Here is a 144,179-nt window from a genome sequence, read left to right as displayed (position 1 = left end):
TGGACCGCACCGACTTTTTATAATTGGCTAATAAAAAAAATGTAAGCCGTCACGTGACGGCTGGCAGATGTGAAGCAATAAACAGTTATTTTCTTAATATACAAAAAAATTTAAATTAAAAAATTTCTTTAAAATCGCAACAACTCAATTATTCTATAGTATAGTATAGTATGTACATATATTCCATCATATAGCGTAGTGAAGCGTCGCCGGGGCATGTATCGCCCCGCCAACAATCAGGTTTACCCTTGTCTATAGATGTTTCACATCAGTATTAGGAAGAAGGAAAGCATTGAGAAAGGAAAACTGTCAGTAAAGGACAGGATTAGGTGAGTAAGACATGTGCGGTGTTTTTCAGGAGCCTATCTACTTCGCCATAAGAAGTTTTTTTATACCCATCGCGACGGGCAAGCATCAAACGAATAATAGAAGAATTTTTATTTTATTTTGAGTTGAATATGAAAAGTTTTTACTTTGTTTTTTTTTAATATTTTATTAACCAAGCTGTTTATATGTTTCATACATTAAAAATTAACGATGATCCATTCATTTTTCTTGTATATTCGGGTTTTTCAAAAGCGAATACTCTTTGTAAAAAAAAAGGGTGTCAGCTCCGACGAACGACTGGAGTCTACCCCTTCAGATCGACTGTCTAAATAGGCTCAAAAAAGGCTTACTAGTCTAAAAAAAAGATTAATACCATATCAAATGGTAAATAAACGAATCAAATAACGCCACCTAGCGGATGAAAAATCTCATAACGCTATTTATCGAAACCCTATTGGGCTCTGAAAGATAGCGCACAAAAACGTAATAAGGTCATTTGCTTAGTAGATTTTACTGCTCATATATTTTTTTTTCACACTGGGGGAATAACCGGTATGGAAATAAACTACAAAAAAAAACATACAAATAAAATTATTTAATAGATGCAAATATTTTAAAACACTCTAATATTTTATGTATGTAAACGAAATTTTCTTTATATACTTTTACGTTTAGCCATATACCCTCTGTGCTAAGTATCCAAAATCGTATTAATATAATCCTTGGCTAACAGAAAAAGGACAAAAGATAATCTTTTATGTAAAACATGTGATTACAATTTAAAAAATTGAAATTGACATTGTCCTTTAGTATTAAGATGTACTGTTTTTTTTTTTATTGCAGAAAATTAATAAACATCGTATAAATATTAACGCCCATAGTTTTTATGTTATGATTTATCATTTTTTTTTAATACTAACTTGTTTCAGTATAAATGTAGTTTGCAGAGCAAATTATTTTTTTTAAACCAATTTCCTACAGTCATACAATGAATACTTTAAACGAGACGTACATGGTATGCGGGTAACGGATGCTCAATTATGATACATAAAATCTTATATTGGCGTGCAAGAATTACTTACTTATTTATGTAATTAAATAACAAATAATAAATAACGCACACCATTTTGCTCTTGATAAATGAAAAACAATAAACTATCAAGATAAAGTATGTTTATGTTTATAAACTCATATTTTGGTTTTGTGGCGAGTATTTAATATCATACAAATCGTAGTCTTAAATATTACATACATCAATACATTTCAACTCATGGTATAAACTTTTTAGATTTTGAGTTGACTTTGGGACACCTGAAGGTAGTATATTCAATCATCATTTCATCGTCATTTCAGCCTATCACACTGCTTGACATAGGCCAAAAATGGCATGAACTCACGTGTTTTACCCATAGTCACCACGCTGGGCAGGCGGGTTGGTGACCGCAAGGCTGCCTTTGTTGCACCGAAGATGCTGCTGCCCATTTTTGGCCTGTGTATTTCTAAGCCAGCAGTTGGGTCGTTATCTCGCCATCGGTCGGCTTTTTAAGTTCCAAGAAGGTAGTGGAACTGTGTTATCCCTTAGTCGCCTCTTACGACACCCACAGAAAGAGGAGGGTGGCTATATTCTTTGATGCCGTAACCACACAGTTACACACACACACACACATACAGTCACAGTCTTTGTACAAAATAAGTCAAACAAAAGAATCTATGTAATTTTTAAAATTTTCAAGGTACACTATAAACAATTTTTAACCCACTACATAATAAGGAGGAGTTCTCACTTCGATTCTCAATTCGATTGTATTTTTTACGTAGATTATTTTATAACTTACTGAATGCACTGATATACGATATTTTCGGATTTGAAAGCTTGGTACTTGTCGTGTGGTCATTTATTTACATTTGAGCAAAATCGGATGAATAGTTTTTTAAATATATTTCGTATCGTCTTACTTGGTGATGTAAATTATCGATTTTTATTTTTGAAAATAAACACATTATAGTTACGTGGGATATAACGTATTGATCATTTTGAAACACTCGATATTTTGACGACGTTGCAGATATCATGGGCACGGACGACTCCCTCTCTATATTTTTGACTTTTGGATTTGTATGATTGGTCATAGGAACTATTAAACAAAAAAAAAATCTAAACTTATGTTTTTTTGAAATATACAACCATTGTTTTTGTCTGAGTAGCATATATAAAAGATAACATTTCAGGCAGATGGCATGAAAAGTTTTCACATAAGTAATTAAAGAGCTAAATAGGTTTTACGCTGATGAGCTTTTGGGCTGAGTGCTAAAATTTCTAGGCAATCAGAGCCGAGTTAAAGCTTAATACTTCGCTTTACTGAGTATTTACGAGTAGAGTAACTCCTCAGTTAATAGTTTTATCCTCCTTTGTTACTAATTATTACAGGTTTTATTATTTATATTTTTATATTCATTATTATATATTTTTTCACATATTAATCATTAACTTACAAACTAACTTAAAATTTCGATAGTCCTATAAATAATTATCAAAGTACATTATGAAGAATCTAATCTGATGTTTCAACGGAATGACTCAAACGTTTTGTTGTCATCTCTCATCGTGAGGGCAATATTACTGCTTCCAAAGGATAAATTTTAATATTAATTTGTGCAAAAAGGGTGTATTTATATTTGCATTTTTCATGCGAATGTTCATATTAAAATGGAAGGCTTAGTCTGTTAACAGAAAATGTCTCTCTTATTTTTGTTACATGACATCTTTAGATATTTTTTATTTAAAGCAATACACGTTTGAACTCTCCACGAGCAAACAAACTTGATTTATATATTGTTCCCTTGTTATTATCCGGGTAATCTCCTGTTATCCGAGCTAATCTTTATGATATCCGTTAAGTGCGTGTTATCGCCGATTTTAGGTCAATATAGCTTTTAGGATAAATCGGTTAATTTCAATGCATAGAACTTTTTTTTGATTAGCCCATTGGCGCGATATAGTGCGCCGGAGGTTATGGATTCGATTTCCGCCTAAGCTGGGTGTAATATTTTTATTTACTTATTTATATATTAATTATTTCTATGTTTATTTATCAAAAAAAAATTAGCTATATCAGTCAACTGTTAGCTATAACACAAGCATTACGTTGCTTAGCGGAGCAACAGACAATCGTGTGTGTGTGTGTGTGTGTGTAATATAAGATATTTCCACCTATATATTGACTCATCACGATATCTCTGGAACCATAAGGCGTAGAGACTTGAAATTTGGTAGGAATATTAGATATCGCCGAGTAGAAATCAGTTAAAAATGAATTTTAAGAAATTCCACTCACAAGAGTTAATGATGGAACGTTACTGATGAACGACGGGATGTTAATGATGAAAAATTCCCGTTTTTAAGCTATAGCTCCTATCGACTCCAAATTTGGTAGAAATCTCCTATGTGATGTAGAAATGATCAATGTGCGGATTTTATGATAACTCATCCCCAATAAGGATTGCGGGGGTGGGGGTTAGCAATGAAAATTTTAGAGTGATCGAGAGCAAGCTCTCTGAGTAGTCTGGTAGTTTTATAATCTATTCATATTATAAACATTTTATCTCAAGCTCAAATGAATATAAAAAAATATTTTATTGATTGAAAGAACTCAATGTTTCTCAAATTTTATTTCACTATTTTTATTACTATTTAATTCACTGTAAGGTTTCCTGTTTGTGTATTTTTTTTAGCACACCTCGAAGATGTGCTGGGTCGAGTTTACTGCTGAGCCACAATCGTGACATCGAGTCGTCGGCACCCTATAGGCCGTCCGACATAAGTAATCATCAAAGCAGCCGTGCCCCATGAGATCCTGCGTCAGACGTAAGGTGAGAGGCTTGCGCTTACGGCGCATCACCCGCACGCCGCAGCGCAAGGCAGCCGTTACGCGTGTACCATATGGCTGCTCCGCCTGCTCCTCCCCCCACCTCCGTATAAGTGCTTTTTGCCCCATTCGGCGCACTCGTAGGATCCCGTCCAACGTCGGGTTCTCACCGAGAGCCCTCTTACTCCTTATTGTGTATCTAGCAGCTAGCTGTGATGTTCTTATGTTATATTGTCTGTCTCCATAATAAAAACAAACTGTGCAATTAGTTTCTGTACTCTATTTTTCTGTACTATATTGTACAAGTTTTGTTAGAAGGTACTTAACTATGAGGATAATAAAATGAAATACAAAATAAATATATATTGTTATTATTGAGGACTATGTCCAGCAGTGGACTGCGACAGGCTGAAGTGAATAAATACAAAAAAAAATAAAAAATAAACGTGTTTTATAATTTAATAGCTATTAAAATGTGTTCGAAGCTTAGGAATCAATTATTTTGGGTGTTTTTACATGTAAATTATATAATAAATAATTAATTAAAATTAAGAAAATAATTTAATGTATGTGTAATATTCGAGTTCAAATAAGTCTGAAAATATTCTTCCATTGTAAACATTTTCAATTTTAATGCGATTGAAGCCGCAGGCAACTGCTAGTATGATATATTTATGATACGATATTTATACAAGTGTCATTCTGTTAAAATTCACCGTAAGAATTTTGTTTTCTGGCGATAATGTTAAAGTTTTTGCTTTTATTTTTGTTTTTTCTTACTATTTATTTTATTGTTATATTAAATGTAATTATGTAATTGTACAATACGTACCAACTATATCGAGAATTGTTGAAAAAAGCGTGTCTTTCAGTTCAAGCGATAAGAAATGGAAATGTCTGACGATTTATTGGTTTACCACTAAATGATGATGGCTGATTTCGCCTTCTATTTACATGAGTCAGTGGTAAATGTGTGGTAGCTAGCAAAGAAAATGAGCCAAAATAAAATGTCTCTTGAAGTTTGCTTGTAAAATTGTAATACATATATATGCTACTTTTTCTTGATTAAGCGTTTTATGTGACCCCATAAGCATATTAATTTTATAATTATTGTACTAAATTAATAATAATTATTATTAATAATAATTAAGCGTTTTATCAAACATTTTGCTCTTAACTGTTTTGTGTTGCTTTGTTTTATATAATTATATTCTAACAGACTAAATAATCGAATACCACAAAGGATTATTTGTATACAAGTCGTAAAGTTCTAAGAATTTCATCTTGCATAGCGGAAGATTCCCGTCAAACAGTATTTTGGTAAACATTTCCTAATGTGTGGGTAACACAAAAATAAAATCGTACATAGTATTTTGGTAATTATGAAGTTGTGTAACATAGTTGACACCGAATACAATTTCAGTGGTACTGCCGTGTGGTGTCGGCCGAGTAGAATAGCACCACCCCCTTTCTTACCGTGGGGGTCGTAAAAGGCGATCGAGGGATAAACCTGGCTCAAAATCATCGGGGTCCTGGAGAAGGAAAACTTCATTTGAAACCCGGAATGGGGTCTCCGTCAAGCATTCGTGGCATAGCTCTAAAATGCGAAAGACTCCTGCAACCGAACTGGCTCCACACATATCGACTCGTCGTTCCTATGGACCTAGCCAGTGAGGTCGAGAGGGTGGCACAGAGCTTTGGCAACTCTGCGTTTTCCTGAAGAGTGTCCTAAGCGACACAGTGTCTGTCTGACACTGTTTAAATCGTCTGCAATAGACGGACTAAAGCCAATGATATTCATATTCCAGTATACTTAAAAAGTGTGTCTTTTCTTTTAATCTTATTTAATTCCCTGATGTGAATAAATATGAATGTAAGTTTGTTTGTAACGCTTTCACGCGAAAACTACTTAATCGATCATCGTGAAACTTTGTACTCATATTTTTGGAGATATTAGAAGTAACATAAGATACTTTTTATTTATAAAAATTTAATGCGAGTGAATCTGCGGGTAAAAGCTAGTACACATTTATAAATCGATATTTTATCCTACCTATATATTTATATTTCGTACTCTTGTAAAGTAAGTTATGATAACATAAAATAAATTGTCGATCCCTAACATTTTCCGAATAACTTTTGATTTCAACAAGCAAAGAAAATTTCTAATTTTCTCATTCTTGGAAGTGAATTCTATGACTATAAATTAAACTTAAAAGGGACAGATAAAAGTGATACGAAAAATTTACTGGTCAGTCAGGCTTGCAACGTTTTTGTGTGAACTGTGTGGTAGGATTTTGATGTGTTCAGGTCACAAGCACTGCCGAGATGATGAAAGTAATTTAGAAAAGGCAACTCAAAGGAATCTTTATGAAAGGTTTTCTTATACTATAAGAGTGACAAAGTGTTGCCGTAATCTATGGACGCCTGCTTTCAGCTCTGCTCTGCTCAGGAGCTCTACTTAAAACAATCTACCTGAGAAAGTACTCTCTGGTTCTGATCTAACTTTTGAAGCTTAATTTAACAAAGACTTTTTATTATTATTTGATTATATTTCGTATTGAATATTTGATATTCCTAAATATCAGTTTTATTTTACATCAAGTCTTGAGACGCCTTTTGATAGTTTTCGCTATTTCCGCTTTATTTAATATTTTATAGTAAAATCTGTTACAAATTTCCTGGAAAAACATTTTGAAGTTATTTATATAGGACGACTGTATGAAATAAGTGAAATAGATCTTCGAGTCACTGAGTTTGAAAATACATTAGCTGTGCCTCGTGGTTTCACTCGCGTAATTTCCAATCCTACCCAAAAGTAGGTAATGTATTAAAAAATCTTACGTTTTTTTTTATCGTACTTAAATTTCCGTTTTGTATATCTACAAGCGTGCTTTCTTGAATGTTCTAAGTGTGGCTGTGAGAGAAGGCTTTTTGTATTTAGCTTATTAGGATTTTGTCGTACAAAAAAAAAGTTATTTATAAATTGTTGACTATGTCTATATGTCTATTTGCTCTTTAATAAAATATTACCAACTTTATATAAAATAATTTCGTTAGTAAGCTTGCTTTGAGTAAATATTTTTTTTGAGTAATTTTTTTAATTATTTATTCATTTATTTCTTTTTTTTTTTTGGGGCAACTTACAAAACATACACTAATACAGATTTTAAAAAAATGTTTATAATAATTTGCCGAGTATTGAACCAATTTAAATCAAACAAAAATATTTATAACCGTTATAGCTTTATCACGAAATGTATATACATCTTTTTGCTTCGAATTCTTTGAAAATATAATATTTTAACGGAATCGGAGGCGAAAATTTTTGACATTGAATATCCATATTATCCCTACAATACAACCTGTCGTTGCGAAAATTGGGGACAATGTGATAACACCGTTGTCAAGTTCAAATAAAAATACATTTATGAAATAATAAACGTTAACTTTAGATTCATTTCATTTTTATTAACTTAGCTTATAATATTTATTTACAATTGGGTCTTAAAGAAGGCTAAGCAAACTTTCTTCCCATTCGGATTAAAGTTATGCTTGCACAGACACTCCTTTTACCAATTCCTGACTATGCTGATACTAGTTGTGTTAATTTTAATAAGTAACAACTTAAATTTTTGTTTACTTTATTAAAATTTTGTTACTTTTTGTGTGCAAAAAAGTGTAAATAGATAAATTAATTAACTGTGTGTAATGTGATTTATTATTTTTAATATAGTTTATTTTTCAGAACTTAAGAACTAAATATTTACAGATAGTTATGCTACAAATTGACTTGACTTCATTGACTCAGTCTGTAACATTAAATTACTGTGCATAGACCCATTTTTACGTCTAGGTCTCCTATGCGGGTTTGGCGGATATATTCCCTACCCTAGGAGTAACGATTTCTGTTAGGTATCTGTATGTGGTTTACGGCGTGGTATGTGGATCACGCATTACAAGGACAGGCATTCAGACCGGAAGGATATATTTGTACAAATACAAATATTCACTCATACGTTACATGTGAGATTATAATATGCATAACAATTAATATTATATATTCTTTCTTAGAATTTAATAACATTTGAAGAAATCAACGTACAACTTAATGGTACATTAAAGAAATCAATTAAACCTACCAAATCAAAGTAATTTTTGGTAATTTTGAGTCTCCTCTCACTCTGTGTTGCCAATGTGCAAATCTGTGGTATATTTTATGGAAAAGCCAAGTAAGTATTTTTATTAATACTACTAATAAAAATACTTATAAAAATTATACTTATAAAAATATTTGTTATAGAAGTATTTTATCTGTGAAATTCAACTAACTCGGAAAGCTTTATGTGTTCATAAATGTGTATCACGTTTTTAAATATTAATACAAACTGATACATAAATATAAAGAAATTCCATCTATCGTCATGTCTGTAATGAATTGTCACCCTTGCGCAAACATGAAGTGAATCTATCCTTTCCTTTTTACCTAGTAAATACTTCAAACGAAATTTTTCTCACATAAGAAGACAGATCCTGTCTCAATCAAGAAGACCTTTTTACTTAACTCCTAACTCTCATTTCATGCCTTTATTAACTTTGATGGTATTTTTAAATAATTCCAAAAAAGAGAGAAAGTTCTCGATTCGACTGAAATTTTTTTTTTTCGATTTTTATGTTTTTATCACGCTCAAAAGCTAGTGCTTATGCTGTGTTTTTTTTATTGAGTTTTAATTCGAGTAAGATCTGACGATTATTTTTTATTTATCATTACATAGTATAAAACAAAGTCGCTTCCCGCTATCTGTATGCTTAAAATGTATCTTTAAAACTACGCAAGAGATTTTGATGCGGTTTTCTTTAGTAAATAGAGTGATTTCAGAGAAAGATTTATATATTTAATACAGCATAATATAGTAGAGGAACACTAATAGTTTTTGCAACCGTGCGAAGCCGTGGTGGGTCGCTAATAACTCATAAAATGTGTTTAGTTGACTTCGACTACGTTGATGTTTTCAATTAATTACCTGTCGATGTAAATTGAAGTCAGTGTTTTTTTTTTGTTTTTGTTTGAGGACAAAAACAATTATTTTATACTAAACTTCAATCGTTACTTTGTATATTATTTGCAAATTTTACGCATCTAGTAAATGGCGATGTTTACATTTCAACCAGAAAAAAATAACAATAAATACTTTTACGAATTAAATTGATTCGTAATTAAATTTATTGATTATTATTTTATTGTAGACTAATATACCTCGGAGATATTTTGATTGTTTATGCCCATAGTCAACACGTTGAACGTCGGTACAACCAAAATATTTGACGCGAACTTTGGAAGGCTGATGTCACTGCCACTGCTAAGTGGACCGCGATAGGCTGAAGCGAAGCTATTTCGGAGGTAATGCCGTATTTTGGACATGGAGAAGCCAATACCAGTAATATTGACATTACCCTTCCATTTATATTGCTATAATTAAATCCAGGAACTCGGTCTGATCTTTTTGATATTTTATTTGCCATTTGGAAATTTAATATTAGTAAGATTTGTGAGATAGACAAACGTATGGATGTTGTTTCCTCTTTCTAGCAAAAACTACTGAACTAATTAATAGCAAAGACAAGTCGTATGTAAATAACTAGAGTGAGATAGATATAACATATTGGATAACACATTACAAAATACAATACAGTAGGTACGTATTCATCATCTATATGACTTAATTGTTTATTTGACATAATATTACATCACTTATTTCGTTTATTTGTCATGGTAATGAATATTACCTTTAGGAATTTCATACATTAAAAGAAAATTCCCATTTTATTTGCTGCTGATATTTTCTATCGTTGCTTGTAACAAAATCGTCTTTATAACAACAGGCCTAAAGTCGTCTTTACTAACGAAACAAGTCACGTAGGCAAGTTACTCGAAGGACTTCGTGGTAAGAACAAATTAGATTTTTCTTTTCTTTACGGTACAGAATGCTTCTTTATTTTGTTCGATTTTTATTTGTTACAATAACAAGATGATTGGTATTAATTTCACACTCTCTAGAGAAAAGTCTATTGAGGTAGACACAGCGGGAAAAATATTGTTCAAATGCTCAATGTTCTGCTAAATAAAACTAACCTTTAGTGGTGTTGTGTTCCTGTGGCGAGTTAGCCCTTGATAGGTTGGTAGGCGCCAATATGCTACAATATTCATTCAGCAACAGTTGGACTGTACGCTAGTACCGCAACATTTATAGTAATTAAAAAAGAAAAACAGATATTGCCAGCAATCTTGACACTGTTCAGACGTACAAGTCTACAGATACTCAGCCTATTAAAATTTATTTATATTTGTATTATAAAATGTTTTCAATTATCTTCTAATGCGTAATAATTTCAAAAGCTTACTAAATGTGTGCAAGGCATATATTATGGTAGGAAATATCTTGTTAAAATCTGAAGCAGCCTGATTTATAAAGTACTTAAATTTATTTTATTTATATAATATTATTTTATTGCTATATTATTTTATTATAATTAATAAGAAAAACAATATGGTGATTTCCCATTTATTTTGCTGATTTCCATTTTTCAAAAATATCTAATCCCATTCAAACAACACGGAACTCTTACGATAGTACGACACGATAGTAGTATAGTCTGAAACAATTTTAGATTTAAAATATAGATATTCTTTTTCTTGATACTCGTATACCTTATCTCTAACTGAAACAGCATAGTCAATAGCAGTAATTCATTCTTTTATAGATAAAAAAAATAAAGAAAAATATGTACATTAACACAATATTAAAAGCACGTGAAGTTAAATTACTTTCTTCATAAACTATATCATTACATAGTATAAAACAAAGTCGCATCCCGCTGTCTGTATGCTTAGATCATATTAGCATGGTTTATATTAGCATGGTTGCTGTAAAGTATCCGAAACGTCGGGAATCAAAAGTTAACAATAAACCGCGATAAAATCCGAAAAAAGTGTTTTATTAAATCATTTTGTTATTAAGAGAATTAGTAATTATTAGTAATTTTCTTGTACAATATTTTCATAAAATAATAAGAGAATACTTGCCTTTGAGGACGGACAACTTCGCACGCAAAAATCGTTATTATTTCTATTTTATTAATACAATAATAAAATTGTTCATGAAAAAGTTTTATGAGCTGTTTTTAACCGACTTCAAAAAATGATCGTATGTATATATTTTTTTATGTATGTTCGGGGATAACTTCGTTGTTTATGAACCGATTTTGATAATTATTTTTTTTTTGTTGGAAAGGAAATATCTCAAGTGTGGTACCATGATAAAGAAACCAAGATCTGATGATTGTTAATTTTTTTCGTCTCCTTACGTTGTATTACTTATCAATGTAATTGAAGTCGGTTGTTTTTGTTTGCGATCAAACACAATTATTTATATATGATTATTATCATGCTATTACTAGTTAGATATGATTTGAAAGTGTGATATCACATAGCGACTTCGTTTTATACTATAAAACAAAGTCGCTTTTCGCTGCTTAGATCTTTAAAACTACGCTACGGATTTTGATGCGATTTTCTTTAGTAAAAAGATTGATTCCAGGGGAAGGGATATATGTATAATACATGCATAATATTGTAGAGCAACACTGATAGTTTTGGAGGTTTCTAATGTGATGTCGTAAATAAACACATTTGTTGGCGCCTACATTGCAAATATTTATTTTATATTTTATATTTAGTATCAGCGTTGCACCCGTGCGGAGCCGGGGCGGGTCGCCATTACAGAATAAAATACAGAAACATTTAATAGATCATAATTATATGCAAATAAAATCGCATATCTCTAGTTGTATACGCATGATAAGTCCATTTCTAAACCACTTGGAATATACCTACGTAAGTTGAAGCACATTATACCAGACCTTTAAAACAGTCACTAAAGAATGCAAGAGTTTGTACTAATATTAGTTTTCGCGCAGGAGTAAGTTAAAAATAAGGATGAAAAAATTCTAAAACTATGTTTGCACTATCGCGCGCAAAAAGATAGGTAACTAATACACGTTTAACGTAAAAGTTTATTATTTACAGACAATTATTAAAAGGTTTAAATCATCCATAATGTACATATATTTATAAAACATATACTCATAGTAATGAGGTAAAACGATACAAATTTCATCTAAAACAATCAATTTAATTATTTGTATCACTGGATCATGTCAAAATTAAAATCAAAATCAAAAACAGCTTTATTCAAATCCACGAGCACTTTCGAATCGTCATTTTACAAATTAAATCTTTAAAAATAATTATTATTTTTATAAAAGTACAGCTAGGACCGATTCGGAATGTAGATTCTGCAGAGAAGAATCGTGTGACTCTATAAACTATTTTGTCGACTGGTGTAGATTTTATTTATATAACCAAGGATGATTACGTTAAAAATTGTAATGGCTAAGTTTTATAAAATTAAACAATACGTTTTAAAACGATAATACACTATTTGCCAGCCATGATTTCAGTAATTAATAGATAGCGAGAAAGCTGTTTAATTTTCACCGACTTCAAAAAAGAGGAGTTTCTCATTTTGGTAAGTATTTTTTATGTATGTACACCGATTACGCCAAGAATTCTCATTCGATTTGCGTGATTTTTTATTGTTCGATCCAAAGTAGTTGCCCTTTGATCCCGTAAAAATTTGATTCAGTTCAGCCTAGTCGTTTTTATTTTATGATCATCTTAGTCAATGTAATTTTTATGTGTACCGATATTGGTAAATTCGTTTTTGAATCAAAAGCTGATTGTTAGTCATGTGATCCTATTTAAATTAAATCGAGATATGATTATTATTATTTATTTTTTTTGAGATATCACTAATTACGCATATTGACTTGGCTATTTTTTCGTCTACCTAGGTATATTACGGTTTCATTCGTTTGCGAGCAAACACAATTATTTAATAATTCACTTAATATTGATTATACAAAACAAATAAAATGTATTACGGTTTTACTTAAATAATATAAATTAATGCCTGGATTATTAACTAACGTTAGACTAATTATCTTTCTTGTAATTTGTTTATTTTGAAATGTAAAATAATTACAACAAAACAAAGACAAAATATATACTATTATGATCTGGAGCACCCTCAGCCTAGAACCTCGGGCATTTAAAAACAATAAATATGCCTTGAAGTAACTTTAAAACTTAACTTTGAACGAATATCAAAACCTGTTAATTAATTTTCTCAAGATATTGTTTAAGATTATATTTCATGCTTATTTTATAACCTCAGATTTGGTTGTGTAACATGGTGTGTAAATTGGTTAACACAAACAATCTAGCTTGGGACGCGAACTTGAAGAAATATAAGAAGAACTTTAATTTAGAGTCCGATTAGATTGGATAGAATATTTTTCTTGTTTTTCTGATGATACTGCCTAAAGGCCTTTATTCTGAAAGACGCAAAAATTTCTACGAGTTCTTAAATCGGATAAAAGTTCCTTATGAGCAGGCAACTAGCGGGTAAGGTGTTATACAGTAAAACCTCATGTTATTCAAAATTATATTTATTCGTTGTCTATTTTCAAAACCTTATGTTTAAACTTATCAATTCCTAGTTATAATGTAATTAGATCAACTCTTTAAAGTTCAATTTAAATTTTTTAAATTTCATGCTTATTCCACTGTAACAAAAATTATTTTTTGTTGAATTATTGCTAATTATGAATACTGTTTACAAATATTTATAATTTTAACTGTTAATTATTTAATAAATTCGGCCATTACCTACATTATTCACTAATTTGATGGAGACAATTATCTGTACCATTAATTGGAATTCCCAGTATATTTCACATTGGTTAATATTTGCACTTAATTAATTATTTGTCTTATAGTTTAATAAATATGGAATATTTTTTTTATACATTGAGGTCGAGAAACAAGCGTACGGGGCACCTGATTATAAGCTATTACCGTAGTTTATAGACGCCTGCAACACCAGAAGCATCGCAACTGCGTTGACGACCCTACCCCTAATCCCCCCAGTAGCTCTAGCCACCTTACTCACCATAGGACTGAACACACAACACAGCTTGAAAGCAGTATTATTTAGCTATAATCTTCTGTAATGTCTACTTCCCCAGTCGAGCTGCTCTAGATTTTGAAAAAAAGGTGAATTTTAATGGTTTTGTAGACTAAACTATCGGTCTTTAGACATCAAATTCCAGATTTGTCACTCGACGATAAGATCACTTAATTTTCTAAGAGTGTCTACTTAGCTTTAATTACAAGTGAGCAGTATAAATAAAAATATAATTTATAAAAGTATATGCATATGCATTTAGCCTGTAATATCCAACAGCTGGGCATAGGCATCTTTCTCCATGAAGGAGAAGGATTGGAGCTTAATCCACCACGCTGCTCCACTGCAGGTCGCTATCAGGTATTTATGAAAAAAAAACTGGATCCAACGGCTTAACGTGCTCTCCGAGGGACGGTGACGAGATCCACAAGGATAGACATCCAATCCGGAAATAAATATTTGTAGAAATACAAATATTCAACCTGAGAGGAATCAAACACGAAAGCCGTCGGTGTTTTAGGCGCATGCTGTGTGCATGCCCCTTAAACTACTACACAGCAGAGAAGTTATTTAGCTATTGTTGAGAATACACACATACCTATACATATACCTATATGTAAAGTTATTTTATGAGTTACAAAAGTATTTATTATAGTTCATCGTACGCGTCTATATATTGGTCATTTAAAGTGACTATCACTATTGTAATAATGTAATACCTAAGCGTTTCAATGTTGTTTACCCACATTGTAGAAATGAATAAAAATTTAGTTCGCCATCTTTGCAAGTCCGCTATATTGGATTTAGAGTATCGTCACTTTGTTTTTAGTGTAGGAAAGCGTAACAAACTTAGTCCACCGTCTTTACAAGGTCACCATATTGGATTTAAAGTAACTTCACTTATTTTTCGAGTTACTCTCAGAAAACCCTTTCATTTGATACCCACATAATAAATCTCCATTCCGCCATCTCGGGTGTTCCGCCATGTTGGGTTTAGAATGACGTCACATAGTTAACCATGCATTGTTATCCAAACTAAACGTGTACATAAAATTTCAGCCCAATCGGTTAAAGGTATATTCTTCAAAATTGAGTTGCAAGATTCCATCCTTACAAACATACATATATACATTGCAAGTTATATAAAAGCTTTTAAAAATTAATCTTTAAAAAAATAACTACTGCATTTGTTTTTTATCACTAATTCAGTTCTGATTCAAACACACATAGTTGTAAGAAAATAAATCTTGATCTCATTTTATCTACATATACATAGGTATTATATAAATTTTTAATGATATATATGTTTACAATTTTAGGAACTTTATAACAAAATTTACGTTCTTCTAAATATATAGAAAAACAAGAGAATTTTTTGTCTTTATAAAGAGTGGAATAAATATGTTAGTTTCGTTCTTTCTTATTTTTTTAGTCAAGCATTTTTCTTTTTCTTTTTATTTTCTTTTATTTGCGTAATTTTTTTTTTCACATCAGACATGTGAGTGAAATTATATTTTTGCTATTACGTTGTAGGTCAAGACGAATACCGATTCGTCTTGACCTACAACGTAATAGAAAAAATTAACTAAATTTATTTGTCGGAGTAATCCAACTATAATTCTGTTATTATTGCTTAAATTACATCAAGAAATATTTTAGAATTAATGTAAATTTATTTAAATGACTTATTTAAACCCAAAAGTGATCGTGTCATCGCTTTGGAGATGTAATTTTATTCTGAAAGTTGAAGGTATTCTTGACACTCAAATAAAGAGTATCTATACATTACAAAACTAACTTTTAATTACAAAGTTAAACTTATAATGACTACAAAATAACAGGTTATAATTTTACGTGGTATTAAACCGGCGAGCGTAAGGTTGAGCGTGGTAAGCCCAGGCCAAGTAAATCGATCAATATCTTAATACTGAATTGTTATTATGCTCTGTGCGTCTGAGTAGCTGCGCGGAAGAAGCTAAGGAAGCATTGATTGTAATCGCTTCTATCGATGACGACCTGGTGACTCTGTGGAAAGGGTTGAAGTTGTCAGTGGGCGTGATATACCCACCTAATGCTCCGTGTGACAAATTTGAACAAACTTAATTTATTTTCTTTTTATTTGTTCCTCTTTTGTTTTGTCTTATTTTCGGCCTATTAATTCAAAATGTCATACTAAGATAACCATAACAGGTTATTATGAGTTTTTAAGAAGCTTAAGCCAGTTCTTCTGACAAATGCGGTAGTAATAACGATATTGTCAAACAACTTCCCCTATTTCGTTGCCGTTACAGTTTTCGCATATGGTCTAAAGTTATACGCTTTAGTGGATTGGAAGTTGTTTTACTTTACCAATCTTATAATTTACCCGGAAAAAATCTAACAACATCATCTTTGATAACTGGTTTATCAGAGATCCACTGTTGCTACATTTACTAAAAGAACATCATTTGACGAGGATATATTCTATCAGTTTCTCTTCTAAATAATCTTTTACCAATAGAACTTCGAAAAAGGGTCCAAGATCTTGTTTGTGGATCCTCCAAAGATCACGACCACTCACATCACCTTGGTAAAACATAAATAGACATGTCGAGAGACGTGAATTATATCCAAAAAAATGATAATGAAGAAATAATTGGTTATAAAAACATTTTGCCTTCGATATTTCTGCTCAGTTATTTCAAAATATCAAAAACTTCTAAACTACAAACTACATATTTTACATCAGTTTACTACACGCGTTAAAGTTCAAATATGCATTTATGATTTTATTTTGCACTAGTAAGTAATAAAATTCAAGTTGTCTTTTTTTTCCTTGTTCCTTTAAATATTCATAATTGAACGCGAATTTATTATAATTTAAACCTCCGTAATACTCGCATTTCAAAATATTTTTACTGAATCTACCTTTATAATAAAACAGTAATAGAGTCTATTCAGAACGTGGATATTTTATACGTAGATGATATTTTTTTAAAGAGTACTCTCTATTCAACTCTTGCAGCGAAACCGACATTTTCTTCATATTCTGTGTCTGTGTATATTCTGTTCAAATATGCATTTATGATTTTATTTTGCACTAGTAAGTAATAAAATTCAAGTTGTCTTTTTTTTCCTTGTTCCTTTAAATATTCATAATTGAACGCGAATTTATTATAATTTAAACCTCCGTAATACTCGCATTTCAAAATATTTTTACTGAATCTACCTTTATAATAAAACAGTAATAGAGTCTATTCAGAACGTGGATATTTTATACGTAGATGATATTTTTTTAAAGAGTACTCTCTATTCAACTCTTGCAGCGAAACCGACATTTTCTTCATATTCTGTGTCTGTGTATATCTGTGTGTAATTTGATTGGTTTGGTTACTTTATTCAAACTGTAAAATCCTCTTCCTCTTTCTACGTGTAAGGGAAAGGTCGGATCTTTGGAATTTGCGGCTATATACTAAAGCTACTATGAATAAATAAATTTGAACTCGATGGAAAATAGAACTGAATTTAAATCAAAGAAGTTACCCTCTCGCGCTCTTAACACCAGAACACGAAAATCTAACAAGATTCGATGCTTTTTCAAAATAAAGTTAGTACAATACGATTTCGACGATCGCATCACGAGTTTCAATCCAAAAGTTCCGGAATTGGAGACAATTAGATTAAGACAAAGTCCCGGTACTTCGAGATACTACTTTAGAGATACGTCTCGGGACCAGAACGTTTATACGAGCAGATGTCAAATAACATTAGCGTATTTTAACTCAAATATAATGAGAATATTCCTTAATTCGATTTTACGTTCTTTTTCGTATGTTTTACAACATAATTGCTAATCATTTAATTTTACTTGATAATGTATGAGATCAAAAAGAAAATTTTTATCCGTGTATATATAGTAACTAAAGTATAGTTGTAAATTATATCGATAATAACAATAAAACTGAAGACTTTGTTTGTTTGATCGCGCTAATCTCAGGAACTACTGGTTCGAATTAAAAAATATTTTTGTGATCGATAGTCCATTTATTTAGGAAGGCTGAAGGTTATATAATATTTGGCTGTTTAACTGCGGTAGGGTACAAAAGGATATATTCTGCTGAAAGTCTGGAACGGCCTGACTGAGGTAATACCTCGACCTTACAGATGATCACAGCTAAATAATAGCAATTTTAAGAAGTATTGCAATCCTGTGGTACGGTGACCAAAGCCCCTAGGGGGGATTTGGGATAAGGTCGTTGCAGGCTTCAAGCTACGTAATCGCTTACCATCAGGTGAGCCGTACGCTTGTTTGTCGACCTAGTTCTATAAAATATACATATATAAAATTAGTTGAGTACAAGATCACTTTTTAGAGCAGCGGTCTCAAAAGTTGAAATCGCCCTAATGATTTCCAACCTTCGCAAGGAAACGGCACCTTAAGAAGAAGAATATAAAATTAACGCGGCTGAACCACAGAGCACAGCTAGACAAAAATAAAGTAGGGTAGTTCATTATTGAGTCATAGTACGAGGATTCACTTAAAGTCTTGTAAATTTCACACATCAGATCACACATCAGACCGTATCCAGACCGTGTCAATTTTGATAAATTATTTTCTAAGATATAGATCTTAAACCATTAATTACTAGGTATATCGTTGCCTAGAAGAGACAAATCCTGTGTTTACTAACAAACAAAATATTACATATTTTTTCGAGTATATAATCTGACTACACGTCAGATACAGGTAAGCTTAATTAAACGTGTCAAGCGCTGTCGTACTTTTGTAATAAAATGTTTATTCAATTATTTTACCACTTCTGCAATAGACAGTAACATCAGAATGAAAAAGGTTTCCGGACAGAAGTAAATTGATTAATCGGTGTAATTGTCACAATTGTGGCGTCAGCATTATTATTATTTACAATTTAGATAAAACTTTGTCAACTATCTTGTGTGCTTGCAGCTTCATCATTTAGCTATGATTATGACGATTTACGCGCCTTTCTACTAGCTTTTTGAAAATAACGTAGATGCTTTATTTATAACATCTATAAAAATAAATAAAATTGGAATGTATGTTTGTAATATTAAAATAACCTCTTTTTACTATATGCATATGGATATTATTATTATTTTGGTAAAATAATATTTTTTACAATTTTTGTCTGTCTGTCTGTCAGTTTGTTCCGGCTAGGCTGAAACGGCTTGACCGATTTTGACGGGATTTTCACTGACAGACAGTTGATGAATAAGGAGTAACCTAGGCTACGTTTCAATTTTATAACTCTGCGAACTGAATTATTGTTTTTTTTTTTAATTCCAACCGTACGAAGTCGCGCTAGCTAGTTATAACAAGCTGCCAGTTTGATAATATTTTCTTATTTTAGCATAAAAATATATTTACTTATTTACAAATGTTCCATATGTTATTTAGCGCTTTCGTTTAAGTAAAATACCATCAGAATTGAAAATGAAATTACTTTTCATTACAGTACTGTAATTCTCATCCCACTTATTCCTACGGGTCACTACTGCGAAAAGGGCCTAATTAAGTTTTTATAACAAGAATTTCAAGACTTTTATAACACCACATTTATAAACCTATTTCGTAGCTAAATATGGCAAATCTACTTTTATTCAGAATTATTAGGAAATGTTTTAATAGCGAACAACTCTAAAAATAATTATACTACAGATGAATGTGGCTGAGCATTAAAAACTCATAACAAAAAATATTTATTAAAATATGTGAAAACTATGTAATGTATCAAAAAGACAGTAGTAGTAAAGCATTCAAAAGACTAGAAGCTATATAATAATAATAACAACCGCTGTGTTATTCCCGACAGATAAGAATAGAGAGAGCGTGAGTGCTTCTCCGAATGCGTTTTTTGGCACCCAAAAATCGTAATGGATGGCTGCTGTCTGAGGGACGCCAATGCACATCTTGAGCTGGCGCTGGACGTAGCATCATGCGAGTTGCCAGCCACGCCTGCCGGTCAGCACCACAACCTGACCGACCGGCTAATCTACCATCTCCACCAGCTTACTGTGCGACGACAGACTCCGAAGGCAGTCAGCATTCAGCGCCCACCACTGGTGGAGTCCGCTGCATAAGATGAAGGATAGTATCATGGGTGCATACTATAAGATTGCGGGAGAATATAGTTTCCCCTCCGTGTTGGACAGGTTACCGGATAGTAATTCACCGCGAGTTCCAGTTGCTTGAGCCAACTTTAACTGTTACGGAATAGAAACTGCCAAATCGAGCTCGGAACATCCATCGAAAGGGGCAATTCAATCTTGAATTGTTTCGACATGAACCTGCTCATGAAAGTGAACCCATGCCAGCTGAACGCAGCGCAGTGGCAATGCAACAATTTCGTAGCGAAGCTCCTGTGGAGGCGGTCGCTGAAGAAGCAGTCTCCCAAAATGGGGAACAGATGAAACGGATATTGCAAGAAGTAATTTGCGAGATTCGTTACGTTCCTCTGGACCGGAGACCGCAACATTCCCTTCTCCCCCTTAATGCTGTAAATTGGACTACCATTAAGGTACTAAGTAGTACCTGGAAAGCAGCCTCGGCTTGGAAGATACGGGTTCTATCTCTCTCCTAAAGACACCCATAGTTCGTTTTTCATAAGTACATATCTCCCTATGATTTTAAATGTTGTAAAAAACTTAATAAAGACTTAATAATTTCAGCGTTTAATGCTATATCTTAATCTAAAGCATGACAAACACAGAATTTTCTATTTATATTCGTGTTAAATGGTATTACATAACTCATTCATAATTAAATCGCAAAGTTTTCTAATATATGTTCGATGTTTCGCGGGACAAGGGACGCCTAGCAACAATTTCAGGTATGGTTATAGAATGATAATGGAACTCAATATTATTACTGTTTGAACTCATTTGAATTAGAATCACTGAATTATGTAACAAAATCGTTTAACTCACCTCTTTTGTTTTTTCTTCTTCAAAAGAAACTGCTGGATTTTGTTACGATTTTTACTATACTTTGAAGTCTAAAGATAAGGCTTTTAGTTAAAACCTTTGAAGTACTTTCTGATTTAAATTGTTTTTTACAAAAGAAATCCTACGTTCTGTAATAAGGTAACAAAAATTTGATTTTCGATTTTTGTTATATCTAAAAAATATATATTGCACAGGTATCATAGTTAGGTATTTCAAAAATATTGAAAAGTTCCGTGATACAAAAACAGAGCACTCAAAATCTAATAATTTGTGATTATCTATACAAATAGATAAAATTGGAGTATCGGTTTGTAATATTATAATAACCGCTTTTTTTATATGCATGTGGTTGTATACACGCTACGTATACCAAAATAATATTTTTTACAATTTTTGCCGGTCTGTCTATCTGTTTATCTACTTGTTCCGGCTAATCTCTGAAACGGCTGAAGCGGTTTTGACGGGACTGTCACTGGCACATAGCTGATGTAATAAAGAGTAACTTTAAGAAATTTAAGCTTCAGCCTGTAATATCCCACTACTGGACATAGGCCTCTTTCCCCATGTAGGAGAAGGATCAGAGCTTAATCCACCACGCTGCTCCAATGCGTGTTGGCGGATATATTCCCTACTACGAGTAACGATCGCTATCAGGTATACATGATAACAACCGGGACCGACGGCTTAACGTGCTCTCCGAGTCACGGTGGGAAGACCCACAAGGACTGCACAAACATCCAGACCATTGTAAACACCTGTATGGCCAATACAAATGTTTGTCATGTGCGGGGATCGAACCCGCAACCGCCAGCGCAACAGGTACAATCAAAAAATAGAAATTTATTTACATAAAAATTTTAATAACTAGAACCTGACTACGAAAAAAAAATATTATTTTGTTTAATGGCGATAGTCACAAAATCGTGTAGGTAATATTTGGTTGGTGTTAAGGCATCGACACCCATCCGGATTTCCAAGTTTGATACATATATTATTTTACTATTAAATTTACCCGAACCAAAAATAGTCTTAACATATCTGTTAAAAAATATTTTAAATTTACTCAACGCTACAATGTTAAATAAAAGGTATTTTTTTATTAATAGCCTGGCCATACACTTTTTATTTTTAACGTTAATATAAAATTATATTTATCCATAAAACAGATGGACGAAGGTGTCTTGTTCGGATCTTAGACTAACAACGTTACATATTATGTTTACAATTTTTTTCATATACTAACGTAAGTGTACGTTGACTGTTATGTTAGGTATAGGGATACATTTATGTATATTTTTCCTATACGGTTTGTGCTTTGCAGTTAGCTTTTTGCTGTAGTTAATTGTTGCTAATAATATTCCAAAAATTTCTAATTAAAAAAGATTCAAACTTTTTTTTTAAATACTAAAAAGGTGGCTAACGCAGATGTACGGCCCACCACAGAACTGATAACTATTTGAGAGCGGCATTATATAATTCTTATGCACTTTAAGTGACTTACTGGCACTATTATTGCATTTATTTACTTTTATTATTAAGTCTGTTAGTACATGTTACGTTCTGTTCACGTTTATACATAATTACTGTATGTTTTATTACTTAATTACATATAGATAATTGTATTTGCTCGCAAATAAAAAAAAACTGACTTAAATTACAGCGACAAGTAATACAATGTAGGTAAACGAAAAAATAGTCAAGTAAATACGCGTTATCAAGGATTACTCAAAGGGATATTATCAGATCATCACATGGTAAACATTAGCTTTCGATTAAATTAAAAATCATCAAAATCGGTACACCCAGTAAAAAGTTATACAACGTAGGTCGACGAAAAATTTTTCGAGTAAAAACGCATTATTAGATATAACTCAAAAAGTACTTGTTAGATCTCAAATAAGTTTTAATGGGACCAAATGACACGCACCACCTTTCGATTTAATTTTTTTTTTTGTCGAAATCGGTCCACCCAGTCAAAAGTTCTGAAGTAACATATGTACATAAAAAACAAAAACATACAATGGAATTGAGAACTTCCTTCTTTTTTGGAAGTCGAATAAAAAGTAATTACATTAATGTGTGCTGGATAACGTTTGAAAAACACTTACGAATTATAAATGTTCATTAGTATACTTGTACAGAAAACAAAAACTATAATAACTTATCTATAATCTATAATCTATAATATAATATATATAAAAGCGAAAGGTCACTCACTCATCACGAAATCTCCGAAACTATAACACTTACAAACTTGAAATTTAGCAGGTAGGTTCCTTATAAGACGTAGGCATCCGCTAAGAACGGATTTTACGAAACTTGACCCCTAAGGGGGTAAAACGGGGGTTGGAAGTTTGTATGAAAGTCCTATGTTTTTGAAGTAAGAGACTTGAAATTTAAAATGTAAGCTCTATAGATGGTGAAAAGGTGTCCAAATAATGTATCTTTAGAAATTAACTCCCTTTTGGGGTTAAAACGGGGGATGGTAGGCTGACTCACTCATCGCGAAATCTCCGAAACTATAATAGCTACAAACTCGAAATTTGACAGGAAGGCTCCTTATAGAGCGTAGACATCCGCTAAGACCGGATTTTACAAAATTCGATCCTTAAAGGGGTTAAACGGGGGTTGGAAGTTTGTATGAAAATCTTATGTTTTTGAATTAAGATACTTGAAATATAAAATGTATGCTCTATAGATGGTATAAAGGTGACCAAATAATGTATCTTCCATCCATCCAGGTTGGACAAAGACAAAATTTGGCAGGGAGGTAGATTATAGTTAGCAAACGTTCGCTAAGAACGGATTTTATGATATTCCACTGCTAAGGGGCTTTAAGTGGGATTGATAGTTTGTATGAAACATATACAGCCTGAAAATAAATTTAAAAATATAATGATATAGAGAGGTTTTATAAAAAATAACTATTGATTATAAAAATAGTGCCTTTTAAAAAGTTACTCAGTCAAACAAAGTCTCCAAAAGTGTATGTGATCGATTCGCTCAAAATCTGCTGAACGGATTTTCATGCGGTTTCACCATTGGAGAGAGAGCTCCACCATTGGCCAGAAGAAGCTTTAGGGAACGGCTAAGCCGATTTTGATGAGAGTCTCACTGGAAGTTTGCCAGGAACACTTTGTGACACACTGATTTCAACGCGGGCGAAGCCGCGGGCACAGCTAGTTAAGTAATAAGCAGATGTCTAATTTATTTTAATTAAAATAATCGGAATTTTTCATCCAAGTACTAAGTATTGTCAACGGATCGCGTAGAAATCAATTATATTTACAAAGAGGTTCCAAAATAGTACCTTATTATTATATTATAATAGCATCTTTGCATGCCAGATTTATGATTCGACTTTCGTACGCTAAAACTATATATATTAGTCTGGTAGACTACTCGCAGATTTCTTTTTCCATTAGGCTTCAATAAAACAGCCGTGCGAAAAACAGTATATCCTTTGGTTTGCCATTGGTTACGCCATTTTTAAACAATTTCAAATAAACGAACTAATTTCCTATTTTACCATCTAGGTCGTCTAGAATTTTTGCAAACACTGAAATACAATTTCTCGGAAGAAAAAGGACTTTCTTAAAAATTTTCTTCGAGAATCTTTAGATCTCCCTAATCCGACCTTGTTGTCTATTAACTATCTCTCCGTTAAATTTTAAGCTTGTAGCACAAAAACTTAAAGACTTTCATACAAACTTGTGAGAGCCTTAGACTTCTTTAATCTGGGCCTCTCGAAAAATTCGTGTTTAACGGACATCTTCAAACTATAAACTACCTTCCTGCAAAATTTCACGTTTATACTTCAAGCGGTTTTGGACATTTCGTGATGAATGAATTGCCTGATGATTTTAGATATACGAGTATAGACGTTGAAAGAGTCAAAAACGCGCTCCTGACACCGCAGGTCCATAAGCAACTATAAACGCTTAATCAGTTGCTATAAAAATGAAATTACATCTCATATGTGTTGTGATTTTTATTAATTTAATTGTAATTTACGACTTACATTAATACGTATAATTATTTTTAATTTTACTATTAAATATTGTAAGAATCTGGCAACTAAATTAAATGCCATTTAAACCAATCGATCGGAATCGATTACAGTGGGGGTATGTTAAGTGGGGATAATTTGTTGGTAAGCTAGAGGAAGGAACGGTGGATTCATTCTGGTTGCTGGATTTGAAGCGAGCACTAGTTCTGTCATTGGTTACTTAATCATATATTGTATATCCAATCAATTTAATTACTTATTCATTTACTGTATATCCAATCAATTGTATTACAAGATCAGTCAGTCAGAAAAGGTGTTTAATTTCATCAAATATGTAATGGGTTATTTTATGAAAACAAATAGTTTTATGGGTAATATAAATTTCTTTTTGAAATTTAATAATTAAGTAACTAAACAACAACTACAACAACTATCAATAATCGTATAATTTGTTAAGTAAAGAAAAAATGCGATAAAGAAAGTCCCGGTGAAAATGTTTCATAAAAACGAGGATTGATCGTCAATTAGCAGTAGAAAGAAATATAAAATACGTTGTGGTAGTAATTTTTTTCAATCTAATAAAAATTTTCAAGTTTCATACCATATTACATTTTTCCACTTGATATCCGCACAAAATTAGCATTAAAAAATACTAAAGAAAAAGTTGACGAAATATCTCAGTTCGTTGAAATATTAATAAATAATATTTCAATTTTTATTTAAATTCGTATCATAAATTAAATATCAGATTTTTATCAAAGTTGCTCAACTATAGTTAATTTAGTTATAGTACGTTAGTACCTAAATAAAATTAATTTTGTATAAGTTATTGAACTGTCACGGTCAATATTACAACTGCTGGCTTTGAAATAGACAGGCCGAAGACGGGCAGCAGCGTCTTCGGTGCGACAAAGACAGCCCTGCGGTCACCAACCCGCCTGCCCAGCGTGGTGACTTTGGGCATAACACATCATGCCATTCTTGGACTGTGATAGGCTGATGTTTGTGTGTGTGTGTGTGTGTCTGTGTATGCATGTGTGAGTGTGTTAATGACAATTGCAAATAGTCGTCTATAAGTAAAAATTAGTTTAAATTTAGTTACATTTTCATGGTTATTTTTTTCTAATAGAACAATCCTTTTTGTAATTTAGTTATAAGTATACTTCATTATCGCTTCAGCCTAATACAGTCCACTACTGGACATAAGTCTCCACAAGTTCGCGACATACTTCATTATTCTGTTGTAAAATTTCAAAATATTCATATTAAACTAGTTTGGCCATCAATTAAATAAAAGATTCTGGCAATTATTTCTGTTATATACAACTATTATGATTACGATTAAGCCACACCCACTGCTGGGCATAGGCCTCTTTCTCCGTATAGGAGAAGTTTTGGAGCTTAATACACCATGCTGCTCCGCTGAAGGTTGGCGGATGACCTAATATTTTTATAATTACACCTTGGATAGACTAAGGACAGGATCTAATACCTACTGCATACATTATCACATAATCCCAACAATAAAACTTTCTAGCGTTTAGTCTCTCCTATAGTAAAACTGAATCTAGTTTCCGTTTGTAGATAAGAAATATTTAAGTAAAAATATGTAGTTATATTGCTGAAGCTCTAACTTGAAAATTTGTGCATGTTTCATCTTAATACACTACTTCGAATTTGAGATATTGATATTTTACAAGTGAAAATACTTTCTACCCACAAACCCCCGGAACAGAAAATAGAGTAACGGTAAACTGTACCAACGGTCTAATCCAATACTCTATATCAGTCTACCGCTAATAAATTTAAAGTAAAAAATAAGATTTTATTTTAAATGAACTAAAAAGAATAAAATGAACTTTTTTTAAACGTTTACTATTAACATATAAAGTCATCATTAGTCAGATTTAAGTACTCGTACGTTTAACGTACTTAACTTACTTAGTTTGGAAATTTAACATATTAAAATCAATCTGATGAAATTGTTATCTACATATGAGGTTCAGAGGGAACGTACATAGGTCGGTGTCTGTCCGACGCAACACGTTAGCTCGGAGATTTGCAAGTTGTAAAAATCTATTTTTATTCTCCTAAAATAACTTAGTAGGTATCCGTCATTTGTTTAGCACTTTAAGGCTTAAAAACTTTACGTAAATTGTAAAACTTTCAAATTACTGAAGAATTTTTTCAACAAAAACACACTCTGTTATGATAAGAAAATCAAATTACTGAAACATTACAAATTTTGTTTAGTACCTTTCTTTATAATTTACATTATTGACGCGTATTATGGAATTCAAAATTTAAAAGAAAATATTCATAAAAATTTCCGGGTTAATGTTAGCAATTTTTATACCCTGAATATAAATTATTTTTCATATCAAACCCATAGAACGAATATCACAAATTAACAAAATTTGTATTTGTATTATTTATTAATCATAATAACATGCCCGAATTGGGTAACTTTTGATAATAATCCACAATTGTCTACCCACCTGTCTATAACTTTGTATTTTACCAATAAAATAATTTACATTCTAATCAATTACGTTTAGTAGTGCTGCACAGTTTTACCCGTATTAATGGTTATTACTGCACTTTTAGGAGTCCTTCTAAATAAATAGGTACTTGTTGTAGTTGTACTAAAATTATTTTCGATAAACTTTAAAAGACTGAACCATTAAAGCTCTACTTTGAAACAAGTAAAGAAACAAACTTCATTTCAATTACTACCGCTCGAAAAAATTTCGAATATTTAATATATATAGCGAGTAATGCTTAACACTTCCTCTCACACCTAGTCCTAGACAGCATTTATCTCTTACATAGAGTTTATGATAAACTATCCAAATTCGAAGATGTTGTACGTTCTTGAGAAAGAAAAGAGCAAAAAGATAATGATATTTTAACAAATCCTTAAAATATAAATACTTCAAGGACGGCAAACGAGCATACGGCCCATCTATTGGTAAGTTGTGTCCGTTAATTTAGGTAAGCAGAAATATTTCCTACTATGCCCTGCTGCAATATTTTAAATCCTATTTTTATTAGACAAACCGAGGCGCATCACATTACAAGCCAAGTCTTTAATTGAGAGTTGTAGAATTGGAAAAATTCGCAACCAGGTACGAACCCTTCCCAACCAAATATGTAAGCCACATTTCTATTAATCTTTTTATAGATATTGTAATTACGATGATATAAAATCAGACACATGAAATTTAAACCAGAAAAAAATGCGTGAAACAAAGACTAAAAAAACTTTGAAATTCTTGTTTTCAGAAATCATCAGCAAATTTAAATAACTAATAATGATTTGTAAAAAAACTTGAATACATAACTATCGTAAAGGCATAACAATCGAATAGGCGCCAAACTTATTAAAATGGCAATTCGTTGTAAATGACTTTACGTTATTTTAAATATATATCCACATCTTTTTGCGTACGGAACTCTAAATATAAAAGTTAAGGTAATTTTTAATCAACAGAGTATACTGCTATAAATTGGAAAAAAATACTGACTGAAATATTGCCACTTTATTGGGTATATCTTTCATTAACATCAGTATTACTTTTTGTCTCCAATTGCTAGTTAGGGTAATAGTTATGAAAATACATTGTACGACTTAACCTTTTTCACCTTCTATTATTAATTATAAAAGCAATGATAAAGATGCGCGTCTTATGATATGATTATGCTCTTTTCCACTTTTAAAAAATTTTTAATCACATTACACGTAATAATAACGTTAACAACATAACTCATACATAAAAGACATAGACAAAACGTTCACAAGTAACAAACATAAAACTTACCACGAATCCTAGTAGATTAGTTTTTTCAAAACATACTGCACGTTTAGAAATACGATATTACGAGATTTCCCGATACGTATAAACGACCGTTTCATCCTACGTTCGGAGCGCTACTACCCGCTAAGGGTTTCAACCCTTGCGGTTATATATACCCGGAGTGTACCTGTTGCAATACGTTTCGCTTTAATTAAAAACATTCTTTTCAAATAGGACTTGTAATTCGGATATATCAACGAGAATAAAAAAAGGTTAATAAGGTTTCTTAACCGCAATATCATCTTTTTCCCAATCCATCAATTTATAATCTCTTCATTTGCATTGACAGCACTGCTTTACCGCCAGTACGTAACATTTAAACCAAAGAAAAGTTTTTATCTATTTCTTTACATAGAAATATTAATGTTTTGTCAAAATTTAAAAAATGTTAGTTCAAAGAAAAGTTTATACATCATTAAAAAGAAAAATGTTAAATTTTCAATTTAAATAATTCCAGACAGATTTTAATGTTTCAAAAACCATTTTAAGATACAAAAAGATTACCTACGAGTATTAAAGATTGAAAACTTGGTAATTGATTTTGTTAAACTATACCATTACTACCTACTTGACTCGTTGCTTTAAGGCAGTTTAAATTCTAAAATATGTCCAAATTCTTAATAAAATCTTCACAAATATCATGTTTAGGTATGTTTTGTAGAATAACTGTCCTAATAAGTCGTAAGTAAGCAATTAACGTAATTAAGAGGATCCAATGGTGAAATCGAAAAGGTAAATCAAGACAGTTTGGTTAGAAATTTCATGTTTTTTATATATATATATATATATATATATATATATATATATATATATATATATATATATATATATATATATATATATATATATATATATATATATATATATATATAAACGATATGAAAGTATAATGTGCTCTACATTAGCAAATAAATTGTTTCTGAATCGGTTAATGAACAAACATATTTTTTTTTTATGTTGAATACTTGTTTGCGATTTTAATCTGCAATTAAAGGTGAAACATGTCATATTAAAATTAACAATTTAGATTCAAAGGCACGGTAGATATTTAAAAGGAATAAGTAAATACGAAGCGCAATACTTTATATTTGTTTTGTATTTGTTTGAACTGAATAATTGGTATCATAATATTAAGTTCAATAAATAAGGTTTTACGATATATTTTGCAATTGTAATCCTATTAGGTCTGTAACGGTGTCTTGATTTTACAATAGTATTAAAAACGGTTACTGGCTTTTCCCTAACCGTAACAGACTACACACACGTATCCTGGCTTGCCATTACACTCAATCGTTAATTACTTAGGAGTAAGATAAACGATATTTATCGAGTTTTTTGTAATTTTGTGAAATTATAAGTCTTAAATCTTACCACAATAATAACATTAACATTGCTATCTTAATCATAATAAATATATCTAAAGTGGTTGCTAGTTGAGTATATGGCGAAACCCTTGTTATTATTGGATCTACTACCTGTAATAACGAAGGTAAGAGAAGTATCTTAAACAATAAGTTCTTAATATCTCTATTTCTAAGTAAAAGCTCAGGTCTAATAAACAACAAAGACAATGAAAATATGACCAAATTCTTCGGATTTCTCTCCTGAAGAAATCCTTCAAATTTCTCTCCTGGAGAAATCAATTCGTGGTAGGAAACTTTTTATGTAATAATTTTGTTTCATACATAAGTTGCGCCATTATAATTTTCATTTTGGCTTACTTGCAGTTTCTTTGTGGTTTTTTTTTTGAGACTGAAATTCTGTTGAGGAAATCTGTTCAAAATTTTGTCAAAACTCAGAATTATTTTTCAAATATTATACACTATACTTTAAGGCATATCATAAAATGGTTATAAGTGGAATTTAATCTTTCTTTTTATGTTACGGCAGTAAAGAATATAACCTCCCCCTCTTTTCCCGTGAGTGTCGTGAGAAGCGACTAAGGGATAACACAGTTCCACTTATCACCTTGGAATTTAAAAAGCCGACCGATGGTGGGATAACCATTTAACTGCTGGCTTTGAAATACACAAGCTGAAGGCGGGCAGCAGCGTCTTTGGTGCGACAAAACGAGCCCTGCGGTCACAAACCCACCTGCCCAGCGTGGTGACTATGGGCAAAACACATGAGTTCATGCCGTTTTTGGTGTGACTTTGGGGAGGCCTAAGTCCAGCAATGGACTGCGATAGGCTGAAGTGATGATGAATTCTTTGAAGAAAAATTTGGCAACCTAAATTTCTACGAATGTAAATTATCAAAACGAGCAAAAAATAAAATACTCATACTTTTAGTCGAGTAGCTTTTACCCTGAAAACACAAAAGCCCCACTTAATACAAAAGAGTTTCCGGAAAGGGTTTAACTGTAAGAAACTGATGTGAAAGTAAGAGGGTAATGATGGCCTTAAAGCAAAAGTGTAGTTACAAAGGATTAATGTCGCTGTCATGCATTTTTTCCACAAATCAGACTTACCAGTTAAAAATAAACTTTGTGTAATGTAGTATTTAAATTATAAATAGACTTTTTTATGCTTAGCCTTTGTCCCGCTTTTAGTTTTAAGACAGCTCATTTAGGATGATATTTAATTTAACTGGTCCACTATAGCTCTAGTATTCACTAGCTCTTATTAAAATGGTATTAGATTATAATTTTTTTTTTATTCAGCCTGTAACATTCTACAACTGTGCATAAGCCATTTCCACCTTGCAGGAGAAGAATCAGAGCTCAATCTACCACGCTGCTCCACTGCGAGCTGGAGGATAATTTCCCTACTATTAGTCATGATTGCTGTCAGTTCTAAGATATCAACCGAGGGCAATAGCATAAAGTGCTCTCCGTTGGACAGTGGGGAGAGGCTAAAACATGCAATAAGTAATATAATATACAAATATATTTAAATGTTAACTTTAATTAACTAGTTACACATATTAATAATACAAATTTCATCATTCAATCTTATCTTTGCTAACATTATTTGATCGGCTCACTTTGTGTTTGAGCAAGCTGTAAAGTTGTAAGTTATACGTGATAATTATCTAGTAAAATGTATATACTACACATACTACGTACAGCTTTTTGTATTGTATGAATTTTCTTCGTACTTATGAAACGTGTGAACACTCAAACGCTTATAGTTCAAATAGTCGTTAAGTTTTCCGTAAATATCAAAATTTATGCGAAATGTCCTTAATTTTTTATTTAATTATGTAACCTTCATGAATGTATTAGAAATTCTAAAAAATTAAAGAATAATGAAATCGATATAGTCGATCTCGAATAATATGTATTAGATTATACGATAAAAAAAAAATCTTATTGTAAAGCTTTCGTTGTTAATGAATATATGTAATTAAATAATAATTGTTTATAAAACAAAGCAGTAAACGTAACACCCGTAGACTAAGCTTACTAGTTATCCCAAAAATAAGAACGAAATTTGCAAAAAAAAAATTAACTTTATAACAAATTACTATCTTAATCTTGTAAACTTAGTTAATGGATTATGTTCTCGACTTTTAAAATATATTTTAGAAAGTACCCACTTTTATAACGATTAAAATTATGTGTGACGATAGCGATTAAAATATACAAAACGACTTAATTATATTCTATTCCGTTAACTAAGTACTTACTATAAGGCGAATATTTGTATCATTACATTTATTATGTTGTTCTCAAGTAGGTGAATTTTTCTTTTTGAGAATAAAATTCTTTAAACCTATAACAATTCAAGCAGCTACAATGTATCACGCTTTTGGATCTAATGCATCAAACATTAGCATTAGTCACCCACGCAACTATACTTATCTCCTACTTATATTCTTTCTACTGCACTATTCTCTCATGTCACAGAACACCATTACTCACAAAAAAATCCTCTCGTATTTTTTTTAATGGAATTAGTTCTCTAGCTTCACATTAGTCGTTTCAGATATTTTCAATTAAACGGCTCCTGCCCGTTGCAGAAATTCCTCTTAATAAAGGCGATCATTACGTTTAATCTTTACAATATAATTTCTATAGAATTATTGCTCGGAAGTGGTAAGCGCGTATACTGGTGAAAACAATAAAATAACATTTAATCTCAAAACGTCTGTTAATGTCTGGTCTTCTATTAAATTGGAAAGCTTTGTTCAAAAATATTTCTTCAAAGAAATATATTTGAACAAAGTATTGATTTATATTGTAATTTGTTTTAGATATTCCGCCCGGGTTCTTTCTCGTTCTGATGTTTGTATAGGCTACTTCGCTAAGTACCCTTTTAACTGTACATACTTACTATATAATACAATAAAATAAAACTGATAAATGTACTACCAGTACTACCATAACAAATCACCCTCAGTTCAACAATAATTTTTCCTTCCTCGAGAATTAAAATTTCATCTAATTTTTTATACCAATAGGATAGATAACAAACGTAGGTACTTTACAACCTGATGGTAAGTGATTTCCGTAGCCTATAAAAGCCTGCAATACCAAGAGCATTAGATGTGAGTTGCCTACAATATCCCGATTATCACTAGGAATGCAACACAACATAATAGTGGAATTATTTATCTGTGATTTTCTGTAAAGTTTAGGTACGTCCCCAATCGAGCTGCTAAAAATTTTAAGTAAGAAATTTTCTGTTTTGCCCTAAGTTAATAAATTATTGTAATTTACTCTAGCCACTTAACGTTCAACCAATTCTTTAAATATTTGTTTTTTTTTGTCCCCTTGCCATGTAATTTAATATTAATTTACCGACAAATCATCTATTCCGGAGGCTTTTACTATCGCGCCCTGAATACTTCTAGAAAGATCTGTAATACTTTTAATCAATATAGATAAAAAAACGTGTGTACAGTTGCACATACGGTAGAAGTGAAAGTTCTGAAATGTAGCCTTCGAGGGTTTTTTTTTTCACTGACGATATAAAATACTATGTAATGTATTCTATGTCATTCTCACTTAATCCTCTCAATTTCAATCACAACACCAAATCACAACGATTCTTAATTAGTTTCACTTCAAAAAAACTTAAAAGAGCTATAACAATAATATCAAAAATTAAAAGCGAAATCAAGCACATCCACGAGGGTACAATTAAATGTTGCTGAGCAATACATTTTGAAAACGATTTGTATATTTAGAATACAATAGAAATGAGGAACGTGACCTGTTACTATTGTTGTAAAGTTAACAGCGATACTTTAAACGGTTTCATACGTTTTCGAAATTTATTTCCAACTAAGTTTCACAATCACTTTTAAAAAGAAATCATACAAAAACTTTTTAAACAGAAAACAATGACAAAAAATCCTCTTTCTAATTTTTTTTTTAATAATATGGCACAGGCAATCTCGTGGTGGCTATTTACTTAGTAATACGCTTTTTTGGTTTCATTTCACGGTCTTATTGTGCTTATTAAACTGAACTGAGGTAAAAAATGTATATATATTATATATATAAAAGAAGAATTATATGTATATATACAATTCAACTACAACTCAAACTAAAATTGGAGTTATTTAAGTAAAGTCTAACAGACTATCTACGACATCGTCTACAATGTTATAAAAAAATATTGCCAATAGTATTAGTGTAATGTATTTGAGTGTACCACGAGGAATATTTTTACGAGTATAATGGAGGATAATTGTGTTTGTTTTCAAATAAAAAAAGGGTTAAATTTACATCGATAAGAAAAACTGCAACAATTTTTATCGATAAGTATTAGGTAAATACACGTTATTAGATGTGGCCTCTCAAATTTAAATGGACCACACATCAAGCACTAGTTAATAAAAAAAGAATCACCGATATCTGTGTACCCAGTAAAAAGGTAGGTTAATACCGTTGACGACCGCTCTGGTGTAATGATGGGTGTGCCGTGTCTGCGGTGCCTAAACACCGACGGTCGTAGGTTGGATTTCCGCTCAGAGTTGATATTTGTGTTTCTATAAATATTTATTTCCGGTCTGGTTGTTAGTCTTTGTGGGTGCCTTGGAGAGCACGTTAACCCTTTACTATATACGTCCCGGTTGTTAACATGTAAACCTGATATATATTTAGATAGTTACTCATAGTAGGGAATATATCCGCCAACTGGCAATAGAGCAGCGTAGTGGATTAAGCTCTGATCCTTATCCTACATGGAGAAAGAGGACTATCCCCAGCAGTTATACAGTTAAAACCTGTTCCTTTTCTTGAAGTTGGTTAAAAATCAGAACTTAATCTGCAATGAGAGTGTACTACGATTTGGCAGATGTAGGACTAATTAAAAAATTCAACATAATTTATTGTTCCATAAATAGTTTGATAATAATTTATCGAAGTAGTAATGGATATCTTCATTACATTCAACAGAAGTTTTACTTGAGTTGTTTCAAAGTCGAAGCACAGTTTTCAATCAAGAGTTACTTCGTGAACAACCCGGACTAAATAAAACATAAGACTTGGCCTTCTTTACAAAGTTCTCACTAAGATGTTCTGGCTGTAAAATGTTTTTCTTGTATATACCTCTATACAACATATTGTCTTTCTTGTTTCTTGACCCTTTTCACTTAGTACATAACAATTAACTTGGGATCATCAATTTAAACCGCCACGTTGGCGCAACGGTCACAGCCATGGATTGTACCTGTTGCACTGGCGGTTGCGGGTTCGATCCTCGCACATGACAAACATTTGTATTAGCCATACAGGTGTTTGCCGTGGTCTGGGTGTTTGTGCAGCCCCTGTGGGGTCCTCACCGTGCCTCGGAGAGCACGTTAAGCCGTCGGTCCCGGTTGTTATCATGTACACCTGATAGCGATCGTTACTCATAGTAGGGAATATATCCGCCAACCCGCATTGGAGCAGCGTGGTGGATTAAGTTTTGATCCTTCTCCTACATGGGGAAAGAGGCCTATGCCCAGTAGTGGGATATTACAGGCTGAAGCGAATACATTTAAAAAGTGTGTGTGTCAGCCCCGACAAGAGTAGAGCTTTCTCAGAAGTTCTTGAGGACTAAGCTCCAGCTCCAGTGGTATCTATTTAAAACGTTTTAAGCGTTACCGTTTCACACGACTTCACTCCTGTTTCTTTTTTTTTCATATCACAGGCTTCAAATGTGTCTTTGTTAAGAAGTAAGCTCTGAAAACTAAACACACTTGAGCGAACAATAATTTATTTCTCTTTTTTTTATTATATCTTGCGTATCACATCCTTCTTATTGTGTAATTAAAATAAGAAGATGTAAGAAACACGCCTGATCATAACAGTAGAAGAAGATAAACTTGATAACTGACTGTCGGATCAATCATTCATTTTTCTTTTCGCGGCATTAACGATCTTGGAGCTCGAGCCTCCCTACGGGATGTTTTTGAAAAGGTAGAGATATTAACAATTGTGTCACAATATATTTATAACAATATTATGTATATTCGCAAGAATATTCATTGTTTTGAAATACATAGTACCTAATAATCGCATTGTAAACACGAGAAGGAAAAGGAAAGGTTTACGACTGCGCAAAGTAAATTTTTCCTTTCTGGGTCATGGTATTTGCATTTATAATAAAATCCCACAAACAATTTTGGAATTGTCCTAACATCAATTTAAAATTTTATTTCAAAAATTAATAGATAAAGCTTATTATTCGGTGCAGGATTACATAGTTGATAAAGATGTGTGTGATGTGATTTTGTACTAAAACACAATTTATATATTATTTTTACAAGAGAAACTGCGGAGTTTCTTGCTGATTCTTCTCTGCAGAATCTACATTCCGAATCGATGGTAGCTTTACTTTTACAAAAATAATAATTTATTTTTAAAGTGGTAATTTACAAAATGACGAATCCAAAGTTCCAAAAAAGGAGTGACACCCCATCATCATCATCACAACCAAAATAATCAAAATCAAAAATAAAGATAAAGAACATATTATTATCATATACGTTTATAAAATAAATTTTTTCCTATACTTATAACATAAATTTGTAAATCTGTTGTGCTGACTGTATTAATGACAGAAATTCTTGCGAAAAAGTATATATTTAGCAGGTTCAATAGGTATAAAGAAATAAATGTAAAATTAATAAAACACATTCAACGACGTATATCTAAAGCACAAAAGCCTTTTAGGAATTTAAAAAAAAATCAAAAGTAGTTTTTAATGAAGGTATTGGAAAAAGCTTTCAATAAATCCCCGATGACTCCATCAAAATAATCCGGTTTGTCAACGTGGCGACCCTGCAAGGCTAATTGGATTACACTGGATTAACCAGTTCCGTCTAGATTTGGAATATTGTGATTTTTCATCTCATAACTAAAAGAAAAGCGAAAAAATTTCCATTCGTAACCGGGGAGATAATAATATAATATTGGGAATTTGTTCGTCGGTTTGTAAATTACGTAATGAGTACTAGAAAAATACTAAATATTACATAGAATATTAAGGTTCTCTCTTCCTGTGTAGATTTCTTTTTCATAATTTGAAAAAAATCGAATAAATTAATTCTTGTTTTGACTATACTCAAGTAATGATTACAACAATTAATGAAGAAATAAATTAGAAATATGGTTTTAAATAATACAAAAAACATATCTCAGTTTATGTGACTGTTCAACTTCAAAAAATTAAAAATCCTGATAAGTTTCTTATGGTGTGTATTGATTGAGTTTTTACGATTGTTGCCTTCGGATTAAGCCTATTAGAATCAATATAAAAGGATAGATAACCCAAGAAGATTAACATTCCATTTCCAACCATAGCGTGATATTTTCGGCCTATATTACACTAATGATTCTTCTACATTGTGCGGGTTTTAGTAGCGTAATGTTAATAAACGTAAACATAAGAAGAAAAGTGAACATGAAATTAACGATCATTAAATTAAATATGGCCCCCATATTATGTACCCCAGTATATAAAGTACTTTTAAATTTCCTTCATAATAACTATGATGTTATAATAAAAATACATTTTTCAAATTTAATCAATGGCAACTTACTATTTTGCCGACTCCAAAAAAACGGGAAAGTTCTAAATTTAAGTGCATTTTTAATTATTTTATTTACATTATTCTTTTTTTAATCAAAAGCTGATGCATTACGCGTATTATTAATTAATTATTTTCGACTCAGTCAGCCAGTCAATTCAGCGTATTGCAGCTCAGTCCATTGCTGGACATAGGTTTCCCGCAATTTTCAACAAGCCTGCAGCGGTAATCTTACGTAGATCGTCGGTCGGCCGCAGGACATCCCACGCTGCGTTTGCCAAGACGCGATCTCCACTCCAATTATATTTCGACTACCTCTGAGCTAAGTTGTATTTTTTGTTGATGTAAATTGTAGTCAGTTTTTTTTGCGTGCAAACACAGCTATTAGCTTTTATAACATTACTTATTAAAATAAAATAGGACACTATTTTATTTTAATAATCATATAAACGTATCACACTCAAGGGCATACTCGCGATTCTATTGGAACAGTTCGTACCTGGTGACGTGCAACGAATGAAGATAAACGGATTATAAAACATCCTTTCAGGTATTTGTCGATATAAGTTTGTTGTAATAAAATTTTAACTTGAATTCGAAACTTTTTAAACCAAATGGAAGAAATATTCAGTAATTTTGGGTAAGTTATTGTTTAATGGACTATGCTCTAAGATTAAGTGATACGAGTGGATAACTATTCTTATTGAGTAGTTATGATATACAGAAGCCTACTTAACGAAAGGAACCGCGTTCAAAGATTACTATTACTTGATCAATAGTCGATTTAAATATATACAAATCTAAATAAATAGTGGAAGTCTCAATTACGTATACGTAGCCATTTATTTAATTTCTCTCTCTCTCTCTCTTTCATTATTTTTAACACTCAGCCATAAAAACACACACTTACAAACACACTTTAAATATGTCCTGTTTATCATAAAGTGACTAATTAAATCAGTTCATCATTAACAAAGAGATTGTGTAACACGTAAACAAGGAATGCAACTAAATGGAAAACTGTTTTATTTAAAAGATATAAAGTTGAGTATTTTCATTTCAAAAACTGTATTGTCAATGCGTCACTTATCTTAAAAACGTATATCAAGCTCATTATCTACTATATTAATGATATATTGTATACTATAATATATTTATTTATACAGACATGACCCTAAGCTAAACTAATTAATCGCGTGAAAGTGTGAGAACAAAGTAAAAGTTGCATTAAACCTTGTTTTCTAAATAAGATAAACAAAAGAGGAATGCAAATAAAATACTTTAAATGTTGTCAATAAACAGTAAACATTGTTATTTTCATTTAATAAGCTTGATCTTATTAAAGTATGATTTCTAATCAATGGAATTAAATCGAGAGAATACAGAAAACCTCACTTTATTAACTGAAGATCGTGCTCGAATTTTCATAATATATTCATAAGAAAATGTATTTTATCGTAATAAAACCTTATTATTTTTAAAAGGTTACGTAACTAGAGATAGCATTTGAAATTCATTTCATATTCTAGAACATGTTGAGAATATTTAAAAGGGGACAAAGATATGTATGCACATATATAAAATTGAAAATAATAAATTTATTGAGAAAAATATTTTATCATTGAAATTTACATATATAAGAGTATTTAAAGGTTTCTTATTTAACCTAATAGAACATACAATTATATATACTAGCTGTACCCGCGGCTTCGCCCGCGTTGAAATCAGTGTGTCACAAAGTTTTCCCGGCAAACTTTTAGTGAAACCTTCATCAAAATCGGCTTAGAAGTTCCGTAAACCTTCCTCTTGAGGCCCTCTCTCCATTGGTGAAACCGCATGAAAATCCGTTCAGTAGATTTTTAGGGAATCGATCACATACACTTTTGGGGACTTTGTTTTATAATACACTAACTGTTGCCCGCGACTACGTCCGCGTGGTTATGAAGATATGCATTACTGTTAAGATGTTTAACGCAAATTATTTTTTCATTTCAGTCACTTGAATTGCTGATCACACTGAGTAACTTTTTAAAAGGCACAATTTATTATAATTTAATAGCTATTTTTATGAAACCTATCATCACCACATTTTTAGTTTTATTTTCAGGCTGCAGTATAAATAACCTACCAGGCGAACTTATAGCTGCTGTGTATGTTTCATTCAAACTATCAACCCCAAGTAAAACCCGTTACCGGTGGAATATAGCAAAATCCGTTCTTAGCTGACGTCTACTAACTATAATCTACCTCCCTGCCAAATTTCATCTTTGTCCATCCTGGATGGATGGACCATCCAGCGGTTTTTGAGTTTTCGTGATGACTGAGACCTTTTAGACAGGTTTCACTAAAAGTTTTTTTAATGCATAAATAAATAAAAATAAATAAATAAATAACCCTAAAAGGGAGTTGATTTCTAAAGATACATTATTTGGATATCTTCTAATTATCTATAGAGCATACATTTTAAATTTCAAGTCTCTTACTTCAAAAACATAGGACTTTCATACAAAATTGCAAGCCCCGTTTTACCCCCTTTGGGGTCAAGTTTCGTAAAATCCATTCTTAGCAAATGTTTGCGTCCTATAAGAAGCTTACCTGCCAAATTTCAAGTTTCTAGGTGCTATAGTTTCGATGATTTCATGATGAGTGAGTGACCTTTCGCTTTTATATATATAGCTGACCCCGCAAACGTTTCTTTGCCATATATGTTATTAACCCGCTTAATCCCCCCCCCCCCCTTATAACTTAGGGATATAAAAAATAGATGTTGGCCGATTCTCAGACCTACCCGATATGCCCAGAAAATTTTATTAAAATCGGTTGAGCCGTTTCGGAGGAGTTCAATGTTTAACACCATGACACTAGAATTTTATATATTAGATAAATATAGTATAGTATAGTAGATAGCACAGTAGATAACTTTAAAACTAATGGACGCTCTGATTTTAAGAATATTAACGAAACCAAAAAAAAATACAAAACTCCGACAATTTATTTTAAACAGAACACATCTCAATAAAAAGGATATATATGTAAGTACATTGTAATTAAATACTCCGCGTATTTATTTTTTTCTGACTTGCAAGAAAAAAACATTGTTCTTATATAATCTAATTTTTAAAATACTAAATAGAATGCCTCCTTGATCTGAGTATTTATCAATCCACCTTTTTTTGCGATGTAAAATATTTCTATTGGTAAAGATTTATAGAGTTAGTAACGACGCAGCTGAACGTAATGGTCGTTATATCTGAATTGTTCAAAAGCGACCCTCAAGTTTAGCTTAAGATAAAACCCTTAGTGTACTTAACTATGCTGAATAAATACTCTTTGAATAAAAAAAATTAATCTTACTCTAATAAAGATTGATGTCAAAGAAGATGTTGAAAACCAATAATAACTATTAGAACTCATCGCGAAGTCACCACGTTGTGCTTCTGACAATAAATATAATCAAACAATTATAAGGTCTGAATACAGCCAATTTCAAAAAAAGATAAATTTTACAAATCTATACAATTAATAATATAACAGAATTAAATTAAATTCCAAAGACTCTAAATTATAAAATCAATTGACCTCCTTCAAATCTCTTTCTTAAAACACATTGACACAAAATTATACGCAATCTTCACGCTCGATATTTTTAAACAAGCTGTCAAATAAATCAAAACATTTACAATTGACTAGAAATGTTAAAATGACGGCCTTGGATGATCTCCCATATGTCTCGTCTTTTTTCGGAGTGGATCTCAAGACGGGGTCCATGATAATAGCCGCCCTGGGAGTGGTTAGTAAATACACACACACACACACACACACACACATCCAAAACATTCCACTAGATTTCCTCTCTATAGAAGAGAAGGGTCGAATACCAATCTACCACGCTCCTCTACAGCGTTGATCTAAGAAGTTAAAACCATTCCAAGATATTTTACTCTAACTGTCCCAAAATAAATTACTAGCGGTAGTGGACCTGAGTCATTCCGCTTATATGTTTTATTCTAAAAGATAATTTGTAGCTACTTTTATTCTTAGACATAATACCCTAAACCTCAAGATATCCATAGAGACAAAACAATTTAGTGTAGTTTTTACAACTCTAGTCTATTCTTCTAGTCTAGTTAATAGTAAAATAAATTAGTTCCTTTGAAGTATTAAATAGTTGAAGCATATTATTCGGTTCCAGATTATATTAAGGGTAAAGATTAGGTGTACATTTAGTGACGCTGTATTTCATGCAAGACATTACTAAATTAAAAATAACTGACAATTTTTTTAAAGTGTAACTGCGGAGTTCTTTCCCTATTCTTCTCTGCAGAATCTATATTACGAGTATTCTTACATTAACAAAAATCAATATTTTAAAGATTTATTTGATTTGAAGCCTACTTTAATATATTGAATTTTCAAGTCATCAAAATAAAATATTTATGTATGTGGTTTAGCACAGCAGCAGATGTAGATTAGCAAATTTTTTAACATATTCTAGCCTTTTCTATCTCTATCTTCTTAAAAAAAACTTCTCCCTTTTTCTATCTTCTTGTGAAATCGCCTGTATTTGCCTGTATGAATTTTTCAAATGTAGACGATGATAATAATTGTTACTTAAACACATCTTGTTGTTGTTTATTATATTAATGCCGCTTTATTCTTATTCATATCCTTTTTCTAAAGGTTGTCTGAAAGAGATCGCTCTTTAGCGATAATACCGCCTTTTGTACATTTCTGTTTTTTTTTTTTGTTGCATATTTTATGTTACATGTATTGTTTCTGGTTGTGCAATAAAGTATATTTGTATTTGTATATTTGTATTTGAATATTAAAATAGATAGATGGGGAAACTAGTAAGCTGTTTGAACGCCGAAGGCATTCACCTTCATTGATAACTAAGCACGTCAAGTAAAGTTAATGACTACACACTACAAATAAGGGCATTCAGTATACATATGTACCGTTCCAGTAATGTTCAAATTTCAACACAACCTGTAATAAAACCGTAATATGGTAATTTAAGTTGCTAACTAAAATAAAGAGCATAACATGCAACATTTGCAACTACAATTTAATGGTATTTATTGCGAAATTATAAAAGTCAATTATTGTCTTAGCCTTTTTAAAAGCTATATAATTTCAACATGAAATGAACGCTTACATACTAATAATATACACTTGATTCAATCAACGATCCGAGTTGTTGTGACCACTGAACTAATGCCTTGTCATCAAAAAGACTTGACTGCTTCATGGTGCTAGTAATAACATCTGGAAACCGTTAGAGCGTCACGTTCTCTTCGTCGATATTGTACTTAACCAAGCTACTTTATCTGCAAAGAAACAACAAAATTTAAAATCAAACTAATCGTTATCAAAAGACAAGATAAGTCATACAAATATGAGAAACATACGTGTACCTTACAACTTTTTTATGCTTAAAAAAATACTTGCCCTATCCTAAGAGTATTTTCTAAATAGTATTTCTAAAATGAAGATAGCTGACCTTCACCGCTCTGAAGAGGTATCACAACCATAAATCGTAGCGTAATTGACTACTTTCTCAATAAGAAGACTTTCTAACTCAATTTAAAGTTTCTTTAAAAATAGTATATCCTAACAGGTATATCCTAACAAGAGCTGATCTAGAAATATAATATTAGGTTTTCCAGTCTGTCTAAAACATTTATGATATTTTTATTTATTTTTTTAAATATGTAATTCTCATCAAATTATTGTTAATCAAAAAAAGTTTGAATCAGAAATTAATAAAATAAAAGATATTCTTCCGTGCTAAAAAAGCAATTACCTCTCTTTCAGGTACATCCTATGGCATATGGCTGTTCATTCTTTGTTCCTTTGAGCTATCTTCTAGTTACAATCTGGATATTGGTAGCTTTATTCTTCGCTGCCAGTATTCTACTATTTTGTGGCGTTGCTAAGGTAAAGATTGATATGTACAAGTTATTTAAGTATGTTAAGGTGGGGTCGGCAGCGCGCTTGCGATGCTTCTTGTGTTGCAGGCGTCTGTCTATAAGCTACGGTAATCGCTTACCATCAGGTGAACCGTACGCTTGTTTGCCGACCTAGTTCTATAAAACAAAAGTTATGCAATTATTTCATAAATAGGGTTATACGAATAAATTGTACCTAATTTATACGATACTTGAATTTTACCTTATTTCATTTTAATTTTACATTTCAAAATGCAGTTGATTCTTTTTAAAATAACTCTGTTTATTTGTTTGGGATTTTTTTTGGAGTTAAATGTATTTGTAATTAGGGTGATGCTATTCTCTGCGCTATTTGGATTTGGTACGCGGTGATCTTCGTCGTGGTGATGTTGATGATGATGATGCTTCTCGCCATCGTCTTCACTTCGAGGAAGCAAAGAAACAGAGTATTTATTGTCATACTCGGCATGCTTTGGTATATTTGTAAGTGGTCTACCATTTGTTATATTTCTTTCAAACTACACAAAAAAAAAACAAAGTAAAAAAATTTAATTCTAGAATACGGTTCTTAATTAACTGATTAACACAGACATTGTTAAGAAATAAAATAAGAATATAACATTTGATTTTATTTAAAAACGGCCTTCCTTGGTAAATGGACTATCTAACACAAATCGATTTTTTTTTTAAATTCGAACCATCAGTTCTTAAGACTTGATTCTAGAAGAATTGTAGAAAATGGAGCAGGTACAGGTGAACTGTTTACCCCCCACTCTCAACCAATATTGCTCATAGAGGATCATCTGTTGATTTAGCAATTTTTTCATTACATTTTGCTGGAGTCTCATCAATCTTAGGAGCTATTAATTCTATCACTACAATTATTAACATACGAGTTAATAATATATAATTTGTTTCTATTCTTTAGTTGAATGCGCTTATTCAAACAAACTCTTCTGCTTAATAATATTGGTATATATTTGTTCCGTTTATCTAGTTTAGTCATGTTGTTAATATTTTCTACATTCACAGAGGTTATCTATAAACAATCACTATTAGTGTCTTTGCACTTTTTATGTAAATATATAGTTATTTTCTTTAACTTAATCTTAAATAAGACAAAGTTTTACATAATAAAATAACGTATTTAATTATTGGATGATGTTCCGTATGTTTTACATTATCTACCTCTGCGTATTATATGAACAATGTTCTATCATTACTTGCCGACCCTAATCGTTTAGATTCTTTGTTTATAAAAAATATAAGATTACACTTTTCTCTTTGTATATTTTCTACTTCAATACACGTTCTACAAAGGGACTGGAACATATTGTATTATGTACCGATTCATTATATTTCATATAAGGATCTTAAAAAAAATGTGAAAGGGGAGTGAGCGGGTTGAAGGAGACGTAACATAAACATTCCAATTTCTTTTACGTCTTTATCCAAAAAAAGATGAGGACATTGATACTTCACGACAAATAAAGTAGTAATGGTAGTAGAAATTGTGATGCATTATAACAAATAATGGGAAGAAAGTTCAAAAATTCATATGTACTATCCCCACTTTTTTTAAACGGCCCCTAACATTAAGTTTTTAAAGGAGTTGTAATTTTCTTTTTCTTTCAGTGACGATCTACTTCATATTAGTCGTGAACAGTCATCGGAAGCAGTTACTCGTGACCAATATAGATATTCTTGTAAACAATCTGATGGATAAAGAATCATAGATATATATTTATTTTTTTTTTTTAATATAATGTTTATGAAGCCAGTAAAATGGTTTGACTTAACTATAATAATTTAAGGACCTCTAGATGACTTTAGTAACACAAGTTAAAGGATAAACCATTTAAACTCCCACAGAGTTTTATAACAAATATTGCGGGAGGACACAGTAGGAAATATCCTGGTCAAAATCTAGAGCAATCCCTCTGAGGATGTAGGTACCTCAACCTTATAGAACGCTTCAGCCTGTAATATCCCACTACTGGGCATAGGCCTCTTTCCCCATTTAGGAGAAGGTTCAAAGCTTAATCGATCACGCTGCTCCAATGCGGGTTGGTGGATATATTCCCTACTATGACTAATGATCGCTAAGTGTACATTATAACAACCGGAACCGACAGTATAACGTGCGCTACGAGGCACGGTGGCGAGACCCACAAAGACTAACAACCAGACCGAAAATAAATATTTCTATAAACAAAAATATCGACTCCGAGTGGGAACCCAACCTACGACCGTCGGTGTTTAGGCGCCGCAGACACGGCACATGCATCATTAGCATTGGCATTACACCATAGCGGTCGTTACCTCAACTTTAGATAAGATCACAGCTAAATAACTTTTCTCTTTAATTCTTTTTATCTTTAATATTAGAATTTTGAACTAACCGCTTAGCATTAGGTGGGCTGTAAGCTCGTTTGCCAACCTATTTGAACGAAAAAAGTCGATTAAAATAAAATTTTAATTACTAAACTAAATTGAAACAATCGGTAAATACCTCCCGATGACCTCCTCTGCTAAGGATTGCTGTAGCTTAATCTGCTATGTTTGATATTTTTTGTCATTAAGAACACAAAACCTACTACAAATTATGTACATGTACCATGCCATATTATATATTTATATACCTACATTACCTATAACATCAAAGTATGCATGCCTAGTTTCGACATGAATCTAAGTAACAGGGTTGCATTGCCTTAGTGTATTGATAGTACTGTACCTTTATATGATATCTGCGTCAATCTCTTTTAATATATTTGTTAATTATTAAATTGAAATTGTTTGGTCCATTATTCAGTCGTTTAGGTTCGATTTTCGTGTTTTCCTGTATACTAACTTCTTGTTGGAGCTATATCCCTACTTAGAAAATATATTTCTAGTTAACAACAACGTTTGATTTAAAAAAAAACTCTTTACATTATGACATGTATTTTTAAGAAAATGTTTGCTCTTGTAAATAATGGATGACTATATGCTAGATATAAATATTACTAGTAGGCAAATGTGTTATTCGTGTACATTATGTAAGATATAATTATATAAAATAGTTTTATCAAAAAAAAAATTAAAAAAAATACATACATATAGATAAATGTATACATCTTGAATAAATAAATAGAATAATTACAAAACAATAAAAAAAATTGCATTGGTTAGAATAAGAACCGGGCGGTGGACTCACGTCTCTGTTAGAGACATGAAGATAGTCTAAGTTAAGCAATGATCTTGTTGAATAACGCCTACTTTGATAAAAAAATAGCATGTTTTAGGAATAAAAAAGAACATAAGTCTCAAAAGCACGTTGGTGTATTTTAATTGTATAAAAAAATATATATATACGTACATTTTAAAATTATCAATATTTTTTTGTAAAGTGTGATATAAAAAAAAATACTACAACTCGCTTTCTTCATTCTAATACCTATGTTAAACTTCATCTATATACTGATAAACTTTTCAATTGAAAGCTAAAATACGTTCGAGATTATAATTATCAGAACAGTTTCGAGTTTGAAACCAAAATCGATAAATTACACTTGCTTACAAACAACAGTTCGTATACCTACTCTAAAATCAAATTCTAGTGCGTTGTTCTAGCCAATTTCAAATATATATCTACAGGGATTATAACCAATTGTATAGTAAGCCTTTTTAGAGCTCCCTGGGGGGATTTAAGGGTAGCGTCGACGCTCTTGCAATCCTTGTGGTGTTGCAGTCTATAGGTTACGGTAATCGTTTGCCATCAGGCCGTACGTTGATTTACCGAGCGTTTTAAAAATGTCTTTATTTTAAAAATTATTTTACTTAGAAATAGTTTCAAATAGGGTAACGGGACAATTATAATTGTAGTTTTCATAAATTACAATTATAATAGTCATTTAATGTTTTTAGGTCAAAATAATTGTACATAAAATGCTAAAGACAATTGTATAAACATACTTAAAGGTACAAAATGACATAGTAATTACTAAACAGTCATAATATCTTTATTTATTAATAATATTCGACATTTTATTATTTACTACCTGTGCCCGCGACTTCGTCGAGCAGAGTTACAAAATGAAAATATTTCTAAAATAAAAGTAGCTTAAGTTACTATTTATTATATCAACTATCTGCCAGTGAAAGTCCCGTTAAAATCGATCCAGCCGTTTCAGAGATTAGCCGGAACAAACAGTCAGACAGACAGACAAAAATTAAAAAAAATGACATTTTGGTAAATTAAGTAGTGTTGCCCAAATTCAGTCTTGGTCTTGCAGTCTTGGTCTTGTTCTTGCGTTTTTGCAAGACCAAGACCAAGAACAAGACCGCGTATTTTTAGCAAGACCAAGACCAAGACTGACCGTGCAAGACTTGAGCAAGAACAAGACATAGCCTGCAAGACTCTTGCGTCTTGCAGCTAGGACTTAGCGCTATTTCACTGAGTAGTTAGGTGTAACAGTTCGGTGTATAGGTAGGTACGCTTAGGAATTCTATGAGACGCAAAAAACTGTATCAAAGAATATGAAAAACTGGACCTATGCGCATTACGACTAATACCATAAACATAGCGAATAAAAAAATATCTATTAAAATCAAACTGAGTGCATGCATAGTTATGTTTTAACCATCGGCACTTTGATAATGCGGCATCAAAGGTTTTGTACTTACTTCTCAAAGAAATTTGCCGCTTTTCGGAAGTACATGGTTATGATACACGCGCCGGCGGCTTCTTTTGAAATCTAAAACAATCGTTGCCGCCACGCCGAAATCATAACATTTGACACTATTTGATTGCCGCCATAGGGCGTAGGTATACTCATGCAAAATAATTTCGAATTTTAAGAGTACCTACAGGTGTTCCAAAGAATAAATAAGTTTCAGAGTGCTTAGAATGAAAATGAATACATTATACTGATCACGCAAGTAGTATTATGATTAGGATAAAATGGTAAGGATAGGTAGTAGATGTCATATTAATTCATTCTAGTAAGTATATATTACAATATTGATTACTTATATGGTTTTAAACTAATTACTTAGGTACTATTATTGTACATTTAGTCATTATATTTCTTAAGTTTTTACAAGAAAAAATAGCAAAAAGTGTTCAAATATCACCCGTTTAATAAATATTGTAGCCACTTTTAAATATACTTGAAACGTGTAAAAAAATTCTACAAAACTAATAAAATAATATAAAAAACGTAGGTACTTACCTACTAATAAAATAAAAAGCCTGCGATAAGAGTTTTGTATTACTTACCAGCCCGAATATCTCTGAGAGAGATGATGAGAGTAAGTATTTACTAGCTGTGCCCGCGACTTCGTCCACGAGGAATAGTAACTTTGGAGGTATAGTGACGTTCAGGACTTATTTATTTATTTTAAAACTTCTGTCATCAAACATACAAACGAACTCTTCAGCTTTATAATATTAGTATAGATGTACGCCAAAACATTCACTTATATGTAAAGAATAGTGATTGGCACTAATTCTTTACATATATTTTATTCACGCGTCGCGTCTGTACAAGTAGGTAATATTTAGTGTGTGTTTGTACGCCGCACGCGGCATTGTTTGATTTGCGGCGGCATCCTTTTCATAGAGCCGGCACGTGGCGAGGCGGCGCGGTAGAAAGCAAGGAAACGTACTATAAATAAAGGAATTATTTTAATTCCAGTCATTTCCAATTGAGCTGTGCTTCGAGTCTAACTTAATAATTGCTTTTACTAATTCTCGTTGTTTTCTAAAAACGTATCACGTGTACAATTTAATATGAGTGACGAAGATTCAAATTATTCTAGTCCGAGTAACGAGAGTTTGAGTCACAGATCTAAAAGACCCAAAAGCAAATTTGAGGAGTTTTTCGAAATAATTCATGCATCCCAAACTACCTTCTGTAAATTGTGCCAACATAAAAAGATTGAAATAAAAATTAAAAACAGAAACACTTCAAGCTTAAGGAAACATCTAATATCTTTCCACAAAAAGGAATCAGAAATATTTCTTCCTGTTAAACCAAAATTAAGTGGAGATATCACAAGCTTTTTAGTAACCGCTGGAAGAAGTGGACAGGTAAGAATATTTTTTTAACAGTTAAAAGAATTTTAACTCTGCGTAGCTATTCATGCGATACTTTCAAAAACGCCATTAACTTACGTAAGTATTTTTGAGTTAGTGGTGTTTTCATCTAGGGGTGCGACATATTAAGTATGTAATTATCGTCTTAAATATTTTTTTATAAACACCCATATTTTCATTTAATCGGCCAGTAACAACTAAGTACTTTATTTTGGTAAATTACAGTACAGTGCAACCTTAATATAACAAATATCAATTTAACGATTTTCTCGATTTAACAACAACAAACCTCCTCCTCTTATACGCTCAAACCTAGTATGTTTTAAATAATAACACAAGATTTATTGTTTTGTTTCAGTCGGAAAACAGCAGTGACAACATCACGACAGCTACAGTTGATTGGGTGGTGAAAAAATATCTTCCCTTCTCATTTTTCGATGACGAAGCTACAGAAGTATATTTTCGATGTATTTGCCCTAATATGGTGTTTCCTAAAAGGTCTACACTTAGAAGGAAAGTCAAATAGCGATTTGAAGAGCTCCAATTGAATCTCAAGGAACGACTTCAACAATTATCATCTAAAATGTCTTTTACCATTGATGGGTGGACGTCAATTGCTGGTAGGAGTTACTACGGGGTTACTATTCATTATATAGACAACGAATGGAAGTATCAATCTGTAGTTCTTGATTTTATACCATCACGCGGTCGACATACTGGGGAAGATATTGCAACGATTTTCCATGAATGTTTATTGGAATATGGCATAATTGATAAAATACAAGGTGTCACGGTCGACAACGCAACTGCAAATACCAAATTTATGTATGAACTGGGCAAACAGCTGCCGCCACACTTTGATTCAGAAAATCAACATTTCCGGTGCTTTGCTCACATTTTAAACCTTGGTGTACAAGATTTATTAAAGACCTTAGCATTACACTGTGAGTCTGACACTAACGCGCAAGATCAGCAGTACGAAGACTATGCAGACGAAACTGAGGATGAGGAAGATGAAGAATCTGCACCAAATATTGCTGACTCGCGTACATCTGTAACAAAGTTACGCAGTATTTCCAGTAAAATAAAAAGAAGTGAGATAGTGAAGAAGAAGTTTCAGTCTGCTTGTGAAGCAGCTGGCGTGCCATCAAATCTAAATGCCATTCTTGACTGTCCAACGAGATGGAATTCCACACATGATATGATTGGATTTGGTTTAAAAGTGAGAGCGGGCATTGACATATTGTGCAGTTCTGTCACCGAATTAAATGATTTTCAAATCACAGCTAATGAATGGCAGGTACTCGAAAAATTACATAAATTTCTAATAAACTTTAAACTTTTAAGTACAAAACTTGGTGGAGACAAATATGTTACATTACCGCTAGTCATTGTATCATTCAATCTCTTGCTAGATAAAATTGATTCCATGGTAAAACAGTTAGATGAGAAACCTAATCGATCTGAAGTGGATGAAAGGCTCATTCTAGCTTTCCAAGCAGTTCGAGACAAAATGCTTAAACATTACAAGAAGAGCAACTGGATTTATTGTACTTCTTTAATTTTAGACCCAAGGCATAAGGCTCAGACTTTTGACCTGACAATGTGGGGGAAGCAACTTAAAACAGAAAGTCTGCGCAAGTTCAATGAACTTTATGAAGAATATAAAAGTCTACACTCACTGAACAAATCTCTGGAATAACCAGAAAAAGAAAATAAAGTATGTGATGAAGATGAAGACGTAATAGACTTTGATAAACTCTATGAATGTCCCTCGACGTGATCTGGATCTTGTCTTCAAGGCTTAGTGATAGACGAGTTGGAGGAGTACCTGAGAAAACCAAGAACTGCCAGCTCGGAAGACATTTTAGATTGGTGGAGGACGCATGAGACAGAGTATCCGATTTTATCGAAAATGGCCCGTGATTTTCTCTCAATACCTGCAACTTCAGTACCTGCTGAGAGGTTATTTTCTAAAGCATCATTAGTAATTAGAAAACATAGAAATAGGTTAAGTGATGAGTCAGCCAGATGGTTACTTTGTATTAATTCTTGGTCAAAAAAATTGATATAAAGTATCATAACCTAATGATAAAGCTGTTGATTTGTGTTGTATTTTATTTTTTATTCAAATAAATGATAAATCGTAAAACTCTTTTATTAAATTTCTTATAAGTTGAGGGTTCAATCTCTTTCTAGACAGATAAGTATTGTTCTTTAAAATACAGTCAAGTTATTGTAATTAATTTGTTTTTTTACATGTTTTAGCAAATGTAAGCTTATAAATCATAAATGTTTATTAAGAAACAGTTACTTCCATGGAAAACGACATATAGGTCAGTTGATTTTTCGAATTTCTTATCAAATCTTCAGTTATTTATTAATCTGCTTGATCTTTACTATGGCTATGTTAATTCAAGCTCACAATGTTCCAATTCTAATACGTTTTTCTAAGATTTAAAGTAAACTTTAATAAATAGTAATAGACTAATAGGTACTTGCAAGACTTGCAAGACTCTTGCTGCAAGACCAAGACCAGGACCAAGACTGGGAGCGCAAGACCAAGACCAAGACCAAGACCAGGTGTATTGGCGCAAGACCAAGACCAAGACTGGCTAAGTCTCGTCTTGTTCTTGCATTTGGGCAACACTAAAATTAAGGAATTAAGAATTTTCGTAAAACGCAGTATTATACCTTAAAACCCTGCGATTAATTTTTTTCTTCTGAATTATTTAAGTAAAAATATCTTATGGATTTCTATTCCAGTCAATACTCGAGAATATCGAGGCTCAAACACTTAATTAAAGGTAATAATTATTCGGTGCAGGATTACATAGATTACAAAGATGTGTGGACTTAGTGGCGCTATATTTGAAGATGTAATATCTTATAAATATAATTATAATTTTGTACTAAAACATAATTTATATATTATTTTCAAAAAGAGTAACTGCGGAGTTTCTTGCCAATTTTTTTCTGCAGAATCTATATTCCGAATCGGTGGTAGCTTTTCTTTTACAAATAATAGTCACTTAAAAATTTAATTTGTAAAATGATGATTCGAAATTGCCCTTAAAGCCTATTTGAAGAAATTAATTTTTTGTCTTGGTTCCAATTGCAGTTGTCTACTCGTATAACATACCTAATACCGTCATAAGTTGCAGTTAATTGTAACAGCCGGCTGATATAGCTACATATTTTGTTCCAAAAAATATATATTGATAATATTTATATAAATAAATACATATATCACACCCAGACTCGAGGAGGGAATCGAACCCGCAACCCCCGCAACAGAAAAAAATATCACATGAATCTGCTTCGCTACATATTTGATTAACAAACATTGTTTGACACAGATAGCTGATTTTTACATTTTTATTAAATTAATTATCGTCTGTATCCACACGGATGTTAGGATGTACTTTTGCACCATTAACTTCTAACCAGAATCCATACACCACTAAAACGAAATAAATAAGTGTACCTGAAAAAATAAAAACGTTCATGAACCATTGGCCCGGTTTATGAGTGATTTTTTATTATAATTTTTAATAAAAGGGAGCCACATGAAGCCTAATAAAAGGGCTGATCCCGCAAAAGGATATTTGAAACATCAGAGGGTTGCCTGAGAAAAAACACGATTTAAATTCGAGTAATAATTTTTCAAACGTCTCATTTTTGTAACTCCCCGTTTATTTGTTATTTAAATTATAGATACTTTATTGTACACCAAAACAAAATTTTAAATACTACGTGCAGATATTTACAGAGTAGTACAGTGGGCGGACTTATTTATTAATTTATTTATTTTCATAGATAGCTAATAAGCCATTTCTTCCAGACAAAACCCAATCACATAAATAAACGAAAAATAATAACAATAGATACTTAGTAATTTACGTTAATTCACGATTGAATAATGTAACGGTATCATAAAATTATGTAAATAAAAAAAACAATGTAGAACTTACATATATTAACCGAATTCATAAAAGGAGGAGAGTCTCAACTCGATTGTATTTTTTTTACATGTGTTACCTACTTCATAATTTTAATTGAGTAAACCGATTTTGTTGAAACTTTTCTTTAAACGAAATTTTTCCATATGGTCGAAATAATACGTATTCAATTTATTCTTATTTTTTGACTACCAACGTAAATTTATTGTCGAGCAAATACAATTATTAGCTTTATAACATTACTTATAAAAAGAATAGAACCAAGTCATATTAACAAGACACATTATTTAGTCATACTCGCGATTTTGTTTGGCTTTTTTCTACTTAATTCTCTTTGTCTCAAATTGTATCAAACGTTTTCTTACCACAGCTATCGTTTCTCATAGAGTTGGCTCATTTATCGCTACTCGGTCGAAAAATAATGAAAAAAAAAGTACTAGAAAAAAATATAACATAACTAACACAATTACTTATAAGTAATTTTTTAAACATTCATGGAACTGTTCATACCTTTACTTTTACAGTAATTTGAGACATCTGTGACCATCGCGTCTGCAACGTGGCCAACATATCGAAAGTTTGAAAGTGATATTCGCGCTAAGTCCCGTTAAATTACTTACCAATAGCAATTAACCCAAAGACGAGACAGAGTATCCAAGTTATGAAATTAGCATCAGAACTGTGTATGCATATTAACGTTATTAGTAGGAAGAGTGTTTGCGACAACCACATAGCTGACACAACTACCCATGATAGGAGAACGGCTGCTTTTCTCTGGAAATCATTACAAATTGAATCATTATTAGCAAATATATAACTATCAACCCATTATACGTGAGTCTCAATGACAAATATATAAATAATTTTGTACGTATACTTTTTTTTTAAATAAAGTAAATAAAATATGATTACACGAATACTGTTCTACTAAACAACTCAGTGAGATGTGAATCTGAATCGACAAGCTAATAAAATAAATAACAAATCAGGGTTAAAAGATAGCTAGTCTAGACCTAAAAAATATTAGCCGGTAAAGCTTTAGATTAGGAAAAACTGAATTTCGGGACCGTGGGGGGAAGGGGGGGAGGGGGGGAACGCTACCCCCTGGTACCACTGTCACACTTCAAAACCCCATGGTTATGGAGATATCCATGGTTAAAGTTTTGAGGTTAGAAGAAGAATTTCGTAGCTTTCACACTTTATTTTCACAATTCACACGCGTTTTTTCACATTTCACACGCTATTTTCACATTTTACACGTTATTTTCACGTTTTATAAGTTATTTTCAAAATAAAAACAATTTCGACTCCAAGAACTCAGACTCAACAAACGATACAACTTACGTTACTCATGCTCCGTTCCATAGTTTTCACATGTTATTTTCACATTTCACACTTGATTTTAACATTCCACACGTTAATTTTACGTTTTCACACGGTTTTATTAACAAACGATACAACTAATGTTTAACAACTGAGAAATAGATGTTTTAATAAAAAATGACAGGCCACTTATCGTTTCGCTCCAAAACAATGTAACCATAAATTCATTGTTTTTGTTTAAATAACTGTAAAGGCAAAGGTCTAAGACCATACAGCCTTGTTTCATGTTATGTTTTTTTTTTTATTAAATATATTTTATTTTTATTACTTACGTACGTTACTTTACGTACTCCTGTTCGAAAATAACTTATAAAGTTGTGAAACGGCGCTTGGATTGCACTGTCCGCAGCGCCAGAGCTAAGGTGAAGTCATACGCGGAGCTCAAAGGTATTATAATAGCTTTAAATTCTTCCTCTAAGCTCAAAACTTTAACCATAGATATCTCCATAACCATGGGGTTTTGAAGTGTGGCAGTGTTATCTTGTATAGATTCCCCTACACCCTCCGCCCTCCACACCCAAAAACCCCATAATTCGGTTTTTCCTAGTCTAGATCTTAGCCGATTAGCCTTTCAATTCAAACGTATTTTTTAGTGATAATCCTTTTTAGATTTAAATTTGAGTAAGATCTAACGTTGAGACTCATCACATAGCAGTTGGTTAGGTATCCCACCATCGGTCGGCTTTTTAAGTTCCAAGGTGGAACCGGTGGTGGAACTGTGTTATCCCTTAGACGTTGAGACAGATAATGCATATTGTATTACTTATTACGAGCAAACACAATTACTGTGTTATATATACTCAAAGGTGAATGTAATCATCATGCTGAAAACCTTATTTGTCTGATGATTGTCAGAAACATGTACATTGTACATCAACATGTTTTTCCTGTTGAGACAATTATCCTTGAAAAAATATCAGTCTTTTACCACACATCTGAAGCTCTTTCAAGCAAAAAATATGTCCGAGCTTAATAACACTTTCTTGTAAAAATATGAAATAGGTATTTACTTTTATTACGATTTTGTGTTTCGTTGTTTTCTAACATCTGTTGTAAACTTTTTGCCTTATTTCATTAGAGTAAAATATATGGCGTCCTTACGATATGGCCTACTTCTGATTTAATATAACAAAATGCTTTTCGTCCGAAGTAGAAACTACACAGCTTTACTCATTAGTAACAATGTCATAATGTTTGAGCTGAGCTCATTTAAATAACCAAAAAATATCCTATTGTTATAAATAACAGTATAAGAAATACTTTAATATATATGCACAAACCTCTTTAATTCCCCATAAAACACAAGCGTGCATGGCGAGCATAATAAAGCAGTATATGACTCCTGTAACACTAAAACCATAAGCATTTCCCCACACATATCGAGTGCAATTCACGCATTCTTTCATTAACATAACCTGGACTATTAGAGCAATGGCGCATATCAGGGTAACACACTGAAAAAAAAATTTTTTTAGTGCCGTTTTAGTAATAATAATATTATTTATTTTTTTTATTTGGCTCACTAACGCTTAAAGTAGGCCGAGTCTGTATCTCTCGTCCAATGACAACAGTAAAAATTGAGAACAATGTAACGCACACTGTCTATCTTCAACATAATATTTTGTTTGACACATATTTACTTAACTATAATTATTCATTAACAGATATAACATTAAACCAATTGCTATTCGATACATTAAAAATGTAATTAACAAAATATTTTCTCAGTGCTATATTAATTTTCTCCTAACCAATCTTAGTACTTTTATTCGAGTACAGTACAGTAACAGTATTGAGTCGTTACAGAAGAGTAGTGGCATATAATGTTAAGTAAAGTGTGAGATCTTTCAGTGAATTGTACCAACTATTGTCTATACATGTATGGTACAAAATGTTGGAGCAAAATAATTTATTAATAGTATTTTTCACTAGGATGGCAAACAAGCGGTTACCGTAGTGTATAGACGCCTGCAATACCAGTAGCATCTCAAGCGCGTTGCCGAGAAGAAGTTATGGCTACCTTATTCACAACAAAAATATTTAATAGCTTCAGAGCAGTATTATTTGACTGTAACCTTTTGTAAGAGTGAGGATCTTACCCAATGGGACTCTTACAATATTGAACAAAACTTTATGTAACTTTTACACTAAAGTTCGTCACAAAGAATTTTGAGGGGAGTTTAAAACAAAGGAACTACTACTATTCGTGTCTTGGAAATCATTATTTATAAAATATGAATATTTTTTTTACCGACAATTATAAAAAAATATAAATAAATATAAAAAATCAAAAATCAAAAAATAATTAAAAAATAATAATGATAAAATATGAATAATATTTTTCAATTTTACATACATTATTAAATAAAAAATAACGAGTGCAATTAGAAAAAAAGAAACAAATAATAATCGACGGAGGATTTTAACCATGGTCCTTTCGATCGCGACCAGTCGATTTCCCACCTGAGCTATTACAACTTTACTAACAGTTGCAAAATTTACCTTCTTATTCTAACGATATTTTTTCATTGGCTTAAAACAGGGATAGAACGACATTTCCTAAAAATAAATCCTAGCGAGATTTATTTATCTCCCCCGAAATTCCCTGCATACTAAATTTCATGAAAATCGTTGGAGTCGTTTCCGAGATTCAAATTATATATATACAAGAATTGCTCGTTTAATAGTATATAATAAGATAAGCTGTGATTACGTTTTCATCACAAATTTAATTTTCAGTGACAAAAATCAATGGAATATTATTAATCTTACCTACTACTTATAATATTTAATATAATAAAATATTGTTTCCATTAAATGTATGAATAATTCAACAGAAAACGTTAAATTCAGTACGAATTCTACGACGAAAATAACGTTTTTAATCTATACTTCACACAGTAGTCTCCTTCAATAACATTTAAATTGTACTTTATATTGTACATGAATATAATAATACGTATTCAGCTATAAAGTTTAGTATCTTCATATTACAGTTCTAAGGACACATTCCTGCAAAGGACCGAGGGATGGCAAAACGGACTACTATGAATATGAATGAAAAAGAAAATAAATTTCAAAGAAATAGTAAAATCATTATCAAAATATCGGTAACCGTACGTAATAATGATTCTATGAAATGATAAATTTGGGTAAAATTGAATAATTGCATATCACGTGCAAAGGTCACCAGAACTGTACTTACAAAGATAACTTCCGAGTGGTTTTGGTTCATCTGTAAACACGAGTCAACTAACAGTATTGCAATAAAAAATTCAGATTAAATAACACGCTAGCTGAACTAGCAACAATTTTTAAGTAACATATAGTTTATCTATCATCACATCTATTATATTGGACTCCACTCGCTTTTGACCCCTTTTAGTTTTTAACCGACTTCCAAAAAAGGAGGAGGTTTTCAATTCGACTGTATTTTTTTTTATGTATGTTACTTCAGAACTTTTGACTGAGTGGAGCGATTTCGACAAATTTTCTTTTAATCGAAAGGTAGTGTGTGTCATTTGGTCACATTTAAATTTGAGATCTAACAATAACTTTTCGAGTTATATCTAATAATGCGTTTTTACTTGACGCTTTTTTCGTCGATCTACGTTGTTTTATACCGCATAACTTTCTACTGGATGTACCGATTTTGATAATTCTTTTTTTGTTGGAAAGGGGATATCCCTAGTTTAGTACCATGATAAGGAAACCATGATCTGATGATGCGATCCTAAAGAAATCGAGGGAAACTCTCGAAAATCCGTAATAACTTTTTACTGGGTGTACCGATTTTGATAATTCTTTTTTTGTTGGAAAGGTAATATCCCTAGTTTGGTACCATGATAAGGAAACCAGGATCTGATGATGGGATCCTAGAGAAATCGAGGGAAACTCTCGAAAATACGTAATAACTTTTTACTGGGTGTACCGATTTTGATAATTTTTAATTTAATCGAAAGCTGATGTTTATCATGTGGTCACATATAAATATTATTGAGATCTGATAACTACTTTTTGAATAATCTTTGATAACGCGTTACTTGACTATTTTTTCGTCGATCTACGTTGTATTACTCGTCGATGTAATTGAAGTCGGTTTTTTTTTCGTTTGCGAGCAAACACAATTATTCATTCATTGGTATACACTACAAAGTTGATTTAAAATTGAAATTTCAACAACTGTCAAAACACGGCCAGAGAAAAAGCTTTGTGTTAATATGAATGTTGTTATTGGAGGAGCACTTCCGCAAAAGGATTTTATTCAAATTAGCTTAAACGAGTTACTCACTGTTATTATTCATTAGCAGTATTTTTTAAGAATTTCGCATTCATATAATGTAACTTAACAACGCGTTGGCGCAACGGTCACAGCACTAAGCTGGTTTGTGGCTATTGTGCTAGCGGTTGCAGGTTCGATCAACTTCGATCCCCGCGCACATGACAAACATTTGTATTGGCCATACAGATGTTTTTCGTTGTCTGGGTGTTTGTGTAGTCTTTGTGGGTCTCCCCACAGTGCCTCGGAGAGCACGTTAATCCGTCGGTTCCGATTGTTATCATATACACCTTATGGCGAACTCATGGGAATATATCCGCTAACCCGCATTGGAGCAGCGTGGTCTCTGATCCTTCTTCTACATGTAAAAAGAGGCCTATGCCCAGCAGTGGGATGTTAAAGGCTAAAGCGTAAACATAAATAACGTAACTTATAATAATAGTCATGTGATACAAAGAATTATATGATTTTGTGGTCAAATTACAGTGCGAAATTTCTCCACTAGATAGTTCTTATTATTAATGCTACTGACTGACAGTAGCGCTAAGGAACTATTCAGCGTGATCTATATATGAGTTGGCATTGATTGTCTCCATTTAAATAAAAATATTTTGGGTTTGTTAATAAGCGTCTGGCATGAAATCTTCTGTTTTCTTTATGCCATTTCAGTTACGTGCGTCTTTGTCTTCATAAATTACATAGTTCCAGCTCCAATAAAATATACTTTGAAATTATGTTGTGAGCACATAAGGGAGACAATCGGTACATGATATTGGCGAAATGTGCAGAATATAATTAAATTCTTATTGATCAAGCAATAAGATTGATATCATGTTTATGGCTAATGGTGCTTACTTATCTAGAAAACATAATCACTTACTATTAAAACGACACTTGCAACAATGGCACCTGTACTGAGTGAATAACAAAAGAGGAATTTTTTTGGAACAATACGATTAGGCATCACCATATTGAAGAAAAAACTTTTAAACGAATATTTGATATGATACTACGTTACTTAGCATGATTTTACGTCGCGGCCAACTCGATTTGTACCACTTTTACTTTTTAATAAATAATAATAAATGCCTGTACTTAAGTCTATATCTTATATATATTCTTTATTGCACTTAAAAGTCCATACAAAAATATTTGTACAATGGAAGTTGGCAAGAGTGAAACTATCTCTAAAAGAGATCTCTACCAGTTTACCCATATCCCCATCCAACTGCTGGCTTTAAAATACACAGGCCGAAGACGGGCAGCAGCGTCTTTGGTGTGACAAAGCCAGCCCTGCGGTCACCAACTCATATGAGTTCACGCAATAATGTCTGGCGCGAACTTGGGAAGGTCTAAGTCCAGCAGTGGACTGTGATAGGCTGAAGTGATGTGTACTAAAAAAAAGAATATAAAGAAAATTAATATGGTTAATGCCAAAGGTAGATTTTTCCCTAAAAAAGATCTTATCCAATCAACCAATGGTCATGAGCGTACAAAATAGCTAAAAAACTGTAATATAATACATACACATACACACACATGAACATAACATAATCGATAATTATATAGGTACTTACATATTCACTAAATAGACGATTGTAAATTGACTTATGAAATAAAGTGCTCCTTTAATTTACATTTGAAAGAAACAAGGGAAGGACTTTTTGGATGCTTTCTAAGAGCTTGTACCACAGTAAAGAGGCGCGTACCTCAAATGAATTTAATCTGAATTTAGTATTGATTCCAAATAATGATATCGTAGAGTAACTATTCTGGGACTCCTTTATGAAAAACATGAAAAAATTCTCAAGGTCAATGTCAAAATATTACACAGGAGAATTTACATAAGTATTCATAAGATTTCTATAATGAAGATCCATTAAATGTTAAGCGAATTCTTCAAATTCAAATTATATTATTTCATAAAATAAACCCATTTCGTAGATATGAGACGAATATAATTATAATAATGTACGTGTAGATCGTTAAATATTGTTATAACAAACAAAAATAACACATGTCGATCTTTAAATTAAATCACGGTTATTTGTTTATTTTCCTTTAAATAATTATAATAAGCTCATCCACCCGTTTATTAATGAATTATGAAATTAATTTACATAAATTAGGAAAGAGACGAATCTGCAATATGAAAAATATCAATGGTATATTTTCACACAAATTAATTGCCAAAGATCTTTTATACATCAACATAATATATCCCTACTTAGAAAGGAACGCCTCTATCGTCAAAATATAATTGTTTAAAATAGTACATAGTAGCTAAGGCGCGGTACTTTGTTCTTTTTTGTATGAAAAATTAAGATTGACGTATACTTTATGTTTTACTTATTATACGATTATAAATATTTACTGACAAAAAATGGTCACGTGTAAAATTTGCCGCAGCCGGACTGGAACGTTATTGAAGATTACAGCCAAGTAATACCTACTGTTCTCTAGTAAGGTTGCATTACTGTGGTAAAGTACTGTTGCCAGAGAAAAAAATATCTCTTTTTTAAAGGAAGAAAAAAGTAAAACACGTAATAGTTTCAAGGGTTTATTTAAATATTTACTATTAAGGTATGATAATATAATATACTATAGGCTTAAGCAATACTGAACAAAACAATAAAATTTACATAATATGACAAACTTCTATAGGTACTTGATTGAATAAATTATTTTAAAAAAAAAACCATCTCATTACGGTAACAGATTGCATGAAATTAAAATTAATATTTACATTATTGTTTAACTATTCAATCGGTACATAAATTAAAATTTACGAATCTCTTTTATTAAAATTAAAACACTAACATGAAATCAGATCGAATTAATAAGAAACGTGTAAAATTACAAAATGTATATTTCTCGAAAATTCCAAATATGGCATACAATTATACTACAATAGATATTCAAAAGTTACGCCGATTATTTAGGCATAGATAATCAATTCCTAGTCTATGGTTCGTATGACTGCGATATCTATGACAATTCCAACATTTCATGCCGAAAAGCGTTCAACACATTGTCGATTTTTGTTTCTATAAAAAAATCCTGAATACATTTTATTATCATTAATCAAATTCCAAGTGCGTAAATCTGCAGTGTGTTGTTACAAAGAAACCGACCCACAAAAGCGTACCTAATTGACCAGTCAGCTTAAAAATATTTTTGAAAGTATTCACTCTATTTCAAAACCTTACAATGTAAATTCTTACTAATATATTGATTGGGTCGCATTTGTAGATCGGTTTTTATAGGTAAAATAGTTGAAGTCAAATGCCAATAATAATACCTTACTATGTTCAGTTTAAATTTATTACCAATGTAACTTGTAACGTTTTTAAGAAACAATATTTTTATTTGTGCCATAAGCTTAGGGCAGATGTCAACTAAATTTGAATATTCTAATGGATCATTATAAATAATCCATAATATTAAATTACATAATAGTTTATCTCTGGTTTTTAATATAATGTACAGACCACTAGTCCAAAGATATTTTTCTTTTTCGAAATCAACAATTTTCAAAAGTCAAACCGATTTATATTTGCGATTATGTGCGATATGTTTTTAAATCGAAAAAACCGTGTAAATTATTTGTATTCGTCAAAAATTGGTACGTTTTCAAAAATTAACCTACCAAATGACTCACTATACGTCTAAATTAAGGAATATCATGCAGTCTTAATATTTACTCGAATAAAATTTCAATTTTTCCATCGTATTCGTCGTCCCATTTTATTAAACAACTCCTCAAAAAGTCCAGATCTATCCCATTCAAAATAAATTGTATCAAAATCTTTGTTAACTCAAAAAGCCGGATATACTTTATTGGTTACGTTACATTAACAATCCTAATATCAGATTTCTTTATAAGCTAATACCGTAATATTTTTATACACGTGGAATATATGCTGATATACAAGCATAACCTTAACAATCTCCTTAACCACCATTAAGCTTAAAGACTATAAAAACGGATCATACATTAAAAAAAAGACCTACTGATGTTAAATTGTCTATGGGCCTTTTCAAAACCATGCGAACTCATAAAGAAACCAAATATTGGCACAATCTACTACTTCTCTAAATCGAAAACGTTTATTTGTGACTCGATTATTTTATACTAACCTACCATCCAACACTGGAAAATATCACTTAAAACGCTTATGTTCCAAATAAACCAGGAAACCATTTTTATTAATTCCAATTTTTAAATAAACTCCAATAAGCTCAGTTCTTCTGCCGTTCTCTGGAATCTTCCCTGCAAACTGCTCTCGGCGGTGAATCGCGTCCTTTGTGACCTTTAGCTGCTTTTCTTGATCTCTTGAACTTGGCCACGTCATCTCCGAATACGTCACCGGTTCTCAAAGCCGAGATGAGGTCGTCGAATTCTCCTTTTTGTCCATTCGTCAGGGTGCCATCTCTGGAATTATCTCCGGAGTGACCGTTGCAATCTGATGTTCCATTGGTTTTCCCGAGAGATTTACCAACCGAGCTTAACAGACTCGAGCCTTGTTTCCTTTCCATCGTGCGTTTCTTGAGCTGTAGAATTTAAAGGATATATTAATAATAACTCCCAAAAAGACATTTTTTACTTAATTATGTACCTACTTGCATAATTTTATTTTAACAATTATCATGATTCATCATTTTATCTATACAAAGTAACTGGACAAATATTACTTCTACCTTTCACATCAACTTTTAAATTATTTCTCTTTTTAATATTAAGATTAATTTCAAATTTTTTTTATTTATAGTATAAATATATCTCGGATTCGATCTACGTTCATGGCAAATATTTATATAGGCATATATTTTTTGCCATAATCTGAGCTATCGTGCTTGTATTTTGTGTGTTTCTGGACCCTCGACAAAGAAATAAATTTTTGCGGGTTCGTCAAGTGTGTTGCGTTTATTTATATTTAAGTATTTTATTTTTTTATTTATTTATTTCCGTATTTACACAACATATTCAAGTAACAAGTGACAAAAAAGGAACAATCAGTTTCTAGGTGTAATTTGAAAGCAATTACTATTATGATCTCTACTTCTCCTAGCTAGGTAGCTGAGCTATCTTGTACTAAGGAGAAGCGATTTCCCTCCCAAAAAATTTATTTTAAACTAGTTAGCCTGACAGACGTTGTTCTGTCCTAGATATTATCTCGGTTCATCATTTCATAAGAAATTTCTAGAAAATAATGGTAAACTTTAAAAAAAAAAACTGCCGAATCGATCCGTTAAAGTATATCGAAAATATTATTATTATTATCATGAAGTATTATTATCATTAAGTATTATTATCATTAAGTATTATTATTATTAAGTATTATTATCATTAAGTATTATTATTATTAAGTATTATTATCATTAAGTATTATTATCATGAAGTATTATTATCATTAAGTATTATTATCATGAAGTATTATTATCATGAAGTATTATTATCATTAAGTATTATGATCGCGCACCTCCAGCTCGTGGCGCGTGCGGCGCAGCTCGTCGTGGCGGCGGCGGCGCGCCGCGTCGCAGTCGGCGCGCGCCTCCGCCAGCTGCGCCAGGAAGGCGTCCAGCGCGCCGAACAGCTGCTCGGGCGACGCGCTCGCCTCCTCGCCGAACGCAGCCGCGCACGCCTCCAGGCGGCTCTTCATGTCCTGTTTGCGGCGCGAGAAACATTTAGATACGTCCGTTCCTATGGTGAGCAACTTAATGCTTGTGTACAGGTAACAGCCGACTGTTGCGACTAAATATATATATGCATATTTAGATAGAAACAATACATATATAAATACAAATATTACACCCAGACTCCAACCCGCAGTACAGATAGCAAGGCACTGCAAATTGCACCAACGGGCTAATCAAAACTTTATGTAATTTTTTATATCTACATATATCTATACTAATATTACAAAAGTGAAGAGTTTGTTTGTTTATTTAAACGCGCTAATTTTAAAAACTACTGATCCGAATTGAAAAATTATTTTAGTGTAGTCCATTTATCGAGGAAGGTTATAGGCTATATATCATAACGCTAAGACCAAAAGAAGCAGAACATCAATGAAGAATGTTTCAAAATAGGGGGTTCTTTTTTCCTTTTGAGAGCTTTTACTGCGTGCGCTGTGAAAACAGTTAAAGTTTCGCAAAAATCATTTATAAAAGAATTGATCCCCTTTAAAAGTTCTAAATAAAGTCCGCGACAGCATATATCTATCTTTTAAGGTTGGCTCACTATAACCTTTTTTATACTAACCAAGTTTGTTCTAAAATAATGCATTATTTGCGAAGATGTTTTTTTTTTAAACATGATATTAATTCTTATCTAAATAAATACGTTATTTATCACAAGTATTTATCACAAGTATTTAATTTAGTGCAAAATAGCCTTTTAGTACAAAATAGCCTTCTACATAATTCGATTTTAATGAGTATCTCAGGAGATATCGCAATTTTAAAATAACATCGCAACAAAATACTGATCAAGTATTACGCGCGCCTCTGTTCCACGCGGACGAAGTCGCGCGCAGAAGCTAGTACGTTATATACCTGATTCAGCGTGTAAATGAGCTTCCGCTCTGGTACGAACCTGGAACAGGTCCTCGAGCTGGGTGAAGGAGCACACGGCGTGGGCGTGGAAGTCCCGCATGACGGGGACGAAGGCGTCGTGCGGCTGGGCGGGCGCGGGCAGCGAGGCGTGGTAGTCCAGCTCCCTCGCTACTTCACGCAGACCTGCCCGTAGCGAACTCACGTCCTTTTCCAGCTGTTCCACACACACCTTGGCCGCTGCACGTACGTGAGGCAAATCCTCCTCCAGCAGTAGCACGTCTTTGAACTGAAACCAACTGGATCTTCGGGCATATGTTCTTTATATATTACACTTTGAACTTAGGTAGAGCACAGCAGAAAATATCCTGTTTAAAATCTTGAGCAACCCTATTGTGGAAGCACCTTGACTGTACATAGAATCACAGCTAAATAACACTGTTCTCAAGTAGTGTTGCTAGAAAAAAAAGTCCGCACTTGGATCGAACCTACGAGCGTCGCGTTACAATCTCAAGTTTTTGCCACTACAAGTTAAAATATATGGTCTTTTCTTAACCGAGACCTAAGGTAGGGTACAGGAGGATATATCCTTCTCAAAATCTAGAGCAGCCCGACTAGGGAAGTACCTCGACCTTGCAAAAGATCACACAAAATAATACAAGTGGTTTTGTGTTCCTGTGGTGAGTAAGGCGTCAAGAGCTCCTGGAGTTTAGGAGTAGGATCGACAAGGCGCTTGAAATGTCTCTGATGTCGCAGGCGTCTATAGGCGACGGTAATCGCTTAACATTACGTGAGCATTACGCTTGTTTGCCGAACGAGTTGTATAAAAATAAGTCGTGATAAAAAATAACTATATTTTCTAAGCTCTTGGCCATCTGCAGTTACCGCTTCGTATACTTTCATTTATAGCCAAGTAGTAGTAGTAAATTGGTGTTGAGTAGATGGCGTCACCTACAAGGGTTCTTAATTCTTAATATCCTTAATCTGATCTTATCGTAATTTATTAATAATAAAAACATACCTGTGTCTCCAACAGCTCAACGAGATAGTGCAAAAGCGTTGTGTTTCTTGACACGCTAGACTTCGTATCCGCCAGCTTACCTAGCGACGATAGTCGGAAGCCGGATGCGTTTCCTCTCGCACCACTATTAGACAAATATTAACGATTAATATTCAAATATGATCAAAATCAACAAGTATTTAATAAAAATGTACTTGCATTTAATCGGACTCTTATGTTTATAAAAATCAGTTGTTAAATGTTTAGTGGGCTCGAAATTTAAACTTCTTATTTAAACATAAAACATTTTAAGGAGTTCACAATTTGAACTAATAAACGCTGCGGTTTACTGCAGAGACATTACATCAAAGAGACACAACTTCTACTGACTAAAACATAAAATTTTCTGAAGCCTATTTATTGACTATTTTCAAACTAAAAATGGTCCATATTCAAAAATACGACATACTTCGAGCATCTTTTAACAAAGTAGCTGTGCCCTACGGTTCGACACGACCTAATTGAGCAAAAAACGTACAAAAATATTAAGTGTAGCCTATTAGTGCTTTAGATTAAAGCTTTCAAATAAACAATCTAAAAAAGGAAATACCCTGCTCAAATCTGGAGCAGTCCGACTGGGGACGTAGCTCAATCTTCCAGAAGATCACAGTTAAAAATACTGCTTTCAAGCAGTGTTGTGTTCCTGTGGTGAGTAAGATAGTCAAAGCTACCGGGTGGGATTGGGAGTATATTAGGCAAAACGCACTTGCGATGCTTCTGGCGTTGAAAGCTTCTATAACCCACGGTAATCGCTTACCATCAGATGAGCTGTACGCCTGTTTGGCGACAAAGTTGTATAAAAAAATTCATCAACTTTATAATATTAGTATAGGATGTGACAAATAACATCACAAACGGTAGTACGACGGAACTGACCGATTCATGTAGTTCCCTAAGGCAAGGACTATCTCCAGAAGGGCTCGGAGTCTCCTCGACCTAGTCATATCTCTGGCGGCTCTCAGAACTACGGACGCTCGACTGCTCGCTTCCGTTATCGCTCCGGAGAACTTCTTCTTGAAGAGTAGCGTTCGAACCCTTTGGGAGTAGTGGGGGATCCTGGAAAATAACGTTATATTATAATTTGGATCAGACCGAATGGAGAACAACTTTATAAACATTTTTGAATATCATATCAAAAATTGACCGCTCCAGCGGGGTTCGACCCCGCGTCTACGACTGACCGTGTCGGACCGACAGTTTATAATTCCTAATGTGTGGGTAACACAAAAATAAAATCGTAGAACAACTTTATAGAAGATAACAGGTAAATAATACGACTCTCAAGTATAGTAATAGTACTGTTTTCCTGTGGTAATTACGGTGGCTAAAGCTCCTGAGTTTTGCGGGCATAGTCCAGTCCATAGGCTACGGTATCCGTTTACCATCAGGCAGAACGTACGCTTATTTGTCACCTTTAAAGCATAAAAAACTACTCCTAAAATACAAGGCTACAGCACGCCGGCATCATAGGAATGTTCGTCTCCTATATATTGATCGTCGTTGTGAACAATATCGCTCTGGTTAAGTGGTGCGTGTGCTGTACAGGTGCCTAAACAATGGGTTCGATTCCCGCTCAGGATAGATATTTGTATTTTGTACAAACATTTATTTCCGGTTTGGATATCTGTCCTCGTGTCTGTCCTTGTCTCCTTAGCGTGCCTCGGAGAGCATGCTAAGCTGTCGCTCCCGTTTACTATCGTATACACCTGATAACGATCGTTACTCATAGTGAAGAATGTATTCGCTAGCTCGCAGCGGAGCGCAATCCTGCTGCTGAAAGAGACTTCTGCCCAGCAGTGGCATGTTATATATGGATGTTTAATATAAGAATTTGGGTTCCCATCAAAGGACTTACTTGGATATTTCATAGAGGAACCGGTCAGCTCGAGCCATACTGTCGAGCTCGTCCTGATGCTCCTCCAGGAGTGCAGCTTCCTCCGCACTGGGTGTGAACTTCAGGAGCTGTTCCACCATATCCAAGGGGAGTTGTTCTGCGCTATCCATACGTAGGATCGCTCTGAAATAATAATAAAAAAAACATAGATATTTCTTGTTCATATAATATACTGGTTCACCTGCGCAGTGCTACCCGCGTTGATAATTTTCAAAATATGATTTCGATTAAAAATGTTTAAACCTGTATTTCAAAACAATGAAATACAGGTTTAAACATTTTTAATCGAAATCTTTTATCACATACATTTTTATTCCCGTTTACCATGTTCAAAAAGCAAATTTCAGAATGAAATAAATATAAACGATACTATTTTTAAACAAAAATGTCAAATCTCTGTATTTAACCTATAATATACATGTTCTAGAATACGTCGCAATGTATGCACAATCGTCAACTTATCTATGCAACTTAATAAGCCCATTGATTTAATTCTTTCCCCAACCAATTTAACCTTCAGTATTGCTTTAGAAGTTTTTCTTTATTATATAATTATTGAATATATGACTCACCGGCAAATCTCCTCATCACTCATTTTTAGTTTGGATAGCAATATGGTGCAGTTTTGCGCGCGACGGCCGTCGATCACAGAGAGGATTTTGGTGCGTGGCTTAGAACCTAGTTGCCGTAAGTCTTCTACTGAGCCTTCATTCTAAAATTTAGAAGAAAAAACAACATTTAAACCATTCATAAATATAAAAAAATATTTAGCATACTGATATCAGTAATATTTATAAAAAGAAAGAAAGATAGGAGTTTAATTCGGTATATTTTTTTATATAACTGGGTCGGCAAACAAGCTTACAGCTCACTTGATGATAAGCGACTACCGTAGCTTACCGTAGCTAATAGACGTCTACAACACCAGAAGCATCGCAAGCGCATTGTCGACCCTACTCCAATTCCCCCCAAGAGTTCTGGTCACCTTACTCACCAACAGGAACACAACACTGCTTGAAAACAGTATTATTTAGATGTGATCTTCTGTAAGGTCGAGGTACTATCCCCATCGAACTGCTCCATATTTGGAGCAGGAAATTTGTGCCCTACGTCATTTAAAAGTCAGTAAATATTTATCAATTGTCAACTAAGAATGCAGATTTTTTTGCAATCATTAGCCGTTTCAAATATAATACTGAAAATGTAAATTTCATATTTAAGTTAGTTAAGAATAGGTTACTGTAATAAAGACGACACGTTGACGCAACGGTCACAGCACTGGTTTGTGACTGTTACTTTGGCAGTTGTGGGTTCGAGTCCCGCACATGACAAACATTTGTATTGGCTATATACATAGATGGTTGCCGTGGTCTGGGTGTTTGTGCAGTCCTTTTGGGTCTCCCCACCGTGCCTCGGAGCACTTTAAGCCGTCTGTCCCGGTTGTTATCATGTACACGTGATAGCCATCCACCAATACGCATTGGAGCAGCGTGGTAGATTAAGCTTTGATCCTTCTTCTACATGGGGAAAGAGGCCTATGCCCAGTAGTGGGATATTACAGGCTAAAGCATCAAGTTTTAATTATCAGAAATAATACTTTAAGTTCCAAAATCTTCAAAAATTTCGTTGTTTTTTGGAGTGCTAGCACTAAGTGAATCCTTAACCACCTTTTCTAGATGTACATTTTTTATCAATTTGGTTATCTCAGGCCTTTACTATAAAGTCTATCTATGTTAAGAAAATAGTGACTCATCGGCGATTAAAGATTTTTAACTCATTATCAATCAAAGTAAAATAGAACGCCGTGTTCATATTATCCATTAAGTATTCATATCAGCTTCAGACAGGCGTCCAATTTACTACGATTTAATTAGTCAAATAGCGTCATTAAGTAGAGTGGACAGTGATGAGTCACTATTTTTCAAAAAGAATAGACTACTAGCTTGCATGTCGCTACACAATTACAGATTAACAAAAAAGCCTTACCTGAACACCGTTTTTCTGATAAGCGCAGAACATTTTGTCGATCGCGTGTAGATCCATGGCGTTGTACAACTTGGTGTCGTCCAGCTCCTGCCAGATGGTTCCATGGAGTTTCGTGTCCGGCAACTTGCTCCAGTTGAAGCTTTTCAGGGGGTTACCGGGGGTGGGGACGTTCTTCTTAGGCCTGGGGTGTGCCGGGGCGAGGGGTGCGGGGGGTGCCAGAGGCGCAGGAGGAGGCAGGGGCGCCGCGGGGGGAGGAGGGCACAGTGAGGGGGGAGGTGGCGGCGGGGGGGCGCTGCTGGTCTCAATGACTGCGCTCTTTAAATTGCTGACCTATAGATTTACAGGAGAATAAATTAATTCGAATATGAAACTCTTACTCGTGGTAACAAAACTAGACTATTACGGCTTAATTGGTATAATTATCGTCGGGTTGTAATTTTTTTTCTTTGACATCTATAACACACACACGGTCGCCTGTTCCTAAGGTAAGCAACTAAATGCTTTTGTTATAGATAACAGCAGGTATAGCTACACTTTTTTTTTTGAAAAATACATATGAATTATACTATAATAATAAATATACACAAATATCACACCCATAAGTCACGAAGCATAAAGGGAAGTCACTGCAAAGTGCGTCAATGGGCCAGTCAAAATCATAATGAACCTAGCTTATTTAAAAAATCAAAATCAAAAACATCTTTATTTAAATAGGCCCCATGAGCACTTTCGAATCGTCAATTTACAAATTAAAAATTTTTAAAAATAATCAAGCTACCACCGATTCGGAATATAGATTCTGCAGAGAAGAATCGGCAAGAAACTCCGCAGTTACTCTTTTGAAAAATAATATATCAACTGTGTTTTAGTACAAAAATAGTAATATCTGGCATAAAATACAGCGTCACTAGTCCACTCATCTTTATCAACTATGTAAAATTTTTACTAATAGCTATTAAGATAAGGTGATATCTCACTATCGATCACTAATTTGCACACATTTTGGTAAGCGCCGGGAGCTTTTGGGCAGTAATTCGGATATTATTGTTTAATTGTTACTACAAGTTAAGATTATTTCCATTTATTCCATTTTGATATCTTACGATACACAGTACTCTTAAAGGCTTATGATTGGTCAAAAAACTAACATTCAGAGAATTTTAAAAAAGTTAGATAAATTTAAAAAAATGGTGATACCTTAGCATCATCAGGAATGCTACCTTCGCTGACTAGTTTCTCAAATCTCGCTCGTTCAACTCGCTCTTGATTCAACTGTAAACGAGAAATTCATACACTATTATAAGTAAACCTAGAAAACACAATATATTGAACATGTTTTTTCCTGTCTGTACCTTAAAAGTAACTTCACATTAATAAATTTTGTATATCCACAATAAAATTTACTTCCTATATACAAACAAAATATTATTAAAAAAAGACAGATAAAAACAATGTGAGCAATTTCGCGTTACCGCAATAACCCGAATTAAGTTTTTAATTTTAGTGCCTACGATAGAAATTATAAATAATAGACCAATGGATATGTAACCTACTTATTGAAATTCATTGAAAGGAAAATTAATTTAATAATCAAGACTCAGACAAACAACATTTAAATTAATCCTTTCTCATCTCATAATGATTACCAAGCATTTTCCTAAATTCTGCCAAATCACTAATATATCATATCATTGAGCTTTCCCAGTTTCTTTCCGTGTTTTGACTACTTAAGATTTGCCTGACATAAATATTGTCCCAATGACAGAAACGGTACACCAAATACCAATACCTATCAAAGATGGAACATTTCTAAAACCTCCACTAAGATTCTTCAAGGACGACCCCTGTACGACCTTCAAACTAATGCTGAAAAAACTTTTAGCTATTTCATTATTTATCGTTGTGTCCATTTGTTACAAGTATTCTTTGACGGTTAGCAGGAAACCTACCTTATGTCCACTTTCCTGCTAACCGTCAAAGAATACTTTTAGCTATTTATTTAGCTGTTCGTCCAGCGTATCCCCTGAGCGAGGGTATCAGCGCTACCTGCTGCTCCAGCTGGTGCGCGCGGCAGGCGGCGGCGCGCGCCCGCTCCGCGCACTCCATGTGCGCGGCCGTCTCCCTCTCCAGCCTCTCCTTCAGCCGCGACACAACTCCCTCCAACTCCTCCTTCTCTTGCGTGTGCTGGTCCACTTGCTTCTCCTGTTAGTCCGTTAGCACATGCGATGAGGGTTAGCTTCTAGTTTGTGTTATGGCTGTGAGCGATAGCTTTTTCAATTTTGATGGGTGTTATAATTTAAATTCGGTAATCAGGAATTTATTAGTAAATTAAACAGAAAAAAACGTGAGTATCGAGTTTTAGACAATTCAAAATAAAATGTAGGTCGCTCACAGCCGATGTATTCGTTTTGTGTGTGATGTTAAGTTCGAGACAGCCAGAGACAACTATGTCATTTTACAACTACGACCTTGACTATATTTTTTAGAAGCAAAAATAAAGTCAGAAATTTGGTCGTAGTTCCAATATGACTCAATAATAAAAACTTTATGAAACCTTTCTCCCGGGCTTTTAATGGTAGCGAATGGGATGAAATCCCCAGCCTCGATGGATTTCCCATTACATGGTATTTAGCACCGCTACCCATTATCGTATAAAACATTCGGAACGATTCAATAAAACCTTTTGTTTTATCGCCAGTACTTTAAGGTATTCTGCAAGATACGTTAGTATGAAGATTTAATAGTCTAATTAGGTTTAAATTATAGTCAAAGCTAATATACCTGATTTTACTAATGTAAATGTCCCATTGAATCGCTCACAAAGTTTAATATTCTGCATTATTTCTTACCTTTTTAGCTAATTCGGTGGCCAAATCAACGTTTTCTCTCTCCAAGTTTTCAGCTTTAGTTCTGGCGGCGACTAGTTCCTCTTCCTTGGCTAGCAAGTGAACAATCTCTCCAACGTTTATTTCTAAGGGAGCTACGTCTGGATCGTAAACCTAAAGTATTGTTTTTATATTTAATAAAATTCGAAATCTTATTTGTTCTACAAATGACTTATATGGAACCATTTCCCCAAACTAATGTCTTTGACTTCTCACTCGGAAGACAATCAATAACGGCAAAATTCGGATGTAATAAAACCCTTGAATAAATTTCGTTTTACGAAGTCTATACCAAAATACATTATAAAGCAGAAGGTTATTAGTAAATAAACAATTTAATATATCTGTAATATATTTAATTTTATGAAATAATAATCTTAATGATAGACCAAGAGCATATTCCTACTAATTTTACGAATAAAAACACGAAACCTATTTTCTAACATTCATTTTTTTATACATCATAATTATGAGCATAGTGTACACTAAGTTAAAAAAAATATTAATGAATCCGTTGTTTCCACTTTTTGTATTTTCTTTTCTACTTAATTTTTTAAATGATAATAATTATTTTTAAATCTGAGATCACCTTTTCAACAATGATTGAGCTCCTAAAAATGATTTACAGCATATATCCACAGGGTACATAACGACCGATTTGGTGTGGTGCGTGTGCTGTGTAGACGCCGGTACTGTGTAATGTAGTAACGGTCGCGTGTTCGAATCCCGCTCGGAGTGCATATTTGCGTTTACACATAATTATATTTCTTTCCGGTCTGGTTGTCTGTCCCCGTCACGGTAATTCGTCGGTCCCGGTTGTTATCATAAACACGAACGATAGCGATTGTTACTCAAAGTAAGGAATATACCCGCCAACCCTCAGTGGAGCAGCGTGGCGCATTAGCTCCGATCGTTATCCCACACGAGAAAGAAGGCTATGCCCAGCAGTGGGATGTTGCGGGCTGAACCGTGCTACCTTGGCGGTGTCGGAGCAGCTGTCGGCGGCGCCGTCGCGGGCGCTGCTGGCGCGGCTGCCGGCGGCCGGCTGCTGCAGCACCAGCTGCTGCACCACGCGGTCCAGCAGCAGCCAGTGCTGCGAGTGCGGGTTGTACTCCACTGTCGACAGTATATTACTGAACTTAAACTTCTTCACGACTTCACGACTTGGGGAGTAAGCTGCTGAATGCGTCACGGAAGTGTTACAAAAGGTATGATCTGACGACGCGAACGGAGCAAGAGAGAGATGCGTACATTTTCTTTCTCTCTTTCTCTCATAACCAATTACGTTTCGTATATCTAAGACACAGTGCAGGCCTATTGTGAAGGGCTATTGGTGAACACACTCGTTTTTGTTTATTTTATAAACCATTAAATGCTATTAAAATGCGATAGTTTTAGTAGATGGATGGCAGCTGGTTGCTGGGTAACCTTCTACGCGCAGTAGCCAGTGTTACGAGTGGAGGTTGTACTCCACTGTTCAAACATATTATTCCATTATCCAAAACCATTGATGTCTGGGAATATTAAGGGGATTATAGGGGGTTACTACTATTACAAAAACGAAAATTTGGACTGGTTACTCGGATCTGGACAAGATTTGGCAAAGAGATAAGTTTTTTATTATATAGATCTAGGTCAACAAACAAGCGTATGGCCCACCTAATGGTAATCAGGTACCGTAGCCTATAGACGCCTACAACACCAGAAACATAACAAGCGTTTTTTTCCCAGGGGTACTCCCCAGGAGCTCTGACTACCTTACTAGCTACAGTCTACCTAGAGCAGTATTATTTAGCTCTGTTCTTCTGTAAGGTTGAGGTATTGCCAGATGGGCTGCTCTAGATTTTAAGCAGGATGTATCCTGTTGTTTCCTAACTCAATGATCAGTTGGGAAAGAAATTACGCTACTTTTAACTGTAAAAGCTACGGATCCTATAGAACTGAAAAGCGAAGGTAGTTGCGAGCAACAAACAAGCTAGTACTATGCCAATGCATGGATAAATATTATTACAATTTTCCAAACTTTTTTTTAAAAAGAGTAACTGAGAAGGTTCTTGCCGATTCTTCTCTGCAGAATCTACATTCTAAATTCATGGTAGCTTTACTTCTAACAATAACTATGATAATTATATAAATAAATATAATTTTAATATGTAAAATAACGATTCATAGCTGCGTTTTTGTTATTTGATTGATTGATTTGATTTAATTATTTCTTGCAGTCTACCCATATGGACACTACAACCTCTTTGGTGTAGTGGTGCGAGTGTTCGCCTAAAACATCGACGGTTTGCGGGTTCGATATCCGGTCGGGATGGATATTTAAATTTGTACAAATATTCATTTCCAGTTTGGATGTCTGTACTTGTGCGTCTCCCCGGCGTGCCTCGGAGAGCACGTTAAGCCGTCGGTCCCGGTTGTTATCATAAATACCTGATAGCGAACGTTACTTACTACAGCGTGGTCAATTAAGCTCCAATCCTTCTCCTACGTGGAGAAAGACGCTTATGCCCAGCAGTGGGATGTTACAGGCTGAAAGCGAAACTTACATGGAAGCAATAAAAGGTGTTCCAACATGGACAGGAGGTGGGGGTAAGCAGCGGTGTGGCTGAGTTTCCTCCTCAACAGTTCGAACATAGCGGCAGCACTCTTCGTGTCGACGTGCTGCTTATCGAACCTTCTAGCAAGTTCCCTCTCATCTTCGTTTCGAACCATCTCGAAGAACTCGATGTGCCTGTCGAGGGTCTCGTTCTCGTATTTTCGAAGTTTCTCGATCACTGAAAATCGAACAAATGATAATTAAAGATTTTATCTTATATAGCGCAGTATAGAGTGATATGGGACACCCCATAATATGGGACTATTTTTTTTCTTTCTTCATATTATATAAGTTTTAAATAAGACAGAATTTTTAAATAAAGTAGCAAAAAACACTCACCAGGCTGTATTCCCAACATGAGGAGCTCATATCTCAAATGCAGCCTGAATTCCAAGCTTTCTTCGCCGGGACCATAGTTCAATACAGCGTTGACGAAGGACATAATAGCGGTCTTAAGACCGAGATCGTCACGATAGGCACCCGTACTGCGGTCTAATTCGTTCACAATACCTTGAAAACGAGCTCTTTCGCCCGCGTACTTTTGGTAATGAATCATAGCTTCTAAAACCTGGAAAAAACATTTTAAGCTCCATTCAGTACATGGATCTTGTATTATTGCTTCGTTTGATAGATTTAACTATGTAAATTTACAAAACATATTTCTTTTAAAAAAGAAAGTGTCGAGCCATATTTCATCTTTGATGTAAATCTTAAAATCCTATTCAGAGTAGAGAGAATACTAGATAACATCTTAATAGAAGACAAAACTCCTTACCTTCTTATGTCCGCCAGGAACGAGGCAAACTGCTCCTAAAATTTCCAAGGCAGCAACTTTTGTCTTAACGTTTTCTGTGTCCATCGACTGTGCGATCAGATCGATACTCGTAGGGTGCGCAAGGACATGAGCTCGACCCGTCTGCGAATAAAGATTACTTGTCAAAAACTTTAAGAAAACCTTTTTACGGGCTTCGGATAAAAATCGAAATATAACAAGAAGGGCCACCCCCTTCTTGTTATCTGTGCTTGTGGATCTCATCACCGTGCCTCGGTGTTGTTATCATACGTATAGCGATCGTTATTCATAGTAGGGCCTATTATAAGATATAATATATCCGCCAATCCGCTATGCAGCAGCGTGGTAGATTAAGCTCCACATTACAGGAAAGAGGTTTATGCCCAACAGTGAGACGTAGAAGCTGAATCGTGATCGTGGCTATCAGGTTTATTAAAGTGAACTCAATACTCACCGAATTGTTCATAAGCGCCTTGATTCCAGCGATGAGGTTGTGTCTCGTCGCAGCGTCGTCTCGTGGGGCTCTCTGTAGCGCTTCCAACAAGGCAGCTAGACCGCCCTGCTTGATGAAACGTAGTACGAAGCTGTGCGCCCGCGTCCGAAGTGCAGTCTTCAAACCGTCGACTAGTGCACACGCTTCTGTTGCTGAGGGGGCTTCTGATGACGCGAATGCCTGTAAAAAAAGATATATTATTATTTCATCATACAATATCGATAAATACAAGATCATCTGAATATTAGTTATAGGGGCTTAACGAATTTAAAACATTTATATCCAAATAATATAAACAAGGAACTGGGGGTTTATATCCTTTTGGCTCATCAAATTGACTACTAAGGGGTTTGAGGTAGAGCCAGACCGACAGGTAGGATGATGTACATACAAATTATACATAAACAACAGTGTAAAAATTAAAAAAAGTGCGTGCGTACAAAGTACACATGTCAGAAGTGATACTTCTTTGGCAAACGAATTTTTAAGTCTCGTTTATATTTATACAATTCTAAAGCTTTAGATTTCCGTTCCAGATCCAGATCGACAAAAACGTTGCCGTTTCATCGAAACGTTGCCGTTTCATCCGTAAAATGTTTACCCTCATGCGCCTAAAAAAGTTTCACTTCAAAAAACTCACATCAGCAATTTCGTTAAGAGCCTTGATGTAGTCTTCAACTTGTGGCGCTGTGGCTAAGGGTGGTGCTTGTCCAGGTGGTGGTCGCCGGCTGCAATAGATCTGCCACTTCTTCGCAGCCGGCAACTCCATCATCGCTGCTTTATTAACCGCTGTAAGGTCCAACTCTTCCTGTAAAAGACAAACGAATATAATTTTAATATTTAATTCGCTTTGAACTAAATTATTTTTATTCTAATCCATACAAATACAAATACACTATATTGTACAACCAGAAACAATACATGTAACATAATATATGCAAGAAAAAAGAATGTGTACAAAAGGCGGTCTTATCGCTAAAGAGCGATCTCTTCCAGACGACCTTTAGAAAAAGGACATGAATCCGTACTTTATTTTAGACTAAGAAGCTGTCTTCAATGTTATTGAGAAGAAAAAACTTAAACTCTTACAGAATACTAAAAATGAAGAATTAACAAACGCTTCACACTCAACGGATCCCCCAGTCGGATTTTCTCCTGTACTGGGGGTCCGGAAACACATACAATACACAAACATCAGCTCCCAGACCACGACTAACATAAATATGGTCGATACAAATGTCTGTCGTGAGCGGGAATCGAACCCGCGACCGCCAGCGCAACAGCCAGTGCTATTACCACTGCGCTAACGCGTCGTCTAACTTAAACTAACTCGAAATTTATCGAACATAATTCTTTTAACCACAATTTTTTCTTCTTATAAGGCCAAGTTTCCGATTTACGAAAAAAAAAATGCAAAAACAACTATTTGAACGGAACGTCGTTCAATCAAAACCAATATAAGCATAACGAACGATTAATTATCAGTAATTAACATATATATTTGGTTATTCAGTAATCCAAAATCAGATGAGAAATACCTCGAACCGAATCAGTTGGACCGGATCTAAGGCCCTTGAAGACCTTCACACAAATACCCAGAAATCGAAAGGAAATGTTGGCAGAAAAGATTAATGAATTGAATGCAATCAAAACATCAACATCGATATTTAAAAATTGGTACGACGGATTGCTTTTTTTGTAAGTACCAAACAGCTTGCGTTATAGACACATGGCTCTAACCGTTTCCTAACTTTATGAATTTATTTCATTGATTTTAGAAGTGTTATTCAATGAGTACACGTGTTAAAACGTTACACGTGAGAAATGATTGTACAAGTCATCGGAACTAATCTGAGTGACATAACGGATCGGCCGATGATTGTCGCTTTCATTTTAATATCAATCATTTCGTAACAAAATGGAGATTAGAAATTATTACAGTGCAGTACCTTACACGTTTTCATACGAAAAACTTCTGAAAGTGTTTTTAAAATTGTCGATAAGTGCTAATCTGATCTAAATGACGCCTCGCGCCATCTTGTGTATAAGTTGTGTACCACTGTACACAACTTACAACTATATAAAATCAACAAAGTTATACAGCTCCACTGCGGGTCCTTGATTTATCTTGCGCTTAAATTGATAATATTTAAAAACGGATCCTTAATTGTTAATATTTAGTAAATATGTATTGTAGTTAATGTAACCCATCACGATTTCAATCTATAACAATTTTAGTTATGACGAGTCAAATAAAAGTTAAAAAATTTATTATAAAAATAAAACAAGATTGATTTCACTGCTTACTAAATATCACGAACAGAATCAATTATTAAAAATGGAACATTTGTTGCAGACTCAAGAAAACTACTATTTATAAGAATATTTGCCAGCAAAAGAAGGAAACAAAAATGCCTTGTGAATATATCAAGTTATATTAAAATTATTATGTTAAACAACAATTCGGTAGTAATGTAGACACCGAGTCACCTATTTTCGGGAGGAGGTACCAATCTGTCAAGGTGTCTACCATTAAAGAATGTCAAGGTTCGAACACACCTAAGAAGTACACAATAACGTCCGAAAAGAATAAACTATCAGAAAATTGTCACTCAGCTGACAGCGAAACGGATAACAAATTGATGTCTTAAACGAACAAATTATATACTTTGACGTATTTTTAATGTACGCCCACACATAACACGCATTACAAATTAGTAATAACGCTTGCATTCCAATCTTGAATATTGATTATTATAATTTTGCTGGTAATAACTTTTTAATTAATTTTAAGGTATGACAAAAAACTTTTCGGAAATACTTATATTAATACTGAGGCAGTACGATTATAAATATATGCTACTAGCAACCCGCCCCGGCTTCGCGCAGTTGGAAAAACTATCAGTTCTTCTACTATATTATGCATGTATTATACATATATAAACCTTCCACTGGATTCACTCTATTTACTAAAGAAAACCGCATCAAAATCCGTTGCGTAGTTTTAAAGATCTAAATATACAGACAGCGGGAAGCGACTTTGTTATATACTATGTAATGATATATATAGATATGCGATCAAGACACTCTTTAACGTGGCAAGAACCTAATTACAGAATAAAACAAAGGTCGCATAAATCAGATGGCGTAAACGAAGTAACAAGGTAAAAATACATGTAACAGTTATAGTCACGGTTTTACTATTGCTTAATTAGTTGCAATTTGACCAACTAGGTATTTTACGTTATAAGCTAAATATTTCTTATTCCTTTACAACACTTTCAGTACATTTCATCAAAGAGGAATGTTTTAATTCGCGTCGTTGCGACTGAACTAGCTAATTACGGACCATGTCATGGCATTTAGAATAATGACCGTAATCACAATCATCTCATAACTCCCGGATCACTGCACTCGCTAAAAAATTTGCTTTGTCTTGGTGTAATAACGCACAGGACGATTTATAGCCGCGCCCGCCGCAGTGGCATTTTATTTCGAAATTAACTAAGTGACGAATTTATAGTAGACCTATAGATAACTACCAACGATTGTGGAAGGGTCCGCAAGGTTGGAAGAGAATAACCAGAAAGATCGAATTGAGTTGTTCGTAGAGCCCGCAAGGCGACGGAGAAAGATCACCCAGACGATTGAAATCGATATTTGAATTGAATTACAATAAATAGTTACATTATACGCAAGAGACAATCCTACTATACCTACTATTCTCTATTAACAGTATGGTTATATAAAACTATGAGCAGAGGAATAAGACTTGCTTGAGAAAGATAATATTCACTTCAAAAATTTGGTTGTCTGTAATGTTAGTTTACGGACGATAGTTTAACGTGACAACGTCTTAACAAAACACATCTTCTCGGACGTATAGACCAATGGAGTGATAGTATACAGTAATCGAATGATAGTATACAGTAATCGAGTGATAGTATACAGTAATCGAGTGATAGTATACAGTAATCGAGTGATAGTATACAGTAATCGAGTGATAGTATACAGTAATCGAGTGATAGTATACAGTAATCGAATGATAGTATACAGTAATCGAGTGATACTATCACTGAGCGACTATCACTGAGCTTAACGGGACAATGAGCGTAACTCAATGAGTCATCCTTTTTTGTGCAAGCCGCCGACATTCATCGATTCATTAGACGTTGTCACGTCCAAATATGTTCGTATTTAATAAAAAGGTAATCTTTATTTATCATCTTGCCTTTTAAAAATCGATTGTATTTTAATAATTTTTTAATAATTTGCAAACATAATAATGCTTTGGTACCCGTACATTAATATGAAAAACTTAAGGCTACAAAGCATATTACAACCTACACATACCTATATAAAATACATTATTCTCCTCTTTAAACAGCTACTTTAAGTAAACCACTACTAATTATCATGGAAATGTAATCGATTTGTTACATTACGGTAGTATGGTTCATTTGCATTCGACTGTTAGCAATAAAACGGTAATTTACAATAAACGTAAAATTCTTAATTTCGAGAACTATCGTCAAAGATAACGTGTGAAATCTCGAATAAACTACAGAAGTTGCACTGGAACGAGAAACTTGCTCAATAATAGGCAGGAACGAGACTAATATTGAAAAGTGTTGGTAACACACACAACGAATACTGTAAGGGTCTCTCTTCACCAATTTCTCACAAACTATAACGTATAACGGTATCAAACAAAAAAAATATTTTTCACTAAGCTCGATTGTTTGAAAGCACAAACCTAAAACGTGTGACACTCAACGGCCGTCACTGTTTCCGAACCCTCGACACAGGAGTAAAACATACAAAATACACTAGCAAACACCCCCCACTACGACAAACATTTGCATGATCAATGCAAATGTATGTCATGTACGGGATCGAACCCGCAATCGTCAACGCAACAGCCGCAAGCCAGAGTTGTAACCATTGAGCCAATGCGTCGTCGATAAAATATAAAGACGCACACCTGCATTCAATATTATTCACTATTTCACGACTTTTTCTAAACACATATAGACGAAATACAAACTCAAGCTTACGTATTATACACGGAGCGCGTACATCGTACACAGAATAGCTGTTCCACGAAAGCGTTATACTTGTATATTTACATTTGTGTGAAAAGCCTAGAGCTTCCTTTCTACTGACACGTTCCATAGAAAGCTTAGTGTAGCTAGTTTTCTGTGAATTATTGTTATTAGCGCGTTACGAGCTTGCTTTATAAATAAATACTACCGTCTGGACTTGACTTTGCGTGGGTTAAAAACGTTTCTGTTTTGACACCGCTCTGGTGTAGTGGCGTGTGCCGCGGGCTCCTAAACACCGTCGGTTGGGGGTTAGATGGGAATCTATATTTAGGGGTTGTACATTTGTTTTTGTATTATACAAATATTTCTTTCCTCTCTGAGTGTATCTCTCCCCACTGTGCCTCGGAGAGAACGTTAAGCAGTCAGTCATGTCGTCGTTATAAACACCTAATAGCGATCGTTACTCATAGCGGGGAAGAAATATATCTGCGAAACTGCAGTGGAGCAGCGTTGTGAATGAAGCTCCAACCCGTGCAGCAGAGGAATGCTACAGGCTAAATTAACCATTTAATACAAATATTTGCCATATGCGGGAGAGACCACGACCACTAAGCTCATCGCCCAGTTTCTGTAACCATATCGTCGATGCGTCGTTATTTAAAAACTGTGTGCCCTAATTAATTAAAGCCTATAAACCCACACCACGCCTATAGCTTTCTAATGGGCTATCCAACACAAAAAGAATTTTTCAATTCGAACGGGTTTAAACAAACAAACAAGCTTTTAAGCTTTATAATATTAGTACAGATAAAATTTTGTCTATTTTTAATATAATTCTCAAAATACCTATTTTTCTTTAGAACAGCTTGAATTGTGTCTACATCAATAATACAAATAGTAAAAAAAAACTTTGAAATGTAAACATACCGTTTCTAGGTACAAAGTCACATCTCTTTAAAATAAACTAAATAAACTTGACCCCTAAAAAAATCTCTATAAAACAAACGTTTATATAAATTACGATAGTGTCGATGTGGAGTTTAAGTTCGTGTGTTGAAGCTAGGCTTGTCTCGATCGATCTATTAAATATGGGTGACGGGGATGGACGGTGTCACAATGAATGCAGATCGTGACTACGCTGTGTCAAGGTTTCTTCGATATATTCACGATAGATTTAAAACGAGACTATAAAACTTTATAAAAATTTATACATCATATTGCAATAAAAAAATATTTACGAGGCAATTGAGCTAATTGACTAATTTCAATTGAAATAAAAAATATATATTTATTTAAGACATACAATATATAAAAAATTTAAAAATTGTGTTATTTAAATTCACACGTCACTTATAATAAATTATTAATGTAAAGTAAAAACATATAAAATTATTAAAATTTATACGACTTTTAAAGTTCATAATATAATTTAGAAATTTACAAAAGATTTCTAGATTATTAGAATCATCTTAGTTTACGATGCCATGTTAGTTAAAGAAAATGATTGTATTTTTTATTTAAATAAAAGAATAATTTGATATAAATGTTGTTCAAATTTAGAAACTTTTCATTAAACAATAATCACACAATGATCAAATTAAATTGAACTTTTCCCGTTATATTTTAGATAATATTTAGTATCTATATGAAATTATTGACCACCTTCAACCACCAACTTAACTCGTAACCAAAAATAATATAATTTCGAAACATTTACAATAACCAATTACGAGATATTACAAGAACTCGAGTTACCTATTGAGATATGATTGTAAACTACAATTATAATAGGTACTTGATAATATTAAAATATTTCAATGAATTCTAGTCACTTCGAAGTCTCGTCGAACCACGGCCCGACCGCAGCACGACGTCGTGCGGTCGCTCTCGTATTACGATAAAGACCAGGAACATTGTTACAATGTCTTAATTATCCAATGGATTACCTCAAATTCGACATTCTAACTACTCCACAACAGTCGTAACAAAAATTTTTGATTTGTGTATTTGTATTAAAATATCAATATTTACGGTGTAAAGGTTACTGTTAGTTTCGAGTAGTAATGCGACGGTGTATAGCTCATAAACACCCAACCCCACAAAATACATTTCGATATACTATTATATATTTTTTAAATATTTATTTAATTCAAATATTTGGTAAATAGCAAAAAGAATTTGTAACGAAAATAACTACATTAGTAAAAACCTTTCGAAATAAAAAATAAATAAAACAAACTTTATAGCATCTAAACAAACAAACTCACGAATTTTTCAGCTGTAACAGTACCATTAACGTAATAACTACGACCGACGCTGATTATAATAATGACAGCTATGCGCGCGACTTCGTCCGCGTGGAATTTAACAAAAAAAGTTATGTTTCAGTTCGCAGAGCTATAAAATACATACATTTCTAAAATAAAAGTAGCCTAAGTTAATCCTTATTACATTAGCTATCAGCCAGTGAAAGTCCCGTCAAAATCGGTCTAGCCGTTTCAGAGATTAGCCGGAACAAACAGATAGACTGACAGACAGACAAAAATTTTAAAAATTACATTTTGGTATATGTACCGTGTATACATCCATATGCATTTCATAAAAATCAGTTATTTTAATATTAGAAACAAACACTCCAATTTTGTTTATTTCTATAGATGTGAAGATAATCAAACTCAGATTTCCCTCTAACCCATTACAATGGAATAAGTATATTAGAAACATTACAAATGATATAAGCTGGCAAAGTGAAAACATCGAGTATAATTAAGAGAAATCATTAATAACTCCGATCGGTAGGGCTGCCCATCACGCTGTCAACAAGGAATCAGAGAAAGCTACCAGAAGTATATATGTAATTTGATATTTTTAAACCTTACTACAAGAACTTAAAGATGCGTATTGCTTGACTTTCTCAATTACAATTTACGAGAATAGGAGACTATTATAATAAGTTTTTGGGGACTGAGTCGCCCTCGTCCGTAGGTGTATACCCCGTTGCGAAACCCTACACGTGGTCCCCGGGTGGTGCTAATCAGGTGACATACTGGTGGTAAGCTCTGGCCGACGGCTCGCGACCACCCACTGAACAAAGTCGTACCGTCAAGCGGTTTCGTGTTTCGGTACTTTGATCAGTGTAGCCGACTCAGAAGTTGGGTCGAAATAGTTGTTCCGCGCGAATTGACCGGACTGACTTGCACTGGTGCCGCTGCGCTGTGGTGATTGGAATTGGAGGGTAGCGGGATCCGAGGCACGGTGCACCGCTGGCCGACCGCAGGTAGTTGGGGGCCCAATTAATGTGCTAGCCACACACGAAAGGCTGCCCCGCCAACTGTCGAAAAATCCCGGGATGCGCCATCGTGCCGGTTGGCGACCGGACGAGAGGGCCCGGTGGACATCTTCGGGGGGGCTCGGGCGTCCCCGCAGTCTCCAGTCCAATCCCCTTTCCGGCGCGGTGATCCGGTGGTAGTCTGGGGGTTAGTTGCGTGGAGCCTCATTTCACTGCCTTCTTCTCGCCTTCCTTCACTCGTTATATATGACTAAGAGGTACAAAAACAAGGCAGCACAGCGGTTGCACTCCCTCTCATTATCAGTGCACCTCTCCAACATTCGAGGTTTGCACTCCAATCTCGTTGCAGTCCACCACCATCTCGAGACTGAGAAACCGGCCCTATTGTTCCTCTCGGAGACGCAGATCGGCAGTCCGTCTGACACGGCATACTTATGTTACCCGGGATATACCTTGGAGCATAATTTTAAGCCACGCGCGGGCGTTTGCTTATATACCCGCGACGACATATGCTGCCGGCGTCTCCGTAATCTTGAAGACCCCAACTTCTCCAACTTATGGGTTTTGGTGGATACAGGAGTGGCGAAAATTCTTTACGTCTGTGTTTACCGTTCACACAGCGGAGATGTGGAGACAACCAGGCTTATGCAACACCTTAGTGAGGCGACTGACGCGGCTCAGCAGCGGTATCCTACTGCTCAATTGGTAATGCTGGGAAACTTTAACGCCCACCACCAAGAGTGGCTATTCCCATACCAGCACACTGACCACGCTGGTAGAGAGATTCGCAACCTCGCTTCAACGCTCAATCTCACCCAGTTAGTCCGAGAAGCAACTAGGGTACCCGATGTTGACACGCATATTGCCAACTGTTTGGACCTACTGCTGACAACAGATCCGGACCGCTATTCGGTTTCGGTCTCATCGCCTTTAGGCAGCTCCGACCACTGTCTGGTGAAGTCTGTATCCTTTTATTCGCCGCCCTTTCCCTGCCCCAAAGGCACCCGGCGAATATGGCGATACAAGTCAGCAGATTGGGATGAGATGCGTTCTTTCTTTGCATCGTACCCGTGGCGGCAGATTTGCTTCTCCTCTGATGATCCTTCGTCATGTGCGAATGCTGTGGCTGATGTGCTGCGTCAGGGAATGGAGTATTACATTCCATTCACTGACGCTTCAGCCTCCGTGGCAGCTCGACCCTGGTTCAACTCTGACTGTTCTCGTGCTGAAGCAGAAAAGAACACTGCTTACCTGGCCTGGGTCGATGCTCGTAACCACAAGACAACAGACGTGAGCCAGAGGAAGAAAGCCTATAATAGAGCTGCCAAGTCCTGCAAGAAGGCTCTGCGGAGGGCTCGATTTGACCACATTGGCAGAATTGGGACTAGGCTTTCGCATACCCACCTGGTAGTAAGGCCTTTTGGTCCCTGGCTAAGTCGGTTGAGTCGAACTTCTGTCGCCCCTCACTACCTCCACTGCTAAAACCCGATGGGTCACTAGCCCACACCGCAGAGGAGAAGGCAAACCTATTTGCAAATCTCTTTGCGGAATCCTCATGTTTAGACTCAGGCAGCGCCACACCTCCAATTTCTTCGATTCGATGCGAGACGTCTATGTCTGAAGTCCGAATTCGTCAAAAAGAGGTCCTTAAAACCTTGCGCAATCTGGACGTGAACAAAGCTAGTGGTCCTGACGGAATACCTGCCATAGTACTTAAAACTTAAAAACGCACCTGAGTTGTCTCCAATCCTGACACGTCTGTTTCGTCTCTCTCTAGCGACAGGACAAGTGCCGAAAGCCTGGAAGCAAGCTAACGTGCAGCCTGTGCCCAAAAGGGGCAGTCGAGCTGACCCTGTCAACTACAGACCTATTTCCATAACGTCCATACTCTGTAAGAGTATGGAACGTATACTGAATAATCGGCTCCTGGCACACCTTGAGGAGAACGATCTTCTTAGCGACCGACAGTTCGGTTTTCGCCGCAAGCGGTCCACGGGTGATCTTCTCGCGTATGCCACACACATTTGGAGTGAGGCTATCGAGAAACACGGGGAAGCCATAGCGGTCTCGCTCGACATCTCGAAGGCATTTGACAGGGTCTGGCACGATGGCCTTATTAGCAAACTTCCCTCATACGGCCTACCCGCTTCTCTCTGTGTTTGGATATCTGACTTCCTGAGGGATCGATCAATTCGCGTGGTTATAGACGGTTGCGAGTCCGATCGTTTGGTCATCAATGCCGGGGTCCCTCAGGGGTCTGTACTCTCGGCAACGCTATTCTTGCTGCACATCAACGACCTGCTCAAACCCGGGACCTTTGGGTATGCAGATGACAGCACCGTTGTCGAGCGTTACATATCCGACGCACGAGCGAGTGGGTCTGAGATCCAGTCGCTGAGGGAAGCCATGATTCAGCGTCTGAACTTGTCCCTTAAAGCCGTCTCTGATTGGGGTGATGCAAATCTGGTCAAGTTCAACGCCTCTAAGACCCAGGCGTGTCTCTTCTCGGCAAAACGGAGTCCTTTCCAACTGACTCCCTCTTTCCGAGGTGTGCCCGTGCCCATATCCGACCACCTGGAGCTTCTTGGCGTTACTCTAACATCCACCCTCAATTTTGGCTCGTACATAGAGGCAAAAGCTCAAACAGCTGCCAAAAAACTGGGCGTCCTCGCGAAGGTGAGACGGTACTTCACTCCGGAACAGCTTCTGAATTTATATCAAGCACAAGTTCGATCATGCATGGAGTACTGCTCTCATCTTTGGGATGGTTCAGCCAAGTACCAGCTGGAGCTTCTTGAATCAATTGAGAGACGAGCCAGGAGGCTCATCGGTGACGATGCACTGGTCGCCAAAAAGCTGCAAAGCTTACATCATCGGCGTAGGGTGGCCGGCCTGTCGGTTTTTTATCGGATACACTTCGGAGAGTGTGCGCAAGAACTCCATGACCTGATTCCTCCCTCCCCCTTCCATCATCGTACAACCAGACGCTCTGCGTTTCGTCACCCTTATATGGTTGACATTCCCCCTATACGCACTAAGCGATTCGCTAGTACATTCTTGATCCGTACGGCCAAAGAATGGAACTCTCTACCAGCGTCTGTGTTTCCTGAAAGCTATGACCTGGGGATCTTTAAGTCGCGAGTGAATAGGTTACTTCTAGGTAAGCGTGCTCCATCTTAGACCGCATTTTCACTTATCATCAGGTGAAATAGCGGTCAAACGCCAGCCTATCTATGTATAAAAAAAAAAAATAAATAAAAAAAATAAACTACTAATGTATATAAAACTTTATTAATTATTGAATAAGACAGGGTATTTAATTAAGTTGTTCTTTTCATTATTTACTAATTATTTACAAGACCATTTCATTTCATCATCATTTCATTTGTTTTTGACAGAAAATTTTAATCTTTACGTCGATAATCTTTAAAACTTCATCAAAAAGTAATTTTTATGCATAAGGAAATTCAGAGCTTAACTGCACCACTTAATGTCTGTTCACGCTCAAAAATAAGGAACCTTTTAAATGAAACTTTGGACCTAAAAAAGAATGTAATGATAAAAATAAGTAATAATTACCTAGTTAAATTAATCTACCTATACGAATAGAAATGAATCGATGAAATGTATGTACGCGGATAACTTTTAAACGACCCACGGCGCCAAATTGTAACGTACTTCTTTGATTTTGTGTTCTTTATTTTCAAGACAAGGTTTGTAGACAATTAAATTATAAAAAAATAGCTGTATCTCCGGATCAGCTAGTATGTAATAATTTTCATGCTATTTTTTTTTTTTTTTTCATTAAACAAAGTATGTGTAATAGTACTAATAATATTGACACGTTAATATTTACCTACATACGTTCAACGATAGAGTCAATATCACCGACCGCGACGGAAGTCATTACCATTTCGATCAGGTGCAAATAACTTATATTTACTGAAACGCCATATCGAATTAATATTTCCAATTTGTAATTCGATTACAAATTGCTCTACGAATGTATATTTAACATTTAAAGTATTTATCTAGTTATTGTACAAAACGATACAAGAAGTATAGAACGTAAAATTTATATTACACTAACTGACCCAGTCGGCTTTCTATCGAATACATTGTAAACACATATCGAATATATCTATTTCTTAAAAAAAATATACTATTCTTGTTCTGACAATAACGTATACAACAAAAAGACATAGGTACGATTTGATGCATTAGTTTGCAAGTTCCGCGCGCTCATACATTTCGGCTCTTCATTTTTATTTCTATCAATCAATGGAGTGTACAGATCTATACTACGTAATAAATATAACAATACGTAAGATAATAGGAACATATTTGAAATCAGAGAAGATAGAAATAGTCGTTTTAAAAGCGAAATTAACCAATATTGAAATTATTACTAGGTTAAAAAAATTAGTGAGTTTAAATTATTATTTCTCTTTTAGGCGAAATTTAATATAGGGATATCTAAGAATCGCGTATTTTATCACGTGTAAAGAACATGGTTTAATAATCTAATAGTATAAACATTTTATTTCATAGATATTTTAATCATCACTCCAACAATTCACAATAAACAAAAAAATAAACAAAATATAATAATAGAGAAAGCGCAATGGATTATCTTTATCGTTTTCCTTGACGCGCATAAACTTAGCGGGATGGAAAGAAATAGATTGCATCGCTCATCACCTATACTAATCCTCGTGCATTTCAATCTACTTTATCAAGCCGTACGACTAATCAATCACAATCATGTCTAAGTGAAAGTGGCATGCGATGTTTATGTAACATCGATTCCATATCAACTACATAACCGTCATATCTCGTACATCGGAACCAAACTTCAAACTACTAATATACCTGTCAAAAACGTGCCACTTTCTTTTTATATAAACCACTTATAATCGACAGGGTAATTCAAATTGTTACTTAATAATTTTCATGTTGATTACTTGTCAAGCGTTGAATATTTTGGTCCAGTTAGATAACGCTTAAGATAAAAATGGCTGCTCGCTTTATATAGGTAATTGGAGATACGAACTTTGAACTTTGAAAATAGGTATATGTAAGGGCCAAGACGACCAAGAGTACGTAATACGTAATAATTTAACGTAATTCGAATCTAGGCTGATTAAATTCGAATCTTTCGACATCAAATATCATCTATTTTATAGTACAGATGCGAGAACAAACATTCATTCGAACATTTTTTTTTAATATAAGAGCTTCAAAAAGACCTCAACAGTTCACTTTCCACACATACATATCTCATCATATATGTAGGTACCTACAGACGTTCGTCTTTAATTTAAAAATAAAACAGTGATTATAATTAATGTTTAAACTTCTATATGAATTTATGTAACTAACAAAAGTAAAAAAAAAAATACATACGTTCTGGAAAGAAGATATGAGACGTGAGATTTACAAACATAACTAAAACACGACAAGCCAGCGCTTTACCTATTAGACTATTTCAATCGTTACTAGAATGTCGATAACTTCTATTATAACTGCGTAGGAAACTTTAAGGGCATAACTTAGAATATAGAATACCTTAAAGGAGTACTACATCTACACAAAGTCTCATCCCTCAGTCAGCTCCCACTTCGTGCCCTCCTCTTAATTAATATTGGAATAGCTATCATTTACGCTGATGAAAAATCATAGTTTCAATAAAAGAAAAATGATTGATAACAAAAGATAGATAATAAAGAATTACACTATGAACTGGTTCTATAAAATATCTTCTAAAAAGTAGATCAACGATTACGCTGCTTGTATATTGTGTAAATAAAACAATATCTCAAAAGAAAATAAAATACTAGAAAATACGAGAAGCGAATAATCAGATAATGGTATTATTCAACAAAACTAATATAAGTTATTTTTATAAACTTGCTAACGCGACATAAAGAATCTTTTTTGAAGAACATAATAAAAGTTAAAATATCACATTAGGGGTTGTAATATACGTTCGTTGTATTACACAAAATACGTTCGCAAATAAGGAGAAGTTGCTTAGTTAACTACATATGATAAGGGGACGATTTTTTTAATACACTTTCTAAATATCACGGAATCATTCATGGGGGGAGAGCCCAGCTTTATGCTTTAATATGTAATATGCTTTGCCAGCTTTATGATGTAATATTTATGCTTTGTGACAAACACGAATCATCTTCGTATAGTAAAATTAAAACTTAAAACTGTACGTAACTTTAAATAAAGTTTACTTTTTTCAATTTCACGTATGTGTATGGTGTACCTGCCAATTGGTACATGAAAAGCTCACGGACAATATGGGAAGGGTATAAGTATACTCATATTAATGTATTAAAACATACTAAGACTTTAAACTCTAATACAAATAAGATAAATAACAAAATAAATTAAAAAGCCTTAGCTCCTTTTCATTTAAATTTTACCTATTAGTGTCCAATAACAAACTGTAGTCTAGTCAATTACTTGTAACAACTATTTTTTTGTGGCTAAACTTAAAGAAACACATTACATTGCGTATTAATTTTATTTAAACGGGACTCACCCTAATTGTCATTTTGGCGACTCATCCAACAAAATATCGTGAGCTTCAAAATGACATTCAAGGTGCGTCCCATACAAGTGTTAATAGTGACCATTAAGGTATATAAATATTAAAAAAAACACCTAAACGAAAGCTTAATTGAATATAAATAGTAACGCTCGACAGGGCCTTCCTCTCATAAAGACGACATTTTCAACTGTCCCGACGATCAGTTTCACTCGGTTCCCGTCGCAATGGAAAGTCACCAGTGGTCGCCCAACTAGACTTCTAGCGATTTAATTTATTTGGCGCCACAGCTAAACCTGGGCCGGTTTCCCTTCGAGTAAAATTTCATTATCAGCCACTCTTTACTTTACGTTTTTATCAACAAGAGCTCCCGTATAACGTATTAAGTAATATTTATTTAGTTTCGTAATCGCCATGCTTTACGTAATTACGTAAGTACAAATTTCTCTATATCTTCACTAATGTTGTTTGTAAGGTGGAAAGAATTTTGACCGATTTGAGCAGCATGAGCTGTAAAAGGTGACAGATAAAATTCTGATAGAAAAATTCTACTCCTTCATAGAAGAAGACATGTCAATCCAGTAGCCTATTTTTCTCTTTAGACTAGACCTAGACTGGAAACTTATAACCATTATTTTTGGACATCATTAAGCGTGTACAAACCACCTTTATATAACGAAATAAATAATTTCATCAAAGTCTAAATGACTTATAATATTTGCCCCATACAATTTTTCTATCAGCTGTCCAGCCTGTCCTATACCCAAAGATTGTCTGGAAGAATGGCCTCTTTTAACGATAAGACCGCCTGATCCTTGATCTTCCTCCAATTGTACTATTTTTCTTTGTATCTTTTAATGGTGTGCATAAAGAATATTATTATTATATTTGTAACAGGATAATATCAGCAGACAATTAAATACAAATAAAACGATCTCAATAAAACCACTAAGCAAATGACTTAATATCGACCCACTTGAAAGTAATTAACGTATAAATCGTACATTTAACGAGCTGTTAACGTATTTATCGAAAACAATTTCTTTATAAAACAAGTTTTCACTTATCGTTTACCGGTAAACGTTATATATACACCGGAAGTTCTGTACGAAATTATTTGTTATGATACGAGTTGTTTTTGTTAGTTCGAAAAGAATTTTTGTAATTTGTAACGATTATTCAAATATATAACCTGAAACTAGTTTTATGCTATTTGTGTCATGTTACGCAATCTGTTTGAATTGACGTTCGAGGCAAAAATAATTATTTAAAAAGCGATAGCTCTAAAATTGAAAATCTACTTTTTTGAACCTCTCCGTGAGCTTGAAACTGCATACTGTATCTTATTTTTATTTATTTGGTTTACAATTTAATTAAATGTGATACGTAAAAATTACAATATAAAACAAAATATACGGATGATAAAGTGTATCCTTTTTAAATACAGTGAATACATCACGTGTACATATATGTTTAAAAGTGTAACCGAATTCATTAATTAATATTATATATTCCAAAAAAAAATTATCTATGAAGTATAATTAGCGAAGTTTTATAAAAATAAGCTTTTTTGACTAATATTTTACTAATCTAAACAACAACGCAAACTGTTATTTCTATTAAGCCTTGAATATTTTAATAAAAATATACATTTTACAATATGGTCCAACTGTGGAATTTAGTAAAACTGGTCACGTTTAGATATTTTGTCCTTGCTTTAATGGATAATAGTTATCTAATTTTCAACTATCGGTTGTACAGAATTAAATTAACATTTTTGATTTTTAAACGACGACCGTCGACTAACAATCACTTTCAGAATTCGTTCTGTAGAGATAAAATACTGACATAAATGTAATTGCATAAACTGCGTAAGAATATTATCAGACGTTTCTAGAATGTATGCAAAATATAAAATAAAGGATTACTAAGATCGAGAAAAAATATCGTTCCTTACATTACTGCGCCGAACGTCAAATTTAGCAGTTTAGAACATACTAAGGATATGTTATACGTTTCCACAAAAAACTCCCAAATCTCTCTTCCTATGTTACAAGAAATTAACTACATTTTCGAGATGGGGACCAATTAAAAATTACTATTAATTTTTTTAATGGCATAACATATTAAATATTACCGCATATTCTTTCTTTAATTGGGTTGCTATTAGCACAAGAATTGTAATAGCTTTGAAAAACTCTTACCAAATGGCTTCGAATCTTTCTACTAAAATAAATATTAATTTTTATACAAGGGTGGCAGATCTTATTGTCGGTGCAATGTTCATATAACTGGTATACATTCAGATATATGTATTATTATCGTACACTACATAGACCCTGGTAATAGCCGGAATGAATAATACCACGCAGAAAGAGAATGACTTCTACACAATATACTAGTCTACTATCATTGAAGAAAAATCGCGACTCATCGCTGTCACTTAGCTTAGCTAAGATGGCTAAGTTTAGCCACGCCTCTTGAACTCGAGTAAATTAAAACGCCTGTCTGAAGGGCTTACATTTGAACACTGCGTCACTATTTTCTTAACGGTGTTATATGTTTCTTAATGGACTACAGTTAAACTACGAATTTTATTTTAAACCACAGGGAATAATGCATCATAATAAAGCAGATTACAATTGGCTAAGCTATCCGTTATAATTTATACTTCTGTGAGATTTGTATATGATCGGCGGTAAATTAATATACAGTAAAATGACGGTTTACATTTATGGCAATTTAATTGTTAACAAAATGAAGATATAATTTTCGACATTTATCATACAAATGGCAATTGGAATGAAAATGTCAACATCGTGAATTTCATATTAGTATCTGTATAAATGAATAAGAACTCCATTCAAATTTTATATGGCAACGATATCATTAATAACTCCATTCGGGTACGCTGTCACTAGCGCTGTCTGTTTATTTGCAAATAGTAAATTTAGCATAATTTTAAGCAATGAACAAATAATTAAAGTGAATTACATTCTATGGATCTTATCGAACAACAAACCACTTGTTATTGACTTATAAGTCTTGAGAAAAAGTAAAGAAAAAACAATAAATAATGCATCTTCTTCATCATCATCATCACAGCAGCCTTACGCAGTCCACTACTGGACATAGGCCTCCACAAGTTCACGCCAAAAATGGCGTGAACTCAATATTCAGTAATAATTCAGTCATTCAGATATATATATTTTTTTAAGATTATACATTATTATTGTTGCTTATAAATTGATTTAATACATAAATCGTATCATATTATTCAATTATCTTTAAAAGTTATAAAATAAATAAAACTTTGAATACATTAATACATAAAAACGCTAGTAAAACAACGAATAAGAAAAAAAATAGAATATTTCGATTAAATGATTACACAAGGAATCGAACATACATAACAACATACAATATATACTATAATACTATGAAGAGAACAGGATATATCAAAAACAACCAGACCGATTTTAAAAATTCTTTTATTAGGACTGAATGATTCTGATTCTCTGACTGATTTCTTTCCTTTTTTTCTATATTATATTCTACGGGAGAAAACGTAACAGCCAAAGTAACGTTAGTATAATATAAACGAAGATCTTAAATATATAATATACAAGTCGTGAAAGTACAATGCCAGTAGGTAAATACATACGTTTTCTTCAGTATATATTATTACCGCTTTCATTTATCAAGCTTTGATATCCTCATAATTACATACTAAATATAATAAAAAGTTTCTATTTGAAAATAATATTGTAACAAAGTAACTTAAATGTTTCACTTTACTAGTAAGTACTAGATTATATTAACTGAGTAAACTTTGTTAATGACGTTCTATTAGCGATTAAGGAAACGCAAATAAAGCACAACAGGACGTAGGAAGCATTCGCGTAGACGTGTACACACAAAAAATAAATTTAAATAACATCAATTTTTATACTGTTCTATTTTGTAATTTAGATTAACCTTCTGAAACAAAATATAAAAACAAAATAAAACCAGCATTATCTAGAGATTCATGTACAAACAAAACTCAGTCCAATTCCACCTGACGTAAGTTACAGAAATCAAGAAAAAAAAATTGATAATTTAGTTACTTTGGTCAATATACCTATATCAGTACTTTAAGGTCCATTAGTTATTGTTATAATGATAACTAATTACCTACGTCATAGCGGTATACACAACATTCATACTTCACATCATCACATTCCGACTAATACTTAATACTTACATACTAATAACTGTCACTAGAACATCTGTTAAATTTTTTTACAATTCAATATTAAACGTACGTACAAAATTCCATAGTAACGTAATTACGTTATTATATTCTATATTATTCACTTAGTAGTTGGTATTAAGGTAAATACTAAGTGGTCTGGACGTTTCTGTTAGTGTATAAGAAGACGACGGTTTTTACTTGCTCTGCTTTGATAAGTCGTATCGTAAACCTTTATAGCCTAATGTTACCTGTCCTTTTTTTCTACATAGGAATAAACTACATGTTTGTACTTGAAGTCCGTTTAAGATTTTAAAATTGTATCCTATAACGAATAAATTACTGAATAAAAATATTGTAACAACCTCACTATACTTTTTAGCTGAGTCCCTGTGTGAATAAGGTGACTAGAGCTCTAGGAGGTTAAGGTCAGCAATGCGCTGCGATGCTTCTATTGTTGTAGGCGTCTATAAGCTACGGTAATCGCTTACAATCATACACATACAAGCCGTACGCTTGCTTGCCGATTTGTATAAAAAAAACTTAGTCACTGTATGCGTATGGTAGATCTAGAGCTCTAGAGCATTAGTACTAGTACTCACCACCAATTCGGCGAATTTCGCGTCGAGCTCATCTTGTGGCGGCATGGGATGCGTGGGGGTGACCGCCTGCAGCGCCAGACCGCCCTCACCGCCCACCACGCAGTACGTGATCTCGGGGGGCTCGTCATTCTGTAACAATCAATTAAATATTATATTTCAAGTCTATCTCTCTCTCTTGTATTAATTCATGACATAAATATAGTTTTTATTTGTAAAATGACGATTCATAGTGCTTTTGAATCTTACTTGAATAAAGTATTTATTTTAATTTGACTAATAAACTATCTCTCGTACTTAAGGTGTTGATAGATTTTATCAAATAGACATCTCTTTTATTTCAACTACTAAACTACTGCGCTTACAAATATAGGATAGATAAATGTCGAAACACAAAAATATTTCATAAGCTTTTGTCTATTGGATAACTTTATATATCAGACATCTCATCAATTACCGCCGCTCGATAATTTCGCTGTTACGAAATTGAGGTATCATAACTTAAATTGTGTATCATAATTACAAATTGATTTAAAAACCGCTTATTGTATTGGACGGGCTACCTTAAACGGTTCGTCAGTGGAGGAAGCAGACGGACACACGGAAAGAAACAACACATCAATTACATCAGTCAGATAAGGAAGTGGTTACTCAGGTTCACAAGTGTTGCATGTTTTTGGCGGTCCTTTAAACTTTATTTTTATTTTCGGCATATTTTTATTGTTATATGCATTACAATACATCTTTATTTTGTTTCACATCCTGAACATATGTTAATGTAACTTAATTTATAAAAACCCCCGGTATTCATTAAAGAAAAATAAAGAGCGAAAAATGCACTTTTAAATTTCAATAAAACAAATCGTCTAAATTTTTATACTTACTAGGTCAGACGTAAATTATAAAATCTCTTTACATTTAAATGAACCTGAATAAATAAAATACTAGTTTAAAAAATACAGAAGTAAATTTTAACCTATTCTTTGAATTTCATGTTTCAACATTTCACACAAACAAGAACACTGGAGATTTTTCTAGAAACAACTAGAACGCGTGAGTACTATATCATTTAATAATTACAAAACCATACAAGTAATGAATCTCTCTCTCTCTTTCTCTCTCTCTCTCTTTCTCTCTCTCTTCTGCTATAGCGGTCCACTTCTGGGCGTAGTCCTCCCCAAGTAGTTTGAAATGATAACTAGGTTCAAAAATATATAATACGTACACAGACGTACAGAAACAAAATATGACAATATAATATAAACTTAATATATTAATTTTAATTAAAAATTTTCGAACAAATCTCATCACATCAAAACAAAGACACGAGCAAAATCTGATACTTAATTTTAGCTCATTACTGTATGATAGTTTTCAAATAAAAACAGTGCACCGATGCATTCGTTCTTACATCTTGGGGTAGTGAGTCAGAGGACGACATGATTCATGGCGGCGCCTCCAGACCATTTCATCTCGACCGTATGACATGCTCGCAAATTCATTGACGACGTTAGGGTTGATGATATAAAACTATACTACGCTGAATACAGCCGGCTATTATTTTTCTCGCATATTACGCGACTTATTTATCAGTTTTAATAAATTCTTCTTTTCATTGAAGATTTTACTTAAAATAATAGTAAAATTAATTATATTTGCCTATTTGTTCTTATGTATTTAAGAATACTATGCAGTACCTGTGTGTACATACTGATGCTCTTCTAGTATCCTTATATTGCGCAACCAGTTTTTATAATTATTTATATGCAACATCAAAAAGTAAAATGAATTACATACGCGTTCTATAAATAATACAAATAGTCAGTATAGTCTGGTCAACAAGTTCATAACCGTGTTAAATCGAGATAAAGTTCCTAAAAAGCTATTGACGTCTAGAAAAATGGGCTATGGTTATAATGTCTTTAGGAGCTTTACACTATATTTACTTTATTTTGAAAAACCATTTAATATATGTGTAGATTTATCTCTAATAATATAAAACAAAAAATGATGATATAAATAATATATTCGAATTGAAAATTAAATTACTACAGACATATAATCCGACAAAGACACGGTAATATTTCCTTGTGAGATAACAAACTTCAAACGTGTACTTAAAGACATATGTAATAATAATTAGGGTAAATCTGATAATTTGGACAGATGTTCCTGAGATAATAGTTATATTTAGATTCCAATTGAACTAAGGCTTTCTCCTAAAAACTCCTGGATGAAGCATTATCCGTTTGTCTTTTTTTTTTATATCGCAGGGGCCGCCATTTATGGGTGATATACAGGACGCCCAGGTAGGCAGTCCTAGACCGTATGTCGGCTTCAATACTTGGGGGTGCACTACCGACCAAACCCCTGCGGGAGCCTTCAGCCGCTTTAATTGGAGGGTCCCGGATCTGCAGGCAACAGGATCCTTCCAGCGACCGGCTGGCCTCGGCAAAAAGGCCAGACTTCTCCTCCATGGGGACTGTCCGGCTCACCTCTGAACAATCCCGACGACGCCAAGTCTAGCAGGACCGGGTTCCCATCCCGGCCCGACACGAGCACAGGGACGTTACTGGAGGTGCATTAAGTAGCGCCTCCTACGCACCCCCGTTCGTCGCCTGCGGACGGAGGCCTCGTCGGTGGCCTCCTCTCTCATCCGCTCGTCGTTCTCCTTCTGGAACATTACTGTCTCGCAGAAGGAGACCATCGCCGTCCAGGACTCGTCGTCGCCGAGCATCGTCGTCGCCGAGCATTGCTCGGCAGTGACAAGTCTCCTCCGAGGACTGTCTTCAGATCGCGACGCAGCGCCGCTCATCTCGGGCACACCTCGAGAGTGTGCTGGGCAGATTCCACCGCCGCGCTACAATCGTGACATCCAGTCATCGGCTCCTTTTGGGCCGTCCGACACAAGTATTCACCAAAGCAGCCGTGCCCGGTGAGAACTTGCGTCAGACGGAAGGTGAGGAGCTTGCGCTTACGGCGCATCCACCGCTCAAGGACCGGGCGCAACGCAGCCGTTACGCGAGTGCCATACGGCTGCTCCGCCAGGTCCTCCCCCCACCTCCGCATTAATGATTATCCGTTACTCTACGCCATTACGTATTAACAATCACATCATTCTAATAACCAAATCCAATAAACACATCTCTTCTCGGAGTCTTGTAATCACGTCTCTAGCTATATTTTACTTCACAGTAGAATAAGAGACATATTTTGAGTGCTAAACAAATATGTGGTAACAAATGTATTAACAAATAATTTTCTAACTATAATATCATTAATGTATCGTTGAACGTTTTTCAAAAGAGAAGAGAAACAAGAAAAAGAACAATTATTAAATAATATATTTTAAGTACACTTCACGTTCTATTTACAAATAAAATGCACCCGCATAAAATCAAGACCAGTACCTTAAACCCAACAATTATTTATTTTTATTTGACTAACTAGCTGACCCGGTGAACTTCGTATCGCCTAACACAAACTTTATCGTATGGTATTAAAGTTCAAATTGACTTTTAAGTATTATCACAAATCTTTTGTATGGGAGTATAGAAAAGTGTTGTTTTTAGACTTTTTCAGGAAATTTAATTTTTTTTTTTTTAGATTTTTCTCTCCGTAAGAACCATCCTCGTACTTCAAGGAATATTTTAAAAAAAGAATTAGCGAATCGGTCCAACCGTTCTCGAGTTTAGCGCTTAGCAACACATTCAGCGACTCATTTTTATATTATAGATAAACAATACATACTCAAGTTTAAATGACTGAATTACAATAAAAATTATTAAATTCAATTTCAACAGAGGTCTACTCTGGCGCTTAATTAAGACTAATTAAAATTTGCATAAGACAAACTACTATTCGACAAAAAAAATAAGAAACAAAGCGCGTAGACTCGATAAAAACGCTCGATTTAAATGCAAACATTAACAATAACGGCAAATATTTGAATTAGGAACAATGGAATATTTTATTAATGTTTAACAAAAGATTATAAGTTTAAAACTAAATAGTGTTTTCAACAACTATCAACGAACGTGTGTTTATATTGTAAACATTGACTTGATTTATTTATTTAATGGTACGAAAATATGTCAATATTTCTATTGTTACGCTTAGGTCATATGGTTTTGTTTATTAAATATTCATATTATATACAAAAAAAAAACTAAGAAAAATATAAAAATTTTAATATATTCCACTTGACAAATATACCATTAGTCAATTAATTTAAAATATTTTTAGGACTTATCTGAGAGCACTATTCTTGCAACTTGTCGAGCAACCGTTCGAGATACGTTGCTGTTGAGAGAAAATACAAAACGTAACGAAATAAACACTGAACTGTCATACAAAAATTTTAAAATTTATATTTCGTAAGGACGTTATTACACGATATTATTATTATTATTAAAAATTCATAACGCATCTTAATATAAAACTTTAATATATATTTACTTAAATTCAATGTTTTTGTTGTAGGTTTGATTACAATGACGCAGAAGACACACAGATATTAACACAACAAAAATTTCAACATTAAATATCAAATAATTTAAACCAAAAAAATGTAAAATCTGCATTGTTTAGAGGTTGTTTCAATTTTCAAGATAAAATATACTTAATAAATACATCTGACTTAAAAATATGCGAAACAAATTAATCAATGCAAATATTGTATCAACCCTGATCTTTAAAACATACAAGGCGTAGTATTTTCGTCGATGACTTCACCGAGGATGTCCCGAGAGTATTTAAATGATATACACATATACTAGCTGACACGGCAAACCATACAAAAAAAATTTAGATTATTTCTAGTGTTTGATGCCAAATCAAAAAAATATATATATATATATTAAATGAATATTGGCAAAAAAAGTTTTGGATGGGATATCCTGGCGATATGGAATACACTTTACAACCTATGATCATACCTATTAATACACGAAGAAATTCATAAAAATCAGACAAGCCGTTTCGGAGGAGTGGCGGTCGCACGAGATTTTTATAAACATAATTGCAGACCTAGCGAACTTCGTACCTTTTTTGTCGCGAGTATACATATATATATATACATATATACACAAATAAATATCTATAACATGCATTTAGGGTTCCGTACAAAATCCGTAAAAGGAAAAAACGGAACCCTTATAGGATCACTTTGTTGTCCGTCTGTCTGTGAAGACCGTTTTTTCTCAGGAAAGCGTGGAGATATCAAGCTGAAATTAATATCAAATACTCAAATCTACTGTCTCTTAGAGCTGTGAAAAAATCAAACTAGCCAACGCAAACAAAAGATACTGCCGTTTATGCTGCAAATTTTCGACACTCGCAAGGTAATAAAAACCTACAGGATACTTCCCATGAACTCAGAATCTTGAAATTTGATACGAAGCAACGTCTTATAGCACAGGTAAAGGAAAAATTGCAAAAAACATAAATTTTTAGTTACATCGTATAATTAAAATATTTTGAATAATTTTGTTAGTACGGAAACCTCGGTACGCGAGTTCGACTCGCACTTGGCCGGTTTTTTTATTTAATATTTCGATAATTCTAATAATATACAAATAAAATTTCTTTTATTCAATATATTATTTTAACGAATTAATTTTAATTAAATAATTAAATTTTAGATAATAATAATAATTATTTTTTTGTTCATTTTTCAGCGCAAGGTCTATAATAGAAGATTTTACAAAATGATATATTCAAGAAAAATTAAGAAAGTACGTAGTTCGCTGTGTCAGCTAGATATTGATATAAATATTTACAATTCCACATCGAGTCAGTTCACCTGCGTATTACTCATATTTGGCACAAAAAATGCACTTTATTAACAATTAAAAAATCGTTCCCAGGACTCAGACTTGTGTCGTCAAAAAACTTAATTACGTCCAAGCATATCTAATTAATGAGTGCGAGATAAAAACTTATTTCCCGAAGTATCCTTTGAGACTTACAAAAAATACATAAAATTGTCTTCTGAGAAATATTATCACGAAACTCACGTTGTGTTTGACGGAACATCTCCGCTTCGACGAAGAACTCGGCTTAGTTTTTCGTTTCTTTGAAAACATTTTCACTCACACATATACAAATCTTCAACTTATTAATTTCTATGCAAATACAAGTAAAACAAGTTTACGCAACAAGTTTAAAAAGTCACATTTTTTTATATGATATGTTTGTAAACACACATCTCCGTGTCTGTCTCGTTGCTCGTCGACGACGTGTCTCAATCAAGTCGAACGGTTGTTCATAATTACTTCCCTGTCTGTGCGTAACTATTGTCTCGCTCTAATTCGATTAACAATTAAATGATCATTAATTGTGGTACACTTCGTTTGAGCTTTAAATTCTTTTATGTGACTGATTAGTTTTGAGTCACTGTAATCATTGGAGAATGAATAGACGTTTATGTACGTACTTCATAGTCATAGGTTCACATACACTGTAATAATATTTTACTGAATACATTCATAGCTACACATACATACACACAGATATGTATATTGTATAATATTTGATGTTCTTTACATCACTACTGAGTCACTACTGAATATTGCAGTTTTCTTACAGTTATTTTAAATTTGGTTTATAAACTCTTACAATATCAAAACATCTTTTCCGTTTTGAACTTTAAGAGACTGAATATTTTATTGAGCTTAGTAAACAAATATCTTCCGCACTTACAATTTAAAAAAAAATCATTAAAATCGTTCCAGTTGTTTCGGAGATTAGTCCAGACAAACATCGTGACACGAGATTACGTAGGCTCGTTTAGCCTCAACTGATACTACTCGAATCTTATCTTTACAACGAATATTGTTCGTGACCGATAACAATAAAAAAATACATAAAATGCACAATAGTAAACCTTAACTTAATCTCAATTTAACGGCTCATTTTAAACTATTGTTATATTTTGACAATAGCGTTCAAATCGCTTGTCGTCTATCAATGTACTTAATTAATACTAGTTTTGCCCACGACTTCCTCTGCGTGGGTTTTGAATACGATGTCAATGACCGGACGGAAATCATATCAGATTTCCATATAATTTATCGATATTAATTGTAGAAAATTTTATTACAATAATGTTTAGTTATAAACTAAGATAAAAGAAGATTTCTGAGCCATATGACGAAAACTAATGATCGTTTGAACTTTTACAAGACACACAGATTTTTTTTTAGCATTAAAACTACGTTGAAATGAATAGCCTAGCCCATTAGCGCAGTGACCCTTTTTTTATAGATGGGGTAATGCTATTTACGCACTCGCCCCGCCGCCCGAAGGCGACGGGATTGTGGAGCTCCCAGCTGACTTCCAGACTATCCACCAAAACCACCATTAGTATTCTGGCGGCACGTTAGTGGGGACGCCATAGGGTCGCTTTGGCATTCTACCACGACGCCCCCGAATGCGCAGTGACCTTGCTTTTTGCTCGAGGATCGCGGGTACACATTTGCGGTTCATTATGTTTGTAGTTGGCTACTTATAAAACAAACACTAAGTAGCTTATCTTAGAGACAAACGAACGTGTGTGGGTATGTTAAAGATCTACTTTTATTTATTTTTATTTACTGAATCAGACTAGAAACGACCCACATTTGGGCAAAGGCTTCGCTTCCATATAAGATAATTGTTTAAGCTTGATCCACGGTTTTCCAAACAGTTATTAGATTTACTGCGGTTTAAGTAAAATGTAAATTTAATAAAAAATATATTTTATTTATTTGTAAAGCACGAGTTACATCTCATATACAGACTGTTTAAATAAAAAATTAAATCAATGCTATCTGTTTTATCTATACAATACGTTAGACAAGATAGCTTGCTATAAAAAAATAGAAATACTTTTTGTCAATAAAACACACTGATATAGCTTGCAATAATCCGTAAAGTCTAAGTCAAGCCGTTAATGCTACGACAAGCTAAAAGGTAATAAAACGTTTTAATCAAGACATATTTGCCGAGGCCTCGTTGCAAGTTCGCAGTGTATTTAGTCAAGTCCTGTCGTTGCCCTTAATTGGAATTAATGAGGTTCAACTCTCGTACGCTAGAGGTCACCTATGAATTCCGTAGTCGCTTTATTTCCGCTATGGAGTCATAGAATATAACTATCTTTGTTAGTCGTAGTTATGAGTACGGGTTCGTTTCATGATAATAATTTGATATAATACAATAACATACATTAATAGATAAAAATGTCGTATTACCGTCTACAGCACCGGGCACAGCAGGAAATATCCTGCTAAAAGTCTGGAGTAGCCCAACTGGGGAAGTACCTTAACCTTACAGAATATCATTCAGAATTTGGTGTAGGTCAAGCAAAGCGCTTGCGATGCTTATGGTGTTGCAGGTGTCTATAGGCTACGGTAAAAAACCATCAGGTGAGCTGTATGCTTGTTTACCGACCTAATTTTATAAAAAAAAAAATACACACATACAGTCGACTGTTATTAAGTCCGGGAAGTTGTTTGCCGACCTAGTTATATATACTTAAAAAAAGTTAAGGATTTCAGGTAACATTCGACTGATATACAAAGTCTATACTCGTATATATTATTATCCTACATATATTAAAGTAGAAAACAAGCGTAAGGTCCACATTAGGATTATTTACATACAAAAACATTACAAAAAATAGAATAACTTAAGATACACTAACTGTATTTTCGGCTATTGAGGTAGGTCAGAGTAGATAAACTCGAATCTTGCTAGAAATAACAGAGCGAACCAACTAGGAAAGTATCTCATGAAATAAGTAGGGAAGTATACGTAGAAATTAACAGCCAAATAATACTGATCTCAAACGTTGTCGTGTTCTTGTAGTAAGTGAGACCTCTTGGAGGGACCCAGGGGTAGAGTAAGCACTTGCTATTCTCTTCGTGTTTCATTCGTCTATACTTTACAGGCTGTGACATCTGCTTACTATCATACGGACCGTTAGCTTATTTGCTACTCTTGTTAGATACCTACATAAAAGGTTAAAATTATAAAAATCTTGAAACCCGAATATGGCAAAAAATCCTTTCGATTATTTCTGAACACATCACTCAGATATCTCAAGATAATAAACACTGACCGACGTCGACGCGGCTTTCCAATCCTAACAACTTGTTCGATAGACAGCGGACTGCATATTTCGGCCCTACAAGTTACAGTGGAGATTAAGATAATAATTGACGTTTGAGCGTAACATCCACTCTATACAGAACTGAACAATTTATTTGAAACGTAATTTTATGCGCTTATTGCGATATTAAAGACTTTGATTACTAAACACTCAGATATTAACAACGAAATATTTATAAATAATAATAACATTACAGTATATTGCAAAACATAAATAATTTTACTAATTATCTCGATACTGCAACTTTTCTACTTTTGAATTGTAAATATGTATGTGTAATATTATGAACTTATAACATAATTATTTTATTTGATGCCGCCTGATGCTTACAATGTTATTTACATGCTAAATTATACTTCGCTTACGAAATTTCTTTGGACTACAACGCAATGTTAATAAAAATCCATGAAAAACCTTTAAAGATCCTCAAAACTTTAATATATTAAATGTACGCATATAAAAGTTTTTACAGGCGTGTTTTTCAGATATAGAACTTTGAACATATAATTAAAAATTTGTTCAGTAATCAAGTTCTTCTATGACGCTCATAACGGCAGACTTCTATTATTCTATTTACACCTTAATAGACAAGCCAGGATAAATTAAGAAAAACATTGTAAGTAGTTTGAAATAAAAGTAAAATATTATTTCGCGACCTTGTTGAGAACAACGACAATCTAAAAAGCAATGAAAATCAAACGCCGCGCTTGTAGTAGACGATAAGCTCAACACTCGAAGAGACTTTTACTCGCGTCAGTGTCGATATCGCCCATAATAATATAAGACTGATGGATTGGCAAGTGACAAGATTATATGGCAAAATACTAAACATTTCACTGACAATAACGAAGATAAAGCATTGGTAATACTTGTGCTGTATATGTTTTATCCACAACTGGGTCGGCAAACAAGCGTGCAGCTCACCTGTTTATAAGCAATTACCGTAGTTTATAGACGCCTGCGAGACCAGGAACATCGCAACCGTGTTGCTGACCCTACTTCCAAACTGTCCATTCATCTTCGTTGAAGCGCAGCGTACATCAAACTTACCAATTTCTCAAAAGAGACTTACAAACTTTAATATAGTATTAAATTATATTATAATAATATAATAGTATTATATTTAATATAAATTATATTTGCGAAATAACAATTCAAAAGTGCTTTTGAAGCCTCGTGGAATTGACTTTTTTTTTTAATTTTAATAAGAACCGGTATCGACAGCTTTACATACTTTCCGAGGCACAGTAGGAAATATACAAGAACAAAACATACACACCAAATCTAATATTTATAAAACCCAAATATATCTGCTTTAAACGGTAAACGAAACCGCAACCTTAGCAACTCATAGATTTTTTTAACCACTGCAACAAAATAGTTTTCATATAACGAATACAGGGACCTAAACAATTAATAAATCTTTAGACTTCAACAGTTAGGTGCAGTGGTGAAAGTGGCACATGAACGAACCTACGACCCAGAGGAACCCGATATCCGACGTCGGGTTACGTGATCTCTGTATACATGACACGTTCCGGAACGATAAACAGGTATTTATTGATATCGTATACATGTATATAAAACAATACTTACTATATATTAATATGACGACCGCTCTGGTTTAATGGTGCGTGCGCCGTGTCAGCGGCGCCTAAACACTGACGGTCGCAGGTTCGATTCCCGCTCGGAGTGGATATTTGTGTTTATGCAAATATTTATTTCCGGTCTAGTTATTAGTCTTGGTAGGTCTTCCCACTGTGCCTCGGAAATCACGTAAAGCTGTCGGTCCCGGTTGTTATCATATACACATGATAGAGATCGTTAATCGTAGGGAACATATTCCGCATTGGAACAGCGTGGTGGATTAAGCTCTGATCCTTCTCCTATATGGCGAAAGAGGCATATGCCCAGCAGTATGATATTACATTGCTGAAGCGTGATATATAAAATAAAACGTTTTCATAATATAATTGTAGTGCGCTAAAAATTAGAATTCTCCGATATTTAGATAAAGGAGGCCCTTTAACTAAACATATATAGTGTGGTGTTAGTTTGATGATGATACACACTCTAGAAGTGAATTTATTACCGTATAAACAATTGTAGTGTAAATTGTAAGGGAAACACTTGTAAAAAGTCGCCAGTAAAAACTAGTAAATAAGTTTATATAGAATTCATAAGTGAGTTTATATTACATAATTGTGTTTGCAGACAAACGAAAAAAAAACCGACTTCAATTACATCGACAAGTAATACAACGTAGATCCACGACAAAATAGTCAAGTAACTACGCGTTATCAAAGATTACTCAAAAAGTAGTTATCAGGTCTCGATAAAATTTAAATGTGACCACATGATGAACATCAGCTTTTCATTAAATTAAAAATTATCAAAATCGGTACACCCAGTAAAAAGTTATTGCGGATTTTCGAGAGTTTCCCTCGATTTCTCTGGGATCCCATCATCAGATCCTGGTTTCCTTATCATGGTACTAAACTAGGGATATCCCCTTTCTAACAAAAAAAGAATTATTCAAATCGGTGTATCCAGTAGAAAGTTATGCGGTATAATACAACGTAGGTCGACGATAAAAGCGTCAAGTAAAAACGCATTATTAGATATAACTCAAAAAGTAGTTGTTAGATCTCAAATAAATTTAAATGGGACCAATTGGCACACACCACCTTTCGATTAAAACAAAATTTATCGAAATCGGTCCACCCGGTCAAAAGTTCTGATGTAACATACATAAAAAAAAAAAAGAAATACAGTTGAATTGAGAACCTCCTCCTTTTTTGGAAGTCGGTTAAAAATTACAGTTTCAATTCGCTTCATTTTGTTTACTGATTAAACACCGTTAGTCGTGTTGTCAATATCAATGTGTTAATTAATTAAGCTGCAACAGTAGCAAAAATGTATACATATTAATCTATTTGTTATGGCTCTTGAAATGAGAACTATATTTGTACCAAATCTACCTAACTTCTGCATAAAATATGATTATATGTTGAAGTGCCACAATAAAAGGTAAAACGGTACATAACAATAAAACATATTACGACTAATAACATTTAAATAAATCGTAGACTGACAAGCGTATACATTCACATCTACGTTTTGAATACGATATTTAGAATATCGAAGTGATCGAAACAGACTCTATTGACACGTTGGTGACGACAGGTCCCTGCTGTATTTACAAAAATAAATACAAAAATAAAATGAAAAAAATAGACAGTTAGTAAAAAAGTGCGTGTGCAATCACACAGGGCAGGAGTAAAACTCCTGAAAATTTGTAGGAAGGAAGGACGTTGCGATTTGTTATATCGAAGATGATCACGGTCAAAGGTCGTAAGCTCCATGCAAAATGCGTCGCTTACGCGTTTTGAGCAGTAATTTAGTCTCTTTTCTCCTATACGATTATGTGTTTGTTTCCTTATCGTGCACGCTTTTTATTTCATCGAGTTTCAAAATAAAAATGTATAAGTTATACTGACTTGTAGGCAGGGGCACATCGGCCACCGGCGGCGCAGAGCGTGCGGCATCTTCTTACGAGGCGGCTCCGGCTCGGGGGTCGCGTCGCCGCACGCCCAGCGAACGAGGCGCGCGCGCGCCGCCTCCGCCGCCTCCAGACCGCGCGACCAAGACGGGAGACCCTGCGGGAGAAATTGCAAACTAATTTTTACTGCGTTAAAACTATACATAAAAAAAATTAGATCATTTTTTAACAAGAGCTGATAAACTGTAAGCTGCTGGATCGGTTTATACCCTATATAATAATGTACCTAATTTTTTTCATAATTTATTAAACACGTTTAATAATAGTATCTCCTTTTATAATAATAATTGTGTTTGCTAGCTAACGAAAAAAACCGACTTCAATTACATCGATAAGTAATACAACGTATGTAGACGAAAAAAATTAACAAACGCACTAGTCGTCACTACGATTTTCGAGGGTTCCCCTCGATTTCTCTGGGATTCCATCATCAGATCCTGGTTTCCTTATCATGGTACCACCCTTGGGATATCTCCTTTCCAACAAAAAAAAAAGAATTATCATAATCGGTTCATAAACGACGAAGTTATCCCCGAACATACATCTTCTATAATATAAAAATGAGTCGCTGAATGTGTTGCTAAGCGCAAAACTCGAAAACGGTTGGACCGATTTCGCTAATTCTTTTTTTAAAATATTCCTTGAAGTACGAGGATGGTTCTTACGGAGAGAAAAATTCTAAAAAAAAAAATTTAAAATTTTCTGAAAAAGTCTAAAAACAACACTTTTCTATACTCCCATACAAAAGATTTGTGATAATACTTAAAAGTCACTGTTAGGCGATACGAAGTTCGCCGGGTCAGCTAGTAGAATATATATATATATATATATATATATATATATATACAGGGTGTCCCAAAAAGTAGTGATAAGCGGAATTCCAGAGATAGGGCACCCCTTGGGGTATCCGAATCACCCCTATGTATGTTCAGCGATTTTGCATAGTTTTCGAGTTATGAATTTTTTTATATGTTTTTGAGAATTTTCCACCTTAACAACTTTAAAAATTTCTAAAAAAAAAAATTGAACATTTTTTAGAATTTTTGTTTTTGTATCTAAATAGTCATGAGTTGTAGCTTCCCGCTTAAAAGATTCAGCTTCTTAACTTTGATGGAAATTGTGAAAATCTAAGTGTAAAGTGAAAATTTTACGTTTTGAGAACTATGACTTCAATTTTCAACTTAGAATTAAAAATCTAAACAGGCAATTTTATGGTTTCTAATTAGGCTTGATTGACCCCTAACTCACATTATTAGTATATACGATAAATCAATGCATAGTTTTCGAGTTATGAATTTTTTTATATGTTTTTGAGAATTTTCCACCTTAACAACTTTAAAAATTTCTAAAAAAAAAAATTGAACATTTTTTAGAATTTTTGTTTTTGTATCTAAATAGTCATGAGTTGTAGCTTCCCGCTTAAAAGATTCAGCTTCTTAACTTTGATGGAAATTGTGAAAATCTAAGTGTAAAGTGAAAATTTTACGTTTTGAGAACTATGACTTCAATTTTCAACTTAGAATTAAAAATCTAAACAGGCAATTTTATGGTTTCTAATTAGGCTTGATTGACCCCTAACTCACATTATTAGTATATACGATAAATCAATTCGTAATTTGAAATCATCAAACCTAATGACGTGTGAAACACATTTCATAGTTTAGTAACCGTATTTAAATTGGTTCGTGTCATCATTTGCTGTTTCACAAGTTAAAGAAAAATATTACTATGTAAATTGAATTTACGTTACAAAACCTAAATGCATGAGATTGAGCAAAATTTGCGCGGAAATTAAAAATGTATACCGTGTTTGCATATGTAAATTTATAATTCCTAAATGAACTTATGTTTCGAATTTCTTTATGAAACATATAAAAAACAACACAAGTCAGGACATAGGGCTTTGCTAACATGCTGTACTACAGATTTTAGTAGATGATATAAATTTTATTTAAAGATCAATATCGGAAGTCAGTAAAATCAACTGTATTGTTTTTTTTGTATGTTACCCATAACTTTATACTTGGTGAACCAATTTTGATGACTCTTTTTCTAATTGAAAGCTTGGTTTGTGCATTTCAATTTGATCGGGATCTAATAACTATTTTAGGAGTTATCTTCAATGATGCGTATTTAATTGATTAGTACCTGGGAGACCGAGCTTAGCTCGGTATTTTTAGTAAATCGTGTTTTTTTTGGAAATCATATTTAAATACGAATTACATATTGATAAAATATGAATAATATTTTCCGATTTTACCGACATAATAATAAAAAATATGAACTGGTTATTTAAATAAAAAATCATGAGTTCAATTAGAAAAAAAAGGAAAAAAATAATCGATCTGAAGAGCTGGGGATTTCAACCGTCGTCTTCTCATTTCCCATCTGAGCTATTACAACTTTATTAACAATTGCGAAGTTTACCTACATATTATAAAGATATTGTAGCCATTTTTCATTGCCTAAAAACAGGGATAAAACGGCATTTTCTAAAAATGAAAATCGTTGGAGCCGTTTCCGAGATTCAGATTATATATATACATAAAAAAATAATTAAGTAAACTAGAAAATTATTGGCAAACTTTAAATGTAACTAAATTGCAAACCGTCTGCCAATAAACTGGAATGTGCGCGAAATAAACAATTTCTCTCGTCCATTTTTGCATAATTTAGAAATTGGACGTTATGGTAGGAAACGACATCAAGCCTAAACACTATCGCGAAATAGCGAAAACGTTCGATCACATTCTTGTCTCTCTGACGCAATCTAAAAGGAAGTATTATATGAAACATAAATATGATAAATTGTTATAATAAACCGTTAGAAACCGTTATAACCGTTAGAAATGAAATTATTTCACAAAATTGTCTTTGTCGTCCTGACGATTCTTTTTTGTTGGTGGGTGATTTTAATATTTCCGAAGCTACATGGTCAAGTGAAAGTAGACATATGATTATTAATAATTATAGCTGTGGTAATTATTTAATTAGTTGTATGTATAATTTTCTTCAATTCAATGATTTAAAACAATATAATCCAATTTCAAATCAAAACGGTCGATTCTTAGACCTTGTTATAAGTAACAACGACTGCGCAGTAGATAGATGTAGTGTACCCATAACGAATGAAGACGCACACCATCCGGCTTTACAAATAAAGCTTAAGATTTCTTTGAATAGACGTAATAAAGCTACTTCGCGTTCGATGCGTTTGTTCCGTCTAGCTGATTATGAAGCCGTTAACCTTGCTTTAGAAAGTGTTGATTGGTATGATATACTAAACAACTGTGATGTATCCCAGGCGGTTGACTCTTTCTATCAAACTATAAATTCCATAATTTCTGAAATGGTTCCTGTTAAGACTGTAAGATCTTTTAACAACTATCCATTTTGGTATACCTCTGCTTTGAAAAAAAAATTATTACAGAAAAATTAAAGTACCACAAGAAATGGAAGACTTATAACAGGATTTCTGACTATCAAACATTTCTTCTTTTGCGAGAACGACAAAAACTAGTACAAGTGCAGTGTTATAATCATTATATTCAAAAGGCTGAAGCCAGAATACGTAAAAGCAGTAAATACTTTTGGTCTTTCGTAAAATGTAAGAGATCGTCCTCCAGTCTTCCTGACAGCTTGTTTCTATTTGATCGTACTGCTAGTGACGTGGAGGATGTATGTACACTGTTTAATGATTACTTTAAGTCAGTTTACAGCGATCGATCGGCAAACATAACATCTGAAAGACAGAATAATGGCTGCGTTGGTTTGGATATCGGCCATATAGACCTATCAGTATCTACTGTCAAAAGATATTTGAAGTCTTTGGATATCAATAAAGGATATGGTCCCGATATGATACCACCTATATTTTTAAAGAAATGCTATAATACTTTAGCCTATCCTGTTTCTCTTCTTTTTAATAAATCTTTGAGTTCTGGTTCCATGCCTACTATTTGGAAACGCTCGTTTGTGGTGCCTATATTTAAATCAGGAGATAAACATAACATTCAAAACTATAGGCCGATATCTAAATTATGTACAGTAGCTAAAATATTCGAAAAAATTATCTATGATAATATCTATCCCATCATACGGGGTATACTAATAGATGAACAACATGGTTTTATTGATAGAAGATCAGTCGAATCGAATGTGTGTGAGCTGGTCCATCGTGTACTTGAGGTTATGGATGGTGGTGGCCAGGTGGACGTCGTGTATACCGACTTTTCTAAGGCCTTTGACAAAATATCCCATAACATCCTTTTAAATAAACTAGAACAGGTTGGTATACACGGTGACCTACTTAGGTGGTTATCTTCTTATCTTCGAAACAGGAGTCAGGCAGTGACGATACGGGGCTTTTGTTCATCATTTACTCCGGTTTCATCAGGTGTACCTCAGGGCTCTCACCTTGGTCCGTTGCTTTTTAATATCTTCATAAATGATATTCGTAAAATTTTTGAGCACTCCTCTATATTATTGTTTGCAGATGACTTGAAGGTTTTTAGAAGAATTTCTGAGTGGTCGGATTGTTTACTGTTACAACAAGACCTCAACAGACTATGCGAGTATTGTAGCGACAATCTGCTCCAACTTAATGTTAAAAAGTGCAGCATCATATCATTCACACGAAAAAAAATATCTATTGAATACGATTATCAACTATATGACACAATTATTGACCGTCTTTCTGAGGTGAGAGACCTAGGTATTTACCTGGATAAGAAATTAACTTTTGGGTTTCACATAGACCGTATTGTCGCTAAGGCCTATCGAATGCTTGGCTTTATACTGAGGATTGGCAGGGAGTTTAAAAACGTTTCTACTCTTACTCTTTTATATAGTAGCCTGGTACGTTCTTTATTAGAATTTGGTTCGTCAGTCTGGAACCCCCAATATAAAATATATATCGATTCTCTCGAAAAGGTACAAAACAAATTTTTGAAACATTTAAAATTTAAATTTTATGACTCGTGTCAGAGCTCGCCTAGTATCTGTCCACTGGAAACTCGCCGAATGCTCAGAGATCAAATCTTTCTTTTTAAACTAATAAATAATGCTGTTGATAGCCCTTACCTATTAAGTTGCTTAAAATTTAATGTCCCTACATTTAGTAAACGCAAAAATTCTCTTTTCGATTTGCCCTGTACCAAGACTAAATATGCCCAAAACGATTTTATTCGTCGTTCCTGTAATATGCATAATGAAAAATTTAATGACGTTGATATATTTTCGTGTTCACTTTCAAATTTTAAACGTAACATTATCAATTTGTTGAATCAATGAATAGAAATTAATAAACTTTGTATTTATTTAATTATTTTTTTTAGAATTTAATTGATTGAATTTTTAAGAATTTGATCGATGATTTTTATTTATATAGTTAATTTTTAAGAATTTAATTGGTAATTTTTATTTATATAGTTAATTTTTAAGAAATTATTTGATGATTTTTATTTATATAAATAATTTTTAAGAATTTAATTGTATGAGTTCCAACATTGTATTTGATTATTTGAATTTGTATCTCATTTTTTACTTTCTGCTTCTTGTTTGTATTGGTTATTGGTGGAAACTTAACTGGTCTGTGCGATATATCGTTGTTATCTTTTATTATTTGTGTTATGTTGTACTGTTTGTTTCCCAAATACAAATAAATAAATAAAATAAATAAAGTTAGATTATAAAATCATCGATAATTCATCGCTTCAAAAACTTATTATAATATTTAAATCAAAATCTACGGCCCTTTTACGACAATTTTGCTTGCTACTGATGATACAAGATTTATTAATATGATTTTAATATTCAAGTTAAATTAAGATAATGATGATGTTATATTTCACGTAAGAGCTGTTGAAATATGTTAATTCGATATCACCGACATTTTAAACTAACTTGAGTTCGGGTCAAATGATGAGTTGAACGAAATATAATAACTTATTTTAATGTCGAAATAAAGAATGACTTAACATGACTTAATGTCTGCATAAATTTTACTGAAACACTTGCAACTTCCTACTACTAAAGCTCTGACTACTGCTTTTGGTTTTATTCGCTTCGAAATTTTTGTGTATAGAGGAGGAATAAAGACTTTATCGAAATATGAGCAAAATAGCTGAAAACAATTAAAGGCGTCCTTTAGATCGCTGTAATAATAGGTAACAAATATGTGACTCGGTGTAAAAGAAATAAGAAAGAAAGAAAAATATCTTACTGTTTACAATAATAAACCCCAAAACAAAATTTAAAAATTATCTTCTTTGATCCTTTAAACTACAAAAAATCATATCGATCCGTGGTCTGTGAAAAACAAAATTGGATCTATCCCACGGCAACTAAATTTTCCATGATATAAAGTAGCCTCGTGCTATTACTATCTAAACTCTATTTCAACCAGCTATTTCAACCAGCATTTTGGTGTGATTAAGTAACAAATAATAATTCTTATAAACTTTCCTTATCATAGTTATAGCTATAATAAAATTATTACCAGGCAACACTTATCAGAATAATGGACCAAATAATGCATCTATGTTATTTGTGAGTGACGTGACCTTAAAAAATCCCAACCCATTTCCAGTACTAAGTCATGGCTAAAGCGTATCATTGGAACGATTTCGTCACAACCCAAGTGTATTGTTCGTTTGAACTTTGCTTCGGCATTTAGCGAACTATTGCGGTAGATCAGAACGGATGATTAGCTTATACTGACGCCATTTCCACCTATATCAGTTTACTTGAAATGTGGCTTTATTGTGTGGAAATTTTACGGACGTAAAACAACCTTAATAACGTGTGCTACTTTATGAATTGTCTACACGATGAATACAACTGGTTCCTATACAATTTACCTAAAGCTAAATGACCAATACTCTGTACAATACTAAATACCGATTAACTATATAAAACAATGCATATATTGTAATGCAGTATTCAAGCAATAGCATCCCAACTCACCATTCTCACATCCATAAAACCACATTAATATTAACGAACAAAGCAAAAAGTGTCGCGAATGCGCTGGATCAAATCGATCAACGATCCAAGTCGATCTACACTGACTGACCGTGAACTTTCCATAACGTGTAGGAAAACAGATGTCAACACACACCACACACATTTTACTCCTCTACAAGTTTTAAAATCAAATCAACAATCATGAATCAAAATTCAATCGTCTAAGCTTATCTAAAAAAATAAAAACTAACGAATCTCGTTCGTTAACGTTTCATTGTATTCCGTACGATGTTTTCACGAATGACTTTACAATTATATAAAATAACAAACAGTAAAGCGAGAACAATGAACAATGAGCATAATATAAAATATTTATAATCAATGCATATTGAACGTGGAAAGCGCGAATTTCGCCAAAGCAATTGAACAATAGCTGACCACTTTCTTCTGACCGTGAACGATGGTTGCGCTAGTGTGTCAGGGGGTCACCATTGCTATGGACATCACGTCGCTATAGGAGATGACTTGATGCACGCGGTGAAAGTGAATTTAAACCATTACATTATATTTGTAGACATTAGAAAATGTAGAATAAAATCTAAAATTACATTATAATAAAATTAATTTTAAATAAATGGTTGTCATAAGTTACTTCGGTGATAACAATAAAGTTATTACGAATATGAATAATTGCAATATTTCTTCTGTTATGGACGTGATTTAGAGGAGATAGGATTATAATAATTCTTATCACGCAACTGGCGTAATGATGATGAGCAATGAGGTGAAAGTAAAATTGTACTATAATACCCAAGGAATGCCCAAAAATTCAGCTTAAGCTTCTTTGAAGTATAATAGGTAACATCTTAAATGATGAGAAAGTTACGCAACAACAAAGTTGAAGATAAATATTTAAAAAATGCTTGAAAACAGACGTAGTACATTATTTAATAATTTAGAGGCTGTGTACCAATTATCTGAATCTTGTTCGTCGCACAAAACTAGTGCTAGTAATTATAGTCAACTCCTTGACACTGTTGACATCTACATTCCGAAATGTGATTACTAAAATGATTAAATTATTTTAAATCAAGATTTATCCAATAATAACAGGTTACACATCACAGCTCATGACTTTAAGACTCTATTAAAATTAATTGCATCGACTAAAATTGGGTATAAATATTGTTCATTTGAAACTTAAATTTAAATTAAATTTCTAAAACTAATATGTAAATATTATAGAAAAATTTGTAATTTAGTTTAGATACATTGGTGTGTAAAAACGACTACTTAGGTACTTAGCTCCAAGACGAGAAAAAAAACTAAAAGAAAAAAAACTAAAATAAAAATTTGCAGCATTTATCTTCTAATATGTCGCAAAATAGAAAGATGTGTTTTAAAAATTTTCTAAAAAAAAGTAAAATCTACAACGGAATCGTTAAGTGGATCAAGCAAGAAGTCTGTTGTTAAAATCCGGTTGGGTTTAAGCATTACTTGAATTGAAGACACGTAAATAGTGATAAATTGACGAACACAACGCATTGAAAGTAAACGACGGAGAATTCATGAATATTTCATGTCACAATAAGACAAGAGATGGACGAAGTAGAATACATTGAAAATAATTTATTGATTCATTCGAATTCATTATATGTATCACTATAAAATTATACAAGCGAACGAGACTCGTTTACAAGCGATAACATGGAGAAAATAATACGAATTAGTTGTTGCGAATGACACACAAATAAATATAACAAACACTTAAACAATCAAAAAACAATTGAGCAAAATTAACGTATTACATAATCAGTAAAATTACTTTTACCAAAAAGTAAAACTAATCATACGAGCACATATACTTAGTGGGAACAAAAAGAAGTTATATAACAAAACTAAAAAAAAAACAATAATTCAACATGAAAGAACTCATAATTACACCTTTCGAGCATTACAAATCAACAGTATCTAATCACAATAATAATGAAAGTACAAATGCGAACAGGACACACACTGATACCGTACAAAAAGTTGAAAAAATAACAACACGTGTGTTTGGTCAATCGATCGTAAAGGCTCTAAGCGGAACAACAACCGGATCCATCAACAGTTACATAACAAACACTGGCCCTAATTATAACACTAATAGACATTACTTGTCGCTCGACCTGTCCTATTTTCACTTCACATGTTTTCGCTACCGGTATTGACATTTAAAGATCACATTAACTGTGCTTAAGTTTGCGTACATTAATTGCTTTTAATGTTGCTAATTTGCAGATTATATGCTTCCAAGTTCGTATTATATTTAATCATAAAAATCAAAATCAAAATAGCTTTATTTAATACGATTCAAAAGTACCTTCCAATCATCATTTTACAAATTAATATTTTAATTATTTTTAAAAGTGAAGCTACCACCGGTTCGAAATACAGATTCTGTAGAGAAGAACCGGCAAGAAACTTCGCAGTTACTCTCTCTCTTAACTGTGTTTTTATATAACTTTGGTATTATTCACACATCTTTATTATTTATGTAATCCTGCACCAGATAAGCTTTAGCTATTAATTTCTTTTTAATACAAGCTACATTTTTTATCATATAATTTCAATGTCGTTTGTGGAATTTTGGCAGAATGGCAGTCGGAAACGTGGAGATACAATTTTGTTATTCCTTCCCGTGTTTATACTGCGGTTGTTACTATTTATATCAAAACAATCGATATTCTTGCGAATATTCATAATATAGTTATTAATATGTATTGTGTGTGTATTGTGTAGATATTTATTTATTGTTTATTTATTTATTTAAATATATTGTGACGCAACCGTTCAATATTCCTATAATTTATAGGGAGACTCGAACTCCAAGATCATAAACGCCGCGAATAGTTCTTTTTTGAAAAATAAATACAGTTTCAAAATCTATAGCATTACCCTACAGCAACAAACCGTAAAACATAACACTATGGAAATAGCTTTTCTAACGCGCGAATGCTTCGGACCTGAGTCTACCATGTAAGGAAGACAAATGGGAATTTGTTGCATCACTAACACTAAGAGTCTCGATACCAAAAATAATTCGGATGCATAACATTGGACGACCAAGCAACGCACTTGGTTTTCTTGGCGTTCCAAAGTAAGTTGTTTATTTTTAAGCAACTTTTATACTATTTAAAAAAAAAACAATCTGGAATTCGCGATACAGATTTGTTCACATCGTAAATTACAAGTCATTTTGCAATAATCTTAGAAATTTTATGCACATATTTCACGCAATAAATATATTAAAATCTGTGAAGATATTTATACGAATCTAATTAACAATCAAAGTGTAGTAATAAATGGAAATGAGAAACTCGATGCAATATTGCTTTGGTTAAAAAAAATATACACATCTTTCAAACACGCGACTTTGTATTAGGCAAAAAACATTTCAGTTTATGTAATAAATGTATGTAAATAAAAGTAAATGTTTATTGCAATATTTGATCTTTAGTTCAAAAAATTCTTCGAATTGAGAAGCGCATCGACTGATTTAAAGGGGTTGTAGCACATTTCCAAAAGTACCTAACGGAGTCAACCTCTTGAAGTTTCCGAAAATTTTTTAGATGCACTCCAGACTCTGCACATCCGGTACAAGCGTGATTTAACAATATATACATTCATTCTGTAAGTATAACTCGATTATGTATCGCATTCTTTTATTAGTAATTTTGCCTTACAATCATTTCTACACACTATCTGAACTTAAATAACGCGACCTCCACACAAATAGTTGCGTGCTGAATACTAAAAGACTCATAAAACTGTAGTATATTTGTACCTTCACTTATTATTATTCGTAAGGAAAAGTAAGAATTAATTAAGAAATTAGACGGTTGGTCAAGCTTATGTGAAGTCAAAAATTTATTTAAAAGAAAATAAAAGTATTTAATATTATGAATACATTTGTTTAAAAACTACAAGTGAAATATGAATGTATAAAGCAAAAGTTTAATGTACCATATATTAAAGGTACATCCGTTTATTTTGAAGTATATCAAATAATTTTTTGTGTTATTATTATTAACTCTAAATAATATTTCTAACCAATAACACGTAAATATTTCACATTAAAGATACCTTGATGACTATAAAATTTTCTATTTCCCCTGATTAATTATTATTGAAGCACGGAATGTAATAAAGTTTTGACAGGTATTCACGATGCCGTCAAACCATCGAAAATTTATTTAAAACATCAATTAATTAAATGTCAACAGACCATCATAACGGATTATCATCGTAATACTCAGCTGAACGAGATTGAACGAACATAATCAATTTTTTGAAATAGAAACCGAGACCAATCTATCGTAATCCCTGGGACAAAATAAAGTCAGTTATATTTATTTAAGGAAACACGAACAAAATCGATAACGATTTTCTTTATTATTATTTGTACATCACTCGGCCTTAGAAAGACTATAATAACAACGAAACAAATAAACGTTTATCACGCGCAACCTAAAACTTACGTAAGACATGAAACTGAGAGTTTTTGTAAGTATTGAAACAGCGTGAAAACTATTTCTATCAATATTCTGAAATACGGTAACAATTTTAAAATCTTGTTTTTAACCGACCTCAAAAACACAATACAAAATATTAAGTAAACCATTTTGATATTCTACAGGTATATAAGTTTTTAAACTTTTATACCATTTATACGAAAAAAATAGGACATTTAATATTGTGACTGGGGGTTGCTATAATACTTAATATCGGTAACTCAAAATGAAACATGGTAAACATCGTACATATAAATTATATTCCATTAGAACTTCCAAGCAAATAAACAAAAATTATAGATAGGTACCTAACAGATATACCTTGCTCAAAATCTGGAGCAGCCGTACGGGTGAAGTACCGTGAACTTTATAAAAGATATCACAGACAAATAATACTGCTCTCAAGCAGTGTTATGTTCCTGTGGTGAGTGAGGTGGCCAGGGCTCCTGGGGATGGTCGGGGATAGGGTCGGCAACGCGCTTACGATGCTTCTGGTGTTGCAGGCGTCTGTTAGCTACGGTCATCGCTTATCATGTGGTGAGCCGTACGATTGTTTGTCACGTAGTTGTATTAACAAAAATTGTTTTCAAGATTAACACTTTTTTTTGTTTGGTAATGATTCATTGTAATTGAGGTTTGTTGTTGGCGTTGGCTGCTAAATAACTGTTTCTGTTCAACGAACTCTAATTGTTTGCATGTTAATGAAGCCAGAGCTTCGAAAATCAATATTTATGTAGGTCGACGTATGTATTTACTTCACATAAACACGAAATAATGAGATGAAGAAACGGTACGATTAATATTGAACGAAACGAATTGATGTACAACTTTTCGGCTGACCTTAACTGCTTAACAAGACTACATATTTACTTTCCAAGAGGTACAAATAAGGTCAAACGTGCATCACATTCAACATTGTTTGGTATCAAACACAAGTTAGTACAATGATAGTGATTATTTCAAAAAAACAAAAACAAAAATAACTTTAATCAAATAGGCTTCAAAAGCACTTTCAAATTATATTTCGATATTCTCATTTAAGGATTCAAGTAAATAGTTATTTTAATAAAATGGCCGATAAGATATTGAATATTAAAGGCACGCAACGGCTCGCAATAGACTGAAAAATTAAGAGAAGCCCAAATGTGCAGACTAGGATAAAACATCCGTATGCATTCATTTGTAATGATTGTAGTAGAAACCCGCGATCTCAAAAGCAACATCCAGTTTCTATGACCAGTGTGTCATTAAAAAAGTCAACTACCTATCTTAGAATGAACTTACACAAGACAAATGTCTTCTTTATCGCCTCATTACTTATAAGTTAGGTTCATGCAATCAAAATATTCACAATTCTTATTCCACACATTAAAGCACGCTATGTAAACAAAAAAACAGAAAAACAGTGGGTCCAATTAAAATAACTCTCCTTTCCTCCAACGAAAGCAGAAAAACATCTCAAATACCTACCCAACGTACTTTAACAGTAAAGGATGTTAAACTGGTAGTAATTCGCTTTCATCTCAGATTGTGTCATTCGAACATTTCTCAGCCACATGGAGTACTTAAGGCCTTTTACGAATAAGCATCTAATACATCAGAGTCATTAATCAGTTTGTACGTAATCGTTACGAGAATCATGCGATCTTTATTCACTTTTATCTAAAGATTCACATCAGTATCTCACATTTGTGTAAGTATATTCTGAAACATACTTAGTCTTAAAATATGTTATAAGCAATTATGTACTATGATATTACAAAATTACAAAGATATAATCTGTAATTTATTTCTATTCTCATTTTGACAACTCTTTTTTTAATTACAAAGGTAACAAAGAAATGTACGTCCCATTTGATGGTAAGCAGATACCGCTGTTTATGGATGCCAGCAACACCAGGAACATTGCCAGCGCATTGCCAATTCTACGCCTGACCCTCCCCAAATTCTCTGACTACTTTACTCACCACAGGAACACAACAGAACTCGAGATCAGTATTATTTAGCTGTGATCTTCTGAGAAGTTGAGGTAATAGTTTGGGCAAGATATTTCATGCTCTACCCTTTTTTTGGTATCGCAGGGGAACCCATTTACGGGTGATATCAAGGATGCCCGGGCGGGCATTCTTAGACCGTATGTTGGCTTCAGCACTTGGGGTTGCAATACCGACCAAAACCCCTGCGGGAGCCTTTAGCCGCTTTAATTGGAGGGTCCCGGATCTGCAGGCAACAGGATCCCTCCAGCGACAGGCTGGCCTCGGCGAAAAGGCCAGACTTATCCTCCATAGGGACTGTCCGGCCGTGTCTAGCAGGACCGAGTTCCCATCCCGGCCCGACACGGGCACAGGGGCGTTACTGGAGGCGCATTTCCTACTACCTCAATATTTAGCATATTCTAAGGTAACCATTTCAGCTAAGCTTAGTTCCTATAGTAGTATTATTTTTTATTTCGTACACAGCTTGTTAGAATTCGAACTCGAGATAACAAATTTACACCTGAACGAGTTACAGTATAATTAATGAGATAATGATAAAATCAGTGGTTTACATTACACGTCTGAGGCCTGCACGTAGGAAATGCCTAAATCCGTACATTCACGAAGGTTACACCAACCTCTTGTTAACCGGCGCGTTAATTAACACATCAATCATATCGCTCACTAATATGAAATTATCTTAACACTTAGTGAGCTAAAAGTGTAACATATATTTAAGTGTAACGCCTCAATGTTATTTGGTTAAAACAAAAAAAAAATACGTAATTGATCACCATGCTCAATGTTCTCTTAAATACATTTAACGTGAAAATTTTATTTAAATTTCCAACTTATTTTAATAAAAATATATTTATCTGTTACAATTTTTTTGCAGATATTAACTACCTAACAAACTACATAAAAATCATTGTTAAAAAAACTTAAGAATTCGCATTTCTTGTTTCATAACAACGAAAACAAAGCTATAGAAATGCAAAAAAATCAATTTTCAGGCAAACATCACAAAGAAAGATTTTCATGTCAAGGAAAATGGAAGGAAAACAACAGAATAAATGCACCCTAAATCTCCCGTGTTACATTCACAACTAATGTTGAAACGATGTTCCATAATGTCTACCAAATAAGTCTATCTATCTTAAAGTCAACGAGGAAAAATAACACACCTTATACTTTGAACATTATTTATATACCAGCACAAAAGCTGAACATTTCAGTATAAGAAAACATTTTTTTAAGTAATGCCTTAAATGGTTGTAGAAGAATATAATTCTTTATGACTGACTAACTGAAGTGATGTCGCTATAAAATATTATGGATGGTCTACAAATATACGATTCAGCCTGTAACATCCCACATGGCATAGCTATCTTTCTCCATGTAGAAGCGGGATTGGAGCTTAATCCACCACACTGCTCTACTGTGGGTTGGGGGATACTATATAAATACATATATATGTACCTTATAAGAAAAAACTTACAATTTCAGTATCAGAAAAGAAGAAAAAAAAAACAAACTTGGTCCTTTAAAAGGAACGAATATACGAAAACAATATTTAGAAAGTCGTAATTTTTTATCTGAGACACTGTTGATGGTAAACATACGTTTGGCCGTCACTCATATCTTAAATCAAATTATGATTATGGTTATCAAATTATGATTAATTAACAAAATAACCGATCGACAGATGCGTTATATTGAATAGATTGCTGCGGCCTTTGACACCTTACGCGTAAACATAAAAACACTTTCAATCTTGTAATGCATTATGTATGCGTAATGAAGTTACAAGGCCTGTACAACTATCAATTTATATTATTATTACGTACTTTACTGTGAATTATTCTGTACGTATATTTTCACGATGTAGTATTTAATCAAAAAAAATTAATTAAAATTTACAAAATATTTTGATTAAGTTATACTAAATACCGCCAACCCGCATTGGAGTAGCGTGGTGGATTAAGTTCTGATCCTTCTCCTACATGGGGAAAGCCTATGCCCAGTAGTGGGATATTACAGGCTGAAGCGTATACTAAATTCAATTAAAGCTATATATAGCTTTGACAATAAATACCATATACACAAATTGTAACCAAAGAAAAATTAAAGATATCAAATAAAAATGGATAAAGTGACATGGGCAACGTGGTCGAGTGAAAAAATAATAGCAATGCAATTGCAAAAGCATTGCTCGAAATAGAACGATCAAAATAACATCAATTGTTACTTTAATGCCCTTAATTTAGAACAGATTATATGGTCAATATTAATATCAAAGCAGGTACTATTAATCAAAGTAGATTTAGCCATTTAAAATCGTACCTTACGTCAATGACCCGATTGATGTTGAATACGTTTAAACAGCATAATAAAACACCGGAACGATAAAAGTAAAAGTAGAGAAAAAAGTTAGTATTAAAATTCACTTTATAAAATGTGCGTATGCGCGTGGACCATGGAATTCAGATTAAACGTCGCATAAATAGTGAGTAACGCAATTGAGACATTAGCAGTAGAAAAAGAATGAACTTACAATCAAAAATAATAATTAAAAAAAAAAAAAACAAAAAAACCCGCCTGCGTGAAGAACAACTAATAGAAAATCAACTGAAAAAGCTGGAACAAGATAAAAATTCAATATGCACACAAAGTCAGCGAAATAAATAGAAACAATATCAAACATTTTGTGCTGTACATTTAAAATATATTAATACGGTAGTCCTTCGAAACTTTATGCAACGTCGTAGATAATATGCAGTCGGAGGCATGAAATTGAAGGATAAGTCAAATCATTCTCTCTTTGTGCATACCACCTGATAGTAAGCGGTTACCGTAGCCATAGAAGCCTGCAACACCTTAAGCATCGCGAACGCATTGCCAAGCCTACCTTCGACCCTTCCCCGAATGCTCTGGCCCAAAAACTGCTTACTCCTTACAAAAACACAAAACTTAGTCGAGAGTAGTTTTATTTAGCTGAGCTCTTTTGCAAGGTTGAGTTAATTCCTCAGACTAGCTACTGCAACTTTTGTACAGGATATAGTGTAGTGTAGGTAGTACTGTATTGCTGGTAGGTGACTGCTCAATAAAAATTAATTAATATAAATAATATAAAATTAGACAATCACACAAACAATTTATCCAAAAAATATTACACAGATGAACATAACCAGTATTATAAAACAAATATAACTGCATCTAGTAAGTGTGACAAGTTGCTGCTATAAGCATGCGGAAGCGACGAGCAAGTGGAGCGTACACGCCAGTCGCGAAGATAAACATAGTCGACAATCGAGAATGTCTGATTGAGTGACTTCACATTTGTCGCTACTTGTTATACCATTTATGCACAATTGAAGGGTATATCGATAAAAATCTTTGTTTTTACTTAGTTAACCACGCATGTTTTTTTTATTACGTCGCCGACTGCGTGACAAAGTTAGCAATAATGACTTATTACTAATCTTTACATAAAACTCACTTGCAGCGTCTGTTATAACAAAATATATTATTTCATATAGCAATGAAATTATTAACATATATATTATTCATAGAAACTACATTCTTTTCTTTATAGCTCATTGGTATGCTATCGTAATTATGATATAATATTAACGAAATTAATTTACGTACGCATATTGCGTCCAACAAAAACAATTACTAAATATCGAGACTTCCTTTACTTTTAGAGGTCAGAAAACTTTTTACCGTTATAAATATTCTAGTTTTTATAAGTTTTTCAATGTGAAAAAAGGTGTTTACTGTTATAAAGCTTAAGACTTATATTATTAGGGTTTGATAGAAACTATATCCATCAAGTAATGTTATATAATAGGCTATAAATATATATTAACTTAAACATTTTTTTTTGTAGTTTACAATTAAGGTATTCGAATCATTAACTACCTAAACATTCAGGTACTAATGTACAAAGGTGGTCTTATCGCTAAAGTCCTTTCTTCAATTTATTTCATCGAACCTTTAGATACAGGAATATATGTAAAGAAAAGATAATTGATGCACTGATTCATTTATGTACTACGTACACCATGTAAAACATATATCTACTATACCTATTATAAAGCTGAAGTTTTTTTATTTGTTGAAAAAGTCTTTTGTGTCGAATAGTCCATGAACCGAGGAATGCTATAAAACAACGCGGTGAAACCGCGGGAACAACTAGTTTGATATATTTCTATCAAACAGCAGGCAACAACATTTTAATGTTGTTAGACGTATGAAACAGAAGGGGAACCACAAAGGTCAGTCGTGACTGTGAACGAGAGCAGATATCCTCGGTATGTGCGACATCAATCAAGTGACAAACCAACGGGCACTTGCGTAGCCACGTTTTTTGCTATCGTACAAATGTAAACAATTATTCATTTGTTCTCAAATTAGAGAAAAATCAATTTCTTATTTATCTCGACAAGTACGAGTATAGCGCAATACTCATTATTTGAGATAAATCAAATTAAAATGGAACCACAAGACAAACACTTGCTTTCGAATAAAAAAAGTATCATCAAAACAATACAATCGAATAGAGAAACTACTCCTTTTTTAAGTGTGTTAATAATTACCGTCACTTTTAGTAATAATGGCGAATCGTACAACTAACGGTGAATGTAACTGAACAAATGTCAAGTATGGAAGAAATTACAGATATTTGTTTACACAACGAAGATAACACAAAAATGATAACGAAAGAAAGTGATAATACTGGGTTCAGAACGTAGCACTACATGTCATGTTATTGTGTGCTAAGAAATGACTGAAATATCAACTGTAAGTTACTTATTCAGTAATATAATTAGCTAGACGTGTCTCCTGTTATCACCTGCGTAGTAACTTTCAGCAACTGTTTCGCTAACACGATTGGAACTTTTATAGCCCATGTCAGGATTTTTAATAATGTAACTTCATATATTTCTAAATCGTTTCGGTAGTTTATGATTTTTTATTATTATCAATAATTAAACGACTTATTCTTTGATTGGTAGAGAAACTAACTATATATAATAATAAAAGATGATTTTCACACTGTCTAACTGTAAACAGAAGAAAATATTAAAGTCATCTCTAAAATATTTTAATAAAATATACCTACAATAAAACTCAATATTAATACAAAGAACATTATTCCAATAGAAAAAAATGATTTCTTCAATTCGTAATAAAATAAATTTAAAAATCTAATTTTCCTTATGACATCATTGCGCGGCACACAGAGATACAAAAAAAAAATGTAAATTGCGCGCACCCATCGCTATAAAAATAAAACACCCGTACACAATCATGCAGTTTCTTTAAAAGAATGTACGCTTCGTAAAAATAAAGTACGATAATGGTGACACGACAGACAAAGTTATCTTGACGTTCTTTATCAAGATGTTCCGGGACTCTTATGTAAACAATGCTTGTTGTGCTCACTGCAACTCATCGCCACTGGATTTGTTTGATTTTATTTCAAATATATACTTACGTCATTGACATTTACCATTTCTCAGTAAAAAGGCTTTCTGTATTTACAAATGAAAAAAAAAACAATTTGATGACTTCTGATAATAAGCGTGTTAAAAAAAAACTCTGGCCTTATCGTATATAAAAGCCTTTATAGAGGACAAATCAAAAAGGCTTAGTTACATTTCCGTGACAGACTGGTTTAAGACTAGTCTAAGTAAATCAACTTCTTTATTAAATAATTTTGGGTATAAGTTGGAAAACAAAAGAAAAAGTGCAAGATTTAGACGATTGTTTTCATCGTTTTGTTACATATTTCCTTCCACCTTCAGAGGAGAACGAGTTTACGATAAACAGTACACTAATAAATCATATATTTGTAATATGAAGTACAAGTAGTTTTTTATTACTTATAAATGTCAATATTCTATTATTTTTGTGACATGCAGACGTGATCCAAAAAAATGTCCACAGCAACCTTACTATAAACAAAAAGAAGAGAAAACTTCAACACTTCATATACACAACACCCTTTATGTAGAAAAGAAAAAAAAACGTTGATTACCTTACAACACAATTACAAACAAGATTATGACAATTTAAGTCGCATTAAGTCAAATCGAACGACTGTCGGGCTTACATGAGACTCATCAAGTGACGACGTTATGATATTTCTTAATGAAACGGACACACATAATCGAAGTAAAAGTGAATATAGTCGCTGACTTCAAATCTTCAATGATGATTTCAAAAATAATTTCGAAAGTCTCAATAGTCGATTTGAATATGAAACTTTGACGTGACCTGTTTTTTTGTGAGCTAAATATAGATGGTTCTGATAAGGTTCGCGATAAACGTTTATCTTTAATAAGTATAAACAAGATAGTCTTTAATGGATTTTAATAATTAAATGAATAAGGAAATAAAAATATAACTTTTATAAAGACTAGCGAACTTGCAACATGTCTACACTTGAAGATTTATTGTTATAATTAGAGAAAATTCGGGACAAAATTATCAATATTTTTTTTTCATTCCAGAATTTAATTACAAATTCATTATTTTCATATAAGTGAGAACTTATTGACTGACGGCTTAATCGCTCAAGGGTCGTGGCTAAGTTTAGTGACCGCGATGGTTAACTATTTCCTAAACACCACTATATAGTACATTGTGAAATTCAATAAATTTAAAACTCTAAAACAACAACGTATTCGTTACGAATAATTATATAAATCCGCTTTACAAATAAAATTTATTGATAGTAAGACTATTTACAGCATTTAAGCAAGATTGCATGACAGATATCATTCATTAGGAAATCTTAAGCGATAGGTTTCATAAAGGGAAATAACTTTAACAAACTTTTAGAGGTTTCCACTCGTTAAAGTTTCTTAGGGGGTGTTCATAAAATACGTGAGATGTTTAAGGGAGGGAGGGGGTCGAGTCAAATCTCACGCATTTTCTTCTGATTGAAACAAAAAAATATATACCATTTTGGTTCATTTAATCCATATTGTACATGCTTAAGATTTAATCTTAAGCGTAATACGATTAAGATCATTCACTAATTCGTTCGAAAGAAAATAATTTCATTCATACTTCGACGTTATACATCTACTGACTGTCAAACCACCATATTTGTTTTATACCAAGTAGCTCAATTTAATCTGAATTTACGAATATTTAATAATAATTTATTATAATACACCACTGCCTACCGATTCAACCGCTGAATGCCTTCATCAGCACGCCTTATGGTCTCTATTGCCCAAGTGTACGTGATGATTTAGAGAAAAGATGCTGCAGTACATGCGGAATTTACTTTACATCTAGCACAGGAGCTGCAGAGCACAGGCGAGCAGCCCACATTACACTAGCTAAGCAAGCGCGTATATTCCGCAAAGTGCGACCCTCACGGATTGTCACAAGACGAGCTAATGAGTTACTGTGCGCAAGCGCCAACGGCTTAAGAACGAAGTTGAAGGAGCAGATGATTTTAATGAAAATTATATGGACATGTTGGTTCCAATAGTCTCTCTTGAGACCGCGCATGATTCTCCGTGGACTGAATTAGAGTAGATATCCTTTTTTTAATCACAGTTGTTACGATTTAAGTATTCTATTGTTAAAGTTTTATTAAACTTATAATTAAACTCTCAGCAGTATTGATTACTAGTCTTAACTAGTCGTAAATAAAAGCACGAAGCATTTTTTTTTCTTTTTACAATAACAATCCAACGCGTTTACGTAAGAAACCCACATTTTGAAAAATCTCACATGAGATTGGGGGATAGGGGAGGGGGTTGAATAAAATCTCACATGTATGTATTTATCGTCACAGAAAGTAAAAACAATATGAAAATAAATACTTGAAATTTCGACAGAATATGGCATACGAGTATATTTTATATATATTTCGACTGAGGTATAAAAACAAATAATCAAGATTAAAATAAAGCGGCATTTTAGTAGGAATATCATTTTTGACGTTTTATGGTTGAATATTTACAATGTATAGCTAAACAACTGACCAGCCAGTTAGCGCAGTTTGCATTGCTTCCAATTCTAGGAGTTTCAAATCCCCCCTGATCTTGTGTGTAATATATGTATAATATATAAGTTCGATAAAGACCAGTTAAAAATTCTTAGTAAACATAATTCAGAAAGCAATTATCAAAAGTAGTCATCTTTGAATTTAAATATTTAACAACATTACTAACATGTTTCTACTGAGGATGGTAATCAATGTAATAGCTTTTAAACACAGTATAAATTATATTCTTTAAAAAAATATATTTGCAGGGTGTCCCTATTATAAAAATAGCCTATAAGAAAAGAATCACCTTTCAAATGTAGGTGAGTTGTGGAAAAATGTAGTTAAATAGTATTAATAATAACCTCCTAAATTGTGAATTTTTGTTATCAGTTTAATTTTAACAGATTATCATTCTCCTACATGGAGAAACAATGAATAATAAAGGGTGAATCAATCAATCAATAAAAAAGACGATTATAATTCTGAGATTTTATAAATGGTCATCACTTACCACATTGATCTTCCCGAGTATATGATTTATCTGGTCCTTGGTACACATGTTGACGCTGTTCGCCGTACTCACAGTCACTATTATATCAGTCACTTGTACTTTTCAAAGATGACATCGTCATATCAATGAACACTTCCTGCCATACTTACTTTTAATATTTTTTCACGGTACAACTTTATTTTGTTACTTTTCGAGGTTGAGATTTTTAATTACAATTCTATAAAAGATTTTCAAATTAAAATTGATTTGAAATATTTTGTTTATTTAATTGTTATTATATTTTAAAATTGTTGTTGATTGTTTAAAAGCACTGCCTGATTTGCGATATTTTTTATTAGCAATTAAGAAAAACGAGTGTGCTTTAGACTGAAGTAAAACTTACGAAACGTAACTCTCTCTCTTTCTATCTTCACTAACTTATATCTCCCAATCAACTTCCGTTCGCCTCGCCCGATCACACTTTGTATAACGCTCTCGTCGCGCATTCACCAGCTTACTCCCCAAGTCAAACGTGCGTAAAGAGGTTTTACTTCAATAATTTCACACAGTCAACATATTATTGAAACTATCATCATTACAATCAAAGACGGTTGTAATTAAACGAATACCTAACTGAGGTGTACTTAACACGTTCAATTATTTTAGACATAGATGATTATGTATTGTGACAAATTAATTGGATGTATTGAACGATTGTTATAGTTGATAAGTAAAGTTGATAATTATCCTATTAATGCCAACAATACGTCGTCTATTATACGATAGATACATTACGAAATATTTCGGAACGTTGACGTCAAGGTATCAAACACGGGCTAGATGCTAACGATCGGTATCGACGGCTAATTGTAAATTGAAATTGTTTTCATTGCATTACGACAGATTGGCTATTTACAATTGAATTAATTGCTCTCAATACCCACACAGCCTACACCGTGTTATTCAATTGTATGCCTACACAAAATATTAATTTAGTGTTTATAATTGGAGTAATCCTATATGATATGAATTTCGGAAATTGTGTCCGCTGACAGTAAGGACATACTAGCGATTTATCTTAACGAATTTGGTTTTCAGGAAAATACACTATATTTAAATATATTGGCAATACCTGTACCTATTTGTCAAGGATCTATACGGGGTTCGTTAAAAACTCGGTCACAACGGTAAATACTATACTTATGTGAAGGTTAAAATATTTACTTTATATTTATTTAAATAAATATAAAACTGAAACTAGGAAATTATAGGCTCAAATTAGTTTTATAAAAATTACATAAACACGCAAAAAAATATTTACATAAACATACCAGAACAAGTTATCGTGATGAGATTTGCATGTTTTCTAAATAGCTTTAGTGAAATCGTAGATTTAATTTTTTTACATCCCTGTTTTGTTCACATCTACAATAGTCTAAAAGTTGTCAAACATGTTAGGCCACCACAAACGCGAAATATGTATACGCGATATAATATACGCGAACTTAGAACTATAATAATTTTACTCATTTTTGAATATTATTGGGTTCGAACCCCGCTGGAGCGGTCAATTTTTGATATGATATTCAAAAATGTTTAGAATTCCTAATGTGTGGGTATCACAAAAATAAAATCGTAGATATGATAATTTTACTCGTCAACGATACCAGGATATGAATTTTATGAAAAAATAAACGTTAAAGGTTACGGAACAAGGGCATTATCGCCATGTAAGGATAGGAATTTGTTGTAGGGTATGGTATACAAGAACAAAAAAATATTACCAGAAATATAATTATCTCATCCTTTCCGAAAGTTTAAAAGTTTAAATAAATTAAATTTACTTATAATATTAGCCATGGTTGCTAAATCTACCGTTATACATATACAAGACATCGTCGGTTCACTTTCTAATATAAATAGGTCATTCAGTAAGTGTTGATACCTTATTAAAATTTCATACGAAGCACCATCATTATCGGGTGTAAACACAACAACGATGGCGGTCTCACTGATGTGCGACAGTCGATGAATATTGATGAAATGTGCTAAGGTCAAGTGAAAAGACTTCTACTTTGATTTTTATAGCAAAACTTAGGCCACTCTTGTTGAATATTAATTTTCTAGTCCACAATAATCTTAATGATTATTAATAGCGAACCGGCAAATCGAATAATAATATTTAATTATTATTTTATAGCTTTTTTTTAAAAGTGCAGAAACACCAACAGCTTTTAGATCCATTTTTGCGGATAAAAATATCTCATAAAGTGGAATCTTGTGGTGAAAAAATAATAAATAAAACACTTTTGTTGGATATTGGGATCCGTCAAATATCGTTATCCACAAATGATGAAACAGGCCCTAACACTATGAAAAGCGTTATTAAAAAATTAAAAATAAATAAGCATTAGTGCATGACGTCATCGCGTCGATACCAACTTATTTTTAATCTGTATAAACTATATTGGCGCCTATGATTTTAACTTTCGACTTGTTTACATTCCAAAGAAAACGAGAGTGGTTGCATAGCTCCAGTTATTACCACCTTTATTTTTATTGACATAAGGTTCAAAAACAATAATACTGGTTCAGTCACCGTGTTCAGAGACGATTGAATAGATTTTTACGGAGCAATTTCATGCCTTTTGGAATAGTGTTCAAATTAATAACGATTAAAGAATCGCTTTCACAAATAAACTAACAATAGTTTGCATATAAAAATTCTATGTATAGTTTACGTAATTTCTGTGCCTTGCGTAATTTTGATGTAACTAGATTTTTTTTATTTGCCGATAACTTATGAATAGCTATTGAGACGGGTTTACGTTCAATCCACTTGCATGTGACAGTGAGCAAGTGGCAATGAAAGTGGGTAACGCGAATAAATATCTCTCCAGCTGTTCTGACACTACTGGTTGAGTCATCGGGCACTTACTAACAAACGATTCTTCATAAGAAAGTAGGAACTGTTTTTTTTTTTTTGGAGTGTACTCCTCAAGAAACGACATAAGGCCCATAGTGTAAAAAGGTAAGGGGAATGAAATATGTATTGCCATAGGTATATTGACGCCGCGTTGGTGCAACGGTTACAGCCATGGATTGTACCTATTGCGCTGGCGGTTGCGGGTTCGATCCCCGCACATGACAAACATTTGTATTGGCCATACAGGTGTTTGCCGTGGTCTGGGTGTTTGTGCAGTCTTTGTGGGTTTCCCCACCGTGCCTCGGAGAGCACGTTAAGCCGTCGGTTCCGGTGGTTATCATGTACACCTGATAGCGATCGTTACTCATAGTAGAGAATATATCCGCCAACCCACATTGGAGCAGCGTGGTGGATTAAGCTCTGATCCTTCTCCTACATGGGGAAAGAGGCCTATGCCCAGTAGTGGGATATTACAAGCTGAAGCGTAATAGGTATAATAGTGCAACAGCACTTACAGTGTTAGTAGCAAACGTCAATTTGTGTTTCGATTTTAGTGTACTGTTATTTTAATTAAAATTATTAAAGAAAAAAATAAATATCACTCCAATCGTTCTTAAAGAGTTCGCGCGTCGGAGTTGACACAAACTTTTTTTTAAATACTTTTAACTTTAGAACTTTGAAATATTAAAAAATATTAAAAAAAAACACGTTTTTTAGTATTGACAAATGGTGCTAACATTCCAATAACATTGATCTTTTTTATAATATCAATATAACTTCAACCTCGTACACCTTATTACCTTTTTTTACATTCATTAGTTTAATGTACATTTAAAATGAAAAAAGAAAACAAGAATGTTCCGGTTATGGTGGAAGCATAATTGACTCGTGTTTATTGTTTTAATTTACTCAATTGTACTGTTTACGTAATAACTTTTTTTTTCTATAATAGCACACGATTATGCGAAGTTAAATGTTAAAACACACGAAAAGACGCTCGTGCTTACATTGTTACTGTTTGTTATATAAAAATGACTGCGTTCTCACGTTTTCCACTAAATTTATAATTTTATTTAAAATTTCTCACAAAGGTATTATTTTGTAGATTAATTTCGTTACTTTCACGCTACAATTGGTGAAATAACAAATAACTCGACATTAATTTGTATACAACTACAAAATTAAGTTTTTCAACAATTTTTAATAAATACTATTAGAAACGTATGTAAAACAAATAACCGTGTCTAGACAACATATAACAATTATAAATGATACATGTATGCCTTAAATGCAAATTAAACTATAAATATGTGAATAAAAATCAAAGATCTCTTTATTCATATAGGCTTCTAACAGCCTATTATATCCAAAAACCTCATTTTTTCATATTTTGATAAAATATTCGAAATAAGTCCTATTAACTATAGGAGTAAGAAATATACATATATTAATATTCATCATTACAGCCTATCACAGTCCACTGCTGGACATAGGCCTCCATAAGTTTACGCCAAAAATAGCGTGAACTCATGTGTTTTGCCCATAGTCACCACGCTGGGCAGGCGGGTTGGTGACCGCAGGGCTGGCTTTGTCGCACCGAAGACGCTGCTGCCCGTCTTCGGCCTGTGTATTTCAAAGCTAGCAGTTGGATGGTTATCCCGCCACCGGTCGGCTTTTTAAGTTCCAATGTGGTAGTGGAACTGTGTTATCCCTTAGTCGCCTCTTACGACACCCACGGGAAGAGAGGGGGTGGCTAAATTCTTTAGTACCGTAGCCACACAGTACACATATATTAATATTATATTCATATAATTAACTATATTAATATTATATTCATATAATTAAGTAACTATACAGTTATATTCTTTAAGGAATTGCGCTGATAGCATTCAGAGTTAATAACAATTTACTCAAATATTCAATTGAAATATTTTACTCAATAATACAATATCCGAATGAAGCAATAAAAATATCTTGTGGTAAGAACAATTTCCCTATGTCTAAACTCGCGTTGCACCAATTCTTTGTTACACCACTCGTCCGCAGACTTAGCTACACTTTACCAAGATCCTACTATCAAGCTACGCAAGTAAAAATGATGCTATTTCTGAGTCTGATATACGTCAAAAATGTAACACAAATTGGTACGGAATCTGCTTACACATTTATATCAAACATCTTACGTAATCCAATTACGATTGAGATAGAGCAATCAATCGCGGAATGAATGCGCCAGTATCGTAAATTACTTAATTTTTTTAATTTTCGTTAATAGGCGCGTGACTATCCATTTCGGTATTTTTGAATTACTTTCTCATGCAATTAAATTTAATTTTTTGTTGTAACTAAAAAATTTGATATTTGCTAAGCACCGTCTTTTTTACTACCCGATAACTTTAAAAACATATAAAACATAACCATTTCTTTTCTCATTAAGCTTTAAACACGACGATGTCGTCTGTAACATAATAATGTGTAATAAAAAAAAGAAAGCATAATTTAATTAGTAATTTACGACTTCCTTTTCAGCAATCGGTTAAAATTATAATCATAAATCGATAGCTAATAACATATTATTTACAACGTGACGCGCGGATGAAGCATCAAATCGTTCTGAGCACGTAGCGCGCGGTGTAGCATATCGCTTCGTGCTCCGTGGAAGTGAGGCACCTACTGAAGTTTCCGACAAATTTCAGTAATTAGCGAACACACTGATGCTTTCGAGTTGTTATTTACCATTCTATGAATTATTCGATAGGAACCGCGAGTATTAATTAAATAATTATTCTAAATTTAACTATATGATATGGTATATAATACACGTATGGCAATTTTTTTCCGTAACATGGAATATTAGAAAGATTTCACAGAAATTATAATTATACTACTAGTTTAAAAACGAAATATTTAACAACAAGAAATTAAAATTGAAAAATAAACAACCAAACTATAATTAAGGTTTTATTATTTAGATCGACCTTTGTATTATTAACATCTATTACAACCCATATAGTTCAGTTTTACTTAAAAATAAATTTAAATGTTGCCGGATGCTTTACAATCTCAGATATAATGCATACTTCAAAAGGTGATACGTGTATGTAATAAAGCATTACAATTATCTGCAACATTACGTATAACCAATAAACTAATATTATTCGCGTATAAATCAAAATGAAGTAATAGAGCAATCTGCGCGTCTGGTGCAAATTGTGACAAAACGGTTCTGATGTAGGAACTGACGCGCAAATGAAGAGTAAAATTGCAATATTGCATGCGCGATTGTGGCGCAATCCGTGTTACGTTGTGAGAAAAACAGATCACATAGTAGTAATTTTCCTTTGGTAAGTGTTCATGGGTGGCAGTAATCTTTTAGTATCAGATGAGCCGCCCCGTTACTGGTTATTGTAATTGTATTTATTCTCAAACAAAAAAACAGGCTACATACGAAGTATTAGATATAACTCAAAATCAAATCTTACTACGAACTACGAAACAAAAGATATCGAAGTCTAAACTTACAAAAACTAAACTTGATATGAAATTCATAAAGATTATTACCAAGTACTGACATCTAAAACTCAATTTAGATTATTATTATTATTATAATAAAACGTTTTCAAAGTAAAAATCTTCAATTTTTATGTATAATAATTAAACGTATACTTAATAATAAACGAAGATAATTAAACAATCAACGGAAAACAATTTATATCTTAATCTTATCTCTAAGATCTACCCACAGTATTCAATTTAATTATCAACAAAAATAAAACTTACAAATGTAATTGTTGATCATTTTAATATTATAAAAAAAAAATTAAACATACCATTTATTCAACTTCTGCAGTTCAATAGCTAGCGACCATAAAATATAACTTTATATTTACTTTAAAAGTTAATTCAAGTCACATTCAAAGATTTACTGTTAATGCCCTTTTCTTTTGACATTTCTTTATGCAATGCTCCGTGACAAGTCGTTTTTTGTGACAGTTATAATTATCCGGTGAAAACGGAGGTAGTTCGCCAATTCGAATTATTTACAAAATGTAAACAAAATGAAAAAGAAACACGAAAAGAAGATCACAGTTTTAATTTTAAAAATGAGTTTAAGCTATAACTATTAACTAAAAAAAAGAAAAACTAAAAATATCATTTATATATTACGTATACCTAATTGCGTTTACTTAATTTGTATTTTAAGCATATAAATTTCATTAAAATAACTTTACTAAGTGTTCGTAAACCTACTAAACTAAATTACTGCGTCTGAATGTAGGCGAAACAAAACAAACTCTTACTACGCTTTTTTTATTTAAATGAAACGGTTAAAAACACTTAATAAAAATACTTAAGTATGAAATAGCGCAAAATTATAATATTATTATGAAAAAATTTGAGAAAGTACGTTTAATTTGTAAAGACTGATGCACTGGTTGCACACATTAATAAACTAGTATACAGGTTCGACGCCGGCTATGCAAAGATAGACGAGACTACGATAAATATTAAACGCGACTATCCTCGTTAGTGTAAAAGGTCGCCAAGTTGAAACTTTATCGGTTATTTCTAGGATTAATACGATAATTGTAATATTCAATATATTAATATAATATAATTTGTTTGCAATAGATACCTATAAACAAATTAAACAATTTAATCATTTATGTAATTGTAAAACCAGTCATGCTGATCTTCTATCGATGTATTTACCTGGACATCCAAAAATTAATAAAACATAAAAATCTAAACCTCGAAACACAAATCACAAGCACCTCACAAATTCGCGGTCAATATTACGTTTCAACCGAATCGTTTGACTCATCATGAACGCGCGACGCGGCCAGCATGCGGCAGGTGACTGCGGGAGCTAAAGGCTTCGCGGCGAGTGGCCGATGGGCGATAGACTATCGCTGCAGTTCGCAAGTAGGTAGCGATGTCACGGTATGCTAGAGAAAAGTCACAAAGCAATCATTCCTCACCTTTACGATGTTTAATTTTATCGACCGCTTCGATTGAATGCAAATTCCATAATTACCTGAAAAAAAGGGGAATTGTTTTAACATTGAAATAATTGAAGGTCTAGTGATTATCCTACTTAGTGTAATCCAGTACGCTCTTAGTGTAAAATTTCAATGCAAGCACACATGGACGGGATACAAAGACGAGCTTAAATACGTTGAAAGTGTCTACTGAAATCGAGAAGGATAGCCGTTTTTGTGTTGTTTTCATTTAATAAAAACGTTAGATTACGTTAAAACATGTAAATTTTTAACGCGTCAAACGGTGTATATTTTTGGATATAAGCAGATAAAGTAACTTTCAATCAAGATAAACGAGATTCAAATATTTTGTGATAACGTTCACGGCCACTGCTCTACGTAGCATTGGAGGTTATTTTTTCACTTACAATTAGTTAAGAAATTCATAACAACGAAACAAGGAATATATTACTATATTTCGTACTCGTTTCATACGTATAATAACATCGTGAAGTCGGCGGTGAAGAGTAGACGAAACACTTGATGAAATAATCATACCGAAAATTGCGTATTCATTTGTACGATTTTTGTCTAATAATTTATCTTATGAATTGTAAAAGTTTATCCAATTTGTTTAAATATCGAATGACCTCAATATTTTAATAAATTGAATTAATTTTTAAAACTTTAATAAAATACAATGGAATAGAAACGAACTAAACCTTTCATTTCGGAATAATACTTATCATATTAGCTTTCTGATAAAATATATATAAGCAATATGTTTGTTTTTCACAACGTTCTTCGTATACCCTAATGTCAATTTATCTCACTAACAAATAAATTATAATACCTACCTAATTAAATTTCGAAACACAGCTTTAAAATAGATTTTAATGTATGAAGGTTTAGAGAAAAACCCACGTTACTCAATTGAAAATCTAATGAGCCAGCGACGATATGTGTGATCCATTTGTTGGGCAACAAAGACTTTGTTTTTTTTTTCTTAATGGAGATTGAGTAAGAACCTCGTCATTTCGAGAAATACAAGTTGCCTTGATTCCCTCCTTCTTAACCGACTTAAAAAAGGAGAAGGTTCTCAATTCGATTTTATTTTTTATTTGTGTTACCTAATAACTCTTTAAAGATGTACCGATTTTGATTATTTAAAGAACTGGTGCTTTTCATGTGGTCCCACTTCAAAGATCTGATCTGATGACAAAGATCTGACTTGTAATTCTTTGAGTTATGCCTAATAATATGTTTTACTGTACTTGTTGTAAATTGAAACCAGTTTTTAGAAACTATAATTTAAAAATAATCGTTTGATTTCCCTGCCGTTGAATTAAGCATATAAGGCATTTAAAAAAATTGTTCTATGGAAAATACTTATAACAATACACCTAATAAAGCAACTCTTAGTACATACTAAGTCACATGATCAAATTCTCTAGTACAGGTTAAAACGCCGCCAAAAAGCCTTATTAACATTCCAGACAAACCGGTGAATTGCATGACATATACTTGAATGAGAACCTTAAAGGTACAAATGTTGTTAAAATACATTATAATAACAATATTATGATTTATATATATAGCAAAGTAAAAAGGCAAGTATATTTACTAATATAATATACGAGTATATTTTCGATTTTAGCCTGAGAATGTCGCAAGTGATTAAACTAGAAAATGCTCCTAGCATTCTCGCCAATATTACACGTAAACGTGATTTATAAATAATATAAATACTATCTAAACTAAATCTAATTTAAAAAAAAAAACATAAACAAAAAATTAGAACGAATGGCTATTTATATTAATTAATTAGTTTCTCACTAATGAGTATACTTTCAAACTGCATCTCGTTAATTCATTCATATTTTTTATACTTATTTAGTTTTAAATGAGAAACTGTAAATACTTTGTATAAAATAAACAAATAGATACGTATGTCGGGTAAGTATATGTATGATATATTGTTCAATGTTATGATATTGTCAAAAGTTTTATCTCAAAAATTTCTTCACATTTTCTTTGTAGATAAACTAATCAAATTAAACAATAACGAGAACAGAAATGCATTTCAAACGTCAATTATTTAATCAACTCAATTATATGAGTTAATGAACTTATTTTTTTAGTCCGAATTTTTCTTTAATATTTAAGTTTTCACTAACCCGCGGTGAAGCAACGTAGTGGATTAAATTCCAATCCACCATTTAAAAAAGCAGGCCCAGCAGTGAGATATTAAAGGCTAAGTTGGTGATAAAAAGAAATTTAAAACTAAAGCCTGACTACAAAAAAAAATACAGACTACAAAGATATTAAACAAGATTTTAATATCAATCTCTCAATTACGAATGACAGTAATCCAAAAATAATTTGATACTAGTTATTTTACCTACAATAGTAGAGGTATAATTAAAAAAAAATATTTTCGCAAGAAGTGGTACAATAATGATTATGATGATGGCAAGACAGTACAAATATGCGAGTATAATAATTATTCTGTAACGCATTCGCAATAAAATTTATCTCTTATTATAATTTATACTTACCACAAATATTGACTGTCGTAGAGCAGTAATCACACGTAACATGTATAAATAAGATCATAGAAAATAGATACTTAGTATTAGATATTATATAGATATTAGAAATCTTATATATATTTTTGAATGATATAAATTGAGCCTTATTATTATTTTATTATTTGATAGCCCACAAGGGATAATAAATAAAAAATTTAGTACATGACTTTATATTCTGTAGAGGGCGCCACATTCAATATAATGTCGTATAACCTATAACTAGCGGACGATTAAGGCACTTTTAATGATAATAAATAAGATTATTTGCCTAAATATGACAAGTAATTTTAGAGATATGAGGGAACAAATGAACACAAATAAGTACATAGACTGCTAAAATTATAACCCTTTTTGGCTTTGCTGTAGTCGGGTAAAAAAATTAAGTTTTGCTGGAAAAACTGAATTAGGCAATATTCGTTGATAGCAGATTAGCTCATTACTTCTAAAGCATAAAATGAATTGATTTTTTTGATTGTTGGGAAGTAATGAGTTAAAATATTTAATCCGTCAATGATTCTAATCGTCCAAGCATTACTAAGAACAGGGAAGTGCTCGTTCCCGCTCCGTTTCCCAGTGACAACACAATTGAGCAAGAGACCAAATAGGTACATTTTAAGTACAAAACAAAATGTTCGTCATTTCATGGTATGTTATTTTTTTAATTATTTTGTTGTACTGTTGTTTGTTGGGATGTAATCGAAATAATTATTACGCAATTAACACTATGACTTTTAAATCTAAAATTTAACCTCGTTGTCCTTATTAGATACACATACACATATTATCCCTCTTAGTTAGGAATACTTTAGTTACAGGTTCCTCAGTTATAACTTTAATAAAAAGAAACGTAATTTTTAAAGTAAAGGATTTTTTTTTACTTCGTACCGACATTTTCGTGAAGATATCGCTTTTTATTTTTATTTGCTGTGTGGTTGCGGAAGTAAACAAAATGGCCACTCCCTCTCTTTCCGTGGGTGTCGTAAGAGGCAACTAAGGGATAACACAGTTCCACTACCACGTGGAACTTATAAAGCCGGCCGATGGCGGGATAACCATCCAACTGCTGGCTTCAAATACACGGGCCGAAAACGGACAGCAGCGTCTTCGGTGCGACAAAGCCAGCGGTCACCAACCCGCCTACCCAGCGTGGTGACTAAGGGTAAAACACATGAGTTCACGCCATTTTTGGCGCGAACTTGGGGAGGCCTATGTCCAGCAGTGGACTGCG

The 144,179-nt window shown here is 33.2% G+C and overlaps 2 protein-coding genes and 1 long non-coding RNA gene across 3 annotated transcripts; 1 reads left to right on the top strand and 2 right to left on the bottom strand.

The window, feature by feature from the left end:
* Positions 1 to 41,777: 41,777 nt before the first annotated feature.
* On the top strand, positions 41,778 to 45,807 carry LOC123660821. Its single transcript, XM_045595853.1, has 4 exons — positions 41,778 to 41,867; positions 43,895 to 44,017; positions 44,358 to 44,511; positions 45,664 to 45,807. The coding sequence occupies exons 1-4, from the start codon at positions 41,778 to 41,780 to the stop codon at positions 45,762 to 45,764; spliced, it is 468 nt and encodes a 155-aa protein (XP_045451809.1). The 3' UTR covers positions 45,765 to 45,807.
* A 16,778-nt stretch (positions 45,808 to 62,585) lies between these two features.
* On the bottom strand, positions 62,586 to 97,794 carry LOC123661120 (disheveled-associated activator of morphogenesis 1). The gene is made up of 18 exons (XM_045596115.1): positions 97,735 to 97,794; positions 78,640 to 78,807; positions 77,961 to 78,179; positions 77,489 to 77,629; positions 77,053 to 77,281; positions 76,664 to 76,891; positions 75,133 to 75,230; positions 74,079 to 74,228; positions 73,276 to 73,431; positions 72,427 to 72,501; positions 71,230 to 71,559; positions 69,816 to 69,955; positions 69,205 to 69,366; positions 68,226 to 68,405; positions 67,311 to 67,434; positions 66,333 to 66,578; positions 65,218 to 65,400; positions 62,586 to 64,288 (listed from the first exon to the last, which is right to left on the bottom strand). The coding sequence occupies exons 1-18, from the start codon at positions 97,777 to 97,779 to the stop codon at positions 63,977 to 63,979; spliced, it is 3,186 nt and encodes a 1,061-aa protein (XP_045452071.1). The 5' UTR covers positions 97,780 to 97,794; the 3' UTR covers positions 62,586 to 63,976.
* A 33,189-nt stretch (positions 97,795 to 130,983) lies between these two features.
* LOC123660801 lies at positions 130,984 to 131,633 on the bottom strand. Its single transcript, XR_006744248.1, has 2 exons — positions 131,600 to 131,633; positions 130,984 to 131,093 (listed from the first exon to the last, which is right to left on the bottom strand). It is a non-coding gene; the product is annotated as an uncharacterized LOC123660801 (long non-coding RNA).
* Positions 131,634 to 144,179: the final 12,546 nt, after the last annotated feature.

This window comes from Melitaea cinxia, chromosome 16, assembly GCF_905220565.1.
Source record: "Melitaea cinxia chromosome 16, ilMelCinx1.1, whole genome shotgun sequence".
Lineage (NCBI taxonomy): Eukaryota > Metazoa > Arthropoda > Insecta > Lepidoptera > Nymphalidae > Melitaea > Melitaea cinxia.
Note: the sequence above shows the minus strand (reverse complement) of the source record. Positions and strands in the feature narration are given on the sequence as shown.

What these genes read in the sequence shown, in the direction of transcription:
- LOC123660821 (XM_045595853.1), top strand. Translation starts at nt 41,778, where the DNA reads ATGACGGCCTTGGATGATCTCCCATATGTCTCGTCTTTTTTCGGAGTG. An exon ending in TATTTTGTGGCGTTGCTAAG is followed by an intron (nt 44,018 to 44,357) that starts GTAAAGATTGAT and finishes ATTTGTAATTAG; the next exon opens with GGTGATGCTATTCTCTGCGC. An exon ending in CGGCATGCTTTGGTATATTT is followed by an intron (nt 44,512 to 45,663) that starts GTAAGTGGTCTA and finishes TTTTTCTTTCAG; the next exon opens with TGACGATCTACTTCATATTA.
- LOC123661120 (XM_045596115.1), bottom strand. Translation starts at nt 97,779, where the DNA reads ATGCCGCCACAAGATGAGCTCGACGCGAAATTCGCCGAATTGGTG. An exon ending in CATGTTGGGAATACAGCCTG is followed by an intron (nt 76,892 to 77,052) that starts GTGAGTGTTTTT and finishes TTCGATTTTCAG; the next exon opens with TGATCGAGAAACTTCGAAAA. An exon ending in ACACCTTTTATTGCTTCCAT is followed by an intron (nt 75,231 to 76,663) that starts GTAAGTTTCGCT and finishes TACTGTCGACAG; the next exon opens with TGGAGTACAACCCGCACTCG.